The sequence below is a fragment of the Dendrobates tinctorius genome, unplaced genomic scaffold, assembly GCF_039654945.1.
Source record: "Dendrobates tinctorius isolate UK_male_01 unplaced genomic scaffold, ASM3965494v1 ptg000067l, whole genome shotgun sequence".
Classification (NCBI taxonomy): domain Eukaryota; kingdom Metazoa; phylum Chordata; class Amphibia; order Anura; family Dendrobatidae; genus Dendrobates; species Dendrobates tinctorius.
In genome coordinates this window covers 8,285,448-8,429,626 of record NW_027361735.1, presented here as the reverse complement: position 1 = coordinate 8,429,626, position 144,179 = coordinate 8,285,448, and the positions used below count along the sequence as shown (strand labels likewise).

Genomic DNA, 144,179 nt, shown 5'->3' with positions numbered 1-144,179 from the left:
CATGCTCAGGGGCTTGCAAGCTGGGGAACGTCTGTCTTGACCTTAAATCCCCATACAAGACACAGAGTGTTCTGATAGACTGGTGGTGTCGGGGATTTTCACTTCTGACTGCACCAGTGTCCACAAGGAAAGATATGACAGCCCCCAGTGATTTGAGGTATTGGGTTCACTAATGGGGTTTCACATGTCAGGGGCGTGACGTCTGGCGGACCTGGTTTGCCTCTGTCCTATGGACAGGGTTCTTCATTGTCTTTTGTGTTTCTTTCTTGGCCTTCTCCTCTGCGTGATGACCTGGGTTGCCGGGATGCTGTGCACTGGTTCCGGAAATGGCCAAAGTTGCCACAGTTGAAACACCTGACAGGTCTTCTGTCTCTGCAGGGTGAGTGCTCCTCCACATCAGTGGCCATCATGGGAGGGCCTGTCCTCCGTACTCCTGGGAGGGACTCTATTCTTCTGGATACTGTAAGCAGGACATCTACTGCTATTGTCCTGTACTCAGGCCTGGCCATTATCAGTAGTTTCTTGATTGGTTCTCTTAGTCCATGCACAAAGGCCTGTGCCAACATTTGTCCGTGTACCTGATCATGAATAGTGAAGCCTAAAATTTGGAATACTTGCCTCACTCTGCCATGAAACTCGTCTACAGACTCTGTCTCGGCTTGGCTCATGTTATGCAGGCTGAGTGCTTGTCTGGCGTTGGCCCACTCTCTAAGCTATTCAATTAGCTTTGATCCTGATTTCCAGGAATGCACATCTAATTCTGATGGAAGCTTGAGGTGTTCCTTCATGATTTTAGAATACTGAACACCTGACTAGGGGTGAAGGGCACATAGTGTAAGAGTTCTGGCTCTATCTGCCCCTGCCTACTATGCAGCATAATCTCCTCTTCATGTTCATCAGAGGAGGAACTGTGCCACTGTGTGATTGTCTTTCTGTGTGTGTGTACTTCCCCCCCTTGAGACTGGAGCTCCATGTGGCACATAGGATCTTCAGTCTCAGAGTTAGCAGGTGCAGTGTCTGATGGCCCACACCTCCCTTCTGCTATCTGTTGTATCGGGAGGGCACCTGTGTTGTCATGTGTGAGGAGTGATTCACTTCTCCCGGTGACATAACTGTCTCTTTAGAGAGAGTCCCCTGTGGAACTAGGGACACTCCATTGTCTGGATCTGGAACTGGGCCAGCGGGTGACGATGAACTGAAAAAAAGAAAAAAAAAGAGGTGGGTGAGAAAAAAGAAGAAGAAGAAGAAGAAAGGGTGGAGGAGATGGTGAAGACAAGGAGGAGGGAAGAGGAGACGGGTGCAGTGGATGAGAGGGATGAGAGGTGGGCGTTGGTGATGAAGATGGAAAGGGAGGAGAGGTAGGAGAGAGAAAAGGAGGAGGAGGAGAAGGGATAGGAGGAGAGATAGGCGGAGGTGAAGAAGATAGAGGAGGGAGAGATGGTGAGGGAGGACGAGGTATAGGAGGAGAAATAGATGAGAGAGGGGAGGAGGTTGTGAAAATAGCAGAGATAGAGGGAGGAGGGAGATGGGAGGAGGGAAGAGTGAGGAGAGAGGAGATGGGGGGGCGGACTGCTCCCCCCTGCCATCACGGAAGGCATTCTTAGACCTGTGGTCCTTCTCAGACGGCACAGATTAGTATGAAAACACTTTTTCCTACACATAAAACAAAAAAAACAATCCTGTCTTGTTCACACTATCTGCTAGCACCTACTGCGGCGTTAAATGCTCTGTCACTTTAAGAAATGCAGACTGCAATTGAGCTCAACTAGCTACTTCCCTTTTTTCCCTTCAATACATTATGCCATTGTACAGCATATGGAGCTGCCCGTAGAAACCGACATGCTTAACTTTCTGAATAACACCTACTGTGTCTGTTCCAAAAACTTCAAAAAAGGTAAGTGATTAAACCTTTTAACACCTTGCAACACCTTTTAACCTGCTTAAAAGGGAACAAAAAGAAAACAAGAATATGGAAAATCAAAAATTGGCAAGATAACACAGGAATTACCAAAGCAGGTAAAAATTCAAAATTCTTTTTTTTAACAAAAAATCTGGAAGAAAGAAGTGAAAACTAAAACTTAAAAAAACTGATGAAATATGTCACAAAAACGTGGAAGAAAAACTCGGAAGAAAAATTAAAAGAGATAAAAAAAGGAAAAAAGGAAAACAATTTTTTTTTTATTTCCTTAAAAAGATTTTTTAAAGGATGAAACCCCCCCAAAAAATTGATAAAATCAAAAAGTATATAGTATATAAAACTTTAAACCAACAATAAAACGGTTAATGTAGAATGTAGGCACCCAACTTCCTCTTTTTTCTGCCTGTGTCTTTCAGTGACATGAAGAGGAAAAAAAAACCAAAAAAACAAACATTGATATGCTCAAAAAGACCCAGCTTTCCCGAAAATTCTCACACTGCAGTAACAAAAGCCTCTACCAAAAATGCAAAATAAAAGATAAAATAGGGAAAAACAGAGTCCAAAATATAACAATATGAAAATATGTATATATCTCAGGGGCACACCCTGCAGGCAAAAGAGGAAGTTTACAATAAAAAAGGCAAAACTCTTTCTGCTTCAGATCTTTGCGGAAACCTGCAATAAATTCACATATAGATGTCCGGGGAGAGAGATCGAAAGCCCTTCTGCGACACGTCAAACAGCTGCTGACAACCGGTAACTGCCAATCACCCATGGCGCTTTGGTTAGCACCGGGATGTATCACCCTCCGTCTGCTGGGAGCCGGGAGCCGTGATATCCCATTAGATTATCACCCCTCCGTGTGCACCCGAGAACCGTGATAATCTCTCCAGTGATCAGTCTGTGATATCCCCCCAGTCTGCCGCAGCCGCGTGTGTGCGGGGACTGTGGCAGCCGAGGGATTCACCTGTGATGCCTCCCTTAAGCTGACACCTCCGTGTATGTGTGCGGGGACCGTGACAGCCGTGGGGTGGGATTCACCTGTGATACCTCCTTGAAGCTGACACCTCCGTGTGTGTGTGTGGGGACCGTGACAGCTTTTTCAGAGGAAACCACCTGTGATATCCCGTCTAAGTCAAAACCTCCGCATGGTGCGGGGACGTGATCTGACTTAGTCAGAGAGACTCAGTCTTGTTATCGGTGTCTCAGCAGCTACAAATCAAATCACAGTCTCCACCAACTCTCTCACCCGAATCTCAGACACACAGGATCACAGTAGACACTTAGCTTATCCCAGGGTTTGGATTTCCTCGTGGACTTTTCAACACTACCTGGGTTTGGTGACCACACTGACCGGCTAGAGTTGCTGACCCGGACTGGGCACAGGGAACATTCAGGTAAGATAACTAGATTTTCTTACCTTACTTATGGAGTTGCGCAAATCTCCGTTCCCATGAGCCAAGACCTTGGCCGGCACCTCTGTCCTCTCCGGTCAGCAGGATCCCCGTGCGTTTTCGTCCACAGCCTCGCTGGGTGTCACTTGTTGTGGATGGATTTACTTTTGATTTGGGTAGATTTACCCCTGTACATACTGTGGCCTGTCCTAATTAGACAGAGTCTTACTGAGCGCTCAAAGAAGGAAAGACGCCAGACTTGGTTGGCAGCAATACCTCCCAGCAAAACTCTGCAAGTTTATTGAATATACTTGGTTTTATCAGTTGTACAGAAAGGAGTGGCTACTCATTAACATAGAGGCTTTACTTCTTAGCTAATTGGTCAGTTTTAATGCATAAACATATATGGGCGTCGACCTAAGGTGACTTAAGCGTCAGATGATATACTGCTCTTTGTCTTACAATGTCAGCAATGTTCTGATATCGACTGGCACATCTGGCCTAAACTTCCTCTTTCTATGTCTGGGACAAATATCACAAGACAATGCTATCATAAAATACCATCTGCTCCCCAGACTATCTCATGGGGGGCAGTAGGTCATTTCCACCAACTAGTTACAAGGTTCAAACTGTGAATATGTATCTGTGTGCATATAAGAATATATGAGTACATGAGTATATAGCAGTATATGGAGTATATAGCCTATAGCAGGCAAGTGAGATCTATATGAAATACATATACATATATATTTCCATAACACTACTACCCCCATCGTCATCTTTTGCCTAGAGGCAGTCACTTCGCAGATAGAAAGTCTAGGGAGCAGAGGGTGAATGCTTGGGCGGTGTTGTAGTCTGTCTCTGGACTACGAAGGCGAAATATTCTAGATTAAATCATAACTGGAAGATCCAGAGCAAGAGCAGGTGGAAGAGTACGGGGCTAGGACTCGCAACTACTGAGGCCTGGTGTTCCGGGGCCAGATTCTGACAATCCATCACCTTCTAATACTGAACATTTTGGACGAGAACATCAAAAAGGAGCCCCTGAAGTTTTGGGTAAGAAGTGGAAAAACACAGAAGACAGAATAAATCCATTTCCCCATTCCAAAATTCCTCTTTCTAATAAATGGATCTATCTAATAAGTGTCAGATTATTATGCTGTGTGCGGATTTGTCACAAAACCTGAAGGGTCTCCTGATGCCAGGGAAGCGAATGAGAATCCTGAAGTCTCATGCACGCGTTGCTTATTTTTTTCTTGTAGATTCCGTGCAGATTTAAACCTGAAACACGTCAATTCTTTCATCGTTTTTGATGCAGATTTCATCCGTACTAATGAGTGGAGTAAAATCTGCACAAAGAAACGCAAGTAAAGTAACGCAGCAAAAAAAGCTGCCTATTTTATGCAACGTTTTTCCTGCCACGAGATGCAGAAATTTCTGCACCAAATTCTTAATGTGTGCACATACCCCAAGGATACAATGACCTTTATTAAGGTGTGTGGAATTTTTAGGCAAACTGTAAATGGGCCATAAGAGATTTAGCTGACTGAAAAGTCAAAACTTGTTACCATGATACTGTTTAATGTGAGTATACAATTTAATGGGTGTTTCCACTTAACCTTAAAATTTGAACTACATCTGAGAACTGAGATTCATAGCAGCATTTAAGCCTTAATTATGTAATGTATTAAATTCCCCCTTTCCTACTTATATTTATTTCCTAAACAGTGACCCTACATTAAATTTTCTGCTTATAATTATATATATTTTTTAGATTTTATTTATATTATTTAATTTTATATATATATATATATACTACAAAGTTTATATCTATTGTCTATGTATCTGTCCATCTACATGATTCTCATTGTGACATCACGGTACAATCTATGTCACAGTGATGTGATGACATCATCACATTCTACATTCCAGTGTTACAGCCCGTAGGAAATCACTGCCTCACAGACCCCCCAAGGGTGAGGGAGTTCCTTTTGTTTTTCGTGATGAACGAAGCAAAAATTGATTACAAAATGGATAAAAACAGAAGACGAGCCCAACGAGATCGGCTACTGAGAGAGAGGAGAGGATTAAATGAAGAGCAGGTATTATTATTCGCTTTAGGGCGAAAAGACATTACTCTACTGAACATGGACACTGACGCCTCTGAAATGGCGTCCAAACGACAAAATCTTGAGAAAATTAGAAAGTCCAAAAGACATGAGATCCTTACAGAGAGAAGGATTATGGAGAACCTCATGGAGTCCCACTCTGCAGCCTCCGCTGAGCTTCAGAGTGCCATACTTATCTCCTTGAAAAAAATTGGAGATCTGGCCCCTGCAATAAGGATGAGGAATAAAGAAGCCATCCTAAATAAGCGGAGAAACATGGGCGCAGATATAAAGCTGGACGAGGTTCTCCAAGAAACTTCAAGACTGGTCTCATCCAGATCTAAAAGAAAGGACATCCTGGACCTGCAAAGAGCAGCAGCCAAGAAGAGAATTCGGAACAGCAGAGACTGGGTTATCCAATGCAAGAGACAGCTGACCTATGCTACACCCATTATTAATGGGAATGGTGCACTATGGAGTTCCCAGTCATCAGCCAAAACCATCAGCGTTTCTTTACCAGAAAGAGCAATGGATGAAGATGAAACAGGTAAGATGGAAACAGCTCAGTAGGATAAGACTGGGGGCGAGGGGGATTATACTCCTAAAATTATGTGCAGACCTCAATTATCAATGCTGACTTGTGGAAGAACTGTCCTTGCTGCCCGTAGCAGCCAGTCACATTTCAGTGTTCCATAGAATGTTAAGAACCGGAATCTGTGCTGTGAATCGTTGCTACGGGCAACAGGGACATTTTTGCAATTAGACAGTAAACGAAACACCAAATATTCGACACTTCCTGCTGATGTATAGAGTTCTGTTTAAAATTGTAATATGTGATATCTGGAGGTATATTTATTAACCCCTTCTTGACCGGGTAGTTTTTCGTTTTTTTTCTCCCTTTTTCGAAAAAGCCATAATTTTATTTCTTCATTTGTCTTCTAATACAGCCGTATGTGAGCTTGTTTTTTTTTCAGTGGGCCGAGCTGTAGCTTCAAACGACCGCATTTATTTTGTCATTCAATTTTCTTTTTGCTTTTTTTTTTAAAAAAGGGAAAAAAAATTAGTTTGGTAAAATTGTGTAGAAAAAGGGATTCCGACATGTTTGTTCTTTATTGTGTTAATTGTGTGATAAAAATGAAATCACAACAAAAAAAAATTCCCATGTCAGATACAATTCTGGTAATGCCCAATATGCATAAGTTTTCCTTTTTACTAAAATGGTGGAAGAAAATTAGAAATTTAATAAGAAAAAAAATGACAATTGGTTTGTGTCGCCATATTCTCAGACATTGTAACATTCTGATTTTGAAAAAAATGCAATTTTGGTAGTTCCATTTTTTTTTCTCATTTCAGGATTTACTGTTTGGGATTATTTTTATATTTTTGTATAGTGGACTTATACTAATGGAGTGATCCTAGTTATGCTCATTTTTTTATTATTATTAACTGGGAAGGATAAGTAATTCAAATTAAATTTTTGAATTTAAAAAAAAACAAAAAAACTTTTTTTATTTATTTCATTTTTTAGTCTCTTTAGAAGATTTGACCCTGAGATTTTCTGATCTTTTGTAAAGGGACTGTATCGCTGTATATAGCTTTAGTTACGTTTTCAAATGAAATTAAGCCAGGCTGGTCTTAACATTTGGATGAAAATAAAAGATAGGGCCCATATAGACATTACAACCGATAAACCCCTTGCAATTGTGTCCTGAGGGGACTAATGGGTGCTGATGCGCACAAATCGGCATTTACTTAATTTAAGTACCACTCTTAGCAATGAAATAGTAAAACTGAAGCAATCGGAGTGTTCTCCAGTCACTGCAGTTATAGGCAGGTGGCAGCTATGTAATACAGCTGGTGTTAGCCTGGTAAAATGCATACTCAGCGCCTGAGCCCGCACTTAAAGGGAATCTGTCACCCCTTTTTTGAGATATCATACAATGATATCATTCAATTGTGTGTCACATAAGGATTCTCTTAATACTTTTGCTTCCCCCTAACCCCGCACCTTTCATGCATAAATACCTTTTTTATATTGGTTCAGATGTATGTAAACTGCCGCTGTCCTGTCCGCTGGGTGGGGCTTATTCAACTGCTCCCCCCTCCCTGTCTTGCTCTATGCATTTCTTCTTGTGTAGAGCCAGACAGGGAGGGGGGGAGCAGGTGAATAAGCCCCGCCCAGCGGACCGGACAGCAACAGTTTACATACATCTGAACCGATATAAAAAAGGCATTTATGCATGAAAAGGTGCGGGGTCAGGGGGAAGCAAAAGTACTAAGAGAATCCTTATGTGACACACAATTGAATTATATCATTATATGATATCTCAAAAAAAGGGTGACAGATTCCCTTTAATGGAAAGTGTATTTTCATTATTTGTCCTTAAAGAGATTAACAAATCCTATATTACCTCAGCAGGTGCAAACGTTATGATGCCCTCTGCCATAGCAGATGTGAAAGAAGAAGACCTTGGTGATGCCAGAGCCCCTATTTTACCTGAGAGAAAACTGGTTAAAATAGAAAATCCTATTGACCTTTACAGCCTTAATTTACTCACCGATATTGGAAGAGGAAGCTACGGAAAGGTAAGAATTTATACTACTCTGTGCTCCCCAATGTATTCTTCACCAGATACACAGGATGGTATAAATATTCATTACAGGATCTTCATATGTAATAATAATTGGGATACACCAGTGATCCATTACACAGATCCCTAGAATAGATGAGAGTTTGCTCTGATCTGTGATTTTTCTCCAGGTTGTCTTGGCATCAGATCCGGTCAGCAAAGAATTACTAGCCCTTAAGATCATGGAAAAGAGTTGTTGTGATCAGGAAACATTCTCTATAGAGTTAAAGGTCCTAAGTATTGGCGCCGGCTGCCGCTTCATAACATCTCTGCGGGGCTTTGTAGAAACATCACAAGATTATATAATAGCCATGGAGGCAATGGCCGGAGGAGATCTGTTTAGCCAAATGTTAGAATCGATGAAGTTCGATATAGAGACCACAAGGTAAATGTCTTAGGCTGAATCATAATAATCTGCTGCCCGTTCATTACGGTCCTAAAGTGTGTGTAACCACTGATCCATCCTCTACTTTCTTCTCCACAGACGCTTTGCAGCAGAAATGGTTTGCGGAATCCAGTTCCTCCATGAACACGGCGTGATACATCGGTAATCAGTTCATCTCCATAAATCTATGTTGTCACCTTACATATCTAATGTAGAAAGTTCTTTTCATGAATTATCCTCACCATCAGTGTCTGCTCCTTTTCCCTGCAGTGACCTGAAGCCTCATAACATCCTCATTGATGGCACTGGACACATAAAAATCTGTGATTTTGGCACTTCAGCCGTGAATGTGGGCAAGGATGACATCTTGGAAGAACTTGTTGGCACGAAGGGTTACATCGCGCCTGAGGTAAGGAACATCCCTGAGTGATTGATGCCGATAGTAGGATTGAGTACTAATCTGAGTATCCAGCTCATATCTCATCACAGACCGGTCCTCATAGGCTCAATGTGTAAATCTCCTCCCCGGTATATTCAGCTCATCTCCTATCTTATGTTCCTACAGGTATTGGATAGAGAAGGCTACAATCAACTGGCCGATTCCTTTTCATTTGGTGTCATCCTGTACATGATGATTGTGGGGACGTCTCCATTCTATAACAGTGGCGATATGGACGACTACCATGAGTCTTTGGACAACGTCCTATATTTCCCACCCTGCATCTCCAGCGATGAGCTTGACATCCTAGAAGGGGTAAGTAGGATTAGGTGAGGAAGTATGATGGTAGATTATAAGGAAGGATAGATGACATGAAGCTGACAGTCCATAGACATTGTGTAATATCATATCAGTAATAATACATAATATAATGATCAATGGTCTCTCTCATCTTCCAGCTTCTCTGCAAAACTCCATCTGCTCGGTATGCCATAACATCGTTCATTAGAGAACGCCCATTCTTCCACTCCATAAACTGGAGCGACGTGGAGTCCGGCAGAGCCGAACCACCGTTCCATTACGAAAATGTAAGTATAGCACATAGGGACATCCATAGTGTTACCTCTGCCCAGTAGTACACATACCCACCATACACCTCATCATTATATCCCCCAGGCGCCAGTTCTAAGAAATGTACATTTCTCTTCTTAAAAAGGAGAAAAGCAGCGCTCACCTTTAAAAATCACTTTCTTAATAACATCCTTTAAGACATATCATCAGTAGAGAGAGAAGTATCAGGTGCGACTGTTCACAGAGTCCAGCCGATATGTTCTACAGGACATTAATAAAGGAGTATTTTTATACGGCGAGTGACGCTTTTCTTCATTTTTGGCCTGCAATTGATTCCCCAGTTTGGTGTCTATTAAACTGAGCTCCCCTGTGGTCCACGGACCCTTTTTTAAATGTGCAACCTGCGATATTGTGATCTCCGCCCAGACTTTATGATGGTGTCGTGTCGCTTCCATTTCTTTATTTTGAATATATTTCTTTTCTTACAGGAGTAATAGGCTGATATAAATCAGCCCCATTCCAGCAACATCGAGGAATGAAGCTTTAATTAATCGGATGAGACAATTACCTGGACTTTCTAATTTACCGGACTGTGACAAATACTACAGAGCTTCCACCACATTAACAGCCACGTTGATTCGAGCACCAAACATCCAGGGATGTATTCCGATCGCCATATTTGGGGTCAGGAAGGAATTTTTTTCCCCTGAGGATATTCCAACAACAAGTCCTCGGGGTTATTTTTCGCCTTCCTCTGGATCGAAATGGCAAGTAAACAAAGGCTGAAATTGAAGGAATTCTTTCAGCCAAACTTGCCATTTGGTTGACTCATTTACACTGTGGTGGCAAGGACAAGACTACTGGATATGGACAGAGAAGGCAGCGGCTGCTCCTTCTCCACCGGATATGGCCAAAAAGAAGGCAGCGGCTGCTCCTTCTTATACTTGGCCATAGGCCGTGGTCACCCTTGCGAGAAACTCGCACGAGTCTCGCGTCTCTATACCCGGCACTGCCACCGGCACTTGGACCTTAGCGCTCAGCTGCATAGAAACAAACTCCGGTCCTGAGTGACAGCGGCAATTGTGACCCCGGCCGTATACAGACACTACCGGGTCATGGACAGAATGAAGAAGCGGCTGGTCCTTCATCTACCTGTCCATGGCCAGACAGAAGGCCATATGGTTGATCGTGGTGCTGTAAGAATCCAGGAAAACTCCGTCTACACAGATCACACGTTACACATTCCTGCTCTTCTCCTCTCCATCGTGTGTGATCCAGACCTGGATGTGCAAAAACAGCACAAGTACAACCAATGGCCCAAGGAGCGGAATCATCAACATCTGCTCCTTTCTATAGAAAGTTACTGTATCTACAGATTTTCTTATTTCTTCTTTGCATATTAGCAACAACTTTTATGCAAAAATAAATATATTGAACATCTATGCTGCTTCTAGAACGATTCTTCTGACAGAACTGCTGTTTGTTACTTTTACTAATATCCCGGTGACCTAATGTAATTGTGGAAGGGGCTGAATATCTCGTAAGGATTTCTGCATTCAGTAAAATATTTAAGTTCTAAAAAAGATGAGAGAATTTAATCTACTGAAACTTTACAAATATCCTCATATACTGCTCTCCCAGTAGCATAACTTCTGGAGAAGCAGAGGTTGAAGTCGCCCCAAGCCCCTCACTCAGACGGGCCCTCCCAAAGCTTAACTTATCGGTGAGGGCAGCCAGATGATACAGAAAGACTTGATACAGAATAGCAGGGGGGCACACTAGACGAGCCCTGGGCAGAGATAAGGGGGATAGAGCGACATGATGAAGTCTGTGACTCTGAAGTACAAGGTGCTCAGTGCTCAGAGACATGGCCGAGGTGAGGAAGGCTGAACCTGACCACCACTGAGCAAGACACAGAAGTACAAGGTGTTCAGTGCTCAGAGACATGGCCGAGGTAAGAAAGGCTGAACCTGACCGAGCAAGACACAGAAGGTGAAACATCAAGACTGAACCAAGAAATATCTGAAGACAGATTTTTTAAAGGTTTTATGGACTGATGAGATTAGAGCGACTCTTGATGGACCAGATGGCAATGGTTGAAGAAGTAACTGGTACAAACATCTATTTTGACACCAGCAAGGTGAAGGTGAGGAATAGCTATGGGTTGGGATTATTAATGATGAGCTTGATGGACCTTTTCAGGTGGCAGATGAACTTGAAATCAAGTCTCAAACCTATTACCAGTGTTTAGGAGACTCTTCCTTCATACAGTGTTACAGGAATAGATTTGTATATTTCAAGAAAATTATGATTGTTCTGCAGGACAATGCTCCATTGCAGCATCAATGTCCCCACTGCTCAGCTGCCAGTAAAGATTAAAGAATAATGATACAACCCCTTCCTCACCGGACCTAAACCATTATGAGTAATTATGGGCCCTTCTTAAATGGGAGATTTACGGTGAAGAAAAACAGACACATTTCTGTACAGTATAACACACAAAAATGAACTGTAACCTTTAATTAAAAAAAGGGGTCTAGTTCTGAGAAAAGATCCATGCTAAAATTATTTTTAATAGTTATTGGCGAGCACTAAAATGCTCGTTGTTCGGGTCGAGCAAATTGTAATACTCGGGTACTCGGACAGATCAACGAGCCCAATGTAAGTCTATGGGAGACCAGAACATTTTTACCGCAATCTCCCCCGGGGGTCCTTTTAAGGTCTAAAAATTTCAAAAAATGATGGAAACACTGCTGAAATGACACGGGGACATCATGGGGATCGCCCCTGGAAGCATTCCTGACTCCTAGTTCACAGCTTTAAGCAATGTTTTCAGAGTTTCATGCCATTTTTACCGATGCACCAAAAAACATACCAAAACAGATTTTGCTGGGAAATATGTTAGGGTACATCCTTTCCAGGTTAATGACTTGTATATAATGCAAAATAAATAACCCCGTACCAAAATGTTCCTCCCCCACTTGGGCTATGCTCAGAAGCAGCGTTTTTTAAGCTTTTTTCAACTTTAACATTGCTTTCAACCAAAATAAATGCATTCACTGGGAAAGGTCATTGTAACATTTACCAACCCCAGCTGGTCCTTTTGTGTGTGTGACACATAAGCAGACCCATCTTGTTTCATTTATGATGGAGGGATTACAGGGGCATCAGGGAGCATTAAGCTGCTTAAAGGGCCATTATTAAACAGTGGGTCTCCTAAACTGTTATAGCCTTCTAGCTATTGAACCCATTCTATGCCCGGGTGGTGACCATTTTTATTGGTATATGGTCTCCCATCCTGGTATGTGCTGCCCCCCTCCTATCCTGGTATGCATGGCACCCCCTCATCCCTATAATGGTATGTATGGCCCCCTCATCCCTATAATGGTATGCATGGCCTCCTCATCCCTATTCTGGTATGTATGGTCCTCTCACCCCCCCAAACCTGGTAGGCATGGCACCCCATTCCTCATCCTCGTATGCATGGATCCCTCACCCCCAATCCTGGTATGCATGGTCCCCTCACCCCCCAATCCTGGTATGCATGGTCCCCTAACCCCCAATCCTGATATGCATGGTCCCCTCACCCCCCAATCCTGATATGCATGGTCCCCTCACCCCCCAATACTGATATGCATGGTCCCCTCACCCCCCAATTCTGGCATGCATGGTCCCCTCACCCCTTATCCTGGTATGTATGCTATCTCTCACCCCCTTATTCTGATATGTAAGGTCCCCGTCACCCCTATTAAACTGCACACATACAAAAAAAATATTTATACTCACCTTTCTTCCCTGTGCTCCAGAACTGTCCTGTTCTGCCACAGGCCGGGGGAGGAGTGCAGCGCTGGAGTGCACGCATGCCCATACTGCGCTGTCCAGCGCCATATTGCTGAAGACACACCGCAAATGTGTCTTCAGTAAAATGGCGCCAAATAGCGCTATGCGCATGCACGATTGCGACGCCGAACTCCTGCCCGGTCTCCAGTGAGAAGAGAAGCACCACGGCATCACTCCTCACGGTCAGGTGAGTATGTAATATGGCGCCGGAGATCGTGGTATGCATTCAGTGTCTACGCGTACCACGATCTCCGGCGCCAGGCTCGGACTGGCCCATAGGGTAACAGGGAATTCCCCGGTGGGCCCCTGTGCAGATCTGGGCCCCCAATCCCATTGTGTGGGCAGAACTTGGCATAATTCACTCTATGCAGAAAAAAGCAGCATCTCATCATTCATTAACCAAAGTTGCCAGTTTCCTCCATACACCCAGTTCGGAGAAGATAGGGTCACCTTAAAGCCAGACCCCTTATATTTACCCAAAGTCACCTCGAAGTTCCACAGGCTTCAAGAAATAGTCCTCCCATCCTTCTACCCGAACCCTTCTAACCCGACTGAGCAGAAGTTCCATTCCCTGGATGTGAGAAGGTGCCTCCATAGTTACATTGCGGCCACGGAGCCATGGAAAAGGGACAATGCTCTATTTGTATCGTTTCAGGGAGCTAGGAAAGGACTTAGAGTGTCCAAGAATACCCTAGCTAGGTGGATTAGGGAGGCTATCTCTTTTGCTTATACAGCAGGTGGGCTGGAGATTCCGGAAGGCATAAGAGCGCACTCTACTCGCGCCATGGCGACATCCTGGGCGGAGAGATCGGAAGTATCCATCGAGGACATATGTAAGGCGGCCACATGGTCCTCTCCATCAACTTTTTTCAACCACTATAGACTAGATTTAGGCGGGTCCGCCGACCTCACATTCGGGAGAAAGGTGCTTGAGGCAGCTATCCCTCCCTAGAGTTCTCCTCATCTCTGTAAATCTCTTGTGGTGCTGTCATGGCGACTGAATAAATGCTCAGCTACTTACCGGTAGCAGTGTTTTTCAGGAGCCCATGACAGCACCTTCACATTCCCCCCCTCTGCTTTCATGTATTGGGTCAGCATCTTTACTCTATTTAAAGAATTAGCCACAGTAGTAGGGACGTGTAGTTTGACTGTACATATTTAAGTTGCTACTAACCTGGGAGGTCCTCTCATGCTCTGTAATCCAACTGAAGCGGGAGAGAGGGCCGCCCTTTTTATGTCTGTAGGTTTCCTGTCCCCGAAGGGTGGATCCCCTCTCTCGTGGTGCTGTCATGGGCTCCTGAAAAACACCGCTACCGGTAAGTAGCTGAGCATTTCAGAACTTTCCCAAATTCCTATGAAAAAATATTCAGCACATTCTGCATTGAACTACTGTACCCAATTTATTATATATTTTAGGAGTCGGAGTCGGACCATTTTATACCGACTCCGACTCCACCAAAATGAGCTCCGACTCCACGACTCCGACTCCACAGCCCTGGTGTTTATACATATCTGTGGTGTCCAGTGCATTGAATAGGTATTCATGCCTCATGGGTCATGGTCCTGCATGAAGGTCAACCTACACTCTAATCTCGTAAGCTGCAATAGACTTAAAGGTTTTCCTCTAGGATTGCCATTTTATTTAGTTCCATCCATCTTCCCTTCAGCACTGAGCATGATGCTGCCACCACCATGTGCGATGGTGTTTTAAGGGTGAAGTGCAGTGTTCATTTTCCACCACACATAGCATCCTCTATTTACTCCTATAATGTCTACTGTAGTCTCATTGGACCAAAGCATCTTCTTCCACATGATCGGTGTCAACTAAATGTCTTTTTGCAAACGGTACTTCTTGTGGCTTTTTTTGCCCCTCTCCCATAAGGGCCAGATTTGTGGAGTATGAGACTAAAGCCCCCATTACACACTGCGATATCGCTAGCAATATCGCTGTAATGTCACCGATTTTGTGACGCTGCAGCGATATTGCTAGCGATATCGCTGCATGTGATACTTACCTCCGACCCGCTCCCCCGCTGGTTATCGCTGATCGCACGAGAAGCTCCTGGACCATTCCTCGTCGGCCACTTTCTGCTGGGCTTCCTGCTGTGACAACGAGCGACGCGTGGACACGGGCGGGAGGACGCAGGATCGCCGCGTCTGACAGGCAAGTAGCGATCCCCGTCCCCAGCGATGTCGCTGGTGAGATCTGCCTGTGTGGCAGCTCACTAGCGGCCACCTAGCGATGCACCAGCGATCCTGACCGCGTCATATCGCTAGTCGGGATCGCTGGTGCATCGCTAGGTGAAACGGTACCCTAATAGTTGTCTTGTGGACAGATTCTCCCACCTGAGCTGTGGATCTCTGCAGCTCCTCCAAAGTGACCATGAGCCTCTTGTTTGCTTATCTAATTATTACTTGCTTGGACTGTGAGGTTAGGTGGACGGCCATGTCTTGGTAGCTTTATAAGTTGTGCCATATTATTTCCATGTTTAGATGACTGAATGTCAGGTGTTCAGAGCTTGGGGTATTTTTTTCATAACCTAACCCTGCTTTACTCTTCTGTACAACTTTATCCCTGGCCTGTCTAGTGTGCTCCTTGTTTTTCATGATGCTGTTTGATCACTAATGTTTTCAGACAAACCTCTGAGGTCTTCACAATGTATCTACCTCTAATTCCTACATAGAAATATAAAATAAGTGCAAGTTTTTTGGACTTGGAAGTAAAACATTTTGTATCATATATGCTTGATAATTTAGGGCGCCCTTTATTCTTATACCATTATTTTAAGGCATTGTGATCTACAATGGCAGTATAAAATCTCGTGACTTATCCTTCTGCTCTGCCTCTGAGTTCATGAACTGGTACCTAAAAGCAGTCAAGGCTTCCTTACAAACGTCCTGAATTTGCCTGACTTTCGGGAAGGGTAGAACGTTCCTCCAAACTTCCGATACGTTTCGTGCATTTCTCGGAGTGGTTTCGAAGGCTTCCTTTCGTTTGCCTAGTCCTTCCCCATGAGTTATATCGTAGATCTATTGACTAAGATGGTCCATCAATTGTAAATTTGCAAATTTATACATCTCCTCCACTTTTTCTAATGGGTTTCTCACCAGATCTTCATACCTGACCAGCATGTATTTCCCTTTTAGGAATGGAGGAGGTTTGTGGGTGGCTGTTTTGTACATAATAACGTGACTCTCACAGATTTTCTGTAAGACCTCATAGTTTGTGTCATTTATCTTCATGCCGTTCGTGTCGAGGATGATGCCATTGTCCCCCGCAAGAGCTCTTGGAACCTGTCCACGAGACTTGCCGACCGCTTGAGGGTCTCGTACCAAATGAAGAATTTTCATTTTTAAGGAAGGGTCTTTGAGAAGAGGATAGAGCACCGTGATGTCCAAGAATCGAAGCTCTTTCACAACAATGTGGCTGTATTTTTCACATGCCTCTTCCACTTTACTAAAAGAATCATTTCCGCAAAGTTTCCTACAAGCCGTTCCATTTGTGATGTTGGAACGAGAAAAGGAATAGCACGCGGGGGGTGAACAGAGAGCTTTGTTGGAATACCAATGGAATAGATTCAAAACTTTCTTCTTATTTTCTATGTATGTATCAAACACAGACATATCGCATTTAAAGACCGATCGGACCATGTCGCTTACGGCTATGTGAAGAACGTGGGCACTGTAGCGCGGTAGGGTCTTCCATACGTGCCAAGCCGGCTCCATCAAGTAGAAGACATCAGGGTACTGGCTAAAAATCTGAGCTAAGAGCGATGATCCAGATCTCCACGTGGAAAGGATGAGAAGATGAACCTTCCTCAGCTCTTCGATAGTTGGTGAATTAACATATGATTTTTGGTGTAAATTAACCAGGAAAATGATTTGTAGGAATATTACTACAGAAATTAAACTGCCCATCACCCTTATCCTGGCCATGGTTTCCAAATTACCTCTTTCTGTAAAAAAAAAACAAAAAAACACAAATTAGTTAAATCCATCAATTAATAAGAATAAATTGTAAGCTACAAGTTACAAAGGTATACTTGATAAAATTTTAGTAAATCATTAATGTACAAAATCAACCACAACATTTGACACTTCTATCATCGTCCCCTCCCTAGCTAGGGCCTATCGCTAGGGTTAGGCAGGGATTAGGGTCCTGCTTGGCAATAGGTGCGAAACCTAATTAGGGATGTCAGGAGCGACAGGGTGTTCTTATTATCCCCCAGCATGTTTTCACTAACACATCACAAGCCTAAAGAAAACTGGTTAACGGTGAAGGGCTTTTACAAATGTGGTGCTAACATTTGTAAAATATGCAAATATGCCCAAATTTCTCAGGAATTCACTAATAATGATCATACTTCATGTTTTAAAATAAAAAATTATATCAATTGCAATTCTAGCAATATAGTGTATAAAATTAATTGTGAACAATGTGATTTATCCTATGTTGGTTGCACCTCGAGGCAGCTAAAAATAAGAATAAGGGAACATTTAAATGATATTAGCAATACAAATAATTTTATACGGAATGTCTCAGCAGTTTCCAAACATTTTATTGATTGCCATGCCCGCAATAAATCACACCTTAAAGTTCAGGGAATAGAAAAAGTAAACCTGTCATCCTGTGGGGGAGACATCAGGCGATGTCTCCTTACTCGGGAAGCATTTTGGATATACCATTTAAATACTAGATATCCAAACGGTCTCAATAAAAGACATGATCTATTGTTGCACTATTGTTGAATTTCCCCTCTTTTTTTTTTTTTTTCTATGTCGCTTTTGTATTTAATTACATGTGTCCAATTGGATTGGCTCATGTGATCATGTGATTTTTATATGATGTTTTATTCGTTAAGCTACATATATATGTCTAATCTAAGGCAAATTTCAAACATGGCTTTGACAAAGACCGTCTGGTCGAAACGCGTAGCCTGTCATCTCTGTTGTGGTGAGGTTATATGGAGAGTCTTCACCATTGTATGTTTTAATGGTTTTTCATTAAAGAAGATTTTAATAGCAGCTGGAGCAGAACTTTCCTTCTATGGTCTATGACGTTGGTCCGCACGGAGCTCCGAGTTTCTGCGCTTGATCTCTGGTGAGCTGGCTATTTCTATTTGTTCTTAGATCTGCCTAGGGGTCTCCACTCCCCCCTTCTTTAGTGTTTGGGCCTCCCCTCCCTTTTCCCATTGTTGTGCACCTTGCTTCTCCCTCACCCAGCGTGACTGTGAGTTACTGATTTATTTGAATATACTGTGTGATTATTTTATTTGGCACACAAGCCTTCGAAACGATATAGATTGAAAACAAGACTAAAAATCAGGACATTTGGAGAAATAGTATTCAAAAGTTCAGTAGGAATCAAAATTAAATGGATAGAAAAAATGGAAATTGTCACGTTAAGGCTGCGCTGCGGTAATGAAGAGCCTTGGGATTACAAATTGTTTTTTATTAATACCAACGTGTTTCTGCACCGAACCGGTTCCTATGTCAAGGCATAAAAACAGGATTTCTGGATTGCTTACCATAAAATCTGTTTCTCGGAGCCTTCACTGGGGGGCACAGAAACCATAGGTGTATGCTGCTGCAACTTGGAGGCTGACACTATGTACAGAAAAAGGTTAGCTCCTCCTCCGCAGTATACACCCCACCGACCGGCACTAATTTTCTCAGTTAGTGAGAAAGCAGTAGGAGAAGTAACAAAATAGAGTAACAACAGCACAGACAACTCAACTGTAACCAACAACCAACAGAAGAACAGGAGTTGCAGAAACATGGGAGGGTGTTGTGTCCCCCAATGAAGGCTCCGAGAAACAGATTTTACCGTAAGCAACCCAAAAATCCTGTTTTCTCTATTGCTTCATTGGGGGACACAGAAACCATGGGACTTCCCAAAGCAGTCCCTGGGGAGGGAGAAGCAAACTTCCATTAGGTCTGAGAACTCACCACCGCTGCCTGACAGATCCTTCTGCCTAGGCTGGCGTCCGCCGAAGCGTAGGTGTGGACCTTGTAAAATTTGGCAAACGTGTGGATCGAAGATCAGGTTGCAGCTTTCCAAAGCTGCAGCGCAGAGGCTCTGTGGCGCACCGCCCAAGAGGCACCCACTGCCCGGGTAGAGTGAGCTCTAATTCCAGAAGGGGGCACTCGATGCTTGACCCGGTAGGCTTCCAAAATTGCTGCTCTGATCCAGCAAGCAATAGTAGTCTTGAAGGCCAGCTGACCTTTCCTCGCACCATCTGGAATGACGAGAAGTGAGTCTGTCTTCCGCAAGGGAGCCGTCCTAGCCAGGTAGACCTTCATCGCCCTGACCAGGTCTAGCTTGTTAAAGGAGCGCTCCAGAGGGTGGATTGGACCCGGACAAAAGGATGGGAGAACAATGTCCTCATTTAGGTGGAAAGTGGACACCACCATAGGGAGAAAGGAAGGCGGGGGCCGCAGGACCACCTTATCCTGGTGGAGCACCAAGAAAGGGGGGCGACAAGAAAGGGCCGCCAATTCCGAAATGCGCCGGATGGAGGTGATAGCCACCAGAAAGGCTACTTTCCAGGAGAGAAGACATAGGGAGACTTCTCTGAGAGGTTCAAAGGGTGACCCTTGAAGAGCCTCCAGGACCAGATTGAGATCCCATGGATCCACGGGAGCATGGTACAGAGGTGCCGCATGAGCCACTCCCTGAAGAAAGGTCTTGACCTGCGGACAGGAGGCCAACGTCTTCTGGAAAAGAATTGAAAGCTAAACTGACACTAAGCTAAACTGAGGAAATTAGTGCCGGTCAATGGGGTGTATACTGTGGAGGAGCTAAACTTTTTATGTACATAGTGTCAGCCTCCTAGTGGCAGCAGCATACACCCATGGTTTCTGTGTCCCCCAATGAAGCGATAGAGAAGACCAAGTTACGCTGATGGGTAACTTGTTAAGGGTTATTGTGAGGACACATCATTGTATCTTAATTAACCAGATACCTATTTTTAGTGTTTCTTTCTGGTTGGTCAAGAAAACAGACTGATAAAAGAAAGGGTCATGGAAAAATGATATTTGCTGATATGTTGATTACACATTGTCCAGGCCAGCTAGTTTGTTTGTTGACTTTTAAAATAGAGAGGAAAAACTATGCAAATAGATTAAATAATCAAATAATGTGACTTGCTCTCATCACCATTCTTCACTTTTACCTGTGAATACTGGATGAAGGACATTTGTTAGCTATAAAAAGAGGTTACATGCCTCCGTATGAGAGAGGCAGATGTTCAGTCAAAACATCCGAAGGACCAGAGACTCTTTACAGGAGAGCATCCCAGACAGCATTGCTCCATCATGAGGAACAGAGATTTGATATTCTACAGGATGCCAGCTTAGGGGATCTTGGGCCCGGCTGGAAGAATACAGATTCTGCTCCTTTGCCCATCACTGACTCAATGATACATTTGTGAAAGCCAGTAATGGGACCCTGTGGTCGCCTGGCTCCATGGACATGTTCGGAGAAGCCAGGCTGTGACCCTCAACTGGCCTTGTACCTCAATGGACTGTCATCTTCCTAAGCTTGTTGTTACCTTCTCTCTGTGCATGTCACAGGTGGGATAGTCGTCTGCGGAAGCTGAAGCCAAGGTTGTGACCCTCCGGTCAACTGGCGTTGTACCTAAATGTATTGTCACCTTCCTAAGCTTGTCATTACCTCTTCTCTTGCAATAGGTGGTAGTAGTCGGCCCTGGAAGCTCTGAAGTCAAAGCTGCTCTTGTCCCAGCGAGTCAGCGGCAGGGTGAGACTCCGTAATGTGCACCATCTTGGTTATTTTGCTAGGACTGTGCTACGTGTTATCTGCCCGTTTGTGGTTCAATAAAGTATTGCTACTCTGTTTTACCCTCACCCTGTTTTGTCTGAGTAGCATTATGCCCACGGTCATGATCATCATTCTACAGTATATGCTCAATATGATGCATGTAGGACACAGCTATTCAATATTGTCCAGTTTGGTAGATTTCATGTACTGTATATGGGTGTCGAAAAGGAGTTTCCGAAGATCTATGCTCCCTAGCTGCAGTTTGTTTAAAAAAAACCAAACCTATAGCTTTAACCCCCTCCCCAGGTCCAGCACTGAGTCTACTGAGTCTCTACCACTGCTCCCGGTGTCTGATATTGTCTGCAACAATAACGCCGTATCAAAAGCACTGCAGCTAATCTGCTCAACTTAAGCAGAGCCTTTTGAGCACAATAATTGGCTGCAGCGATGTCGACGTGACGTCAGCAATAACAAGCAGAGGGAGAAGCTGCAGAGACTCAGCGCTGGACCTGAGGAGGGTGAGAAAAGTGCTGTTTGTTTTTTGCAACAAACTGCAGCCAGAGGATGGATTTTTCTAAAATTCCTTTAAGATGCTGAAATGGAGATAAACTAGGGATTATAATTGTGAAAAATACAGTATTTAACTGAGGTCCAGGGGTGGACATATCATTGGTGCAGCATGTGCAGCCACACAGGGTACCAAGAGGTGAAAGGACTATTTGACTGCAAAAGTGAACTCATCGATCTCTGATGTGCACAGAGATTTTTCAGTTTTCCCTTGGCAGATGGTGTTGTGGAGGATAAGGGTCAGGGAGTTTGAATTGTAATACCAGGCCATATTGTTCTTCATCAGATAAGGCAGAGACATTTGGCAGCGGCTTTTTCCACTTTAAAAATATATGAACGCTGGTCCAGTTATAAATATGGGGATGGCGGGAGAAATAACTTTTTGTCAAATAAGTGCTCAACTAATATGTGTATGTCCAGCTTAAAGGGAATCTGTCAGCAGAATCTACTCTCCTAAGCCATCCATATTGGCATGTAGGTCATAGGAAGCTGAACAAAATGATATTTTGATATCTGCGATCTGATGTTTTATTGCAGAGAAATCCACATTTTTCTTAATATGTAAATGAGCTCTTAAGATCTATGGGCCGGACATAGATCTCCCTGAGAATCTGCCTCCAGAACTTATGGTAAATGAAAGGAGACATTAATAAAGTTAGACATGTAATGACTGACAGTCCGCTCTTCTGGTCCTTTTGGCCCATATTAATAGACCAATGCTAATACAGTATATAGCCATGATAACTGAACTATCTTGTTATAGATAGGGCATTGGGGCCCACGAATTTCAAGTTAGGCTACTGGAAGCAACAAACAAAATGTATAAAAGAGGTCACAGGTACGGGGGTAAATAATTCAGTAATAGTCTCAACAATGGTCAAATGTGATTGGTTTGTTTATGCATTGTATACAACACAGAAGTAATTGATCAAAGATGAAGGTGTATACTGGCCAATAATATACTACAATGTTAGCGGATAAAAGGATGTCTAAGGGGTAGCGGCTCTCCTTGTGTAGCAGGTCAAGCTGGCATAAGGAGACTTATAGGCCATGCAATGTTGCTCTGGGAAATTATATATGCAAATGGTCTCTTTGAGGAGGAAGAGGATTTGAACTATAGTGACTCCTAATGGAAGTAACCAACCTAAAAGTCAATATCAATCCTTTAACAAGCCTTGCCACATGACTTAGTGTCTGGCTTTGGTTGTATCCTATTTGCAGACAAGTGTTTCAGGGTGTTTTCCCCTCCTTAGTGCAAAGCAAGAGATTTGGATGGATGAGAAGCTTCTGGTAGGATTTTATGTGTTAATGTCTCTCCTTGTGGAGAGTGCCAAGTTGGTGTAGGGTCTTACATCGACTTGGCACTCTTCACAATGAGAGACGTTACTCCTTATAGTCTCTTCAGAGGACTCTCATCCAGCTAACTAATATCTTCCTTTGCACTGAAGAGGGGCAAACACCCCAAAACATGTGTCTGTAAATAGTCTCTGGTTAGACTTGTATCCTGTGGCAAGGCTTGTTACCCCTTCACGACCAATGACGCCACATAGGCGTCATGAAACCTGGTTCAAATCTGACCAGTGACGCCTATGTGGCGTCATGACTTTAAAGCCCCCCTGCGGGTCGGGCGACCTAGGTCACTGAAAGGTCACCCGACCAGCAGATACAGGGGGCTTTGTAATTCACCACAGGGGGCGTGGCTTTGCCCCCACGTGGCTACGATCACTCTGATTGGCTGTTAAAAGTGAAACAGCCAATCAGAGCGATAGTAATATTTCATCAATGAAAATTGATGAAATATTACAATCCAGCCATGTCCGACGCTGCTGTAGCATCGGACATGGCTGGAGACACTGATTCCACCCCCCCCCACCGGCGATCGCCCCCCGCAACTGAATGACAGCGGCGATCTGCCGCCGCTGTCATGATCTGCCCCCCTCCCATTCCCTCTGCTCCCCGCCAGCCTCCGATCCCCCCCTCACCCCCCCCCCGGTACCTCCTGAGTCCCCCCGTCCCTCCCGGTGTCCCTCGGGTCCGGATGATGGGCGCCACCATCTTAGAAAATGGCGGGCGCATGCGCAGTGCGCCCGCCCGAATCTGCCGGCTGCAGATTCCATTCTTTCATTTTGATCACTCTCACAGTGATCAAAATGAAAGAAAAAGTAAATAAACCCCCCGATTATCACCCCCATAGGTAGGCAGAACTAATAAAATAAAGAAAATATTTTTATTTTTATTTTTCCATTAGGGTTAGGGTTGAAAAGAGGGTTAGGGTTAGGGTTGGAAAGAGGGTTAGGGTTGGAAAGAGGGTTAGGGTTGGAAAGAGGTTTAGGGTTGGAAAGAGGGTTAGGGTTGGAATTAGGGTTAGGGTTGGAAAGAGGTTTAGGGTTGGAAAGAGGGTTAGGGTTGGAAAGAGGGTTAGGGTTGGAAAGAGGGTTAGGGTTGGAATTAGGGTTAGGGTTGGAATTAGGGTTAGGGTTAGAATTAGGGTTATGGTTAGGGTTGGGATTAGGGTTAGGGGTATGTTGGGGTTAGGGTTATGGTTAGGGTTGGAATTAGGGTTAGGGATGTGTTGGGGTTAGGGCTGTGGTTAGGGGTGTGTTGGGGTTAGGGCTGGAGTTAGAATTGAGGGGCTTCCACTGTTTAGGCACATCAGGGGGTCTCCAAACGCGACATGGTGCAACCATTGATTCCAGCCAATTTTGCGTTCAAAAAGTTAAACGGTACTTCCTCCCTTCCAAGCCCAAACAGTGGTTTACCCCAACATATGGGGTATCAGCGTACTCAGGAAAAATAGCACAACAACTTTGGGGGTCTAATTTCTCCTGGTACCCTTGGGAAAATAAAAAATTGGGGGCTAAAAAAATATTTTTGTGGAACATTTTTTTTTTTTTATTTTCACGTCTCTGCGTTATAAACTTCTGTGAAGCACTTGGGGGTCCAAAGTGCTCACCAGGCATCTAGATAAGTTACTTGGGAGGTCTAGTTTCCAAAATGGGGTCACTTGGGGGGGTTTCTATTGTTTAGGCACATCAGGGGCTCTGCAAACGTAATGACGACCGCAGACCATTCCATCAAAGTCTGCATTTCAAAACACCACTACTTCCATTCCGAGCCCTTACGTGTGACCAAACAATAGTTCCCCCCATATATGGGGCACCACGTACTCAGGACAAACTGTACAACAACTTTTGGGGTCCAATTTATCCTGCTACCCTTGTGAAAAAAAAAATTGCTGGCTAAAAATCATTTTTTTTGAGGAAAAAAAAATATTTTTTATTTTCACGTCTCTGCCTTATAAACTTCTGTGAAGCACTTGGGGGTTCAAGGTGCTCACCACACATCTAGATAAGTTCCTTGGGGGGTCTAGTTTCCAAAATGGGGTCACTTGTGGGGGGGTTCCACAGTTTAGGTACATCAGGGGTTCTGCAAATGTAACATGATGCCCGCAGACCATTCCATCAAAGTCAGCATTTCACAATGTCACTACTTCCCTTCCGAGCCCCGACGTGTACCCAAACAGTGGTCATCCCCCACATATGGGGTATCAGCGTACTCAGGACAAACTGGACAACAACTTTTGGGGTCTAATTTATCCTGGTACCCTTGTGAAAATAAAAAATTGCGCACTAAAAAATAATTTTTTGAGGGAAAAAAATTTTTTTTTTATTTTCACGGCTCTGCGTCATAAACTTTTGTGAAGCACTTGAGGGTTCAAGATGCTCACCACACATCTAGATAAGTTCCTTAGGGGGTCTAGTTTCCAAAATGGGGTCATTTGTGGGGAGCTCCAATGTTTAAGCACACAGGGCCTCTCCAAACACAACATGGTGTCCGCTAACGATTGGAAGTAATTTGCATTTCAAAAAGTCAAATGGCGCTCCTTCCCTTCTGAGCCCTGCCGTGTGCCCAAACAGTGGTTCCTCCCCCCCACATATGGGGTACTCAGGACAAACTGGACAACAAGATTTGTGGTCCAATTTCTCCTGTTAGCCTTGTGAAAATTAAAAATAGTGTGCTAAAAATCTTTTTTGAGGAAAAAAAATTATTTTTTATTTTCACTGCTCTGTGTTATAAACTTTTGTGAAGCACTAGGGGGTTAAAAGTGCTCCCTACACATCTAGATAAGTTCCTTAGGGGGTCTAGTTTCCAAAATGGGGTCACTTGTGGAGGAGCTCCAATGTTTAGGTGCACAGGGGCTCTCCAAATGCGACATGGTGTCCGATAACGATTGGAGCTAATTTTCCATTCAAAAAGTCAAATGGTGCTCCTTGCCTTCCGGGCCCTGCCGTGCACCCAAACAGTGGTTTATGACCACATATGAGGTATCTGTGCACTCAGGAGAAATTGCTCAACAAATTTTAGGATCCATTTTATCCTGTTGCCCATGTGAAAAATGAAAAAACTGAGGCTAAAAGAAAATTTTTGTGAAAAGAAAGTATTTTTTTTTTTTTTTACAGATCAATTTGTGAAGTACCTGGGGGTTCAAAGTGATCACTATGCATCTAGATAAGTTCCTTGGGGGGTCTAGTTTCCAAAATGGGGTCACTTGTGGAGGAGCTCCAATGTTCATGCACACAGGGGCTCACCAAACACGACATGGCAACCGCTAAATATTCCAGCATATTTTCCATTCAAAAAGTCAAATGGCGCTCCTTCCCTTCTGAGCCGTGCCGTGCACCCAAACAGTGGTTTATGACCACATATGAGGTATCGTTGTACTCAGGAGAAATTGCCCAACAAATTTTAGGATCCATTTTATCCTGTTTCCCATGTGAAAATGAAAAAATTGATGCTAAAAGAAAATTTTTGTTGGAAAAATTAAAATGTCCATTTTTTCTTTCCACATTGCTTTAGTTCCTGTGACACACCTGAAGGGTTAATAATCTTCTTGAATGTAGTTTTGAGTAGCTTGAGGGATGCTGTTTTTAGAATGGTGTCACTTTTGGGTATTTTCTGCCATATAGACCCCTCAAAGTGACTTCAAATGTGAGGTGGTCCCTAAAAAAATGGTTTTGTAAATTTTATTGTAAAAATGAGAAATCGCTGGTCAACTTTTAACACTTATAACTTCCTAACAAAAAAATATTTTGTTTCCAAAATTGTGCTGATGTAAAGTAGACATGTAGGAAATGTTATTTAGTAACTATTTTGGGCCACATAACTCTCTGGTTTAACAGAATAAAAATTCAAAATTTGAAAATTGCAAAATTTTCTAAATTTTCGCCAAATTTCTGATTTTTTGACAAATAAATGCAAAAATTATCGACCTAATTTTACCACTAACATGAAGCCCAATATGTCATGAAAAAACAATCTCAGAATCGCTAGGATCCGTTGAAGCGTTCCTGAGTTATTACCTCATAAAGGGACACTGGTCAGAATTGCAAAAAATGGCCTGGTCATTAAGGTCAAAATAGGCTTGGTCATGAAGGGGTTAAAGGGTCGATATTGACTTTTAGAGGTAATATGTCTAATAAAGGCAATAGAGTTTAAGTCCTCTACCTAAGTTAAGTGGACGCACATGTTTTTACATTAGCACTCCACTTCTAGTGTATGTGAGAAATGTCACGTCACATCATGTAGCAGCTACGGGTAGGAAACCGTCTAGGGACACTGAGCGTCTCTGCGCTTCTCATGGCAATAAGCATGCAAACAGAAACTGGCCAGATGGGAGCGATCATGTACCAGGCAGCCTACAATCAAGGCAGAGGACAGGGCATTAGGATCTTGCATAGATCTTCCTGTAGAAGTTCTCGGGTAAAGGAAAATAAGGACATGTACGAGAGAGACAGATGAAAAGAGACAGAGAAAGACAGAAAGAGAGAGATAATGAGGAAGACAGAGCGAGAGAGATAGAGATAGTTAAAGAGAGAGAGAAAGGTAGATAAAGATATATAGATAATTAGATATATAGATAATAGAAGATAGATATTGGATAAATAATAGATGATAGAAGATAGACAATAAATAGACAATAGATGATAGATAAAGAAAGACAGAATGAGAGCTACAGAGAGAAAGAGATACATAGAGAGCGATATAGAGATGGAGAGAGACCATTGTACAGCACTTCAGTTCCCTATTGACTTCTATGGGGTTCAGATTCAAGTTCGGTAGAGTTCTGGTACAGGAACTGCACTTTGGACTAAAGTTCGGTTGAATTTGATGACCCCGAGCATCCAAGGGTCCGCTCATTCCTACACACAACCCAATGATCCTTTGACTCCCCTTCATGTCCTGACATTTCTCCATACGGAGGGCAGGTCTAGTCCATATAGAAGGTCATCACTTTTCCCACTATTATCCTTTATATCATGTCGCTTAGACCTGCCATAAAAGTGTTCCTAGATCCTAAGAGTGAGGGGTCAGGGGTTATAGGATAAACCAAGGGCCCTCAATTGGCTCCTTCCGTATTCTCCAGGGAGGGTGACAGCCTTTGCCTGCCCAATTTTCCATCGAGCCCTTGACATTTTTTCTACCCCTCCCATTAAACTTATATACAATTACTTTACAACAAGGAAGACCTAAGAATGACAGATACTTGTAGATGTTACAAAAAGGAAAGTCATTTGTGTGACCCAATAACAAGTAATTAATTGAATGAGACAGGGAACATATATGAGATGTGTTACCTTAGATGCAGGCGTTATCCGCTCTTATAAGGATGCATGTTTCCACCTCTGCACAGCGCTGTATACACTGCATGACGGGCACGGTGTACAGCAGGAGATGGCGGTGCTGATGCTGTGCATGCGACCAGATCACCTGTGTGACTATGCAGTGGCGTAGCAACTGTTTGTGGCGCCCGGGGCGGTCGAAAAATTTGCCGCCCCTTTGGTCGTTGATAATTCGGAAGCATCCGAAGAGCCCACACTACACTCAAAGATCTAATTTTTAGTCTGCTACTAACTCTGCTATTATTTCTAAATTTCTAGACTTTCAACTTCTTGCAGTTCTCTATATGTATGTATTAGCTTGATGATGCTGGATGAAGACCTAATGGCTTTTTTTAATACTAATTTTTAATAATGTGACAGAAAAAAAAACAGAAAGTACAAATTATTTTGGCGGACAGGGGGCGGACACTGACAGCTTGGGGTCCCTGTGCAAGAAATGTGTCCGGGCCCCCCTCCTTTTATGGCGTCAAAGCTACGTGTGCGTATATATACATATATATATAGATTATTGATGTTATATAGCCACACACACACACATACAGGTATATATTACATAGTCTCCTTTATTATGTATATCCCAATCCCCCACACCCCTCATTGTCCTCCTCCCCTCGCATCCCATTATTGTCCTCTCCCCCACCTCCATCATTTTCTTCTCCACCACTATCTTTGCTTTCTCCCCCACCACTCCCATCATTGCCCATTCCACCACCTCCATCATTTCCTCCTCCTCCACCACCCCCATTTATTGCCCTTTCCACCACCACCATCATTGCATTCTCACCCACAACCCCATCATTGCCCTCTCGACCATCACCCCATCATTGTCTTCTCCCCATCACTGCCTTCTCCATCACCCCATCACTGCCTTCTCCCCATCACTCCCATCATTGCCTGCTCCATCACCCCATCATTGTCTGCTCCATCACCCCATCATTGCCTGCTCCATCACCCCCATCATTGCCTGCTCCATCACGCCATCACTCCCATCATTGCCTTCTCCATCACCCCATCACTGCCTTCTCCATCACCCCATCACTGCCTGCTCCATCACCCCCATCATTGCCTGCTCCATCACCCCATCACTCCCATCATTGCCTTCTCCATCACCCCATCACTGCCTTCTCCATCACCCCATCACTGCCTTCTCCATCACCCCATCACTGCCTGCTCCATCACCCCCATCATTGCCTGCTCCATCACCCCCATCACTCCCATCATTGTCTGCTCCATCACCCCATCACTGCCTGCTCCATCACTCCCATAATTGTCTGCTCCATCACCCCATCATTGCCTGCTCCATCACCCCCATCACTCCCCTCATTGCCTGCTCCATCACCCCATCACTGCCTGCTCCATCACCCCATCATTGTCTGCTCCATCACCCCATCACTGCCTGCTCCATCACCCCATCATTGTCTGCTCCATCACCCCATCACTGCCTGCTCCATCACCCCATCACTGCCTGCTCCATCACCCCATCACTGCCTGCTCCATCACCCCCATCACTGCCTGCTCCATCACCCCCATCACTGCCTGCTCCATCACCCCATCACTGCCTTCTCCATCACCCCCATCATTGTCTGCTTCTTCACCCCATCACTGCCTTCTAGACCATCACTCCCATCACTGCCTGCTCCATCATACACACAGACATACACACAGACATACACACACAGAGACATACATACATACATACACACATACATACACACAAGACACCACCTCTCTCCTCTCACCTGTCCGCAGCATCGCCAGCGCTTCCTCCCTCACACAGCAGCGGCCGCTGAATGATGACGTCATTCAGCGGCACTCCTCTGTGTGAAACAGGAAGCGCGGCCTCCGGGCAGGAAGCAGGATGGACCCTTGCCGCTCCGTTCCTGCTATTCACTGTTGCAGGCAGTGGAGCTGCCGTGATCGCATCGCTCCCTGCCCGCCGCTGCACTGCACTGCAGGGTGGAATTGCTGCTGCCGCGCCGCCCCCACACACATGCCGCCTGGGGCGGACCGCCCCCCCGCCCCCCCACGCTACGCCAGTGTGACTATGTATGGCAGCGTGTGACAGGGGCGGTAACAGAGGGACAGATGGCAGTGTATTCCCTGTGGGCGCAGATATAAAGGATGTTGCTTTATCTTTGTTATTTGTAATACATTATCAGATAAATTTGCTTCTTTCACCTCCTGGGTTGATCATTCATTCTCAATGCATGTTATTTATTTAGGAGATGACAGTTGGTGCTTTTAAAATTCTATGGAGGGGAAGGAGCTAGAGACGGAAATTCCGCTGCAAGTTCACCTGAAACAGTTACAGTTCTTCATAGAACTTTATAAGCACCAACTGTCCTCTCCTATCTCAGTAATGAGAAAGTCTGTATCATTGCGATATTACATTACTGAGATAGATGACAGTTGGTGCTTTTAAAATTCTATGGAGAGGGGAGGCGCTAGAGACAGACACAGACATTCTGCCGCAAGTTCTCATGAAATGACAGTTACAGTTCTCAATAGAAGTTTCTAAGCACCAACTGTCCTCTCCTATCTCACTAATGAGACAGTCTGTATTCACTGAGATATTACATTACTGAGATAGATGACAGTTGGTGCTTTTAAAATTCTATGGTAGGAGCTAGAGACAGACATTCAACTGCAAGTTCTCCGGCAAGTGAGGCAATGTTCATACTTTCAGTATTTGGTCAGTATTTTACATCAGTATTTGTAAGTCAACTCCAGGAGTGGGACAATCAGAGAAAAAGTATAATAGAAAGGCCGGGGTCACACTGGCGAGGAATACGGGAGAGTGAGAGGCGCTAAAAGCACGTATTAGACACGGACAAATGATTCTCTATGGGGTCACTCGCACCAGGCGTATATTTCTCCTCCGCATCCTACGCTCTGTGCCACTCACAGCATGCTGCGATTGTCAGCGTACTACGGCCGTAATACGCCAATGCAAGTCTATGGGTGCGCAAAAAATACGGATTACACACGGAACACACGAGTGACCTGCGAGCAATACGCAGGTCTTTTGGCTGGTGAACAGGAAATGGGCCAATCCATCATCAGGAAGCCTAGACATGCAAATGAGCTCAAAAACCGCTCCAGACATCCAGGAAGTACGCCTCCACGGAGTACAGCAGCAGCATGGCGTCCACATACATTAACCCCTTTCTGACATCAGACGTACTATCCCGTCCATGGGACCCGGGCCCCTATGCCCATGGACGGGATAGTACGTCTACCGCGATCAGCGGCGCCCACGCGGTGAGCGCCGCTGATCGCGGCCGGGTGTCAGCTGATTATCACAGCTGACACCCGGCACAATGAGACACGTTAACCCCTTGCACACCGCGATCAAACACGATCGCGGTGTACCGGGGGTTAAAGGGAAGCATCGGCAGGGAGGGTGCTCCCTCCGTGCTTCCCTGAGCCCCCCACGGCAGCGCAATGTGCAGCGCTGCTGCGGGGGGCTCCTTTCCTGCAGGCCCCCGAATCCAAGATGGCGACGGGGGCCTTCGGGGGCCTGTAGGGAGCTGGCTTCCTCACTGCCTGCAAAGCACAGGCAAGAGGAAGTCTTCTTCAATGCCTGTGACAGATTGCTGATCTGTCACAGTGATCTGTGATGTGACAGATCAGCGATCTGTCACAGGACAGTGATGTCCCACCTGGGACTATTTAATAAAGTTAAAAAAAAATAAAAAAAAGTGTTAAAATAATTAAAAAAAATCGCCAAATAAATTAGAAAAAAAAAAAAATATTCCCCCCCAAATAAATCCATTTTTTGGAAATAAAAAAAAACAAAACAATAAAAGTACACATATTAGGTATCGCCGCGTCCGTAACGACCCGCCCTATAAAACTGTCCCATTAGTTAACCCCTTTAGCTAACCCCTTAAAAAATAAAAATAAAAAACGAAGCAAAAAATAATGATTTATTATCATACCGCCAAACAAAAAGTGTAATAATGCGCGATCAAAAAGACGCATATAAATATCCATGGTACCGCTGAAAACGTCATCTTGTTCCACAAAAAACGAGCTGCCACACAGCATCATCAGCGAAAAAATAAAAAAGTTATAGCTCACAGAATAAAGCGATGCAAAAATAATTATTTTTTATATAAAATAGTTTTCATTGCATAAAACCGACAAAACATAAAAAAAGACCTAAATGAGGTATCGCTGTAACCGTACTGACCGAAGAATAAAACCGCTTTATCAATTTTACCGCACGCGGAACGGTGTAAACGCACTCCCCCAAAAGAAATTCATGAAACGCTGGTTTTTGTTCATTCTGTGTCCCAAAAATCGGAATAAAAAGCGATCAAAAAATGTCACATGCCCGAAAATGGTACCAATAAAAATGTCAACTCGTCCCGCAAAAAATAAGACCTCACATGACTCGGTGGGTCAAAATACGGAAAAATTATAGCTCTCAATATGTGGTGATGCAAAAACTATTTCTACAATAAAAAACGTCTTTTAGCGTGCGACAGCCGCCAAACATAAAAACCGCCATAAATAGTAAATCAAACCCCCCGTTATCACCCCCTTAGTTAGGGAAAAATAATAAAATTAAAAAAATGTATTTATTTCAATTTTTCCATTAGGGCTAGGGTTAGGGCTAGGGTTAGGGGTAGGGTTAGGGTTAGGGTTAGGGCTAGGGTTAGGGTTAGGGCTGAGATTAGGGTTAGGGGTGTGTTGGGGTTCGGGTTGGAGTTAGAATTGGGGGTTTCCACTGTTTGGGCACATCAGGTGCTCTCCAAATGCAACATTGCGTCTGATCTCAATTCCAGCCAATTCTGAGTTGAAAAAGTCAAATGGTGCTCCTTCTATTCCAAGCTCTGCCATGCACCCAAACAGTGTTTTACCCCCACATGTAGGGTATCAGCCTACTCAGGACAAATTGCAAAACAATTTTTGGGGTCCAAATTCTCCTGTTACCCTTAGGAAAATAAAAAATTGGGGGCAAAAATATCATTTTTGTGGAAAAAAATGATTTTTTTATTTTCACGTCCGAGCGTTATAAACTTCTGTGAAGCACTTGGGGGTTCAAAGTGCTCACCACACATCTAGATAAGTTCCGTGGGGGGTCTAGTGTCCAAAATGGGGTCACTTGTGGGGAGTTTCAATAGTTTAGGTACATCAGGGGCTCTCCAAACGCACATGACACCCACAGACCAATCCATCAGAGTCTGCATTCCAAAACGTCACTGCTTCCCTTCCGAGCCCCGACGTGTGTCCATACAGTAGTTTTCTCCCACATATGGGGTGTCAGCGTACTCATGACAAATTGGGCAACAACTTTTGGGGTCCAATTTCTCCTGTTACCCTTGGGAAAATGAAAAAATTGGGGACTAATTGATCATGTTTGTGGAAAAAATACGATTTTTTTATTTTCATGCCCTGGCATTATAAACTTCTGTGAAGCCCTTGGGGGTTCAAAGTGCTCACCTCACATCTAGATAAGTTCCTTAGGGGGTCTAGTTTTCAAAATGGGGTCATTTGTGGGGGGTTTCCACTGTTTAGGTACATTAGGGGCTCTCCAAAGGCAACATGACACCCGCAGACCATTCAATCAATGTCTGCATTCCAAAACGTCACTACTTCCCTTCCGAGCCCCGACGTGTGCCCATACAGTAGTTTTCTCCCACATATGGGGTATCAGCATACTCAGGACAAATTGGACAACAACTTTTGGGGTCCAATTTCTCCTGTTACCCTTGGGAAAATAAAAAAATGGTGACTAAAAGATCATGTTTGTGGAAAAAATACGAATTTTTTATTTTCACGCCCGGGCGTTATAAACTTCTGTGAAGCACTGGGGGGTTCAAAGTGCTCACCACACATCTAGATAAGTTCCATGGGGGGTCTAGTTTACAAAATGGTGTCATTTGTGGGGGGTTTCCACTGTTTAGGTACATCAGGGGTTTTCCAATCGCGACATGGTGTCAAATCTCAATTCCAGCCAAAAACGTCAAATGGCGCTGTTTCCCTTCCGAGCTCTGCGATGCGCCCAAATAGTGGTTAACCCCCACATGTGGGGTATCAGCGTACTCAGGACAAATTGCACAATAACTTTTAGGGTGCTGTTACCCTTGGAAAAATAAGAATTGAGGGTGAAAAGATCATTTTTGTGGAAAAAATATGATTTTTCAATTGTACGGTTGTATGTTATAAACTTCTGTGAAGCCCTTGGGGGTTCAAAGTTCTCACCACACATCTAGATAAGTTCCTTAGGGGGTCTAGTTTCCAAAAGGGTGTCATTTGTGGGGGGTTTCCACTGTTTTGGTACATCAAGGGTTTTCCAATCGTGACATGGTGTCTGATCTCAATTCCAGCCAAAAACGTCAAATGGCGCTGCTTCCCTTCCAAGCTCTGCCATGCGCCCAAATAGTGGTTTACCCCCACATGTGGGGTATCAGCGTACTCAGGACAAATTGCACAATAACTTTTGCAGTCCAATTTCTCCTGTTACCCTTGGTAAAATAAAAAAAATTGAACCTGAAGTTTTTTTTTTGTGAAAAAAAGTTAGATGTTCATTTTTTTTTAAATATTCAAAAAAATTCCTGTGACGCACCTAAAGGGTTAATAAACTTCTTGAATGTGGTTTTGAGCACCTTAAGGGGTGCAGTTTTTAGAATGGTGCCACTTTTGGGTATTTTCTATCATATAGACCCCTCAAAGTGGCTTCAAATGTGATGTGGTCCTAAAAATAAAATGGTGCTGTAAAAATGAGAAATCGCTGGTCAACTTTTAACCCTTATAACTTCCTAACAAAAAAAAATTTTGGTTCCAAAACTGTGCTGATGTAAAGTAAACATGTGGGAAATGTTAGTTATCAAGTTTTTTGTGTGCCGTATCTCTGTGATTTAAGGGCATAAAAATTCAAAGTTGGAAAATTGCGAAATTTTCAAAATTTTTGCCAAATTTCCATTTTTTTCACAAATAAACGCAAGTTATTTGAATGAAATTTTACCACTAACATGAAGTACAATATGTCACGAGAAAACAATGTCAGAATCACCGGGATCCATGGAAGCGTTCCAGAGTTATGACCTCATAAAGGTACAGTGGTCAGAATTGTAAAAATTGGCCCGGTCATGAACGTGCAAACCACCCTTGGGGGTGAAGGGGTTAATGTAGAGCTCCTCATTGTGCTGGTGCAGGAGCGTCCAGAAATATGGGACCCACGCGACGCAAACTATGCGAACCGCACAAGAAAGGAGGCGTCATGGAGGCGCATCTGTCGCCAGATGTACCATGACTTTGGTGACAGACCACGTGATGAGCAGCATAAAATTCGTAAGTGCAACCATAAAAATATAATTAACCTTAGCGCGCGCTATCAAATGAATCTACAATCAGCCCCCCCCCTTCCTGTGCATGTACTTTTATTAGCCTCATGAGGCCGTTACATTTGGATGTGACACGTGGCTTCACACAGCCATAATTAGGGGTTAGGCCACAAGCTCCTCATCCTCCTAGCCAATAAAATTAGTTTCAGTGGAGCTAATGAGACCCTGGGTATCGGCCCAATTACATATGCCACCATGGGTAGAACGCACACCCCAGAAGGCCCCATGCCTAGACTACTGTTTGAAAATGTGACCTCTCAAATATGTGATTTTGACAATCCTTCCTGTCACATTGCAGTGGAAGATGTGATGAAACGGTGGAGAAGCATCTGGGACCAGTACCGCCGGGAACGCCAGCAGCGGTCCAGGAGTGGGGATGCTGGCCATGTAAAGCGCAAATATATATACTATGACCGGCTGAACTTCCTCGCCCCAATTCTGGCTCTGAGACCGTAAGTACATACCTCACACCACATGACACAAAAACATTACACAAATACTTTACAGGGACAAAAATATTGATGTATTTTTGCCTCTGTTCTATTTCATAACAGAACTCAATCCAACCTTACGGATCGAGGAACGGCCTCAGAGGCAGAGCCCATTATAGATCCTGTAGGGGATGAGGTGGCTGGCCCATCTTCTCCCCCTACAAGAAGGATGGCTGAAGAGGAGGCATCACCAGAACACACAATGGCTGCCCTACACAACACACCACCAGGACGGTCTGCTGCTGCAACCTCACCCATCCTGGAAGAGCCGGGCAACTTGAGCAGCAGCCCAACTGCCCAGATCAGGCCATCCCCACAGGCTGCTCTAGCATCACGGCGAATAAGAAGAAGGCGCCAGGTCACCATTCAAGAGAGCAGGACCAATGTGGACACAGGGGTGCTGAATTACTTGTCCAGAGTCACTACAGATGATGGTGAGGAGGCCTATGCACGTAGCCTCACCCTTTATCTCCGTGCCCTTACCCGTATTAGGGGATGTATTCAGATCCTGCTTGATGCAAGCACCCCCCCAATACCCCATATGAGGTGTTTGAATTTCTGGAGAGGTAGCAGCTCTCACCAAGAAATTTAATGCGCATGAGACCATCCACACAGATGCTTGCTCAAGCAGGGTCTGAACAGCCCCTAATACGTGGGCCAACACCTCAAGCCCTTCCTCCCCCTACCCATCCTTCTATTCCGCAGCCCCAAATGTCTTCCTCAAGCCAAGCCCACCAATATGGCCACTTGTACCCACCCAGTGTTGGAGGCTGGTCCCAACCTGGTTGGGGACGATCTGGCTATGTTGGTGGGTATGAGACACGGGCCTACCATAGCCAACAAGAAGCCCCTCACCATTATCAGTACTCTGGCCAGTATCACCAACAGGCCCAGGAGGCTGGACAACTACAGCATCATGGGCAACAGTATGGCCCCACACAGGGCGATGTTGCCCACAATGTCCAGCAGCACCCACAGGCTGTTCCTCCACGTTCCCCTTCCCCTACATATGAGGATTTATGATTCAAAAGTTTGGAGATGTCCAGTGACATGTAACTGGTGCTTCTAATCTAGACAAAAAAACAGGTGTTCTCCTTCACCAATATTTAGAACATAATTTAACACTCACATTTTTAAACAATGTTTTCCAAACATATGAAACAATCCATCATGACAGGCAACGCTACCTCACGCCTTTCAGACAGATATTACATGTGTGTATAAAAGAGAATATTTAAATGCGCTATACTGTTACATGAAAGGATGAAAATACACTAGTCACTTGCTAACACATAGGAAAGGCGTGCTTGCCTTTAGTTAAGTAGTCAACTTTGTTGTTAGCAATCTCTAGTAAAACAATTTGAGGCGACCAGCATTCACAATATCACGCTCTCTCAATGTCTTAACAAGTGAGTTTTGTATTTTCATCCTTTCCAGTATAGCATGCTTAAATATTGTCTGTTCTACAGACAGGTAATATCTGTGTGAAAGATGTGAGGTAGCCTTGCCTGTCATGGTGGAAGCTTTCTATGATTGGAAAACATTATGAGGAAATGTGAGTGTTATCTTATTGACTTTATTTAGGTGATGGAGCTCACCCTTTGTTGCCTAATCAAGGTTAATGTAGGCATGCAGCAATGTTGTTATTGCATAATGTTTGTTGCAGTTTTTTTCTGTAATGTTAATGTTACACCAAGTTAAAGAAGGCCCAAAGGGTCATTTTGGCCATTGCCAAATTTGTGTTATGGAAAAATTATGTTTGCCTTTAAGCAAAACAAAAAAAAAAGGCAAATCTAAAAATTTGTCTACTCTAGTTAACGTCTCTGTGTGATTTTTCACAATCCCTCACAACATATTAACAGACACCAACCAATGCAATGAAACACTCATAGAATCATAAAGGCTTGAGTAATATATATTTAGACACACTTAAAGAAACAAATTATAACATAGACACAGCATGCTCTTGCCAAGAAGTTGCCCCCTCAGGTGAGATAAAGTAATTCGCAAATATATCACGCACTTTGAGGCCAGAGAGCGGTCTACGTTGAGGGTTCATAGGTGGTCTCACCCTGCGCACATTGTCCGGCCTACGCACAACACCATCAGAGGAGGAACAATCATGGATCCTGGTGAAGTTATGCAGAACAACACAGGCTTTCACAACTTCATTCACATTTTGCTCACTCAGCTGAATGGCAGACTGGAGTACCCGCCGTTTGGCACAAAGAATCCCAAAGGAACACTCCACCAGTCGCCTAGCACGTGATAGGCGCAAGTTAAAAATTCTGCGCCTGTGGTCAAGGTTGCGCCAGGGATATGGCCTCATGACATTGCGTGATAACTGAAACGTCTCATCTGCCACAAGGACATAAGGGACTGATTGTTCGGGGGAGCCTGGTAGCTGGCGTGGTGGTGGTAGATCCAACTGGTTGGTGCGTAGCCGCCGACCCATTATGGAAGTATTGAAGACTCTAGAGTCTCCCGTCCTTCCATAGGCCCCAATGTCAACAATTATAAACTTGTATTGAGGGTCTACCAGAGCCAACAATACAACAGAAAAGTATTGCTTATAATTGAAGAATTGGGACCCTGAGTTCGGCGGCTTACGCACCCTGATATGTTTGCCAGCCAGGGCCCCAATACAATTTGGAAACTGGCAGTCCTCCTCAAAGTCCCTTGAAATCGTTAACCAGTCTTCCATCCTGGGCTTGGGTAGGACCACCTGATGGAGTCTTGTCCAGATTTCTGCACATGTAGACCTCACTATGCCTGAAATGGTTGACTTTCCAATGAGAAACTCATGGTGGAGGGCGGCATAAGACAGGCCAGTGGACAGGAAGCTGTAGAACAACAGAAATAGTACAGGTTAGAATGGCTAAAGTAAAAAAAAAATCGGTTACATGCAGACCAAACTTGGTAGGGAATGAGAGAGAACAACACACACATATTTGGTGGCACAATGACTAAGTGATATGCAGGACATATTAGATGTAACATTCTGCTGTGTCAGGTGAAACATATTTTGAGTAAGATGAGGGTATTAAACTTTGTCCAAGAAGGCCAAAAAACATAAATTAACACACACATTATGAACATAGAGAATGTGGTCGTGGAGTACATACCGTATTGTGAGTAGAAGTCGCTCCTCTGCAGATATGGCTTGGCGCATCCTAGTGTCCTGAAAGGTGATCCCAGGGCGCACTGTCTCCAAGAGGCGATCAAATGTGGAAATGCTCATTCGACAGTACTGGTAAAATTTCTCCGGATGCTCCCGCAGAGACGAATAGAGGCGGTGAAAATAACCTCTTGTGAGTCGTTGCCTCAAAAGTGGATGTACCCACATGCGTCTCCTCCTCCGCAGATCCACTATCACAGGATATGGTTGCCCAAAGCGCCATGACAAAAGCCAGGTAAAGAGAACCTGCTCGGTTGTATTGAATCGCAGACCCTCTGCCATGCTTCACAAAGAACACCAACACACCTCGTGAAAGCAAGGTGACAAATGTACAGAATGTAGGCAGCCACCTGTTTCTGAGTGTCTAAATAGGGTGCAGGCTAATGATTTAAATTGTTTGCAGGCCTGAAAACCGTTAAATGTCCATTTTGCAAGGCTGCGAGAAAATCTCGCCATACGGATTGCATACGGATTACATACGGATACACACATGCGCAAAATACGCGACCTCACCTTGCTTACGGATGACCTACGGACCACTATTTAGTGGTGATTCATCCGTATTACGCATGTAAAATACGGAGCTTATTTTGCGCAGGTTAGTGTGACTCCAGCCAAACACGTCATCACTTCTGGATTTGTCACCCACTCCTGGTTTTGGCATACAAATACTGATGTGAAATACTGAATATGTCCTTGTGGAATACAGTCCTCCGTAGAACTTCATGAGCACCAACTGCCATCTCCTATCTCAGTAATAGGAAAATCTGTATTCACTGAAATTTTATCCTTGGTTTGGAAATGATCAGTCCCGAGGAGAAAGAACGAAATTTGTCTGACAAGAGATAATGGGACAATTCATCAAAGCTTTTACGCCAGAAGATTGTCATAAAAACTTTGAAAAGTCGTCATTTTTAGCGGAAAAATTTTGCAATTTTTGGCATTTTCATGCCAGTTTGAGCAAAGCTGGAGAGCAGGAAGAGACGCCGCTATGGCTGCTCGTCAATTTTGTTAAAAATGCTGGTATTTTGTACTCTATAAATCCTATTCCAGTCCCAGAATGGAGAATCATGCCACTCAGAAGATGCCCCAAAATCTTTAAGTGGTGTGCGCCTCTTGGTGAATTTGGCACCCAGTACCCCAGCAAGACTGGCGTAGTGTGAGATTGCACTATGCCAGTCTGAATTAATCAGCCCCAAAGGTTATTGAGTAAACATTTTAATTTTATTTTTCATAAATCAGTAGGACATGAAGAAATAATAAACTTTGGAATAGATTTTATCGGAGAAATCTGCTTCTATCTCTGCAATGATTGATCATTTATTCTCAATTCACACAAAACAGTGTCTTCGGTAATTCCAGATTTCCCCAGCACTGAGATATGAGATGACAGTTAGTGCTCATAATGTTCTATGGATCTTGTAGCAGAATGTCTGTTTCTGCTTTCATTTCCTTCCTCCTCTTCATAAAAGATTATAAGCACCAACTGTTATTTCCCATCTCATCAATGAGAAAATCTGTCTTCACGGAATAAAGATTTTACCCATTAAACGTCAATCAAGGAGGAGAAAAAAAAAGCAGATTTCTCTGATGAGAAACGTTACAAAGTTGCTCATTTTCATGTGTAGTTTTGATTTATATAATGAAACATTAAAATGAATGTTAATCTTTAGTAAATGGCAGAGATAATACTTTTCTAAATGGTACTCCCAAAATCTTTATTTTTTTTTTAAATTGATCCATTGCTAAATGGAATCTGTCAGCAGATTTGTGCTATGTAATCTGACAGCAGCACAACGTAGGGACAGAGACCCGGATTCCAGCAATGTATCACTTAGTTTACAGGGTGCAGCAGGTGTGATAAAATCACAGTTTCCTCTGCAGCGGATCTAGCAGAGCTCGGAATGCTGAGCTCTGTATAGCCCTGCGCACATCACTGATTAGCAGCTTTCTGTGTACACTGTGCATAAAGCTGCAAAGATTCATTTTGTCATAATGGGTTAAACCTTAAAAGCTAAATATTTTTCGCACAAAGTACAAATAAGGGCAGGGTGAGGGAGGTGTCGGAAATAATTTCTCAGTGCCATGACTTCTTCAGGGTCATGTAGAAATAGCCATAAAAAGGGAAACAAGCAAATACTGTGACTTTTTATGTTACTATTTTTTATTCATGCTTTCATATTTGGCAGCACTGACCGAGCATGGCTCAAACATTGTAACAATGGGGTATTATTGGTCGTGGGTTCATCTTCTACAGGGTCCTTTTCAGGAAATCCACCAACAAATGATGAGGAAATCCAAAATCCAGCTGGACTATTAAATAACCCTTCAAAAAAGGAAATAAAAGTTTATTTGAGACAGATTCATGGTATATGATGTACTGACCAACATAACGCATTTACAGCAGTATTTATTTTTTTTCTCGACCTTTCACAAAAATTTTCACGTTGAGCTGACCATACAACAGAGCTGAATAAAATATATATTTTTAAAAATGTTGCCAATTTGTCGCGGAAATATTAGCAATCAAAGTATTTGACACCTAATGAGTTAACGTTTATTAAGTTCAAGTGGGTGTTATTAAAGAGTTTTCACTGGGGGGGTGTCTTTATTCTCCCGGTATGACATTGCCCAATCCTAATCAGGCAGCAACATACAGGAGAGAAAGAACACGCCCCCACAATAGCTCAGAGCAGGTTTTTCAGTGTGTAAGGTGTAATAACAGCCTGCTCCTATCTCACTGCAGACACTATTACATTGTGTGTCCAGTTGAACATGAAACAAATGATGAAAGTGTCTCTGGCTTTTTTTTTCCTTGCATATATAATCACCATCCATATTTTTTGTTTATTTATTTCATCCAACTTCAGTCACATCTATACATTTTTCCCCCCATTCATTATAGCAAGTTAGGACATGTGATCCCTAGTCTGACAACCAGTTCAGTACATGTACTAATATGTAGACAGGAAGAAACCAGGGATAATGTAGATGGGACCTACTGAAGCTGCAGCACACAGGATACACAGAGACCCATCTGAGTCAGTGGAGTACGAGTCCACAGACTTTTGATTGGGTCCATGTGTGCTAACGCAGAAGCTGCACTTCACAGCGGCGTTTTGAGTTACCCTTGGGGTCTCAGGACCTTGACCCCCACCATATCGTAACACATTTCCCACTGTATGAAGTATTAAAAAATTACATGTAATGATAGGTACCCTTTAACCGAAACTGCAATACCAGACAATGTCTCATGGACAAGAGTGGTGCTGTTTATAGGCAAAAAAATTCCTTTAATACATTTAATATTACATTGCACTTACCTCATGTGGGATTATTTCAGGATTTATGATTTCAAATAAATTTAGGCTTTTACTGTTCATCAGGGATGTCAAAGCCGACTCCAAACCTGCAAAAATACTCAAAAGATGCTAAAAAATCCACAACACCTCATCCTACAGTAACAGAGATAAGCACCATCTTTTTTCCTACTATTGTGAAATAGTCCCACACATTGTACAGAGTTAATAACAATTACTTGTAATAAATATATTAAATATTAATGTATAATGGCAGCCAAAACATTTGTCTGACCGCCTTACTGTCTTCCAACAATAGGACAACTTCTACATGGCAGTATTTGGCATCAAATATTGTCAGTCCAAACTAATAGCAGGTCCAAAACACAGAAGCGGTGCGAATAAATCCATCAGAATTCTTTCAACTTTTTGGCATTTTTTTATGCCATACATTTAATGCCTTGTGCTTTTTTGTCATTTTAAACATCTGTTTTTTTTCATGTGTCCTCCTGGATGGAGGAAAAGCCCATTGTAAAATGACCATACGCCTTCAGGGATTTTCCCATTGAAGACATTAGTGGGGTGGTCTCACCTTCTTAAATAGGTAAAATTGATCAGTACTTGTGAAAACAAATCACATTGCAATTTACTTGTTAAAATTATTCTCCTGCGCTGCAAAGGTAAAGCTGACTCATATTGCAACATTGGAGAGTGAGCGCACAGTTCGGGACATACTGCTGGTCCAAGCTGTCAATCTTCCAGAGCACACTGCTCCTGGCAAGCAGGAAGCTGGGAGTCAGGGGAGCTGTGGGCTCCTGAAGATTGAATGTAAAAACAGCCCCTTTAACCTCTTCACGACCGCCCACAGTAGATAAACGTTGGCGCTTGCTGGGCTTTGTGCAGCGCCGACGTTTATCTACTGTCGGCGGTTTTGTGCCCCCCGGGACCCCCACATACCTTCCAACGCTGGGATCCCGGTGCGCAATGCATGCTGGGACCCCCGACGTCATCGAGACCTGATTGGTTCAGGTCCCGATGACGTCAGCGTCACAGCAGCCAATGGGAGCGATCGCTGGGAAAGCTGCTTGTTTCCCGGCGATCTCCCTCATTGTAACGCGGCTTCTCCCTCTGATCTAACACTGACAGCTGATCAGAGGTGAAGCAGCGTTATTGTGTGACTAGATCGCTGCCTGGCACAGCTGATCGCTGCCTGGCACAGCTGTGCCAGGCAGCGATCTTGTCACACAGTAACGCTGCTTCACCTCTGATCATCTGTCATTGTGAGATCAGAGGAGAAGTCGCGTTATTATGTGCCAGGCAGCGATCTTGTCACATAGTAACGCTGCTTCTCCTCTGATCTCACACTGACAGATGATCAGAGGTGAAGTGGCGTTACTATGAGTCAGATCGCAGGGCAGCGATCTTGTGACAAAAATAAAAAAAAAAGTAAAAAAAAAAAAATGCTAGGGTTAGGGTTAGGGTTAGGGCTAGGGCTAGGGCTAGGGTTAGGGTTAGGGCTAGGGCTAGGGCTAGGGTTAGGGTTAGGGTTAGGGCTAGGGCTAGGGTTAGGGCTAGGGCTAGGGCTAGGGCTGGGATTAAGGTTATGGGTGTGTTGGTGTTAGGTTTGTGGTTAGGGTTATGGTTAGGGCTGAGATTAGGGTTAGGGGTGTGTTGGGGTTAGGGTTGGAATTAGAATTGGGGGTTTCCACTGTTTAGGTACATCAGGGGCTCTGTAAATGCAATATGATGCCCGCAGACCATTCCATCAAAGTCTGCATTTCAGAACGTCACTACTTCCCTTCCGAGCCCCACCGTGTGCCCAAACAGTAGTTTTCTCCCACATATGGGGTACCAGCGTACTCAGGACAAATTGGACAACAACTCTTAGGGTCCAATTTCTCCCGTTACCCTTGTGAAAATAAAAATTGGGGGCTAAAAGATCATTTTTGTGGAAAAAAAATGATTTTTTTATTTTCACGCCTCTACATTATAAACTTTACTGAAACACTTGGGGGTTCAAAGTGCTCACCACACATCTATATAAGTTCCTTGGGGGGTCTAGTTTCCAAAATGGGGTCACTTGTGGGGGGTTTCCACTGTTTAGGTACATCAGGGGCTCTGCAAACACGACATGACACCCACAGACCATTCCATCAAAGTCTGCATTTCAGAACGTCACTACTTCCCTTCCGAGCCCCACCGTGTGCCCAAACAGTAGTTTTCTCCAACATATGGCGTACCAGCATACTCAGGACAAATTGGACAACAACTCTTAGGGTCCAATTTCTCCTGTTACCCTTGTGAAAATAAAAATTGGGGGCTAAAAGATCATTTTTGTGGAAAAAAAATGATTTTTTTATTTTCACGCCTCTACATTATAAACTTTACTGAAACACTTGGGGGTTCAAAGTGCTCACCACACATCTATATAAGTTCCTTGGGGGGTCTAGTTTCCAAAATGGGGTCACTTGTGGGGGGTTGCCACTGTTTAGGTACATCAGGGGCTCTGCAAACGCGACATGACACCCGCAGACCATTCCATCAAAGTCTGCATTTCAGAACGTCACTACTTCCCTTCCGAGCCCCACCGTGTGCCCAAACAGTAGTTTTCTCCAACATATGGCGTACCAGCATACTCAGGACAAATTGGACAACAACTCTTAGGGTCCAATTTCTCCTGTTACCCTTGTGAAAATAAAAATTGGGGGCTAAAAGATCATTTTTGTGGAAAAAAAATGATTTTTTTATTTTCACGCCTCTACATTATAAACTTTACTGAAACACTTGGGGGTTCAAAGTGCTCACCACACATCTATATAAGTTCCTTGGGGGGTCTAGTTTCCAAAATTGGGTCACTTGTGGGGGGTTGCCACTGTTTAGGTACATCAGGGGCTCTGCAAACGCGACATGACACCCGCAGACCATTCCATCAAAGTCTGCATTTCAGAACGTCACTACTTCCCTTCCGAGCCCCACCGTGTGCCCAAACAGTAGTTTTCTCCAACATATGGCGTACCAGCGTACTCAGGACAAATTGGACAACAACTCTTAGGGTCCAATTTCTCCTGTTACCCTTGTGAAAATAAAAATTGGGGGCTAAAAGATCATTTTTTTGGAAAAAAAATGATTTTTTTTTATTTTCACGGCTCTACATTATAAACTTTAGTGAAACACTTGGGGGTTCAAAGTGCTCACCACACATCTAGATAAGTCCCTTGGGGGGGTCTAATTTCCAAAATGGGGTCACTTGTGGGGGGTTTCCACTGTTTAGGTACATCAGGGGCTCTCCAAATGCGACATGGCATCCGATCTCAATTCCAGCCAATTCTGCATTGAAAAAGTCAAACGGCACTCCTTCCGTTCTGAGCTCTGCCGTGTGCTCAAACAGTGGTTTACCCCCACATACGGGGTATTGGCGTATTCGGGAGAAATTGCACAAAAAATTTAGTGGTTCCTTTTCTCTTTTTACACTTGTGAAAATAAAAAAAAAAATGGTTTTGAAGTAAAATGTTTGTGAAAAAAAGTTAAATGTTTATTTTTTCCTTCCATATTCCATTCATTCATGTGAAGCACCTGAAGGGTTAATAAACTTCTTGAATGTGGTTTTGAGTACATTGAGAGGTGCAGTTTTTAGAATGGTGTCAATTTTGGGTATTTTCTGTCATATTGACCCCCCAAACTCACTTCAAATGTGAGGTGGTCCCTAAAAAAAATGGTGTTGCAAATTTTGTTGTAAAAATGAGAAATCGCTGGTCAACTTTTAACCCTTATAACTTCCTAAAAAAAACCAAATTATGTTTCCAAAATTGTGCAGATGTAAAGTAGACATGTGGGAAATGTTATTTATTAACTATTTTGTGCGATATCACTCTCTGATTTAAGGGCATAAAAATTAAAAGTTTGAAAATTGCAAAATTTTCTATATTTTTGCCAAATTTTGATTTTTTTAACAAATAAGTGCAGATCATATCTAAAATTTTTTACCACCATCATGAAGTACAATATGTCACGAGAAAACAATGTCAGAATCAGCAGGATCCGTTGAAGCATTCTAGAGTTATGACCTCATAAAGTGACACTGGTCAGAATTGAAAAAATTGGCCCGGTCACAAAGGCAAAAACAGGCTCGCGTGCGAAGGGGTTAATGGCATATCCATAGATGTGTCACGGTTTCTACATTCACTGTGACCAAGGAACGCTGTGAGTGACAGCTCAGCCGCCCTAGGGGATCTGGAGTGTGCTGGACTGTCGGTTTTGTGAGTGACAGTCCAGGTATCCAATCTTATGCTGGGGTGTGCTGGGTTGGTAATAGTTTGATTGACAGCCCTGCTGCGCACTCTGGTTTAGTCTGCAGGCATTTCCTCAGGTGCCTCCCATCCCTAATCATTTGCAAGGCATTTAGCTGGCTAGCTGCTAGTAGTCTGTGTCGGTTGTAGATTTGCTTTAGGTAGGTGTGTGTGCTTGCTCTGTCTCTGTTTCTTGCTGATGACCCTGAGTTTTGTTGTGACTACTTTTTGGACTTCCCATTCTGCTTTTGAGTACCCTCCTGGTATTTGACTCCGAACTGTTACCTGACCACGCATTTGTATCACCCATCTGTACTACAAGCACTCCTGGTATTTGCCCTGGACTCTTACCTGACCATGCTTTTGTGTCACCCCTCTGTACTATGAGCCCTCCTTGTATTTGACCCCGGACTGTTACCTGGCCACGCTTTTGTATCACCCCACTGTACTACAAGCCCTCCTGGTATTTGACCCCGGACTGTTACCTGACCATGCTGTTGTATCACCCCTCTGTATTATGAGCCCTCCTGGTATCTGACCCCAGACAGTTACCGTACCACACTTTTGTATCACCCCTCTGTACTACGAACTTTCCTGGTATTTAACTCCAGACTGTTACCTGACCATGCTTTTGTATCACACTTCTGTATTACGAGTCCTCCTGGTATTTGCCCCCGGACTGTTGCCTGACCATGCTTTTTTATCACCCCTCTGTACTAGAAGCCTTCCCGGTATTTGACCCCGGACTGTTACCTGACCACGCTTTTGTATCACCCTCTCTGAACTATGAGCCTTCCTGGTATTTGACCCCTGTTACCTAACCACGCTTTTGTATCACCTTCTCTTTTCTACAATCCCTCCTGACTACCCTGTCTCATGGCTTTCCATCATATTCTATACTGTACATATGCCATATGTTTTGCCCTGTGCATGTCGTCCAATAATTGCTAATCCAGACTTACGTTAAATTATAGCTTGAATCCCAAATTCAGACACCACAGTCTGGAGAAATTGTTTAATCTGTTCTTCGTTCTGTAGGAGAAATATACATTTCTAAGTTATATGCTGATCCATACAGTACCAGGTATAACCCTATTCTGTGCTTAATATCCTGAGAATAGATCTGCGGATAATAGAGGGTCCTTGTATAAGTTGCCAAATCGGAATATGGAGACTTAGAGAAGGCAAAATTGGGAAAAATTGTATACACATAAACTATCCTCCAAAACGTAGAAAGCTGGCTCTCCAGTGCCACCTCTAAGAGGGTTATACCCTATAAGTCAATTATCAACCCATTAATAAGCCTTACCAATAGACTTAGCCAAACCAGAGATTTCTCCAAAACTAAAACACACCAGCCACAGACAGTGCCATGAATGTGGACATCCGGTGGTGTCATAGTCAGTGGCGAACTCTGAGCTTAGTAAATTGCACAATTAACATGAATATTCCATAAGACTCCATTAAGAATCTGAACAACAGGAAACTCTTAGGGCTTATCATGTGCGTTTTTTAAGTCATTTTCTTTTTTTTTTTACTTTGTTGGGTTTTTTTTGTGCCAAACTCATCAAAATGGGGCACACAGTTCATGAATTTTGCCCTAAATAAAAAATGGTCTTTTTTTTTTACTTTACCATTTTTGTGACTTTTTAGTTTTTTTTTGTTTTTTTTTTAAGTGTCAGGGGTCATTTCAATACATTTGCTGCAAATTTTTTTAAACTTTTCGATAAGTCGCAAATGATGACTCAGGCTGAAATACCTGGATACGCTAAGACAAACTCACAGCAACAAACTTAAAAAAAAGACAACATATGTGAACATATAAAAATTAGACTTAAAGGTGCAAATGGAAGAGGAATTTGATGCAAACCAAGAAAAAAAAAAAAAACAGATCCACTCTTGCAAATATGAATACAAAAACTTATGAAGTACTGATGCATCCTGTTTCATCATATATCCGTATTACAGATGTATGAAACACTGCACACTCATATGAGAGGCCTCATTTACACGTAAGTGTTTTTAGTATTTCATCAGTATTTGTAAACCAAAACATCAGTGGCTACAAAACACAGAATATATGTTTTTCTCTGTGGTCTAAGGCCTCTTTCACACATCAGGTTTTCGCCGTCAGGCGCGATCCGGCGCTTTTGACAGAAACCGGATCCGGCGAAATGCAATGCTGGATCCGGTTTCCCCCCCATTGACTTGCATTTGCGCCGGATCGCGCCAGATGGCCATGCGTTTCATCCGGTTTTCGCCGGATCCGGCAATGTGTCGCGATCCGGCGTCTGGAAAAAACGGTGACTGTAACGTTTTTTGTCTCCGGCGAAAAAGCCGGACACGCCGGATCCGGCGCGTCCGGCTTTTTCACACAATGAAAGCCTATGAGCGCCGCAATGCGCCGGATCCGTTTTTTTGGTCTGAGCATGCTCAGTAGCTCTGCCCACAAGACATATATAAAAGCAAGACAGTGGGACCCACAGCCACACCCAACATGCCACCCAAGAAAGCAACCAAGCGAAGCAGGAGAAGGCAGGAGACCACTGCAGCACCATCCGCACCACCACCACCCCAAATGGAGCAGCAAATAGAACATGCTGAGGAGGGGAGGCCAGCAGCAGATGAGAGACGGTAATTATCAAATAACCCATTCCTCCAAACTAGGGCTATTGAATATCAAGATATTCATTGGCCCTTTGTTTCTCTTTATTCAACAGCCGCCCAATAGATGCAGCAGCAGCAGCAGCAGCAATGGCAGCAGCTGGAACACCACCCACAGGCATGGAGTGTGGCCACCAGGAAGACAGCACATCATCTTCTGGGAGCCCTCCCTCGCATCGTCAGCGTTTGACGGTAAGTTTTTATTTCCAAAATCCATCTTCTCTGTAATATATGTCTATTCATTGCCTTTTATTTCAAAACAGGAATCACAAGATGAAGAGGAGCTCCCAGAAGAAGAAGGAAGGGGTGGACAGACACCTGGAGTGGGCTCACAATTGGTAAGTTTTTTGCATCAAACGCAGAAACACAACATCACACTACACACAACACATAGAAAACAATGTTCTGCAGACCACACACAGCAAACAAATGCCTACATCCAAAGACATAACATTTTTTGTTTTCTTCTCTAGTCTTCCCAATCTGGTGCTTGGCCAAGAGGTCCTCGCAGTGCCTCCCAGGGTCGTCGGCGACAGCAACGCGGCGGTCACCAGCGTGTAAGTATAAATATTTTTGCTTTGTTTTTTTGCACTTTTTATTTCATTTCTTTTGTGGAGGCTAATTATGTTATTTTTGTCTTTTTCTTTAACAGCCTTCACAGCGTGCTCCCGACTCTGACGGTGAGGATGGAGGGATTGATGTGGACCGCCTCATCGATCTCGTCAGAGAAAGGGAGCCGCTCTGGAATATGGCTGACCGCCGCCACGCTGACCTGATCGTTACCCGACGACTCTGGGAGGAAATCTGTTCGCTCCTTGTGGGCCGCTGGGAGGACCTCGAAGCTCGGGCCCAGATTAAAGAGCGTAAGTATATACAGTACCGGTTGCTTGATGTAAACCAGTGTTTCCCGAACTCCAGTCCTCGTGGTCCCCACGGATCATGTGTTCAGGATTTCTATTTACTATGGAAATCCTGAAAACATGACCCCTGGGGACCATGAGGACTGGAGTTTGGGAAACACTGATGTTGTATACTAACCACTCCTTTCTCGTTTCAGGGAACAGAATTGTGAATCGGTGGTGGTCTGTGAGAGATCGTTTCAAGAAGGAGTTCAATAAAGAGATGCGGGCCCCGAGTGGATCTGGAGGACGCAGGAGCAAGTACAAGTACGCAGAAGCCCTGTCGTTCCTCCGGGAAACAATGGTCACCAGAAGGTAAATATTACACACCACATGTGAAAAAAAATGTTATATGTAAATTTTTTTTTCAGCCAGGGCCATACCATGTCAGTATTTTAATTGTTTTTTTTTCTCTTTATTCCACAGCACGGTGAGCAGCACTCGGGAGCCTGCACGATTGGACCCTTCTGAGGCGATCCCTGAGGAGACCGGCACCGAGGGACACTTCGACCGCCCCGGTACATCTGCACCTTCCCAGCCTTCCCACACATTCGACCCATCTGTCCCATCCACCAGCACAGGAGCATCGTGGCCGCCTACATTACATGAAGCTGCTGGTGAGGAGATCACTTTCCCTTTACCCCACCCTTCTGCCCCTGCCACCTCTAGTACACCTGCGGGTACTGGGCGGCAGCGGCAGAGGGGTCAGGAAAAGACTTATGCGCCAGAGTTCTTGCATCTGAATGCATCTTTCCAGAACTGTCTAAAAGTCTTGTCAGAGCAAATCTCCGCAGGCTATCAGCAGATCAACTCCAGCATTCTGGAGGTGAAGACACTTCTGCAAACCATGCATTCAGAAGCAAGATCTTCGCCAAACCACACCTTTTTCAGGTCTGTTGTGGAGCGCATGGAAACGCTCTCTCCTGCCCAGCAGATGCATGTAATGCATTCATGCCACGCTGCTCTCCAGCAAGTTACCTCCCAACCTCCTCCTCCTCCCACCACAGTAGTTCCTCCACCTGCACCCCCTCCAGCCACTTTCCATCTTCCCCCTCCTATTACATCTACACCCCCTCCAGCCACTTTCCATCCTCCCCCTCCTATTACATACCATCCACCTCCAGCCACTTTCCATCCTCCCCCTCCTATTACATACCATCCACCTCCCCAGCACCATCCACCTCCCCAGCACCATCCACCTCCCCAGCACCATCCACCTCCCCAGCACCAGCAACCTCCCCAGTACCAGCAACCTCCACAGTACCTGCAAACTCCCCAGTACCAGCAACCTCCCCAGTACCAGACATCTCCCCACTTCCAGCAACCTGCCCCGTACCAGACATCTCCCCACTTCCAGCAACCTGCCCCGTACCAGACATCTCCCCACTTCCAGCAACCTGCCCCGTACCAGACATCTCCCCACTTCCAGCAACCTGCCCCGTACCAAACTCCTTCCCCATACAACTTGCCATCAACATCATCTGCTCCTACAGTCCCTGCCCAACCCTCCACTCCACCACCCACCACCTCTTCTGCTTCCCACATGTCCACCCATTCTGTAGTTTTTTCCACACCTTCACCTCTAACTGTTCCTTCCCCACCACGATCCCAGTCCTCTCTCCACACTCCCAGTGTCGAAGTGTCCCGCAGCCCCTACAGCAGTATTTCCACCACACACTACACAGATTTATAATGTGTGTATTTAAATAAAAATGACCAGTTTTATGGTTTCAGTTTTATAGTTTCAAAGTTTTATTAAACAAGTTTATTAAAATTTTAAAAAAGTTTACTAAAAAAAACATTTTTCAATAAAAGTTAAATTATTTTACACTGGTTGTCTGTCATTTCTTTCTGCGGCAAAAAAGGTTAAATACAGGGTATTTAAAAGGTGAAATGGTATTCAAAACTAGGTATATAACTGTGGGTAAATTTTAGCATTTTGCCACAGTTGTGTTCCTGGTTGTGTTTGAAGCAAAGTATTTCACCTAAAAAGTTGTGTTTATTGTTGGTGATTTCCTAACAATGTACACAACTTTTGTTAAAAGGTGAAATACTTTGCATAAAACACAACCAGGTACACACCTGTGGCCTAAAGCTAAAAATAGAGACCATGACAAGATAGCCAACTTTGGTTGGCAAAGGTATATACTGTTGGTACAGAAGGTACACAAGTTTGGTTAGGGCACAAATCTTTCACACTCTGTCATCCTGCCAGTGTACTCTGCCTTGAGGTGACATAAAGTATAGTGCAAAATTGTCCCTCATTACTGAAACCGTCACAGAACTTCTAGTGGTAATGTCATGGTAATCTTGCAAGGTGGTTTCTTCAGAGGTGTCCTCAATGGAAATGGGTTCCTTGCAGATAACAAAATTGTGGAGTACCACGCACGCTTTGATCACCTCGTCCACAGTTTCTGTCTTGAGGTTGATCGCAGTCAATAGGACCCGCCATTTGGCTGTCAGAATACCAAAGGTACATTCAACCATTCTTCTTGCTCTTGTGAGGCGGTAGTTAAAAATGCGTTTTGGTCTTGTCAATCCTCTGCTAGAATACGGTTTCAAAAGGTGTTCTGACAGCTGGAAGGCTTCATCCCCTACACAGACAAATGGCATAGGTGGACCAGATGTTTGCGGCAGCGGTCTAGGTGGTGGGAACTGGAAGGTGTTTCCATACAGTTTACGCCCCATGGCAGACAGTTTGAAAACTTGAGAGTCATTGGAGCGGCCATAGGCCCCAATATCAACCGCAATAAATTTGTATTCCGCGTCAGCGATGGCCATGAGGACAATTGAAAAATATTTCTTGTAATTGAAATATTCCGATCCCGATCCAGCTGGCTTTACAATGCGGATATGTTTCCCGTCCACAGCGCCCAAGCAGTTTGGAAACTGACATATCTGTTGAAACTTGTCAGCAATTTCAATCCACCTCTCTGTTGTGGGCTCTGGTAAAAACTCTTCAGCTAAGGAGTCCCACAGTGCACGGCATGTGTACTTCACAATTCCAGATATGGTGGAAATCCCGAGTCTGTACTGGAAATGCAGTGACGAAAGGGATTCTCCAGTTGCAAGAAATCTGTGGGGAATTAAAAAACAATAAATTAGTTTTAAATCACAGCATTACATACCAAAACTGACCTATAACACTTGGAGATACAAATTACCACCAACAAGATTGCAGTGAAAGTGTGCTCTGATGCGATCATATCCAATAAATGTGGCTTACCTTAAAGTCACCATCAGACGCTCTGCGGGTGAAACAGAGAAGCGGCAATAGGTGTCCGCTTTTCTTATGAGGTGTGCAATGCGCTCCACCAAGTAATCAAAATTCTCCATTTTCATCCTAACATATCCAAAAAATTTATCCGGGTTTCGTCGAAGGTCCATGCATAGTGTAGAATAGACCCCACGCGTCATTCTCTTGGCTGTGATGGGGTGGATCCACAAACGTCGTCTACGATGCCTGATGCGCTGCTGTCTCGCTCTCTCCTTCTCCAGAACAATCACCCTCAAACGATTTGCCTCCGCTGTAAAATCCGCCAAATTCTTCAAAATATTTCCAATGACAACATCCATCTTCGCCAGTAACTTGCTCTTCTCTCCAACCTGCACTTTCTCCTCTACAACCTGTCAAAGAAGGGCTGTAGGAACATGCTATATATAGTTTTCCAGTAGCCAATCCCGTTCGGAAGGCCACAAGGGTCAATTTTAAAAACCGGATCCGGCGTAATCCGTCGAAAAACGGATAGAAAAACGGATGAACCGGATGAGACGGATCCGGTTTTGTCTGTCCAGAAAAAGACGGATCCGCCAGAAAACCGGATCCGTCACATCCGGTTTTACGAAACATTTGCCGGATCCGGCGTTCCGGCACGACGCCAGATCGCGCCTGACGCCGAAAACCTGATGTGTGAAAGTAGCCTAAGTGGTAAAGTTTCTCCTTGTGGAGAGTGACATGCCAAGCCTGGCATGTCAGAGTGAGGAGACTTAAAAGCCATGCATGCTCCTCTGGGAAATTAAATATGTAAATTGTCTCTTCAGAGAGAACGAGGATTAGAACTCTACAGTGCCAGCTATTGGACGGAGCAATCCTAAATGTAAATATCGATCCTTCAACGAGAATGGTCATATGACTTAGGATAAAAGCCAAACAAGGATCTCAATTTGCAGACACATGTTTCAGGGTGTTGCCCCTTGTCAGTGCAAAGTATGAGATCTGATTTGGCTAGGTGAGAGTCTCTGGACTGGGGTCTAAGGCAGAGTTCCCCAACTCCAGTCCTCAAGTGCCACCAACAGGTCATGTTTTCAGGATTTCATTAGTATTGCCCAGGTGATGGGATTATTGCCTGTGCAGGTACTGCAATTATCACCTGAGCTATACTAAAGAAATCCAGAAAACATGAACCATTGGTGGCTCTTGAGGACTGGAGTTGGGGAACACTGGTCTAAGGGATAACGTTTCTTCTTGAAGAGAGTGACATGTCAAGCCTGGCATGTCAAAGTGAGGAGACTTAAAAGCCATGCATGCTCCTCTGGGAAATTATATATGCAAATTGTCTCTTCAGAGAAGCAGAAGACTTGAACTCCAGTGCCAACTATTAGAAGCAGCGATCCTAAAAGTGAATATCGACCCTTCAACTTGACATGTCACTTTCCACAAGGAGAAATGTTACAAATTGGACTGCAGTCCAGAGCCTCTCACCTAGCCAAATCAGCCCTCATACTTTGCACCGACGAGAAGCAACATCTCTAAACACTGTGTTTGAAAATTGAGATTTTGGTTTGGCTGTTATCGTAAGTCATTGTCATGATGTGACTATAGGGTAACTAGGGCTGTGGCGTGGCCCCTAATTTAGTCCCTCAAGCAAAAGAGGCCCTAGGCTCTCCCTGTCCCCAGGTTTACCCCTAATGGTGGGGATGCCTGGGTCATGTGCCTCGCTCAACTACTGCACCAAACTAATCTGATCTCCTCCACCACCCAAGGAACAGGGTGGCAGAAGTGAAAGAGTTAACATAGAAAAGACAGACGCCCCGTCACACAGTCCTCACACAAGAATAAAAAAAACACTAAGGTACAAGAATAAGAAGGCTGGGAGGCAGAGAAACTACATGAAACAACAAAGGGGAAGGAAAAGGTTTTCAACAAAAACTGCACACAACACTCACATAGCAACCACCAGAAATACCTGGATATGTCCACCTCTCCAGACCAGGGTAAGACAAGCTATAGCTGGCACTATCTGAATAGTCCAGGACATATATAGGGGAAGAGAAGAAATAAGTATTTCTCCCACAGCTTGTGACCAAGCAGTATTACAACCTAACCCAGCAGAGATTTAACTCTTGGTAACTTGTCTTTGCTTCAACGCCAAAGTCTCCCTGCACTGATTACAGCCATTAGTGAAGTTACAAGGACGAGTGCCAGAACCTATAGATTCCCCAAACCCTGATGCCTACATCACAGCTGGCGATGTTTGCAAAAACCTCCTTGTGACAGTCATATTGCAAGGCTCGTTAAAGAGTTGATATGGACTTTTAGGATAATTGCTTCCAATAGGTGGCGCTAGAGTTCAAGTCTTCTTCCTGTCTAGTTTTTTCTATACGTTTTTTTCGCAATTGACCTGTGAAAATTGTCATAGGCCTTTTTTACACCCATGTATTTCATATATCTTTAATACGGATCCACAGTAGTCAAATGTGCTTGTTATATTAAGGAAGCCTTGGTCTCCTTTCAGCTGAATGTATTATTACAGGTTGGTAGTGCAGATCAGCAATCTGGAAGTAGAATTGAACAGGATGCATTTTTTTTGCATTAGTATTTGGATTTATGACTATTATTTTCTATTATATAACATCTAATATATTATGTACTTACCATAGAAACCGACAGGGAACTTCTGACATTTTTAATAGAAACTCTGATACCAAGAAGAAAAAAAAAGGAAAAGGGATATTAAAGTTTGCATTAAACCATCTAATTTTAAAAAATGAATAAAATTAATAAAAATACTTGATGTCAATACTCAGAAAGCGTAAATGCTAAATCAGGGGTGACTGAAGCATTAAAAACTGCACCACATATCACTATATGGTGTCGGCGGTTTGTTTTCCTTATATACAGCTCTATTCCCATGATTCCGTAGGGATTTTCCAATTTTTGGAAAACTTTTGTCTCCCGGCTGCAGTTTGTTTTATAAAAAAGCAAAAAAATGGTGCTTTACCCTCCCAGTGTATGTGATTGTCTGCAGTGCTACAGCGCAGCAGCTTAATCGGTGAGCTCAGCAGCTCTGGCGGCACAAGCTGTTCAGAGCCGCTGAGCTTTGATGACTTTTGGAGTCCCAGGAAAATGTCACTTAGGCTGGTTTCACATTTGCGTTAAAACAACGCTGCGCCCTGCGTCGTTAAGCCCCGCCCCGAGCCGGCTCCCTGCCCGCCCCATCCGGGATCACCGCCTACTTTCGCATTTGCACGCATGCGATCGGCGCACCCTATCTTTAGCATAGGGTGCGCAGATCATGCGCTGCCAGTGTGAAAGTAGCGTGCTGCGCACTTTTGACGGTGCGCCGTGCACGCCGAAATGCAGCATGTTGCATTTCGGCGCGCACGGCGCACCGTCAAAAGTGCGCAGCACGCTACTTTCACACTGGCAGCGCATGATCTGCGCACCCTATGCTAAAGATAGGGTGCGCCGATCGCATGCGTGCAAATGCGAAAGTAGGCGGTGATCCCGGATGGGGCGGGCTGGGAGCCAGCTCGGGGCGGGGCTTAACGACGCAGGGCGCAGCGTTGTTTTAACGCAAATGTGAAACCAGCCTTAGCAGTCCATATAGCAGCTATATGTCCCACAATTCTATTGGCATCTAGTAATAAAAATTTGTAAAGGACCACGTTAGATACATTTTTGTATGGAAATATTGCGGTCATTTTGCGGCCCACGAATTGGGTACGGTATATGAAATTGAACTCACAGAGGATTAGACGGGTGCAACTTCAGTTTTTTGTCTCCATACGAGGCCTGGACGGCGGTAACAGTTTCCTGCAATAAAAAGAAACATTGATCCATTGATAGTAATTACTTTCAAACAAGTTTTATTTTCTTACGCCGCAATATTACTTCTTGGCAAGAGCATGATATTTTACATATCTCTGCCGACCCCGCCAAACACAGGCCAAACGCGCCTTGTGGGGGGGCCTCACTCCTCTGCAAAAGGTTCTGTTTCATTTTTTGGTTATTGTATCCTGCCTGCTTATTCGTTCATGATCCCCGGATATTTTACTGCTATACTTATTGCTTATTGGTGACTGCAAACTGAAAGCCTCATCCAAAATGACATTACATCTTTCTTGGGGTCAACACTAAAGAGCAGGGAGATTCCTAGTACTCCGCTCTCAAATTGTGGCATGGAGCGAAAAAGTAACACAATATAACTGTAAAATGTAGCGATGGTGTCTCATTTGATTGTAGAGTTGCATGAAAGGATAAAGAAATATGCAATTTACTTTGCTGGTACAGTAAAATATGGATTCTTAAAGAAAAAAGTGACGTGTGCACATACCATTACATGAAATATTTTATAATGCTACACTCATTACAACTGGAGAAATAGGGATTTTTGTGTACTCACCGTAAAATCCTTTTCTCTGAGCCAATCATTGGGGGACACAGGACCTTGGGTAAGCTGTATTCAGCCTCTGGAAGAAAGCTTAACTCCTTCTCTGCGCGTATGGGCTGCAGGTGCAGAGAAGGCGTATAATATGCGCAGAGAAGGGGTTAAGCTTTCTTCCAGAGGTTGAATACAGCTTACCCAAGGTCCTGTGTCCCCCAATGAGGTGTAAGAGAAAGGAATTATTTTCTAGAAGTCTTCTATCAGATGACTTGAGTGTCCTCTTATGGGGTTCAGTTCTCCTTATACTCACCATTTCAAAATATAAATCAGATGCAGAAGTGGTGCTTATGTGGACCGCGACAGAAGAGGTGACCATCGTGCCCTTTGGTGTAATTTTGATTCTCGTGGTCGTGAGACTCCACACTTTTGCAGAGATATCGCTAGCTGCATGTTTGTGGAGGATCTAAGAGATAAAATAAGCACATTTACTGAGTTATATTTCTGGATATCGAACAAAAAAGACATTCCAGGGTGTCTTTCAGCAGGGCATCCCTGCTGCCTGCCAGTGTACGGTGGTGCTGGGCAGCAGATCTGATGACCCACTTGAAATTGTATAGTGAAAACCTCCCTATATGTGCACTAGCAGTGACTTATTCCATATTATTCCTTATTCCTAGAAAGGTAGGAAATTTGAAGCATTCAGTTATGACCATTTCTATTTCGCAGTGAAATGGCTGCATAAATTGGACCGAGATCAGAACGCAATGCACGGACTGGCCCGCGGCTCTCCCGACTTGAACGTGACAGTCAGGTATGGACTGGGACTGAAATTCAGCCCTGGCTTTTGCAATCACACAGGCCCATGCTGTCCCCATCTCCAAGCACCAGATGGGATATATTACTAATATTACCCTGGATGGAGGAAAGGAAGATTTACTACAAGATCAATATTTCTAATAATACCCGTGACTTGCTGGGGTAAGTGACGGAGTCAGCGACTTTGTGTCACAACTCCTAACAGTATGGGTGTCTTGAGGACATCGATTCTGTTAACAACGTAGCAGACAAGGCATCCCATGACCAGACAGGCCCTTCTGGCATTTGCCAGAATTGCCAGATGGCCAGTCCGGCACTGGTGACAGTTTCAAATATGTCTATGCGGCTGTCAAGCTCAGGTCAGGAGAGCCGCTGGCCAGTCCGTGCACTGGCTTACGATCTTAGTCCAGTTTATATGGCCACCTGACTGCGCCCTCAGTGTAATATACTGTAGATGGGTACCAGAAAGTTGTAAAAAAAAACTAAAAAAAGCCTTTTCTTGTCATTGTTTTCCAAACTTTTTGGCTTATGAGTAAACTTTTTAAGGCTAGTTTCACAACTTATTTATGTTACAAATATAGACCACAGTTTCACGAACCAGCCACACGTCTCCTGACCTGAACTCATCATCCTCGTAGGCATACAGTATATGAGGCTCATATATGTCTATGAAGATGGACGGTTTCCGGTCAGGAGACACGCGACCGGTCCCAGAAAATGCGATCCATGAATGTCGGACGTATGAAACTGGCCTTAACATGACTCTACAATAAGACATTTCTATGCCTGCAAAGAAAAGACATCCAGTTGTTTAGGTGGCCATACACATTGGATAACTGTCATGTAAATGCTTGCCTTGCAATGATGGTGGCCTTCCATTAGCTACATATCTTCATTTTAGGTCTATGTAAATGCTTTCATGCCCCCCACCCACCAAAACAAAAAGTATTGACTAACCAGAAAAATTATGTCTATTTTTAAGGTTTCAGGGCATAGAGGCTCCTTCATCAGGCAAGTTTACACATTAATGACTGAGACATTACTTTAGGCCTATATTTGGTTAAATACTAAGACGAGATCCCCTTTTAAGCTCATATTTGAACATATGATGTCCAGCTCTGTGGAATATGACATGTACTTGTAGAAATATGTAGCATGATTATTGCGCATACTTGTAGTTACCTCTCGTAGGATTTCCTGATGGGACGCCTCATTATCATTCTGAAGGATATCCTGAATACAAAAAAGTTACAGGTTTATGTTTAATAAGCCATAAAACTGCAGAAATAGTTTTGATACATTTTTATGTAAATTTTAATTTAGTGGCGTCTTTCCATTTTTTTCACAGGATGATGCGCGAAAACGTTTAAAAATCGTGTACAGAACGCCCCCCATGCATTCCTATGGCATTCCGCACATGCTGTGCTAATGCTGCGCTTTTTTCCGCGGCGGAATCGCATCGCGGAAAAAATCGCAGCATGCTCATTCTTTTGTGCGGAATCGCAAAGAATTGCCGCGATTCCGCACCCATAGGAATGCATGAGAATCGCTTACTTCCCGCATGTGGCTATGCCCACCATGCGGGAAGTTAAGTGTCTCATGTGCGGTTGGTACCCACGGTGTGGAGGAGAGGAGACTGTCCTCCAGGCCCTGGGTACCATACCCCTGTAAAAAAAGAATAAAAAATAAAAAATCGGGGTATATTTACCTTCCGATGTCCCGCGCGGCATTCCCGGCCTAAGCGTTCCCAGTAATGCCTTGCGGCAAGGCCCTGTAATGACGTAGTCTCGCGTGACTCTAGCGGTCTCGCGAGATCGCTATAGCAACGCGAGACTACGTCATCACAGGTCTCGCAAGGCATTACTGGGAATGCTGAGGCCCGGGAATGCAGCGCGGGACGCCGGAAGGTAAATATACCCCGATTTTTTTATTTTTTTGGGCATTTTAACATCCTATCTTTTACTATTGATGCCGCATAGGCGGCCTCAATAGTAAAAACCTGGTCACACTTGTCAAACACTATGCTTGACGAGTGTGACCAACATGTCAATCACTTTCCAAGCGATGCTTCAAATCACTTGGAAAGTGCTTGAATATCGCACGCGAAAATCGCGGCAAAATCGCGGTGAAATCGCGCGGGAAAAAAACGCACGATTTCTGGGAAGGAGTCCGGTTTTTCGTGAGCGTTTTAAAACGTTACGTGGGCCCACAGCCTTAATAATTTTCCTCAAAGTATTTTTTTTTATTTCTTATGTCACTGAATTGTCTAGCTGTTAAAAAAGTACCATTCCCTGGATTTTTTTAATTGTTGCTTCTCCACCGAATCTGGAACAGTTTTTCTTCTGTGCTCCTCCATTCACTAATAATAAAGGTGCACATTTTCCCTTTAACTAATTGGGCTTATGCCACAAAACTCTTTGTGGGCGTAGCCATCTTTTGATTGGCTAGTGTCAGAGCAAAAAAAAAATAAAAAAAAGCATCTTCGCGGGCGTAGTCATGTTTTGATTGGTCAGTGTCAAAGGAAAAAGCGCAACTTTGTGGACATAGCCATGTTTTGACTGGCAATGTCAGAGGAAAGAAAGCATCTTCGTGGGCGTCCTCATGTTTTGATTGGCCAGTGTCAAAAGGGAAATAAAAAAAGGAATCATGTGGGCATAGCCATGTTTTGATTTGCCAGTGACAGAGGAGAAAAAGTAAACGCCCACACAGAAGTTTTGGGGTTTACACCAAGTTTATTAAAGGGAAAATGTGCATCTTTATTTCTATGGGGCATAATTTTGGAACGGAGGGACACATAAGTTAAACTGTTCCAGAATCAGTGGCGCAGCACCGATTCGAGGAGGTACTCAGTTTAAATAATAAAGAAAAATCTAATGCGAGATCATCTTTAAAAAGCTGACTTTACAGTTTCACATGAGCTGTCATTGAACTTTCCAAGGCTCTAGAAATAAAAATCTACACAATGAAGTAATGACTAATCTTCTTCTTTCTTGACTTTGTATAACAAGGCTTACAGAAGTTTCTGAAAGCTAAAAGAAAACCCAGTGGGAGCTTTAATTACTGATTGAACCAATACAGGAAAAAAAACAAACACATCTAATGAGCGTGGAATTCCGGGAATTACATTTTCCATTGACAAATCAAGATACACAAAGCAAAAATGTGGATAAAACACACGTACTAAAAAAGGAGATTTTTGTGTACTTACCGTAAAATCTCTTTCTCTTAGCCTCTAATTGGGGGACACAGGACCTTGGGTGTTATGCTTTCTGTCCACTAGGAGGCGACACTATGCTTAATCTGAAAAAGATTTGGCTCTGGCACCTCCTCCACAGTATACCCCCTGAGCGGCATCCGCCTTACCTCAGTTTTTGTACCCAAGCAGTAGGAGGAGATAACAAATCCAACATAACCAAGCCTATAAACAAAGGCTACTATGTACAGCTCAAGGAACAATATGAGTACCCAACATAATAACAGCCCGCAAGGGCAACAGGGTGGGAGCTGTGTCCCCCAATTAGAGGCTAAGAGAAAGAGATTTTATGGTGAGTACACAAAAATCTCCTTTACTCTGTCGCCTCATTGGGGGACACAGGACCTTGGGACGTCCCAAAGCAGTCCCTGGGTGGGAAGCAATGGACGAATATTGTGCTGACAGGTCCCTAGACTTGGGACACTGCCGCCTGCAGTACCCGTCTACCCAGACTCGCTTCCACTGAGGACTGAGTATGCACACTGTATTGTTTTGTAAACGTGTGTAAGCTAGTCCAAGTGGCCGCTTTACATACGTGTTGTGCTGAAGCCTGGTGTCAAATGGCCCAGGAGGTTCCTACTGCCCGTGTGGAATGTGCCGTGATACCGGCCGGAATAGGAGAATTGTTTAGGCGGTAGGCGTCATGGATGGTGCACCTGATCCACCTGGCTAGGGTAGCTTTGAAGCCGGTAAACCCTTGCGAATGCCTTCTGGAATAAGGAAAAAAAGGAATCAGACTTCCGGAAGGGTGGAGTCCTAGACACACACATACACAATGCCCTGGCAAGGTCAAGCGTATGCAGGGCCCTCTCCACTCTATGAACCGGAGCCGGGCAAAGGGTCGGTAATGAAATGCCCTCATTGAGGTGGAAATCAGACACAACCTTTGGAAAGAAGCATGGAACTGTACGGAGAACCACCTTGTCCTGGTGGAAGAATAGGAAAAGCTGTTTGCAGGAGAGCGCTGACAGCTCAGACACCCTTGCGTAGCGAGGTGATTGCCACGAGGAAGACCACCTTTTGTGATAAAACTCGAAGTGGAACTTCCTTAAGAGGTTGAAAAGGAGGTGCCTGTAGAGCAGTTAGGACCAAATTAAGGTCCCACGTATCCAGTGGACCTCTGTAAGGAGGGACCAATCTGGAGACTCCCTGAAGAAACGTCCTGACTTGTGGTTTGTTAGCAATACGCTTCTGAAAGAGCACTGAAAGCGCTGACACCTGACCCTTAAGCGATCCTAAGGATAGGCCGGCGTCCAGACCTGATTGAAGGAAATCAAGAACTTTCGGAAGAGAGTAAGGGAACGGAATTCGCCCGCGAGAGTCGCACCAAGTAAAATACGTTTTCCAGGTACGATAATAAACTTTGGCGGAAGCTGGTTTCCGTGCCCTGATCATGGTTCTAAAGACGTCTGGAGCAAAACCTGCCTGGCTTAAAACCCAGGTTTCAAGGGCCACGCCGTCAAATTGAGAGTCCCTAAATTCTGGTGGTAGAACGGGCCGTGAGACAGGGGATCGGGACGGTCTGGAAGACGCCAAGGGGTGTCTGCTGTAAGCTGAAGGATGTCGGCGTACCATGTACGTCTGGGCCAGTCCGGCGCAATTAGGATGGTCGGAACTCCTTCCTGTTTGATATTCCTCATAACTCTGGCCATCAGGGGAAGAGGTGGGAAAATGTACAGAAGCTGGAACTGAGTCCAGTCCTGAACCAGGGCATCCGCACCGAGCAACCTCGGACCTCGTGTCCTTGCCATGAAATTGGAGACCTTGGCATTGAGATGAGATGCGATTAGGTCCACGTCCGGAGACCCCCAGCGATAACAGATCCGACGAAAGATTTTTGGGATGGAGAGACCACTCCCCCGAGTCCATTTCCTGTCTGATGAGGTAGTCGGCTTCCCAGTTGTCCACACCCGGACTGTGGACCACTGAGAGTACTGATTTCTTGTTTTCTGCCCAGCGAAGGAGACGCGCCACTTCTCTCATTGCCTGGGCACTGCGAGTCCCACCTTGGTGGTTCACATATGCCACTGCCGTGGCATTGTCCGACTGCACTCTGATGTGAGAGGCCTTCAGCAGATGGCAAAAAACTTTTAGCGCCAGGAAGATAGCTCGTATCTCCAGAATGTTGATGGGCATGGTCGCTTCTATTGGAGACCACGTGCCCTGTGATGTAGGTGCACTGCACCCCATCCTGTTAGACTCGCGTCGGTGGTCAGGACTTTCCATCGACTGGGAAGAAAGGATTTTCCTTTGGCTAGTACGGGTGGTTTGAGCCACCAGTACAGTGATTTCCTGGTTGACTCCGTCAGTCGGAACTCCCTTTCGAGGGAGAAAGGGTTCCTGTCCCAGGATCTGAGAATGGCTAGTTGAAGAGGTCTGAGGTGGAACTGGGCAAATGGTACCATCTCCATTGCTGCTGCCATCCTGCTAAGGAGTCTCCTGGCAAACCGAAGAGATCGGCAAGGTATGTGGATTAACATGCGAACTGCACAGCGGATAGCTTGTACCTTGTCCTTGGGAAGGTGTACCAGACCCCTGGAGGTATCAAATTGGATCCCTAGGAAGATCAGTGACTGACTCGGGAGTAGTTGACGACTTCTTAAAGTTGACTAGCCAGCCTAGACGAGTTAGTGTGTTGATCGTGATCGAGACGCTGTCTTCCCAGTCTTTGACAGTAGGTGCCTTGATGAGTAGATCATCCAGATATGGGACGACCACTATGCCTCTGGAGTGTAGGACATCCATGGTGGCTGCCATAACCTTGGTGAATGTTCTGGGAGCCGTGGCTAATCCGAAAGGCAAAGCCACGAACTGGTACTGATTCTGCCCTATTGTGAACCTGAGAGATCTTTGATGAGCAGGCGCAATAGGGATGTGCAGGTATGCCTCTTGTACGTCTATGGAGGCGAGATATTCTCCCTGTTCCATAGCCGCAATGATGGATCGAAGGGACTCCATGCGAAACTGCCGAATTCTTACAAACTTTTTGAGTTGCTGTAGGTCCAGGAATTGGCCGAACGCTGCCTCCTTTTTGGGAACCACGAATAGGTTGTAGTAGAGTCCTCGGAATCTCTCGTTTTCGGGAACCCCTTATTATGACTCCTGCTTGAAGGAGAGAGAGACACTATTTCCTTGACCCACCTGTCCTCTGTAATAGGCAGCCAGACTTGCTGAAAGATTAAAAGTCGACCGCCTACAGGTGGGGTGTCTTCCGTATTTCGTGAGTCATGACGAGGAGAAATTCTGGAATTTCCCTCCTTTGGGCTTTGCCTGGCCTGATGTTGACCGCCAATTCTTGTCCGTCCTCTGTGCTGTCCTTTGGTTGTCCCTGTGAGGGGGAACGGTTGTAATTCTGTGAAGGACGTGAAGCGGCCTAGCCTGAGGAGTTCCGAAAAGACCGGAACCTAGCCTGGTTACGTTGCTTAAACGTACGTTTAGGTTGCGGTTGGGGAAGAAAGGTACTCTTACCCCCCGTGGCATTGGAAATCATCTTGTCTAATTTTTCCCCGAAAAAAATCTCCCACTGACGTACGGGAGATCCGTACGAGACTTGTTTGAAGACGCGTCCGCTTCCCATTCTCACAGCCAGAGGATACGTCTGATTGTAATTACATTCGCTGCTATACCTGCTATGCCTCTTGCAGAATCAAAAGCTGCAAGGCGTATGTAATCTGCCACCACCGCTATCTGAACTAGTTGATCGAACATCTGAGGAGCAGACTTTTGGAGGCTCTCCTGCAATCTTTTGGCCCATTCCAGAATGGCCATGGATGCCCACGTTCAGGTGAACGCGGGAGCTAGGGAGGCTCCTGCAGCCTCAAAAATTGAACGAGCCATGCGCTCAACCTGCCGATCTGCTGTATCCTTCAGGGTTGAGCTATCTGGCAGTGAGAGGAGAGACTGTGCTGCAAGCCTAGAGATAGGGGATCAATTTCCGGTGGATTTGTCCACTTCTTGGTCTTTTTGAGAAAAAAGGGTATCTAGCCCTTTTTTACGGGTTTATTTACGGTTGGCGAATTTTTTGGCAGGCTGCGAAAAAATGCTTATCAAGGATGTCCTGAAAGCTTGGGTGTTCAGAAAAAAACTTTAGGGACTTCAGGGACCCCTCAAAACAGATCTTATGTTTTGGGGGTTCTTGGGGAGCATCGGATAAAACCAGCACCCGATGAATAGAAGTGATAATGTCCTCAACTAGCCCTGTATTGCTAGGAGGACAAGGAGCCTGAGACTCCTATGTTTCCTTTTCTGATTCAGAGTCACAGATGCCCTCTGAATCCTGCGCATCGCTGAGGCGTTGCCTGGAGGGAGATCTGGACCGCCGCTTTTCCATGCCTGAAGATCTCTGTGGAGATCTGCTGCGCCCGTCTCTGGAACGAGACGGTCTAGGAGACCCAGGGCCGCCATCAGGGCATGACAGCCCTTACTGCTGTATGGGGCCCGATGAACATCAGTACAGAAGGGGGCCCGCAGATCAGGGGCCCCGCTCCTGTGCTGCCAGTCATCGGGCCCCAAGTGCTGTGCGTCATAGGGGCGCCGGGCAGGCCCCAAGTGTGCGCTGCGATCGTGCCTGCAGCGCACACATCAGCAGAGCCGCCACAGCGCCCGACATCCGAAAGATAGAGAAGAGCTGAAGGACCTGTGGTGACGTCACCATTATCACAGGCCTTCAGCATTGATCAGATCCGCCCCCTGATCACATGACGATGACGTCACCACAGGTCCTTTTAGCTCACACAGCAGCAGCTCCATCTTTAGCGCAGGAGAGAGGTCAGGTAAGAAGAAAGTTTTTATTTTTGAAAGGGGCAATATGTATCCCTGGCAGAATGGAGACACGGGGGCAGGATTGGAGACACACAGGGGCAAATATGGAGACGGGGCTGGATTGGAGTCACACAGGGGCAAATATAAAGACAGGGGGCAGGATTGGAGACACAGGGGCAAATATGGAGACAGGGGGCAGGATTGGAGTCACACAGGGGCAAATATGGAGACAGGGGGCAGGATTGCAGACACAGGGGTAAATATGGAGACAGGGGGCAGGATTGGAGTCACACAGGGGCAAATATGGAGACAGGGGGCAGGATTGGAGACACAGGGGCAAATATGGAGACAGGGGGCAGGATTGGAGTCACACAGGGGCAAATATGGAGACAGGGGGCAGGATTGGAGACACACAGGGGCAAATATGGAGATGGAGCAGGATTGGAGTCACACAGGGGCAAATATGGAGACAGGGGGCAGGATTGGAGACACAGGGGCAAATATGGAGACAGGGGGCAGGATTGGAGACACAGGGGTAAATATGGAGACAGGGGGCAGGATTGGATTCACAGGAGCAAATATGGAGACAGGGGGCAGGATCGGAGTCACACAGGGGCAAATATGGAGACAGGGGGCAGGATTGGAGTCACACAGGGGCAAATATGGAGATGGGGCAGGATTGGAGTCACACGGGCAAATATGGAGACAGGGGGCAGGATTGGAGACATGGGGGCAAATATGGAGACAGGGGGCAGGATTGGAGACACAGGGGTAAATATGGAGAAAGGGGGCAGGATTGGAGACACAGGGGCAAATATGGAGACAGGGGGCAGGATTGGAGTCATACAGGGGCAAATATGGAGACAGGGGGCAGGATTGGAGACACAGGGGCAAATATGGAGACAGGGGGCAGGATTGGAGACACAAGGGTAAATATGGAGACAGGGGGCAGGATTGGAGACACACAGGGGCAAATATGGAGACAGGGGGCAGGATTGGAGACACAGGGGTAAATATGGAGACAGGGGGCAGGATTGGAGTCACACAGGGGCAAATATGGAGACAGCGGGCAGGATTGTAGTCACACAGGGGCAAATATGGAGACAGGGGGCAGGATTGGAGACACAGGGGAAAATATGGAGACGGGGCAGGATTGTAGTCACACAGGGGCAAATATGGAGACGGGGCAGGATTGGAGACACACAGGGGCAAATATGGAGACAGCGGGCAGGATTGTAGTCACACAGGGGCAAATGTGGAGACAGGGGGCAGGATTGGAGTCACACAGGGGCAAATATGGAGACAGGGGGCAGGATTGGAGTCACACAGGGGCAAATATGGAGACAGGGGGCAGGATTGGAGTCACACAGGGGCAAATGTGGAGACGGGGCAGGATTGAAGTCACACAGGGGCAAATATGGAGACAGGGGGCAGGATTGGAGTCACACAGGGGCAAATATGGAGACAGGGGGCAGGATTGGAGTCACACAGGGGCAAATATGGAGACAGGGGGCAGGATTGGAGTCACACAGGGGCAAATGTGGAGACAGGGGGCAGGATTGGAGTCACACAGGGGCAAATGTGGAGACGGGGCAGGATTGGAGACACACAGGGGCAAATATGGAGACAGGGCGCAGGATGGGAGACATACAGGGGCAAATATGGAGACAGGGGGCAGGATTAGAGACACACAGGGCCAAATATGTAGACACAGGGGCAAAATGCAAGACATGGGGGTAGAATGCAAGACATGGAGGCAGAATGCAGACATGGGGGCAAAATGCAAGACATGGGGGCAGAATGCAGACATGGGGACAGAATGCAGACATGGGGACAGAATGCAAGACATGGGGACAGAATGCAAGACATGGGGGTAGAATGCAAGACATGGGGGCAGAATGCAGACATGGGGGCAGAATGCAAGACATGGGGGCAGAATGCAGACATGGGGCAGAATGCAGACATGGGGGCAGAATGCAAGACATGGGGGCAGAATGCAAGACATGGCAGAATGCAGACATGGGTGCAGAATGCACACATGATGGGGGCAGAATGCAGACATGGGGGCAGAATGCAAGACATGGGGGCAGGCAGAATATGACAGTGAGACACAGGAGGGGGCTGAATGTGACAGTGAGACATGGGGCAGAAAGGACATGGGGCAGAATGTGAGACATGAGGGCAGAATGTGAGACATGAGGGCAGAATGCAGAACGTGAGGGCAGAATGCAAGATATGGGGGCAGAATGCAGACATGGGGGCAGAATGTGACAGTAAGATACAGGGCGGGCAGAATGGGACATTGAGACACAGGAGGGGGCAGAATGTGAGACATGGGGGCAGAATGTGACAGTGAGACACAGAAGGGGGCAGAATGTGACAGTGAGACACAGGAGGAGGCAGAATGTGAGACATGGGGCAGAATGTTACAGTGAGACACAGGAGGGGGCAGAATGTGACAGTGAGACACAGAAGGGGGCAGAATGTGAGACACAGGGTCAGAATGGACATGGGGGCATAATGTGACAGTAAGACACAAGAGGGGCAGAATGTGACAGTGAGACACAGGAGGGTGCAGAATGTGACAGTGAAACACAGGAGGGGACAGAATGTGAGGCACAGGGGCAGAATGTGACAGAGAGACACAGGAGGGGGCAGAATGTGACAGTGAGACACAGGAGGGGGCAGAATGTGAGACACAGGGTACAGGATGGGAGACACATGGTGCAGGATCATGGGGCAGGATGGATACGATGTAGACAGATGGGGCAGGATCTGGAGATCATGTGGGGGCAGAATGGATACTCATGAGGGCAGGATGAGAGAAAATATGGCTGGAGCCAGGATGGGGGATATTATTACCATAGGGGCTAATTAAGGGATATTATTACTGCAGTGATGTATTTATTTTATTTTTTTGAGGATACTGTTTTAAATGGGGGGAGGTTCTGTTACTGTGCAGAGCGACACTATGTCGCCTTTTTTTCTTCTTCATCTGGTGTAGTGTAGAAGTTGGTAAAAAAATTAAGTAATGTGTTCTGCAAGTGGAGCTCTAGATAACTGTGTTATTTCCTCCAGAGACAAGCCCTGGCTGGAAGACGTGATGGCGATCTGTGCTGGATGAAAGATGAAAAGCAAAGATGAAGGACTTCACCTAGAGACATCACTGGTGAGTTTGTGTTACCTGTACAATGACACTATACACTATATACAGAGTGCCTTTGTACAATGTCACCAGTGATCTCTGTATTACCTGTACACTGACACTATATACAGAGGTCCTGTGCATAATGTCACCAGTGATCACTGTATTACCTGTACACTGACACTATATACAGAGTTCCTGTGTATAATGTCACTGGTGATCACTGTATTACTGTTAAATATTAATAATTCGTTAAATATTTCTTATTACACCCAGTTCTGTAGAATGCTTTAGCTTACATGACATAGGCTATTTTTAAGCTTGGCTCATGGTAGAAATGTCAGCTCACTACATATTTAAGTTTAGCCTTGAGGTAAATGTCAAACTCCATATATACCGAGATCACGTGTTTCAAGAGACGTATATAATTCATGGCTAACTGTAGAGGGGGCTGTCTTCTTCCCTCACCATCATGAGACACAGACGCAAGATGACATAACTCAACAGCTGGTATGTTACTTTAGTACGAAGAAGCCGAACTGAGAGACAGACGCCATTTGCCATGTGAGATCCCGGAGAGAAAGAAGAATACATGCTGCTTTGCTATGAACAATGGACAATATCTCTTTCACTTATTTTTATTCACCTGTTTTTCTGTAATAACCTTTCTTTGATGGAAGAATCCAAATAAACCACTATATTTTTATCTGGTAACTAGTCCTGAGTATTTTACAGGATATGCATTATTTTACATTGGAGAGCCAGCCAGATCTGAATTTTTGTACTTTTTTGCGGATTTCCCTCAACTTGCCCACACGGGGGATTGGACTTTGCTAACGTCAAATCATATGTGCAAGTTATCGGGAATTCCACTACTTACAAGAATCATACAGAACCTAGAAGTAAGAATTACCAGATAGATTGAGAAGTACTACAAGTGCCAAAAGTACCAGACGTAAGCCAGACATGTGAAGACAACAGGAACCCAGCGTTGTCCATCAAAGGAACAAGCTGAGACATTTCAAGGTAAGATAAAATGGATGTCATTAATTGTCTTGCTAAGCAGAGTAAATTGAAATTTAAGTCTGTAGACAATTCTAATTCAGAAGTTTTATGGTTAAGTTTATATGCCGAGTGTGAACTCGAGAATCAGAGGTTAGATTCTAAGTTTTTCAATAGAGAAAGAGAGAGATTAAAAAATATTCTACAGATGGTAGATATATTTCATAGATCTGTGTCAGAGAAATCCAAAAATGATTGTTGTGATGTTCTCGAGATTGGCTGTAAAGTTAGGGAGATTGACTGTAATCAAGTGTCTGTAGCAGTCATTGAAGGTGACCTTGCAGACGTGGAACAAGATGGAGAAGTAGGAGGAGACTTCAGAACTGACGTAGAGGACGTACAAGGGAAAGACGTACCACTAAAAATAGAAGACTCACAGGCCCAAATCCGAAGTAGCGTGAGGAAGAATTTGATAAAAATATGCCAAATAATTCCTGCTTATGACAACAAAATAGATGTTTGTAGAAACTCTGAGATTTTTGAAAGTTGTGCTGATAAGTTTGATTTATCTAACGAGGAGAAGAATCAGTTGTTCAAAATGTGGATCCCTGTAAATTTTGCTAGGAGATTGTCTTTAAAGTTATCTGGTGAAACACATGAGAATTTAACTGATAAAGACAGATTAAAAATTCTCATTTTTTGTTCATCAAATGAAAATCATCCAGATATTGATATTCTTCAAAAATTAAGAATTGGTCGGAAGGAATGTATTTTTACATTCATGTCCATATATGAACGTTTGTACAAAATGCTGAGTGAGAATGTCAAAACACCGTCCCTCATAAGGAGTTTTGTAAGCAAATTTTGGTTTCTAAATCCTGCATCTCGTGTTATTGCGTCACAAAAAGATTCTTTGTTTGAATGTGCGCAATCCCTTGATTTTGCCAGAAAACACGAGAATCGTGAGAGGAAAGTAAATTGTGCTAATTTTGTAAAGACAGGCAGAGTAAAATCTTATCAGAAGCCGGTATTAGCAAAGCCTTCTAAAATGAGATTTCCCCAAAATCAAATCTACGAAGAAAGAAAAAGAAAATCACATGTTTGTTATAAGCCATATGGAATGATGCAAAGGAACACCGAAAAGACACAAATGGAATTAAGAAAAATGATGAGTTCTGATTTTCTTTCTGTAACAAAGATGGCCGAATTTAATAGACAGAAACAGGTGGTGAGTGACATCATGGCCTGTAAACTGAATACTCTGCTCCAAGAATCTATCAGCTTTAAAATGGCAAGAACCTTTCAGGATATTTTTTGCAGAGAAATAAGTATGGGTGTAGGAATTGGCTAGGAAAAAAGTAATATATATTGTGTAACAGTGTTATACAATTAGTGAGTTATAGAGTATAATCCTGTAGTTTTATGGTTTGTGGATATATACATAGTCATACAGTATATATAGAGTGTTTGTAGAAGTAGAAATAGTAGAACTGTATTTTTTTATGAAAATTAAAATCTACATCAGTAATAATATTTAGAATATGAATATGATATTAACCTTATTTTTTATGTTTCCTTAGAATTTTCATTTCAAAGCAGGACTTAATCGGGAAAAATTCTCTTCCAAGGATTTATGCCTTTATTTACACAGGAAGTTGCAATAATTGCATGATTTCATATATCTAACCCTTAAAAGGAAATAACTAATTGCATTTTTAAATGTGTTCTGGGTGTATGCCTTTTCCTGCATGGCTTGAATGACAACCTCAACAGGTGAAAATTTCAACCTTGTTCTAATAATAAGTATACCAGACCAGTATACTATGTCCCTGTTCCATAGGGAAAGAATTTTTAAGGGGGTCTCAACTTTTGCAAACCAATGGAATTTTTTTCTAGGCCTAAATGTCAAGTATAGCTATACATATACATATATTTATGTCATGTGGGGAATATTCAAAGAAATATGAAGACTAAATTGAAATAGTTTACAATGCATTGATGATTAGGATAATTTGGGTTAAAATACGTGTATTCATCACACCTTCGTATGTGAGGTATTTGGTTTAAAGTTAATATGTGACACAGTCTGAGTGACAGTGACTGAGTGTATGAGCAGCTGCTGAGCGAGTAATGTGATATGTTTGTGAGGCCTCAGGATCCTGAATGCATGAGAAAAAAAAAAAAACCCCAAAGCTTTTATCTTTAAGAAATTATTAGAATATTAAGATACATAATGAAATATTATCTATACAACATATATTTCTATATTTCTATAGTAATTATTATTTCTTGATTTAGTTAATAATGGATAAGTGCAAAGTGCAATCGCACATCAAAATGGTTTATGCAAATTAATTTTTCCAAAGGATAATTTTATGATATTCAAATTAATTTTAATGGTTACACATCTTCAGACAAATAATGGTATAAGCAAGCATAATATTTACACAATTTATAAATTAATTATTTTTAATTTTGGTTTTGATAAATGAATTATTTCATGAAACAATATATTTTGGTATTAAGGGGGAAAATATGTTTTTGATCCTGACTACATCATCACATTTGATTAATACCTCTTCTTCACACATTTTAATAGGAAAAAATATTAATAAGGTACAATGGTATAAGTATTGGGTATAATAACAAGTATTATAAAGAGTCATTTCTTTATACTAAGAGAAATTATATGCAAAGTTGCATAATTTGAATATTTTGATAACACAAGTTTATGACAATTATGAAATAATCCAGATCATGGAAATATTAAGGGTATATGTTACTGAAGACATAACTACTCTGCATCAACATAAAGGCCTTATTCTTATTTTTATTTTTATTCTTATTTTTCATTATTTTTTTTAATTCTTTCACCAATATTTAGTAAAGTAATATCTACTGAGAATATTGCTTCATTAAATATAGCAATTATATGGTTCTATTACTAAGGAAAATGTTTCACTTCTGAGTTATATGCAACAATTCTTTTATTCATTCATTCGCTCACTCATATTCTTATTTTGGTTCATGGCTATACATTCCTACATATTATTAGTATAATAAATATATTCCTTATTAATAAAGATGACAACACTGGTTACATAAAACACAGTGACACCTATGGGTTGAAAAAGGTAATTACACCTATGACATAAAAATGTTCTATCACATGAAAAAAATATGGATAATAATGTATTATCACTTATTATTGGTTTATTATTTCAAATATTGAAATCCATATATGGTACAAATTCTGATAATAATTATATGGATATTACTGATTGCTATGGTACGCTGTGATATTATAGGATAGGAAAATTACCAGATTTGGTATAGACTAGGGAATGAAGACTTCAAGCAAGATACTGAAATTATGTTAATAAAGACTTTTCACATTTCTAAACTTCATTGATTCTTATCAGTTGCAAGAAGAAGAATGCCGCGATCCAGAAGTCCCAGAAGGTAACAAAGCTATGATTACTGAGTAATGAACTGTGTTAATTACAAGTGCAGTATCCACCACTGTCAATCACAAGTGCAGTATCCACCACTGACAGTCACAATTAAAGTGTCTAACCTGACAACCAGAGGACGATGATCCTACGATGCTGATGTGAACTGTGTTATCTCGTTCTTATCAAGTTCCAGAAGTTTTCAATCACCTGTAAAGCTTCCATGAAGGCTGGTGAACAATGAAGGTAATTATCAGGAAGCTACAACCCTGACATATGTCCTGTGCATTAGGACAAGGACTGGTTATGGTGCTATGTTTAGCAAGGAAGAGTCATTTTAACCCTTGCTTTGCTGACCAAAGACGTCACACCTGTTCAAAGACCAGTACCGATGGAGGATTCCAGAATATCCAAGGCGAGCCAATGTAAGCCCAGGTTTTTAAAATGTGACACTGCACAGATATTAAAGCTGCATAGACTTTGTTTTCGTATTAACATTTGAATTTATGAACTTTGATTTTATACACAACACGATTTCTACAACATTTATATGCTAGAGAAAAACTGTGTTTTTAAAAGAACCAAGAAGAAGACAGAAGACATCAAAATGAAGACCAGATGACATCAGATGATGATGACTGAACCTGAGATGCTTCAATTTAGACTTAGGGAAGTATAATTATACATATTTTATATGAATATTGTTCACGGCTTACCATAACATGAATTCAATTATGTTATTGAGTACTTATAACGGTAATCTGATATTATTATTATTGATATTAAATTATTTTGTCAAAGAAGAAGAAAAGAAGAAAAAAAGATCTTGTTATATTTGAGGGTTCCAATTAATGTCTGTCTCCCTCAAAAGGGGGAATTGTTAAATATTAATAATTCGTTAAATATTTCTTATTACACCCAGTTCTGTAGAATGCTTTAGCTTACATGACATAGGCTATTTTTAAGCTTGGCTCATGCTAGAAATGTCAGCTCACTACATATTTAAGTTTAGCCTTGAGGTAAATGTCAAACTCCATATATACCGAGATCACGTGTTTCAAGAGACGTATATAATTCATGGCTAACTGTAGAGGGGGCTGTCTTCTTCCCTCACCATCATGAGACACAGACGCAAGATGACATAACTCAACAGCTGGTATGTTACTTTAGTACGAAGAAGCCGAACTGAGAGACAGACGCCATTTGCCATGTGAGATCCCGGAGAGAAAGAAGAATACATGCTGCTTTGCTATGAACAATGGACAATATCTCTTTCACTTATTTTTATTCACCTGTTTTTCTGTAATAACCTTTCTTTGATGGAAGAATCCAAATAAACCACTATATTTTTATCTGGTAACTAGTCCTGAGTATTTTACAGGATATGCATTATTTTACAATTACCTGTACACACACTACATACTAAGTACAGATCTCCTGTGTATAATGGCACTTATGGTGATAGTAATATGTTTTTTTATTAATGATCAGTATTGTGGTATTCAGTCACCATGTGCTGGTAATATGTGGTCTGGTCATGGTGTGGTGGTATTTGTCCCTTGTATGTGCTATTATTCTGTCACTGGTGGTAATATGTGGCCTGGACATGGTATGGCTGTATTTGTTCCCTATATGTGGTATTATTGGTCACCATGTGGTGGTAATATGGTGTCTGGGCATGGTGTGGTGGTATTTGTCCCTTTGGATGTGATATTATTGGTCATTTTAAAAATTGAAAAATAAATAAAAAAATATACCTAAATTGTATTGGATATTTTAGCAAATGTTTAATAGGTTAGAGTAGAATAGGGCTCAGCCAAAAGAGTCTACCTAGTGGTGGCAGATTTAAAAAAATCTTTTGGTCATAACAAGAGCTGCTGGCTATGTGTGTGATCTGGAGATGGGAACTGTTAATGTGTGATTGTGAGAAGTGGAATTTTTCTAAGAGAGAGCGGTGGGGCTGTGGACAGTTTGAGGGCTGGAGGGCGGGGCTGGGGTGGAGCCTGGGTGGAGTCTCAAGGGGGCCCAAAAAATTTTGCCAGTATGGGGCCCCAAAATTCCTAGTGGCAGCCCTTAGGAGAACTAGAATTACGGTGTCTCTGCCTAGAGCGGGACGACCGTGAGCCATGGGAGGACGTAGCTGAACGTGACCTATGGGACCGTTCACTACTAGCATTGCCAGGGACTGCCTGTCCGCTTATAGCTGGGATATGACCCTGCATAGCCTGAAGCAATGTGGAAGTCAGCGTATCTATGGACTGTGACATAGATGCGGCCCATACTGGCATGTCAGTGGAGTTGAAACAGTGACAGGAGCCTCTTGGGGCACTGACCCAGCATTTTGGGAACAACTCTAGCAGTACGGTGCATGTTGCCTCTGGGAAGATTGGCTTTGCAGGCTGAACAGACTGCGTAACAGCAGATAAACCTGTTTTTTTTTTTTTTCCTTTGGACCTGGAGACCGACATAGTGCACTGAGTGCCGGCAGGTTATTCTATGACCAAAAACCTTACAGGGGTGGCTATGCAGAGGAGCGCTATAGGGAACCTATAGGGAGTCTGCGTCCACAGCAGGATAATATCCTGCTGTGCCTTACCCCACCGGTGTGCTCCTAGATCCGGCGCCAGCAGAAAAACTTCGGTTCTGCGCCCCCTGGAGACTGTGCAGTGTTATTGAGCAATATAGCAGCGCTGCTGTCTTCCCTGAGGTAAAAAGGTGGGAGGGAGGAGGGGCGGAGAGCAGAAAAAGGGCGCGCAGACAGGCAAAACTGCGCCTTCCTGGCTCGATCCGCCCCCTGTATGACGCTGTGCAGCGTCATTATCATCATCCATGGGGGGCAGGCCGGGGGCGGTAACAAGGGCGGCGGCTTCGGCCGAAGCCGCGGTCTAAAGTCCAAAATCCTGCCTGGGAAGGGCTCCAGAGCAGCGCGGTAGTCCAGAAGGGGGTGGAAAAAACGAACCAAAACCCCCCCCGGATGAGTGCCATATCGCCCGGATGCCCCTATATACGCAGCGCAGCCCTGTGAAGGGTCTTTTTGACCCCTTTAGAGGGCTGCCGCTGCCGCAGGGACAGGAATCCCTGCATACTGTGGCCCAAATATGGCAGCCCCCGGCCCCATAGCAGACCACAGCAGTGCTGGGGCTACAATAAAGTTAGCGCTGCGAACGCAGCTCCTACCTGTGGCGTCTCAACCTAACATCCCTAGAGGGGGTTAGGGAGGGCGCTTCACCGCCATCAGGAGGAATTCTTCCTCACCTCAGCCTCAACCCAAAAGGCCCAGGGCCTGGCGAAGGAGGGGGGTTCTCGACCTCGAACCATGCACCCGAAGGGCTGGGGAGGGAGCAACATGGGGAAGAGCCATCTCTACCTCAACCGGGTACCGCTAAAAAGAGGGCCGAGGAGGGAGCCATGCCAGGAGTCTCAGAGAGACCCTCTTTTCTTCATTTGTGTCAAGAAGAATCTTCTTAGGTGTGCCTCCTTGCGACACTAAGCAAAAACTGAGGTAAGGCGGATGCCGCCCAGGGGTGTATACTGTGGAGGAGGAGCCAGAGCCAAATCTTTTTCAGATTAAGCATAGTGTCGCCTCCTAGTGGACAGAAAGCATAACACCCAAGGTCCTGTGTCCCCCAATGAGGCGACAGAGTAATCAGTCTGTGCTCTGTATGAGGCCAGATTTAAATATTGCAGGTCTGGTTAAAAGGAACCTATCAACTGATTGATTCTACCCATGGTTCGTAATTGCAGCCCAGACCAACTTTGCAACTACAACCACGTTTCACTGTGAACAGGATGACTATGTAGGATGACTATTCCAAGAGGCAGGACCATGGCGGCTTCTCCATGCTCCAATCTTCTTGACTGAGGCTCACTCCATATATACACAAACATAAGGAGAGACCTGTCAATCTATGGGCGTGGGACTGGGAGAAGGCACACATGGCTGCCGTAATGGAGCCAGTCTCTGATCCATGCTGTGTCTGAACGGCAGCAGCCTGGTGGTGCTGCTGTCTTTCCACTGTTTTACCTACAAAACCGTGGGGCCATTACGATCAGTGTCTTACGATTTATATTTTAAACATTGGAGCATTAGTAAGCACATAAAACAACCTTATCAGATAAATGAAAACACCCAATGGTTATAGGTAATAAATGTTATTTGTGAGAAAATCCAATTTAACCTCCTAGCCCTCTTATTATCACTCACCTTGTGATGGGACTCCAGGTATTTTTCTTTAGTGAGTGGGAAGTCTGTGATATCAATATTCACTCCAATGTCTCCATAACTCAGAAAGTTTTCTAGAAAAAGGTTTGAGAACGTATGACTCTGCAATAGTTGTATATATTCATATAATTTGTACAATGCCCATCTATCACTGTGTTTTGTAAACCCATTGGTTTAGTTAGAGGGAATATGTCACCAGGTGTTTGCTACCTGATCTGACAACAGCAAAATGTAAGGATAGGGACCCCTAAATCCAGTGATGTGTCACTTACTTGGCTGCTTGATGTAGTTTTTATAAAATCATTGTTTTATCAGTAGGAGATTATCACTACAGGACTACTTATTTTGCTGCCAGGTAGTCCAACCACTCCCCCACCACTGATTTTCAGCTTTGTGTATGCGATGCACAGACAGAAAGCTGCCAATCAGTGGTGTGGGCGGAGTTATACAGAGCTCAGCATTTAGAGAACTGCTAGATCTGCACCAGTGAAAAAAGGTTTTAATCAAAACTGCAGCACACAGTAACGTAAGTGACACATCGCTAGAATAAATGTTGCTCTCAGGAGTAGCAAAAACCTGGTGACAGATTCCCTTTAAATGCAAAGCTTTCAAAGCACAATGTAAAATCTAGAGATGAGCAAACTTGTTTGGAAAACATTCGCCAATCTCAAATTCTAATAGACGCCTCTACATTATGAAGCTGTGGGCTTGATGTCACAGGACAATACAAAGGTGACATCAACCCCACAAGTAAGAACTCCACTTGCCACCACCACAGGGCAAGTGGTAAGAGCTGGGCAAAGCGCCAAAAATGATGCATCTTATAGATGCGCCATTTCTGAGCTGCTGCAGGCTGCTGTTTTTAGGTTGGGGGAGGGGCAATATACATGGTCCCTTACCAGCCTTAGAATACCAGCATCCCTGCTGTCAGCTTTTGCTTGGCTGGTTGACAAAAATGGGACCCCACGCTGTTTTTAAAAGTTATTTATTTATTTATTCTATTCTTGATAACCAGCCTTGCTAACGCTGACAGCTGAGGGTTGCAGCCCGCAGCTGTCAGTTTTGCCTGGCTGGTTATTAAAAATTCAGCTGAATCCATGTCAGTTTTTTTTTTTTAATTATTTATAGCGCAATTGATGTGATGCCACTTTTCCTGGTGTCTGCCCCTAATTTGAGTTGTTTTGGCAGATTTGGGCACTGAAGGTGTTATCTATTCATTTGGCTTTGCCTCCCATTGAATTGAATGGTGTTCAGTTATGTTTGGTGAACATAGCCAAACCGAACCTTAAAAGGTTCCACTCATCTATAGAAAATCTGTAACAGCCCCTACCCCCACCTAACAAGTGCATAACTTCTTATATGGCAGAGGAACCTTTGAGCCCTCTTTGATCATGTTCAGATTGCGTTAAAGCAGTCCGTTCAATGCATAGCGCTGACGGACTGCGTTTACGCTATTCCATAACGCGATAGCGTTATGTGATCCCGCTAGCGCAGATGTCACAGAATGACCGCACATCGCTAACGCATGCCGATTATGGCATGCGCTAGCGATGCGCTCGTCAATAGCAGTCTATGGGTGCGTTAATGCCGCTATGTAACGGATGCCTTAAATGCACCCTTTTAACGCAATGTGAACCCAGCCTTAGGCACCATGGCTCAAGTGTGCTTGCTACCTGCGTAAGATTTCTATTTCTATGGGTGTGTGTGCGTGCATGACAGCGAACCCAAGGAGTTTCCCAACAGGAATACGTTCCAGGACAGACTGGCGTTTTGTGTCGTCAAACATCTTTCTGGTAATTTCCTTAGAGTTTGCTTTGGCTTTTGTGACCACTGGAGTTTTTTCCAATCTTTTCTTCATCAATTTTGGATTTTCTTTTTTACTTTTCAGGTTTTGTTTTATCTATTGAATAATGAAGAAACCGCTAACAGTTTCTCAAGTGAGAAATGCTGAGAAAATGATCAAAAAGACATCTTTAGAGCCTTCCCATTGATTTGTGCTGTAAAGTATATAGTGTGTTCAAATTGGAAAACCCCTGAAGAATGGTTAGGTCACTTTTTTTTTTTTTTTTTTATAGCCGCTTGGCGTCTTTGAACACCTGAAGGGGTTAAAAGACACTTCAAAACCTGAACATATGAGCAGAAAATTGTTTTTACATAGAATTGCATGTGCTCATTCTTTTGAGTGTTTTCTGAGGGCTTTTTCAGGTGGGTTTTGGAGGGGAGGGGGGGATACCAAATGGAAATGACATTGTATGCAGGCAGGCACCCTATTCGAAACCAAACACCACACCCATCATTTAGCATTATGTGTTTTTCTGAGCTGTAATTTTCGCAAAATCTCAGCAAATCGTGACCTAAAAAATACAAATCTATATATATATCAAAGGAAATCTCATAAAATATACCTGCTCTGTCTTGGATAAAATCAGCAAGTAGGTTTGCCACATAATTTATTTCTTTACAAATCTGAAGAGTAAAAATATGTACAATGTGTCACTTCATTTATTCTTACAAAATATAATTTTATTTTTTTTTTAAACTTTGTCTCCAGGTGCCCTTAAGGGTTCATATTGCAAAATCAACTTGTTTCCTTGGGAATGCTATGCAATCTATGGGCAGCAAGATATCGAAAATGAGAACCTGAGCAAATGAATATATAATTTTGGAATAGATTCAGCATGACTTGTATTTCATTCATTTAAATCCCTCCTCATTATACTCTAAGGAGTCCAGTGGGCGGTCCCATTCAGTGATCGACAGCCTTTCCCTGTATGCATATCTGCCAATCACTAAGTAGGACCATCCCTGCTCTCAGAATCAATGGAATGCCCTAACCCTATCCTGAGAATGCCTTTGACCCAACCTAGATTGCTCAGTTTTGGGCAGGGTGTTCAGTATACCCTTGGTGTGGCCAAGAGGCACAGTGTACTGTTCCACCCACTGGTTTTGCTTGCCCCTGCCTCCCTCATTGGCAATTAACAGCATTTTCTCTGTAGATACTTTACGCTTTAGACAAACCAGGGCTAGCAATCACAATTGATGGAGGTAGGGACATGCAAAAACAGTGGGCAAAATGGTGCACTGAGCTTCTCGGCCACACCAGGAGTGCACCGAACACTCTAATTAGCATATTTGATAAACTTCAGCTTCTGAATAATGGAGGCATCGATTAGATCATTATAGGTGATAAATTTTATAGGGGCAATGTCCACTACAAAGGATTTATGCTTAGTTTTTATTGTCACCTGACAGTCTATCTTTAAAACTGCAACAGGCTGCAGTCGTTTTAGAAAACTGTGCCAATCTCCATGTGGGCACGGGTTTTTGGCCATATTGTTTGATAACCTACAGATAACAGATATCATGAGAGAATACTCCAAACACATATTAGGGCAGTGTGGTACAGGAGATTGTGTGAGCTTGATGAGGATAGCTAGAACTTTTTTCTAAAAGTCCTCACTAGGAGGGCAATACCACATCAGGTGCATAAACGCTGCCGCCTCTTCCCCACACCTATGGCAGTCTGCGGTGGTGGATCTACCCGTCGTATATAACCTGCTAGGAGACAGGTAGCATTGATTGACTACATACATTAGGACTAGATTGTTATTAATTTCCAGTGAACATATTGTGGGGAGGTCAAGGCCTCACTCCAATCTTCTGATAAGGTGTTACTGTCCTCCATTTGGTCTCAACTAATAATGGCGATGAAGAGCCTCTAATGCTTAGTAACTGGGTGCATAAAGAGGAGATCAGCCCCTAGGGTTACTGGCTCCTTAGAATCCTGATCATGGAGTATGGAAATACAAGAGAATTTGTTGAATTTGTTGAAGATGGCAAAATAAAGCATGTCTGGGGACTTGAAAGAGATGTAGACACTGATCGAAGGAAACAAGGACACCCTGGATATACAGTATACCTGTGCCAGAGTCTTGACCCCTAAGTTCGACTAAAACTGAGCATCTTGGGAAAGTAGTAATTCGGGAAGAGCACTGTTATGCCATGGGGGGAATTCAGATACTGTGTCCTTGAGATTAAAAATCTGTTAGGTGGCTCTCCACACTTGAACCGCAAGTGTGTGACTTGGCAAGATGAAGCGTGAGTATTTGATGCCTCCAAGACCAGCCATAGACTCTGAAGACTAAGCTGTTCGCAAGGTGATGTCCAGAATTAGGCAAATGATGTTCTGCTATCCAGTGTTGTAGAAAGCGAAGAAGGCCTTTTAAGTATATAAGAAGACGCCCAGGAGTGCCACCCCGGCCTCATCCCTGGTCCTCTGAGTGGTCAGATTCAGCCCCATATGAGGGACGCTGAATGGAAGAAGATCATGGCAAAGACCTTCTGTGGGACGATGGAGGCTGAGTGAATTTAGGGAGGACTATCATTTCCCATTAAGGAGTGGGATAGTATTCGTAACCTGTAGAATTCATCTCCTGCTTCCCATCCCATGGGGCTTAGAAGTAACAACATGGATTTCTGACAGTTTATGCTTAGACCGTAGAACCGTCAAAATTCATCAATCAGATCCATTACCAGAGGCAGCGTAAGTCTTAAACTAACCGTAAACTGGATTAAATCTTCTGCATATATCCCAAGAGGTCCTCACGGGAACCCACTTTATCCCTTGATAGCCTGCAGTCTGACGGATCCTGACAGCTAGTGGATCCATAGGTATTAGATAATGTTTAGAGGGAAAAATTCAAACTGAGCAAAATAAGACCCACATAGAAAAGTAATAAAAAAAAATGGATAAAAGCAAGAATTGCATTCCCCACCTGATCTTTAAGCACAAGCTTTAAGGTGAATGAAATAAAATCTGTGAATAGCTGCTTAAACCATCCAGGCCTGCAAAATAAAAAATAAAAATAAACATTTCTAAGAATAACAAAATATTTTAGCTATTTTCTGAATAGAAATGTGATAAAATCTATATCTCTTACTGCCTGTCTCCATGAAGGTGTAAAATCAGTCCATGAAAAGACAGGTAGCAGTCAGAAGTATCAGCAGCAACGCGGTTATTTCCACAAGCTGTAAAATACAAGGTCTGAAATGTAGTGCAAAATAAAGTAATGCAACAGACAAAAACTGTAGAATATAATAATAATAATAATAATAATAATAATAATAAACAGCCACTATAGACAACTACAAAGCACAGATTAAACAAACACAGGGCTGCCACATTCGTCACCCTGTCTGCAAATTGAGATTCTGGCTTGGCTTTTATTCTAAGTCATATTGCAAGGGTCATTAAAGAAGTGATATTGACTTTTAGGATCACGGTTTTCAACAGGTGGCGCTAGAGTTCAAGTTTAAAAAATGTCCAGAAAATCACATTGTATGATTTTTAGATAATTAATTTGCATTTTATGGCATGAAATAAGTATTTGATACAATAGAAAACAGAAAATATTTGGTACAGAAACCTTTGTTTGCAATTACAGAGGTCAGACATCTACTGTAGTTCTTTGCACATACTGCAGCAGGGATTTTGGCCCACTCCTCCATATAGATCTTCTGATCTGTCAGATTTCAGGGCTGTCACTGGGCAACATTGTGTTTCAGCTCCCTCCAAAGATCTTCTATTGGGTTCAGGTCTGCAGTCTAGCTAGGCCACGCCAGGACCTTGAAATGCTTCTTACGGAGCCACTCCTTAGTTGCCCTGGCTGTGTGTTTCAGTTCATTGTCATGCTGGAAGTCCCAGCCACGAACCATCTTCAATTCTCTTACTGAAGGAAGGAGGTAATTGGACAAAATCTTGTGATACATGACCCCGTCCACCCTTCCTTCAATATGGTGCAGTCATCCTGTCCTATTTGCAGAAACGCTCCCTCAAAGTATGATTTTTCCCCCACCATGCTACATGGTTGGGTTGGTGTTCTTGGAGTTGTACACATCCTCCTTCTTCCTCCAAACACAGCGAGGAGAGTTGATACTAAAAAGTTCTATTTTGGTTTCATCTCGCCACATGACCTTCTCCCATGCTTCCTCTGGATCAACCGGCATCATACACATTCCTAGACTGTGCAGGCGCGTAGCGCTTGACCAGTCTATAAAGGCTTCGGACAAAGTGACAATTGTAGCGTTATATTATAGATGCAGTGAGTGGATGGGCTGTCAAGAATTATGATGCACCCCAATAGCCCTTTCACGAGATGTCCAGGAAGGCTTCCCTAAAAAATGTTGCATTGACTGCAAGGCCTGCCCTGCTACCAAGTCATATGCACCCCAATAAGTCTTTCAACCCACATACTGGATGGGCACAGGCAAATCCGCTTCACATTATTCATTTTGTACTCCCATTCTGTTTTCTTATGGATTGACTGCAAGGCTTGCCCTGCTACCAAGTCATATGCACCCCAATAACACCAATCCCCCCTTGGAAGAAACATGTAGGAGGGTCTCTTAACAAAAAATGTCCCATTAAAAGACTTGTAATGCCCATACACTAAGTGCATGGGATGACAAACATTTCCCCCTTGGGGAGTAAAATTGTTAAAAATATTTTATGGGCGTCACAGACACCCTTGCCAAAAATTGGACTGGCTGAAGCAGCACAGAACCCGTTAACCCTGGTGATCTAGTTGTGGAGAATGAGGAGACATTATTGATAAATCATACGGAAATAAAACAAATAACTAAAAAATGTGAATCCACATATGAAAGAAAATAACAAAAGGGAGGGGTGAACACAGGTTAATACATAAGAAGCCAGAATGTGTTCAGTGAGATATGTTTGTCCCTAGCAACAGCTCCGAGACAGGGATATAATTAAAAATATAATATAATAGGATTTCACTATTTTTATATTGGAGAGGTATACACTAGGTCATAAGAGAATGTTCCACAGATAGGAAAAATGCAAAATTTAAGAACAAATGGGAAGAATATACGCACATCTGATTTTTATGACATTTCAACTTGGGGGAGTAACATTTGTTTTGGTTTCAAATTAGTAATGGGCATCATAAAAACACCCTTGCCAAAAATTGGACTGGCTGTAGCAGCACAGAACAAGTTAATCCTGGTGATCTCGTGGTGGAAAATGAGGAGACATTGATAAAGGCCTCATTAAAAACTAGGCACAATGTTAAGGAGCGGGTCTCCTAGACTTGTAATGCCCATACACGCAGTGCATGGGCTGACAAACATTTCCCCATGGGGGGGTAAATTTTGACAAAATATACTATGGGCATCATACACACCCTTGCCAAAAATTGGACTGCCTGTAGCAGCACAGTACACGTTAACCCTGGTCTTCTGCTGGTGGAGAATGAGGAAACATAATGATAAATCATACTTAAATCAAACAAATAAATAAAAAATCTGAATCTACCTATTAAAGAAAATAACAAAAGGGCGGGGCGAACACACGTTCATAGATATGAAGCCAGAATGTGTTCAACGAGATACGTTTGTCCCTAGCAACAGGTTATGTTTTGCTGTTTTCATTCAGTGGTGTACAGAAGTCTTGCCCAATCCAGCCCTTGTTCATTTTTATGAGTCAGCCTGTCAGCATTGTCAGTTGACAGGCGGATGCGCTTATCTGTTATATTTCCACCAGCGGCACTAAAAACCGGCTCTGACAGAACGCTAGCAGCAGGACAAGCAAGGACTTCCAAGGGGTAGAGAGCCAGTTCATGCCACGTGTCCAGCTTGGATACCCAATAGTTAAAGGCACAGAGGATTCCCGGAGGTCGTTTGTATGATCTGCAAGGTACTCCCTCATCATCTTCCCAAACATTGCACTTCTTGGGACAGCACCCCTTGCCTCTGTGGCGTCACGATGGGAGGGTCTGAGAAAACTGTCCCAGAACTTTGCCATTGTTCCTCTGCCTGAGCTGGATTGTACTTTTGTCTCTCTCGCTTGTACTCCTTAGTTCTACAACAAACTCTGACGTCTGCTGCCAGCGTTCTCACATGGGAATTTTTTCAGGAATATTGCTACAAGGGCCCACTGGTACAGCAACATTTTTATAGACTTCTCTGCCTCTGGAAGTAGAGATTGAAAGTTCTCCTTGTAGCGGGGGGTCTAGAAGTGTCACCAACCAGTAATGAGTGTCACCGCAAAATTTTATAATGCAAGGGTCACGGGAAACGCAGCACAACATAGCAGTCTGGCACGCATGGATGACTTTAACAGGCAAGACTTCCGTGTCCTCACCAACAGGATGACTGACCATGCTGTCCTCCGCCTCATCCTCCCTATCCTCCTCCCTGTCCTCAGGCCATCCCCGCTGAACAGACGGTATGACAGCTGTGCTTGTAGTACCATCTATAGCACATGAAAGTAGCTCCTGTTCTTCCTCCTCCTCATTGTCTTCCAATCCACGTTGCGACGACATGAGCCTGGGCTGAGTGTAATCACCCTGTATGGTTCCTTGCTCCATGTCCTCGTGCTCTGCCTGCAATGCATCCTCTTGAATTGTGAGCAGAGAGGTTTTCAGAATGCTGACAAGCGGGTTGGTGATGCTAATTATGGTGTCATCACCGATCACCATCTTGGTGCAGTCCTCAAAGTTCTGGAGGATGGTACATATGTCTGACATCCATGTCCACTCCTGAGGTCTTATGTGTGGAGTATGAACTGAACATCGACGGCCTTGTTGATGCTGGTATTCAACAACTGCCCTCATCTGCTCACAAATCCTTTCCAACATATGCAGTGTAGAGTTCCAACACGTGGGGACATCAAACACCAGGAGGTGAGCCGGAAGCTGCAAACGCTGCTGAAGCACAGCAAGGGTGGCCGAAGCTGTAGCTGACTTTCTAAAATGGGCAGACAGACAGCGTACTTTCACTTGCAGATCCGGCAGCTCCACGTAGCTTTTTCAAAAAACGTTGAACCACAAGGTTAAGCACATGGGCCAGGCAAGGTACGTGTGTGAGCTCACCTTGCCTCAGAGCCACCACCAGATTCCAGCCATTGTCTCACCCAACCATGCCTGGCTGTAGGTTCAGCAGTGTCATTCAAATATCTGACTGCTCTGTCAGCGCTGTCCATAACTGTTCTGCATTTTGCGGTTTGTCACCTATGCAGATTAGCTTCAGCACAGCCTGTTGCCGCTTGGCTGAGGCAGTGCTGCAGTGTTTCCAGGTTCTGACTGATGTGTTCATTTCAGAGATAGAGGCTGAAGAGGAGGAGGAGGGTGTGCAGGAGCTGTAGACTGTGGGGGCAACCCTGATTGATGTAGGGCCCGCAATCTTCGGCATGGGGAAGATGTGTTCCATCCCAAGGTCCAACTGGGTCCTGGCTTCCACTATGTTAACCCAGTGTGCCACCAGTGAGATGTACCGTCCCTGCCCACAAGCACTTGTCCAAGTGTCCATTGTTAGGTGGACTTTCCCAGTAACAGCATTGTTTAGGGCACGGGTAATGTTGTGGGACACATGCTGGTGTAATGCCGGTACGGCACAACGGGAGAAATACTGGCGCTTGGGGACCGAATACCTTGGGACGGCCGCCGCTATCAGGTTGCGAAAAGGTTGCGTCTCAACAAGCCTAAAAGGCATTATTTCGAGCGCAAGAAGATGAGAAATGTGCGAATTACGTACTGCGGCCTGTGGGGCATTGGCTGCTTATTTCCACTTGTATTCCAATGACTGGGGTATAGACAACTGAAGGCTGGGCTGGGACAAGGACGTCGACGGGCTTGATGATGGTGCTGGTTGACTGTGGGCAACAACAGGTGCAGGGCCCGAGGCATCTTCACAGGCACAGTGAATTGGGATTGGCTTGGATGCAAAACAGTGGAAGAATCAGTGTTGTCACCTGCAGACAGTGTTCCTGGAGCCTGGGGTTCGGCCCACAAAGTCGGGTGCTTTGCTGCCATGTGCCTAATCATAGGGTTATCGGAAGATTCTTTAAAAAATATCCAGACTCGGGAAGATCTAACAGTTGGAATGGCAACTTCCGTCCTGTTGGTGTTACGCCTTCTGTCTGCGGCCACCACACTGCTTCTTCCTGCCTGTTGGGGTGATATGCCTCCTTCCCCATGTGTGCTGCTGTCCTCACTCTGCATGTCCTCCTGCCAGGTTGGGTCAGTCACTATGTCATCCACCACCTCGTCTTCCACATACTCACCCTGCTCCTCCTCCTGACTTTCCGGCAATTGGGTCTCATCATCGTCCACCTCTTGTGACCGTGGCTATTCAAAGATTTGTGCATCGCTACATGGAATATCATCTTGCCTCGCTTCAAGTGAAGCGGGTGAGAAGTACGAATCTCCAAATTCAAAACTGAACAGCTCTTCGGAGTGTCCGAGTGTGGGATCAGTTGTCTCATTTTACTCGGCATGGTGGGAGGAAGGAGGATCAGTGTGAGTAATATCCGGTCCACACTCATGGCTACTCAGACTTGATCGTGTGGAAGACTTGGTGGTGGCTAAGTGACTGGAAGCATTATTCGCTATCCAACCAACAACCGTTTCACACTCCTCTGGCTTCAATAGTGGTGTTGTGCGGTCTCCTAGAAACTGAGACAGGAAGGTTGAGCGCGAAGATGTGGGTCTTTGCTGTGGCCCACTTTCAGCTTGGCCACAGCCTCGGCCTCTGCATGCACCATCAGCATCACGACCTCTTCCCTGTCCCTTGCCTTGCCCATTTTAAATGGACCACTGAAATATTTGAAAAGCTCAATACAAATGGATTTATTTGGAGAAAAATTAGATGTGATAAGTATGCCTGCAAAGCAAAGATTTTTTCACCACAGATACACCAGGCCTCAGCCTGAGATAACAGACTGTATTCCTTTTTTTGGGGGTTTGGTGTTATTTTTTGGAAAGACAAAATAATGAGTAGAATAACACTAGCAGACAGAACTATGCAACGTATGCCTGCGAAGCAAAGATTTTAACCCCACACTAAAACCAGGCCTCAGCCTGAGATAACACAGACTGTATTATTTTTTTTATATTTTTTGGATGCAAAAGACTGCTGGATATAAATATATATATATATATATATATATATATATATATATATATATATATATACACACACACACAAGAAACCGCCAGTGTATAATTGTGCAAATCAATCTCAAAGTGCTGCGTGCAAGGAGCTCATTTATCATCTAATAAAAATATTAATTCCATAATAGTGCAATTGCAAAATAAAGTGCAGCATGTTTGCCAAAATAAGAACAAGTGGACAAAAAGAGATACTCAGAGTCTCATACCGCAATGGCGATGTATTTAAAAAAAAGAGAAATATATATAAAGGATAAGGGCTCAATAAAATAGATGAAATCACCGAAATTGGGTATAATAGTGGCGTGTATATATATATATATATTTCTATATATATTGTAAGGTAGCGCTCACTGAGTGTATTGGGAGACATTCACTTGGCTGCGGTATTGATGCACACAGGAACACTTTCACTTAAAACAGTCCAATGCAGTTTATTGCGCCATCATAAACCGCACCGTAAGCCATGCTATACTTTACAGGCTCACACATAGTCCATAACATTGCATAGTACACGGCTTGGATACGCTGTCACTAAACAGGCTGGACCTCTTTGTACAGTTACCGTGGGTGGCCGCACACCGTACACCTAATTAATGTCCATAGAATTTCACAGGCACCAACGGTTATATCCCCATGTCCGGGGTTACCTCGCAGGAGCTCCTGTTCCAGATGCCGACTCTCGGTTAGTCCTTTCTCTCAGGGAAGCGGCCGCACTGGGCTCACCGTTCCGGACATTGCCTTATTCACTAGGCCACCTGACAGTGCAGATCCTCAGATGGACAGTAGCTCCCCCAATGCAGTGCCGTCACTGACTCTGCACACACACAGGCCTCACCAGGTGCTATTCAGGGATCCGACCCTACTCCCTGGGTCTCCCAACACACCAGCCTCACCAGGTCCAGGGCCTCAGCGGGTGCTATTCAGGACGTCCGTCCCCTCCTGAGACCGTCCAACACTCACGCTTCACCGGGTGCTATTCAGGGATCCGTCCCTACTCCCAGGGACTCCCAACACACCGGCCTCACCAGGTCCAAGGTCGCAGCAGGTGCTAGTCAGGAACGCAGCACACTTTCCAACACCTAGACCTTCCAGGACCTTCCACCCTGAACCATTCAGGTACACACTCTCTCCCCATGTGACCAGACCCCAGGCACATTATATGGTACATAACCACACCCACAGGTGAGGTATGGATCACATGGTCATGACCTCATTACAGGTCCTATTCCACACACAGCCACACACATACCGGCTTTACATTGGGCATTCAGACACATGCCCCTTGGTGGGTTTGTAGGTGACTGGTCCCACCCATCTCACCAAGTCACCTAGAAGCTTTCCCAATACACAGCAGCAAACCCTCAGCAGTATTATCTCTGCTGATTAATAGATATTCCAGCTTCCATCACAGGCACCCACCCCTGTGATACATATCAGCCATTTATAATCCTGCTGCTCACCATTTTCCCATCATAACAAAGGGAATACCTGCATGCATGTCCCGGGCAGTCCATACAGCGCCCCCTAGCTGTCACAGGGGGTCACTGCATCACTATATATATATATATATATATATAGTTATTATTTATTTTTTGCACATATAATATATTTTTAATATTTTTTAGCACTTTTACTCTTTTATTGTCCCTGATCCTTATGTTTTTGAGATTTATTTTAATGACTTATGGATTTATATTGTTCAGGTTTTTCCTGACTACTGATAATGGATTTTTTAGGGCCATTTCTGCATGAAATATCATTTTTTATGTATATAAACAATATATGATAGTTGTGTTGACACCTCTAGGTAGCAGTATACAGCAAAGAGCAGCCGACAGCACAGCGGAAAAGTAGATGCAGGTTCAAAGGTTCATGGACCCAAATGAACAATAGTCCATAAAAGAAATAGGAACAGCATCCGGTCCAGGTGAAAAATCGTATCAAAGATTTATTCTGCCAGTATAAAATACAATGTTTCGGCCATGTTGTGGCCTTTTTCAAGTATAACATAATAGCACATATGGTGGCCTTTTATAGTGTGGCACAGCCAATCACCATTTAGGTAACACCCATCGCAAAAAATCGTACATAAAATACATACAAATACATCCATCAGATACATATATGTTCAACATCACAATTTATCTAATCAATATCAATAATGGTCATGATCATATTAGAAATATTCCAAAAACATTTCATACGTAAACATATGCCACATATATCAGAATTTGTGGATAGGCCATTGCTTTCATATAGACATGGATACAATCTTAAAGATAGATTGGTAAGGTCAGATATTGGTTCATCAAAAGTCAACACACAAAGGACATTATGTCCTCCTAAAATGGGCAATTTCCCATGGTTGGGATGTGCCTATTGTGGCAACATGTTAAAGGGGGATAGTTTCAGTCACCCTCTACTGGGAAAAAAAAATAAATAAATTTTTGATAAAAGAAAGGTATACGTGTTCGTTGAGTTTTGTGATTTACTTGATTTTGTGCCCATGTGGGCTTATGTATATAGGAGAGACCACCATGGAGATTAGGGCTCGAATTAGTAAGCATAAGAGTACGATTAGGACTAAACTTGTGGAGTTGCCGATTCCGAAGCATTTTTTGGAGTGCAGACATTCAGTGAATCAGTTACAATTTAGAGTAATAGATGGGGTTCCTGTATTGAGACGTGGGGGTGATAGGGTAAAGATGTTGAAGAAGAAGGAGTTGAGATGGATATCGATTCTTGATACATTGCAACCAAGGGGTTTGAACTTGGATTACTATTTACATACTTGTGTCACCTAATCCTTTGCTCTGTGTCATTATCCTTTGATGTTGGGGAATATTTGTATATGTGGATTTTTATGGTCTTTTAATTATATTTCTGTTTATTTGTTTTTTTGTTTATAGGTTATATATTTGAATGGAGTGGAGGACACGGGGACTGAACAGTCCTGAATGATGAAGAGGATGTTGTCCTTTAAGATTTTTTGTCGTTATTTCTTGCCTGCCATTCCCCGTGCCCTCTTTTCCTTTTTTCTTCTCTTTTTTCTTTTTTTACAATCATCCCCGTTTGGGTTTCGCTCCTTATATAATGTGCAATGTATGTGACTAAAGGATTCTGTAAAGTATGGAACAAGTTACTATGGATGTGGTTACTTGATTTTTAATGTTTCTTATATGTTGCTTTATATAGGAGATTTTTGGCCCATTTGTGTGGACTCATTTATTCAAGTGCGGTATTGCACTTGTTTGTGCTCATCAGCGCAGGCGCGAGTTTGTGAGGGGGTGCCTTGCGTGACTGCGTGCTCAGGGTCGCTGCGCGTGCGCGGTCCCCCCGTTGGGCGGTTCGTGTGGCTGTGTCCCTTGCATGGCACTGTGCAAGCGCAGTGCTTTGTGACAGAGGCGTCATGTGACCGGACCTGTCGGGGTGGGCGGCGCGGGCGCCGTGGCCTGTTGGTGGGCGTCACTGGGTTGCGCCTCTGATACAACCTGGCTCCTGCTGATGATGTCATGTAGGTGAGAGGGAATTCTGCCTATACATGGATGTGTGAGTCCTCATATGATTGGCCTTTTGGGGTTGGCGCCATTATTATGTGAATAGAGATTGGCGGTTTATACATGGATATGTATCATTGCAAGTGATTGGTGCCTTATTTCCATGGATACTTTTGATGCATGATGACTATTGGTGGGTTCACTCGGGGATTGTTGTTTACGTATGAAATGTTTTTGTAATATTTCTAATATGATCATGACCATTATTGATATTGATTAGATAAATTGTGATGTTGAACACATATGTATCTGATGGATGTATTTGTATGTATTTTATGTACGATTTTTTGCGATGGGTGTTACCTAAATGGTGATTGGCTGTGCCACACTATAAAAGGCCACCATATGTGCTACTATGTTATACTTGAAAAAGGCCACAACATGGCCGAAACGTTGTATTTTTATACTGGCAGAATAAATCTTTCATACGATTTTTGACCAGGACCGGATGCTGTTCCTATTTCTTATACCTCTAGGTAGCAGTGTCTTGGTATTATTTTTTTATTATGTGTATGAATTTTTATATGTATTCTACCACTGTAACAATAAACAATTGAAATATTGATTATTACCCTGCATATATATATATATATATATATATATATATATATATATATATATATATATCTTTTTGATCTCTGATCCAGATATTGTTTTTACAGATATTAGCTGGCACGGAGATACTACACCAAAAAATGTGTGGCCTGTATTCCAATTACACCTGGAGCTAGCTATATACGGCTAATATATCCCACAGGTAGCAGCAGCAGCAGCAGCACCAGAACACAGGAAGGGAATGTATGCAATGCTCTATATACACACATACAATGCCTGCAGGCCTTGCAGTGATGTGTATACAGCGACGTACACTACCCTGCCTGTCTAATACTGGAACCTATAATCTCCGGAATTAGTCCTTAGAAGGACTGGATGTCAGTATTTAGAATGGTAAACCCCACACTAAGAAATTTCCAATTCTGACCCTATCAAGGCAGCCGCTCTCCCTACACTCTCTCACAACAGAGCTGAATGCGTCGAGCAGGGCGGCATCCGGTCTCTTATACCTCTGATGATGCTGTTCGGCCAGCCAATCACTCCATGACCACAACTAAGATGGCTGCGGCGTTTCATAATGTGGCGCCACTGAGGGTTCAGTCGCCACAGAGGTACTGCACCTCACCCAGAGGTGTGGTATCCCACTTCCCAGGTAAGATGGAGACACCTAACAGGACTAACACCTGCACCCAACACACACCCTAGAGCAGCAGGGCACCCTGGATGGACCCCAACGGAGGAGGATCTCAACCCTGCCGGGTGGTAAAGGGTGTTGGGAGGTGGGTGGAACTAGAGGCTTAGAGCAGGAGAAGAGAGAGTTTAGTAAAGAGTCTTCCCTGAGGGGAGGAAGGGGAAGGATGTGTGTAGAGAGTCTTCCCGTAGGGGAAGAGGTGAACAGACGTGAGGAGCAGTTTCTGGTCAGGAGAAGCTGCTGGAAGGAAAGGAACAGAAGGAAGATCCCTGAAGAGGGAAGGGATCCTAGAGGCACAGCGCAGCGACCATACTGCCCGTGGTGCTCGCTCCATTCCGGCAGATGTCGAGTGGAGGGATCAGGTCGCAGAGAGCTATCGGCCCCCGAGCCTAGTGGAGATCTCATTAGACTCAACTACCAAGCCGAAGGCAGAGGCACCTTTGGGTACCTCAGTCATGAGCCACAGTTATCTTCTCCGGAGGGAGCAAAGGAACGCAGCGAGGACGTTACCTGACAAGGTCCGCGGCTGCTGGCCTGGACACTTACTGTGAGGTGTTGGGAAGGAAGAGAAGTAGAAAAGCCAGCACAGTGAGACGGTCAGGAAAGACACATACTGAAGGGAGTACTGGAAAGGTGTTCTCCATCTGCTGGGACGTTTGCTGGACCTCTCACCTGGAGGACGCAGCATCAAGCGGGCATATGCGCATCAGAACTGTGAGTAAAGCTTTGGAACTGCACTCAGCTTTGTCCTCTGAATTCTTTCTGAAACACCTACTCAGCACTGCTACATCTATCATCATCAAACACAACATCTTTACTACAACTGCTGCCCTGGGACAAAGCTCTGCCTGTGGTGAGCTATACCAACACTGCTGCATCCCCATCAGACCCAGAGGCTCTGCCCTGCAGCGCTGGTCACCTCTGACTGGAAACCACAGGTGGTGTCACGAACATTTTACAAACTCTTTATTTTTCCCCTGTAAATAACCCTTTTATTTGACGCCCAGGGCCAAGAACCGGGTCACTGCTGCCTTGACTCTGCCCCTTTAAGAAGAGGCCCGTTACCGAGTATCCCCACTGCCCAGGCGGGAAATCCAATAGCCTGGCAGACAATCCAGAGCCCCCTTTTTTTCTATATTTATTTTCTTGTTCACACTGCAGACTACAGCCAGATCATTTTAATACAACAGTGTGAAAATCCAGCAATTTAAAACGGTTTTGTCCGTCCTAGGCCTCACACCTGAGTGCGCAGAAAATTCTGGCCTTTTTGTGGTACTGTAGTATTTTTGGAGTGTCTTACAACATTTTTGTAAACCATTTTGCTGACCAAAAAATATTTAGCTTGCCAAAAAATATTTAGCTACAGTTCATATATTTATCACTGTGTTTTGTACGCCACACGCATCGCATATCATTGCGCTAAATATTTTACAATTTTAGTACTCCAACAATTCTTTTTAGTGTCATCGCCAACTTATTGACAATTTTGGCAGGCCAAAAAAAATCCAGGCCACATATTTAATGTAACGTTTTTAGGTAAAAACTACGTCAGAGAGTGGACCCTCTGGATCGCGGATCCGGAGCCCCTGGGCCGAGCACGCCAGGTGAAGACCGACCCCTATACAGGGATCGTTTGGGGCAGGACCACAGAGGACGGAGGCGCGACAGCCGGAACCAAGAGGGACGGCTCCACGGACATAAGGGGGCTCGGAAGACGGTGGGCTTAGATACGGCCAGGGACCGGAGGCCCAGAGGAAACACAATACGGGGGTACGGCAAGAGGACTGGCCTGGGCTGACTGGAGACAGAGGGAGAGGAACACAGAGAATAGCAGGGGAACAGCGCCTGGACAGGCTGGAGAGGGGGAAACGAGACCGAGGACGGCAGGGAGGGAGAGCCTGGAGGGGCTGGAGGAGATCAAGGCAGAGAACGGGAGGACTACAGGTGTACTGTAGCAGCCAGAGGGTGCAGTAAGCTACACAATCATCAGGCGTCCTCCTAACAGCGAGGACGCCTGAAGTATACTAACCCCCGGAAGTGTGTCCACCTGTCCTGCCCCTCAGCGCCACCCACCGCTGGAGGGAGAGAGCGGGAGGGGGCGTGCGCACGGCAGGGAGCGGGTGCCAGGAGCCGCTGTGAGGGAGAACGTAGGACGGGCGCGCGCCTGGACGGGGGCGCGCAGGTAAGAGGACGCTGCGGCGTGCGCTGCCGCTGGAGGGGCATCGGCGGGCATAGCCGCCGATGTCACAGTACCCCTCTCCTTACGTCCTCCCCCACTGAGATTGGCCAAAAACTTTTTCAGAATCCGGGGAGCGTTGATATTTTCTCGAGGCTCCCAGGACCTTTCCTCGGGACCAAAACCCTTCCAATCGATAAGAAAAAGGGTCTTTCCCCTGACTCTTTTCATAGCCAAGATGTCCTTGACCTCAAAGACGTTGTCCGAGACAACAGGTGAAGGAGGGGCGATGGAAACTGGTTGGAACCGATTCAGGACTACGGGTTTCAAAAGCGAGACATGGAAAGCGTTGGGAACCCGGAGCGAAGCAGGCAACCTCAGCTTATAAGCCACTTCATTAATGCGTCCAATCACTTCAAACGGCCCAATGTACCGAGGACTCAACTTGTAAGAGGGAACTCTCAGACGGATATGTCGAGTAGAAAGCCAGACTTTGTCACCTGGATGGTACGGAGGCACGTCCTTTCGTCTTTTGTCTGCATGTTTCTTGATTCGGTTGTTGGCACTCTTGAGCGCTTCCCTGGTCTCTCTCCAAATCTGCGAAAATTCCATTGCGAGAGAATCAGCTGCGGGCACTCCCGTAGACGTGGAAAAAGGTAACGGAATACCTGGATTTTGACCGGTTGCCACAAAGAATTGTGACTTGGCGGTAGATTCGCTGGGATGGTTATTGTGCGAGAATTCAGCCCAAGGTAGGAGCGCGACCCAATTGTCCTGATGGGCGTTGGAGAAGTGACGTAGGAAGGTGGTTAACACCTGATTAATTCGCTCCACTTGCCCGTTGGTCTGAGGATGGTATGCAGAGGAGAAGTCGAGAGATGTACCCATAAGCCGGCAGAGAGCCCTCCAGAAGCGAGAGGTGAACTGGACCCCCCCGATCCGACACAATCCGCTGAGGAAGACCATGTAGCCTGAAGATCTGGTGGATGAAGATCTCGGCCAACTTCGGGGCGGACGGCAGTCCCGGAAAGGGAACAAAGTGGGCCATCTTGGAAAAACGATCTGCTACGACTAAGATGGTGGTACATCCAGCTGAGCGGGGTAAATCAGTCACAAAATCCATGGCGATTTGCTGCCTGGGAGCCTCAGGAACTGGTAATGGGTGAAGAAGACCGGCGGGCAAAGCCCTAGCCACCTTGTTCTGGGCACAGGTTGTGCACGAAGCTACATAGTCCATCACATCCTGGCGAAGCGTGGGCCACCAGTAATACCGGGAAAGCAGCAAGAGAGTCTTCTTAGTCCCAACGTGTCCAGCAACTTTGGAGGAATGCCCCCAGCGCAACACCTCTGAACGTCTGCCTTGAGGGACGAAAGTTTTACCAGGCGGAGGAGTAGAAAAATTCACAGGAGCCACGGTGATCATCTTAGTAGGCTCGATAATATAGGATGGGTCTTCATCCCTCTCCGGTGACTGTAACGACCTGGAAAGGGCATCGGCCTTGATGTTCCTATTACCAGGTCGAAAGTGAAGTTGAAAGTCAAAGCGGGAGAAATACAGGGCCCACCTGGCTTGCCGGGCATTGAGTCTTTGGGCAGACAGAAGGTAAGCCAGATTCTTGTGGTCCGTGAGGATGGTGAAGGGATGTACAGCCCCCTCGAGTAAATACCGCCATTCAGCCAAGGCCATCTTAATGGCAAGTAATTCCCGGTCTCCAATGGAGTAGTTGCACTCCGCAGGCGAAAAGGCTTTAGTAAAGAAGCCGCAAGGGGCCAGCCGTCCGGATGAAGCCTGCTGGGACAGGACCGCCCCCGCTCCAGTGGAGGAGGCATCCACCTCTAGGACGAAGGGCCTGCTGGTCACTGGCCGATGCAAGATGGGTGCCGATGCAAAAGAACGTTTCAGAGCCAGGAAGGCATTTTCAGCTTCGGGAGACCAGCTGTTGGGCTTCGTTCCCTTACGGGTCAAGGCCGTGATGGGTTTAGTAACCGTAGAAAAATGAGGCACGAATTGACGGTAATAGTTTGCGAACCCAAGGAACTGCTGGATGGCCTTTATCCCCACTGGACGGGGCCACTTGAGTACCGCACTGAGTTTTTCGGGATCCATCTTCAGACCGGAATCGGTGACGATATATCCCAAGAAGGGCAATGACGTCTGCTCAAAAAGGCATTTCTCAATCTTGGCGTAGAGTTGATTCTCTCGAAGGCGATGCAAGACCAAGCGTACGCTCTTGCGATGGGAGGGCAGATCGGGCGAGAAAACGAGAATGTCATCTAGATACACGACCACGCAGGAATAGAGCAGATCCCGGAACACCTCATTGATAAATTCTTGAAACACAGCTGGGGCATTGCAAAGGCCGAATGGCATGACTAAGTATTCATAATGCCCGTCACGGGTATTGAAGGCCGTTTTCCACTCATCCCCTGCGCGGATCCGGACCAAATTGTAGGCTCCCCGCAGATCTAACTTCGTGAAGATCCAAGCTCCTCTCAGCCAGTCAAAGAGCTCCGGAATCAATGGAAGGGGATATCGATTTTTAACGGTGATATTGTTTAGGCCCCGGTAATCTATACAAGGCCGCAGAGATCCGTCTTTCTTCCGGACGAAGAAAAAACCTGCGCCCGCAGGAGAAGAGGACTTCCGGATAAACCCCTTGTACAGGTTTTCATGAATATATTCCGTCATGGCAGAGGTCTCGGCTGGAGAAAGAGGGTACGTTCTTCCTCTGGGAGGGACAGCTCCGGGAATCAGGTCGATAGGGCAGTCATAGGACCGATGTGGAGGCAGGGAATCCGCTTCCTTCTTGCAGAAAACATCAGCGTAGGCGTGGTATGGAACAGGAAGGCCCGGGAGATCCGTTGGCCTAGGCAGAGAATGGGAACGAACAAGGGTACGCAAACAGCTTGCATGGCAGGCGTGCCCCCAGCGCAAGATCTCCCCGGAGCTCCAGTCGACAACTGGCTCATGCCGCCTAAGCCAAGGTAACCCTAAGAGAATGGCGTGGGATAGTTGAGGCAGGACATAAAAGGCAATCTTCACGGAGTGAAGTGCACCAATTTGTAGCTTAACTTCAGTGGTAACCATGGTGATGAGTCCAGGCAGAGGTTTGCCATCGACGGAGGTGATTGCTCGCGGACGATCACGGGAATCTGGAGTTTGTCAACCTCTTCCTGGCGGATGAAGTTGCCTGCTGCACCCGAGTCCACATACGCCTCCACGGAGCCACGCCCCCGACCTGTAATAAGCAGAGCTGAAAGAGTAAGTGGAAGAGAGGGGGTCTGATCACCTAGGGGGCCCTCTCCTACCTAGCCTAGGTGGATGCGTTTCCCGGTCTCTCAGGACAAGTGCGTACAAAGTGATTGGCCCCTCCACAATATAAACAGAGTCCATTAGTCATCCTCTCCTTGCGCCGTTGTTCGGACAGCGTGACGCGATCCACCTGCATAGGCTCAGGAGCAGAGTTACTAGAGGGAGCAACAGCGTGCGGAATGGGGGCTTGGTATAATCTAAAGGGCCTCTTCTCCCTGGCTGACTCTCTAGCGCGTTCCTGAAAACGCAGATCAATACGAGTAGCTAGAGAGATGAGATCTTCCAGGGTGGTTGGGGAGTCACGCCCAGCCAGCTCATCCTTGATTTTACTAGAAAGGCCTCTCCAAAAGGCACCTAAAAGGGCTTCATTATTCCACCCCAGCTCCGAGGACAAGGTCCGAAAACGGATGGCGTATTGCCCTACCGTAAGGGACCCCTGGCGGAGGTTAAAAAGGGCCTCCGTAGAGGAAGCAAGGCGCCCGGGTTCATCAAACACCTTACGAAATGTTTCCAAAAAACTCAGGATATTAGAAACCACCGGGTCATCCATCTCCAACAATGAATTCACCCAAGCCAACGCCTCTCCCTCTAGATGGGACACTATAAAGGCCACCTTAGCACGGTCCGTGCGGTATTGTTGGGGCAGAAGCTCAAAGTGCAGTCTGCACTGGTTCAAAAAACCCCTACACAACTTTGGGTCCCCATAGTACCTGGGCGGCTTTCCAAGATGGGGAGGTGGGGATGAGACAGCGTCCCGGGCTTGGGTAGAAGCGGCCGCGGAGGACTGCAGCGCAAGCAGCCGATCATCCACGGACGCCATATACCCCAAAATGTGAGATTGCGCATCGCGCTGCTGCGCGAGCTCCTGCTGGAGGCTGGCTAAGAGAGGAGCATGCGCTGGGTCAGCGGTTTGCAGGGCGGAGAGCCGGGTGTCCATGGACTTCATGAATGACATAATTCGGGTCTGATTCTCCCTTAAGAAAAGCAGTTCTTTCTGAGTGGCAGCCGCGGCACCGGCGGGGTCCATGGCCTGATGATACTGTAACGTTTTTAGGTAAAAACTACGTCAGAGAGTGGACCCTCTGGATCGCGGATCCGGAGCCCCTGGGCCGAGCACGCCAGGTGAAGACTGACCCCTATACAGGGATCGTTTGGGGCAGGACCACAGAGGACGGAGGCGCGACAGCCGGAACCAAGAGGGACGGCTCCACGGACATAAGGGGGCTCGGAAGATGGTGGGCTTAGATACGGCCAGGGACCGGAGGCCCAGAGGAAACACAATACGGGGGTACGGCAAGAGGACTGGCCTGGGCTGACTGGAGACAGAGGGAGAGGAACACAGAGGATAGCAGGGGAACAGCGCCTGGACAGGCTGGAGAGAGGGGGAAACGAGACCGAGGACGGCAGGGAGGGAGAGCCTGGAGGGCCTGGAGGAGATCAAGGCAGAGAACGGGAGGACTACAGGTGTACTGTAGCGGCCAGAGGGTGCAGTAAGCTACACAATCATCAGGCGTCCTCCTAACAGCGAGGACGCCTGAAGTATACTAACCCCCGGAAGTGCATCCACCTGTCCTGCCCCTCAGCGCCGCCCACCGCTGGAGGGAGAGAGCGGGAGGGGGCGTGCGTGTGGCAGGGAGCGGGTGCCAGGAGCCGCTGTGAGGGAACGTAGGATGGGCGCGCGCCTGGACGGGGTCGCGCAGGTAAGAGGACGCTGCGGCGTGCGCTGCCGCTGGAGGGGCATCGGCGGGCATAGCCGCCTATGTCACATTTAACAGTGTTCTATCTCCATCAGATACCAGATCTATCTGTGTTCTACAAGTTGTGGCATTTCCGGCCTATATTAAACTGTTTTTGCTGTCTGTTACCCTAGATCTATACAGTATTTTAAGGTAAAAAAAATTAGAAAAAACTCCAGGCCACATAATTAACAGTCTGTTATCTCCATCAGACGCCTGGTCTATCTGTGCTCTACTTTTCAGGCCTACATTCCTCTTTTTTGCTGTCTGCTACCCTAGGTCTATACACTATTTTGGGGAAAAAATTAAAAAACTACAGGCCACATACTGAACAGTGTGGTGTTTCTGTGACACACCTCCTCTATCTGTGGGCTACAAAGGGTGCTTTTGAGGCTTCCATTCACTTTTTTTTTGCTGTGTGTTACCCTACCTCTAAACACTATTTTACCATTTTGGGGTAAAAAATTAAAAAATACAGGCCACATATTGAACAGTCTGGTATCGCTGTCAGACGCCTGATCTATTTGTGGCCTACAAATTGTGGCAACTCAGGCCTACATGCCACTGTATTTGCTGTCTGTTACCCTAGGTCTATACACTATTTTTGGGGAAAAAATAATAACACAGGCCACATATTGAGCAGTGTGGTATCTCGGTAAAAATACTTCTGTTTCAAGTTGTTATGGCTGCTTCATAACTGTGCCTTAAATGCAACTACTACCACCATCGTCATCTTTTGCCTAGAGGCAGTCACTTCGTAGATAGAAAGTCTAGGGAGCAGAGGGTGAATGCTTGGGGGGTGTTGTAGTCTGTCTCTGGATTATGAAGGCAAAATATTCTAGATTAAATCATAACTGGAAGATCCAGAGCAAGAGCAGGTGGAAGAGTACGGGCTAGGACTCGCAACTACTGAGGCCTGGTGTTCCAGGGCCAGATTCTGACAATCCATCATCTACTATTACTGAACGTTTTGGACGAGGACATCAAAAAGGAGCCCCTGCAGTTTTGGGTAAGAAGTGGAAAAACACAGAAGTCAGAATAAATCCATTTCCCCATTCCAAAATTCCTCTTTCTAATAAATGGATCTATCTAATAAGCGTCAGATTATTATGCTGTGTGCGGATTTGTCGCAAAACCTGAAGGGTCTCCTGATGCCAGGGAAGCGAATGAGAATCCTGAAGTCTCATGCACGCGTTGCTTATTACTTAATTGTAGATTCAGTGCAGATTTAAACCTGAAACACGTCAATTCTTTCATCGTTTTTGATGCAGATTTCATCCAAACTAATGAGTGGGGTAAAATCTGCACCAAAAAACGCAAGTAAAGTAACGCAGCAAAAAAAGCTGCCTATTTTATGCAACGTTTTTCCTGCCAAGAGATGCAGAAATTTCTGCACCAAAGTCTTAATGTGTGCACATACCCCAAGGATACAATGACCTTTATTAAGGTGTGCGGAATTTTTAGACAAATTGTAAATGGGCCATAAGAGATTTAGCTGACTGAAAAGTCAAAACTTGTTACCATGATACTGTTTAATGTGTGTATACAATTTAATGGGTGTTTCCACTTAACCTTAAAATTTGAACTACATCTGAGAACTGAGATTCATAGCAGCATTTAAGCCTTAATTATGTAATGTATTAAATTCCCCCTTTCATACTTATATTTCCTAAACAGTGACCCTACATTAAATTTTCTGCTTATAATTATATATATTTTTTAGATTTTATTTATATTATTTAATTTTATATATATATATATATATATATATACACTCACTGGCCACTTTATTAGGTACACCTGTCCAACTGTGTGTTAAGACTTAATTTCTAATCAGCCAATCACATGGCGGCAACTCAGTGCATTTAGGCATGTAGACATGGTCAAGACAATCTCCTGCAGTTCAAACCGAGCATCAGTATGGGGAAGAAAGGTGATTTGAGTGCCTTTGAACGTGGCATGATTGTTGGTGCCAGAAGGGCTGGTCTGAGAATTTCAGAAACTGCTGATCTACTGGGATTTTCACGCACAACCATCTCTAGGGTTTACAGAGAATGGTCCGAAAAAGAAAAAAAATCCAGTGAGCGGCAGTTCTGTGGCCGGAAATGCCATGTTGATGCCAGAGGTCAGAGGAGAATGGGCAGACTGGTTCGAGCTGATAGAAAGGCAACAGTGACTCAAATTGCCACCCGTTACAACCAAGGTAGGCAGAAGAGCATCTCTGAACGCACAGTGCGTCGAACTTTGAGGCAGATGGGCTACAGCAGCAGAAGACCACACTGGGTACCACTCCTCTCAGCTAAGAGCAGGAAACTGAGGCTACAATTTGCACAAGCTCATCGAAATTGGACAGTAGAAGATTGGAAAAACGTTGCCTGGTCTGATGAGTCTCGATTTCTGCTGCGACATTCGGATGGTAGGGTCAGAATTTGGCGTAAACAACATGAAAGCATGGATCCATCCTGCCTTGTATCAACGGTTCAGGCTGGTGGTGGTGGTGTCATGGTGTGGGGAATTTTTTCTGGGCACTCTTTGGGCCCCTTGGTACCAATTGAGCATCGTTGCAACGCCACAGCCTACCTGAGTATTGTTGCTGACCATGTCCATCCCTTTATGACCACAATGTACCCAACATCTGATGGCTACTTTCAGCAGGATAATGCGCCATGTCATAAAGCTCGAATCATCTCAGATTGGTTTCTTGAACATGACAATGAGTTTACTGTACTCAAATGGCCTCCTCAGTCACCAGATCTCAATCCAATAGAGCATCTTTGGGATGTGGTGGAACGGGAGATTCGCATCAGGGATGTGCAGCCGACAAATCTGCGCCAACTGTGTGATGCCATCATGTCAATATGGTCCAAAATCTCTGAGGAATGCTTCCAGCACCTTGTTGAATCTCTGCCACGAAGAATTGAGGCAGTTCTGAAGGCAAAAGGGGGTCCAACCCCTTACTAGCATGGTGTACCTAATAAAGTGGCCAGTGAGTGTATATATACAGTATACTACAAAGTTTATATCTATCGTCTATGTATCTGTCCATCTACATGATTCTCATTGTGACATCACGGTACAATCTATGTCACAGTGATGTGATGACATCATCACATTCTACATTCCAGTGTTACAGCCTGTAGGAAATCACTGCCTCACAGACCCCCAAGGGTGAGGGAGTTCCTTTTGTTTTTCGTGATGAACGAAGCAAAAATTGATTACAAAATGGATAAAAACAGAAGACGAGCCCAACGAGATCGGCTACTGAGAGAGAGGAGAGGATTAAATGAAGAGCAGGTATTATTATTCGCTTTAGGGCGAAAAGACATTACTCTACTGAACATGGACACTGACGCCTCTGAAATGGCGTCCAAACGACAAAATCTTGAGAAAATTAGAAAGTCCAAAAGACATGAGATCCTTACAGAGAGAAGGATTATGGAGAACCTCATGGAGTCCCACTCTGCAGCCTCCGCTGAGCTTCAGAGTGCCATACTTATCTCCTTGAAAAAAATTGGAGATCTGGCCCCTGCAATAAGGATGAGGAATAAAGAAGCCATCCTAAATAAGCGGAGAAACATGGGCGCAGATATAAAGCTGGACGAGGTTCTCCAAGAAACTTCAAGACTGGTCTCATCCAGATCTAAAAGAAAGGACATCCTGGACCTGCAAAGAGCAGCAGCCAAGAAGAGAATTCGGAACAGCAGAGACTGGGTTATCCAATGCAAGAGACAGCTGACCTATGCTACACCCATTATTAATGGGAATGGTGCACTATGGAGTTCCCAGTCATCAGCCAAAACCATCAGCGTTTCTTTACCAGAAAGAGCAATGGATGAAGATGAAACAGGTAAGATGGAAACAGCTCAGTAGGATAAGACTGGGGGCGAGGGGGATTATACTCCTAAAATTATGTGCAGACCTCAATTATCAATGCTGACTTGTGGAAGAACAGTCCTTGCTGCCCGTAGCAACCAGTCACATTTCAGTGTTCCATAGAATGTTAAGAACCGGAATCTGTGCTGTGAATCGTTGCTACGGGCAACAGGGACATTTTTGCAATTAGACAGTAAACGAAACCCCAAATATTCGACATTTCCTGCTGATGTATAGAGTTCTGTTTAAAATTGTAATATGTGATATCTGGAGCTATATTTATTAACCCCTTCTTGACCGGGTAGTTTTTCGTTTTTTTTCCTCCCTTTTTCGAAAAAGCCATAATTTTATTTCTTCATTTGTCTTCTAATACAGCCGTATTTGAGCTTGTTTTTTTTTCAGTGGGCCGAGCTGTAGCTTCAAGCGACCGCATTTATTTTGTCATTCAATGTTTTTTTTGCTTTTTTTAAAAAAAAGGAAAAAAAATGAGTTCGGTAAAATTGTGTAGAAAAAAGGGATTCCGACATGTTTGTTCTTTATTGTGTTAATTGTGTGATAAAAATGACCTCACAACAAAAAATTTCCAATGTCAGATACAATTCTGGTAATGCCCAATATGCATAAGTTTTCTTTTTACTAAAATGGTGGAAGAAAATTAGAAATTTAATAAGAAAAAAAATGACAATTGGTTTGTGAGACATCGTAACATTCTGATTTTGCTCCTCATTTTTTTATTATTATTAACTGGGAAGGATAAGTAATTCAAATTAAATTTTTGAATTTAAAAAAAACCTTTTTTTATTTATTTCATTTTTTAGTCTCTTTAGAAGATTTGACCCTGAGATTTTCTGATCTTTTGTAAAGGGACTGTATCGCTGTATATAGCTTTAGTTACGTTTTCAAATGAAATTAAGCCAGGCTGGTCTTAACATTTGGATGAAAATAAAAGATAGGGCCCATATAGACATTACAACCGATAAACCCCTTGCAATTGTGTCCTGAGGGGACTAATGGGTGCTGATGCGCACAAATCGGCATTTACTTAATTTAAGTACCACTGTTAGCAATGAAATAGTAAAATTGAAGCAATCAGAGTGTTCTCCAGTCACTGCAGTTATAGGCAGGTGGCAGTTATGTAATACAGCTGGTGTTGGCCTGGTAAAATGCATGCTCAGCGCCTGAGCCCGCATTTAAAGGGAATCTGTCACCCCTTTTTTGAGATATCATACAATGACATCATTCAATTGTGTGTCACATAAGGATTCTCTTAGTACTTTTGCTTCCCCCTAACCCTGCACCTTTCATGCATAAATGCCTTTTTTATAACGGTTCAGATGTATGTAAACTGCTGCTGTCCGGTCCGCTGGGTGGGGCTTATTCAACTGCTCCCCCCTCCCTGTCTTGCTCTATGCATTTCTTCTTGTGTAGAGCCAGACAGGGAGGGGGGGAGCAGGTGAATAAGCCCCGCCCAGCGGACAGGACAGCAGCATTTATGCATGAAAGGTGCGGGGTCAGGGGGAAGCAAAAGTACTAAGAGAATACTTATGTGACACACAATTGAATTATATCATTGTATGATATCTCAAAAAAGGGGTGACAGATTCCCTTTAATGGAAAGTGTATTTTCATTATTTGCTCTCAAAGAGATTAACAAATCCTATATTACCTCAGCAGGTGCAAACGTTATGATGCCCTCTGCCATAGCAGATGTGAAAGAAGAAGACCTTGGTGATGCCAGATCCCTTATTTTACCTGAGAGAAAACTGGTTAAAATAGAAAATCCTATTGACCTTTACAGCCTTAATTTACTCACCGATATTGGAAGAGGAAGCTATGGAAAGGTAAGAATTTATACTACTCCGTGCTCCCCAATGCATTCTTCACCAGATACACAGGATGGTATAAATATTCATTACAGGATCTTCATATGTAATGATAATTGGGATACACCAGTGATCCATTACACCGATCCCTAGAATAGATGAGAGTTTGCTCTGATCTTCTGTGATTTTTCTCCAGGTCGTCTTGGCATCAGATCCGGTCAGCAAAGAATTACTAGCTCTTAAGATCATGGAAAAGAATTGTTGTGATGAAGAAACATTCTCTACAGAGTTAAAGGTCCTAAGTATTGGCGCCGGCTGCCGCTTCATAACATCTCTGCGGGGCTTTGTAGAAACATCACAAGATTATATAATAGCCATGGAGGCAATGGCCGGAGGAGATCTGTTTAGCCAAATGTTAGAATCGATGAAGTTCGATATAGAGACCACAAGGTAAATATCTTAGGCTGAATCATAATAATCTGCTGCCCGTTCATTACGGTCCTAAAGTGTGTGTAACCATTGATCCATCCTCTACTTTCTTCTCCACAGACGCTTTGCAGCAGAAATGGTTTGCGGAATCCAGTTCCTCCATGAACACGGCGTGATACATCGGTAATCAGTTCATCTCCATAAATCTATGTTGTCACCTTACATATCTAATGTAGAAAGTTCTTTTCATGAATTATCCTCACCATCAGTGTCTGCTCCTTTTCCCTGCAGTGACCTGAAGCCTCATAACGTCCTCATTGATGGCACTGGACACATAAACATCTGTGACTTTGGAACTTCAGCCGTGAATGTGGGCAAGGATGACATCTTGGAAGAACTTGTTGGCACGAAGGGTTACATCGCGCCTGAGGTAAGGAACATCCCTGAGTGATTGATGTCGATAGTAGGATTGAGTACTAATCTGAGTATCCAGCTCATATCTCATCACAGACCGGTCCTCATAGGCTCAATGTGTAAATCCCCTCCCTGAAATATTCAGCTCATCTCCTATCTTATGTTCCTACAGGTACTGGATAGAGAAGGCTACAATCATCTGGCAGATTCCTTTTCATTTGGTGTCATCCTGTACATGATGATTGTGGGGACGTCTCCATTCTATAACAGTGGCGATATGGACGACTACCATGAGTCTTTGGACAACGTCCTATATTTCCCACCCTGCATCTCCAGCGATGAGCTTGACATCCTAGAAGGGGTAAGTAGGATTAGGTGAGGAAGAATGATGGTAGATTATAAGGAAGGATAGATGACATGATGCTGACAGTCCATAGACATTGTGTAATAACATATCAGTAATAATACATAATATAACGATCAATGGTCTCTCTCATCTTCCAGCTTCTCTGCAAAACCCCATCTGCTCGGTATGCCATAACATCGTTCATTAGAGAACGCCCATTCTTCCACTCCATAAACTGGAGCGACGTGGAGTCCGGCAGAGCCGAACCACCGTTCCATTACGAAAATGTAAGTATAGCACATAGGGACATCCATAGTGTTACCTCTGCCCAGTAGTACACATACCCACCATACACCTCATCATTATATCCCCCAGGCGCCAGTTCTAAGAAATGTACATTTCTCTTCTTAAAAAGGAGAAAAGCAGCGCTCACCTTTAAAAATCACTTTCTTAATAACATCCTTTAAGACATATCATCAGTAGAGAGAGAAGTATCAGGTGCGACTGTTCACAGAGTCTAGCCGATATAGTCTACAGGACATTAATAAAGGAGTATTTTTATACGGCGAGTGATGCTTTTCTTCATTTTTGGCCTGCAATTGTTTCCCCAGTTTGGTGTCTATTAAACTGGGCTCCCCTGTGGTCCAGGGACCCTTTTTTAAATGTGCAACCTGCGATATTGTGATCTCCGCCCAGACTTTATGATGGTGTCGAGTCGCTTCCATTTCTTTATTTTGAATATATTTCTTTTCTTATAGGAGTAATAGTTTGATATAAATCAGCCCCATTCCAGCAACATCGAGGAATGAAGCTTTAATTAATCGGATGAGACAATTACCTGGACTTTCTAACTTACCGGACTATGACAAATACTACAGAGCTTCCACCACATTAACAGCCACGTTGATTCGAGCACCAAACATCCAGGGATGTATTCCGATCGCCATATTTGGGGTCAGGAAGGAATTTTTTTCCCCTGAGGATATTCCAACAACAAGTCCTCGGGGTTATTTTTCGCCTTCCTCTGGATCGAAATGGCAAGTAAACAAAGGCTGAAATTGAAGGACTTCTTTCAGCCAAACTTGCCATTTGGTTGACTCATTTACACTGTGGTGGTAAGGACAAGACTACTGGATATGGACAGAGAAGGCAGCGGCTGCTCCTTCTCCACCGGATATGGCCAAAAAGAAAGCAGCGGCTGCTCCTTCTCATACTTGGCCATAGGCCGGGGTCACCCTTGTGAGAAACTCGCACGAGTCTCGCGTCTCAATACCCGGCACTGCCACCGGCCCTTGGACCTTAGCGCTCAGCTGCATAGAAACAAACTCCAGTCTTGAGTGACAGCGGCAATTGTGACCCCGGCCATATACAGACACTACCGGGTCATGGACAGAATGAAGAAGCGGCTGCTCCTTCATCTACCTGTCCATGGCCAGACAGAAGGCCATATGGTTGATCGTGGTGCTGTAAGAATCCAAGAAAACTCCATCTACACAGATCACACGTTACACATTCCTGCTCTTCTCCTCTCCATCGTGTGTGATCCAGACCTGGATGTGCAAAAACAGCACAAGTACAACCAATGGCCCAAGGAGCGGAATCATCAACATCTGCTCCTCTCTATAGAAAGTTACTGTATCTACAGACTTTCTTATTTCATCTTTGCATATTAGTAACAACTTTTATGCAAAAATAAATATATTGAACATCAATGCTGCTTCTAGAACGATTCTTCTGACAAAACTGCTGTTTGGTACTTTTACTAATATCCCGATGACCTAATGTAATTGTGGAAGGGGCTGAATATCTCTCATGAGGATTTCTGCATTCAGTAAAATATTTAAGTTCTAAAAAAAGATGAGAGAATTTAATCTACTCAAACTTTACAAGTATCCTCATATACTGCTCTCCCAGTAGCATAACTTCTGGAGAAGCAGAGGTTGAAGTCGCCCCAAGCCCCTCACTCAGACGGGCCCACCCAAAGCTTAACTTATCGGTGAGGGCAGCCAGATGATACAGAAAGACTTGATACAGAATAGCAGGGGGGCACACTAGACGAGCCCTGGGCAGAGATAAGGGGGGATAGAGCGACATGATGAAGTCTGTGACTCTGAAGTACAAGGTGCTCAGTGCTCAGAGACATGGCCGAGGTGAGGAAGGCTGAACCTGACCACCACTGAGCAAGACACAGAAGTACAAGGTGTTCAGTGCTCAGAGACATGGCCGAGGTAAGAAAGGCTGAACCTCACCGAGCAAGACACAGAAGGTGAAACATCAAGACTGAACCAAGAAATATCTGAAGACAGATTTTTTAAAGGTTTTATGGACTGATGAGATTAGAGCGACTCTTGATGGACCAGTTGGCAATGGTTGAAGAAGTAATTGGTACAAACATCTATTTTGACACCAGCAAGGTGAAGGTGGGGAATAGCTATGGGTTGGTATTATTAATGATGAGCTTGATGGACCTTTTCAGGTGGCAGATGAACTTAAAATCAAGTCCCAAACCTATTACCAGTGTTTAGGAGACTCTTCCTTCATACAGTGTTACAGGAATAGATCTGTATATTTCAAGAAAATTATGATTGTTCTGCAGGACAATGCTCCATCGCAGTATCAATGTCTCCACTGCTCGGCTGCCAGTAAAGATTAAAGAATAATGATACAACCCCTTCCTCACCGGACCTAAACCATTATGAGTAATTGTGGGCCCTTCTTAAATGGGAGATTTACGGTGAAGAAAAACAGACACATTTCTGTACAGTATAACACACAAATATGAACTGTAACCTTTAATTAAAAAAAGGGGTCCAGTTCTGAGAAAAGATCCACGATAAAATTATTTTTAATAGTGATTGGCGAGCACTAAAATGCTCGTAGTTCGGGTCGAGCAAATTGTAATACTCGGGTACTCGGACAGATCAACGAACCCAATGTAAGTCTATGGGAGACCAGAACATTTTTACCGCAATCTCCCCCGGGGGTCCTTTTAAGGTCTAAAAACTTCAAAAAATGATGGAAACACTGCTGAAATGACGCGGGGACATCATGGGGATCGCCCCTGGAAGCATTCCTGACTCCTAGTTCACAGCTTTAAACAATGTTTTCAGAGTTTCATGCCATTTTTACCGATGCACCAAAAAACATACCAAAACGGATTTTGCTGGGAAATATGTTAGGGTACATCCTTTCCAGGTTAATTACTTGTATATAATGCAAAATAAATAACCCCGGACCAAAATGTTCCTCCCCCACTTGGGCTATGCGCAGAAGCAGCGTTTTTGAAGCTTTTTTCAACTTTAACATTGCTTTCAACCAAAACAAATGCATTCACTGGGAAATGTCATTGTAACATTTACCAACCCTAGCTGGCCATGTGGTGTTTGACACATAAGCAGACCCATCTTGTTTCATTTATGAAGGAGGAATTCTTAAAGTCACAGAGCCTATTTTTACAGGGGCATCAGGCAGCATTAAGCTGCTTAAAGGGCCATTATTAAACAGTGGGTCTCCTAAACTGTTATAGCCTTCTAGCTATTGAACCCGTTCTATGCCCGGATGGTGAGCATTTTTATTGGTATATGGTCTCCCAATCTGGTATGTTCTGCCCCCCTCCTGTCCTGGTATGCAAGGCACCCCCTCATCCCTATAATGGCATGCATGGCCCCCTCATCCCTATAATGGTATGCATGGCCTCCTCATCCCTATTCTGGTATGTATGGTCCCCTCACCCCCCCCCAATCCTGGTATGCATGGCACCCCATTCCTCATCCTCGTATGTATGGTTCCCTCACCCCCAATCCTGGTATGCATGGTCCCCTCATCCCCAATCCTGGTATGCATGGTCCCCTAACCCCCAATCCTGATATGCATGGTCCCCTCACCCCCCAATCCTGATATGCATGGTCCCCTCACCCCCCAATCCTGATATGCATGGTCCCCTCACCTCCCAATCCTGATATGCATGGTCCCCTCACCCCCCAATCCTGATATGCATGGTCCCCTCACCCCCCAATCCTGATATGCATGGTCCCCTCACCTCCCAATCCTGGCATGCATGGTCCCCTCATCCCTTATCCTGGTATGCATGCTATCTCTCACCCCCTTATCTTGATATGTAAGGTCCCCCTCACTCCTATTAAACTGCACACATACAAAAAAAAATTTATACTCACCTTTCTTCCCTGTGCTCCAGAACTGTCCTGTTCTGCCACAGGCCGGGGGAAGAGTGCAGCGCTGGAGTACGCACATGCCCATACCGCGCTGTCCGGTGCCATATTGTTGAAGACACACTGCAAATGTGTCTTCAGTAAAATGGCGCCAAATAGAGCTAGGCGCATGTGCGATTGCGACGCCGAACTCCTGCCCGGTCTCCAGCGAGAAGAGAAGCACCACGGCATCACTCCTCCCGCTCAGGTAAGTATGGCGCCAGAGATCGTGGTATGCATTCAGTGTCTACGCGTACCACGATCTCCGGCGCCAGGCTCGGACTGGCCCATAGGGTAACAGGGGAATTCCCCGGTGGGCCCCTGTGCAGATCTGGGCCCCCAATCTCATTGTGTGGGCAGAACTTGGCATAATTCACTCTATACAGAAAAAAAGCAGCATCTCATCATTCATTAACCAAACTACCCAGTTTATTATTATATACTGCTATAGGTGAATTTGTGAGCAAGGGTAGTGTAATATTTGTGTGCAGGTAAAAAGGAGGCCCCCAAAGTCAATTTTACTGGTGGGCCCTTGGCACCCCAGTCCGACACTGCATACAGATGATCGCTGTCGAACTTCAAATGGGCCTGGATATGTGCTGAGTGAGCAGGTGGACTTTGAGTGTCCTGCAGAATTTAAATCCATGACGACGTAGTGTGTTACTAATGGTAATGTTTGCAACTGTAGTCCCAGCTCTCTTCAGGTCATTGACCAGATCCTCCCGTGTAGTTCTGAACTGATTCCTTTTCTTTCTCAGAATCATCCTTATTCCCACATTGCGAGATCTTGAATGGAGCCCCAGACTGAGGAAGATTGACAGTGATCTTGTGGTTCTCCCATTTTCTAATAATTGCTTCAACAGTTGATGCCTTCTCCACCAAGCCGCTTGCCTATTGTCTTGTAGTCCATCACAGCCTTGTGCAGGTCTACAATTTTGTCCCTGGTGTCCTGAGACAGCTCTTTGGTCTTGGCCATGGTTGAGTGGTTGGAATGTGATTGAGTGTGTGGACAGGTGTCTTTTGTACAGGTAACGAGTACAAACAGGTGCAATTAATACAGGTAATGAGTGCAGAGTAGGAGGCTTCCTAAAGAAAAACTAACAGGTCTGTGAGAACCAGAACTCTTGCTTGTTAGTAGGTGATGAAATACTTTTTTCAAAATGCAAATTAATTATGTAAAAATCATACAATGTGATTTTCTGGATTTTATTTTTAGATTCTGTCTCTCACAGGTGAAGTGTAGGTGGGAAAACCTGTAAAATCGGTAGTGTATCAAATATTTATTTTTCCCACTGTATATAAATAGTATATATCAAAAAGATTAATTTAGACTAAAAACATTTACATAGAGTGATATTTACTTACTGAGTTTAGTGTTCACTTGTAAATCAATGGAAGAAAAGATTTCAAAGTCAATAGAATGGTCAACCTGAACACTAAAAATTAAATATAAGACGAAACATTACTAACATTTATATTTTGAAAATAATGCCAAATAAAATATATTATATTACATCTTAGACCACAGAGATATGTTCACTTTTAAACACTTTCACAGGTTAGGTATAATCTACAGTATACATAGCTGAAACACCACCGTGCCGTACAAATGTGGTGGTCAAGCTCAGCTCCCATTGAGACGAATGGGATCTGAGCTGCAGTACCGAGAACGGCCACTATGCAATCTACAGAGCTGCGATATTTTGGCTCCATACATTGTGCACTTTTCGTGACCACTGCACCAGGTATCAGTTGACCCGTGATGGTGTCAGGTTCTGCTCCCCATAATCTAATATTTTATATATTAAACATACTCTCTATATCATTTCTATGTATATATTTATTTATGGAATATATTTTATAATTGTCATGTCCACTTACAATCAGGTCCCATATCCGTAGTTCAGAGTTCCTTTGAAAGATGTGCTGACGTTTTTGATCATGATCTCCACAGCGTCATCCTCCTTCAGATCCACTTCACTGCTTTCTATCAATAGATTACTCATCTGAATACTGAAGCAGAGGCACCTTAGTCAGTATCCTTATTATTAACCCTAAATGAGCGGCTACATCGGTCAGCAGGCTATGTCGCCCCGTTGCAAAGACAGAAAATTTGTGCAAAGGTACATTCTTCTAATAGCCAAAATAATGTGTGGTTTGTCCAATAGGAGCAATCAAATATACGGCGCATTGTTAGGAGTATAGTGCATTCATGAAGAGAGCGCTCCTCACACCTACTCACTGGCTACTCTTGATGCAGAGGAGCCAGGAGTCCGTCACCGCAGAGTGGGGGTGAGCGCACCCCATCATTAATATATCAGGCTTATAACTACGAGATCAGACCTATCTCCATGTATAAGGCAGGTCTGCTATATTGCAAGCACTAGGATTTGTGATTTGCTAGTGGTGGACTTTTGTGACTATAAATCTTTATGGACTGTGTACTATATTTACTATTATTTTTTATTATTATTATCATTATTATTATCGTGATTATTATTATTGTTATTATTATTATTGTTGTCATTATTATTATTATTCAGGCCCTTGGGCAACTTAGTCGCAGTCCTCATTGTCGATTTTTGCACCTCACTTTCATAGGTCTATAACCCTTTTTTGTTTGGGTCGATATGAGCTGCATTTTTATTACTACCATATTTTGAGGTCCATATGACTTTTTTTATCTCTTTTTTTTTCGGGGGGGGGGGGGGGGGAGTTAACTAGCCAAAAATCAATGACTCTACCATTTCAGATTGATACTTACTAAATAGTATGAAGTGGTTATTCGGGCGGATGCTCCGATTCAAAATATGTTATTTTTTAAAAATTTAATTTATGATCTGGAAAAAGGAGGGTAGATCTTAACCTGCCGTATATATATACATATAGCCTAAGAAGGTCCTACAAGTTCATGGGAGTATAAATAAATCATATAGCCAAAAAGGATACTGACTTGAATAAAAGGATACATTTTATTAACATATAATTCAGACAAAAACCATAAAAACACAATTAAAAAGGGAATCTACTGCAAAAGTCATGTCACTGGTAAATGTAAATTAATAAACTGAATTATTTATCAAGTGATCATTGGATGGTGTTTAGAACACTAATTAGAGTATGAATCTATATGAAGAAATTGTGCTCAATTTTCACAATTTTTTTTACATGTATATTAAAGAAAGTCCGTATAAATCAACAGTCCACAATGTCTCTATCTAGTGGAGTCAGTTAAAATGGAGGCATATGGGAATATAATAGCAGCCACAGAGGAATAAATATAAAGTGCATTAAATTCAACCTTTAAAGAAGGGAGGCACCTTCAGGTACTGAAGAGTGGAGGGCCACCATAAACATTTCAGATCATGAATAAATACTTCATATTTACCAGGACTTGAACCGCCTAACGCGTTTTGCTTTCTGCTTCTTCAGAGAAGCTTCTCGGTGTCCCTTAGCGTATTGTACCCGTTTCATAAAATTCAACAATGCTGTCATTCTTACTTTGTTAAACCATATGTGACTTTCCCCAGAAATCTGACAGCTTTTTCTCCCGTGATGTTAGGAAAAGAGGCATGTCTGAAAGCGGCCTGGATAACTTCGGAAGTCTTCTTATTCACTGGAAAAGCACAAGAAGTCAAACCATTTATAATGGCACACAGAAAAGTTTTAACACTTTAAGAAAAAAATGGATGGATAGATGGATGGATGGTAGTGGCATGATGGTGAGCGTGTGTAGGAACAGTTTGTAGGTGTATTGTGGTATTATTGGCACTATTTGGCTTTGAAAAAAAGCGTGTTCTGTTCCATAGAAGTTTGGCAACATTATTCATTAATTATGTAGTGGAAATGGTTTTGGTTATGATTTAGCGGTTTTATTTTGGATTAGTATAGCGGGTATCATTGGAAATGATGGCTTTATACAGTGTGTTTTGTTTTGTAGTCATATGGTAATAGTATTCATTCATTGAAAAGTGGAAATGGTTGCTACCATCGTGTAACAGTATTACTTCAGCCACGTATAGTAGTATTATTGGCAATAATTGGCTTTGCACAGTATAGGTATTTTAATACTATTCATTATGGTGTAGAAATGTTTGTGGTTATGGTGTGGCGGCATCATTTAAACTGAGTATAGACGTATTATTGTAATATTAGTTTTTGTACAGTGTAAAAGTACGGTAATAATATTTGTTGTCTATGTGGGGATACGGCTGTGGTTATGGTGTGGCGGTATTATTTCATCCTCTTATAGAGGTATTGTTGGTAATAGTAGTCTTTGTGCAGCTTGTAATGTTTTGTAGAAGTAAGGTAATATTCATTTTATATGTAGTGGACACAGTTTTGGTTAGGGTTTGGCGTTATTAGCTTGGCCTAGTATATGGTATTATTGGTCGTTAAACTTGTGCTTTGTTCTGTAGTATTGGTAATATACACTCACTGGCCACTTTATTAGGTACACCTGTCCAACTGTGTGTTAAGACTTAATTTCTAATCAGCTAATCACATGGCGGCAACTCAGTGCATTTAGGCATGTAGACATGGTCAAGACAATCTCCTGCAGTTCAAACCGAGCATCAGTATGGGGAAGAAAGGTGATTTGAGTGCCTTTGAACGTGGCATGATTGTTGGTGCCAGAAGGGCTGGTCTGAGAATTTCAGAAACTGCTGGTCTACTGGGATTTTCACGCACAACCATCTCTAGGGTTTACAGAGAATGGTCCGAAAAAGAAAAAAAATCCAGTGAGCGGCAGTTCTGTGGCCGGAAATGCCTTGTTGATGCCAGAGGTCAGAGGAGAATGGGCAGACTGGTTCGAGCTGATAGAAAGGCAACAGTGACTCAAATTGCCACCCGTTACAACCAAGGTAGGCAGAAGAGCATCTCTGAACGCACAGTGCGTCGAACTTTGAGGCAGATGGGCTACAGCAGCAGAAGACCACACTGGGTACCACTCCTCTCAGCTAAGAACAGGAAACTGAGGCTACAATTTGCACAAGCTCATCGAAATTGGACAGTAGAAGATTGGAAAAATGTTGCCTGGTCTGATGAGTCTCGATTTCTGCTGCGACATTCGGATGGTAGGGTCAGAATTTGGCGTAAACAACATGAAAGCATGGATCCATCCTGCCTTGTATCAACGGTTCAGGCTGGTGGTGGTGGTGTCATGGTGTGGGGAATTTTTTCTTGGCACTCTTTGGGCCCCTTGGTACCAATTGAGCATCATTGCAACGCCACAGCCTACCTGAGTATTGTTGCTGACCATGTCCATCCCTTTATGACCACAATGTACCCAACATCTGATGGCTACTTTCAGCAGGATAATGCGCCATGTCATAAAGCTCGAATCATCTCAGATTGGTTTCTTGAACATGACAATGAGTTCACTGTACTCAAATGGCCTCCTCAGTCACCAGATCTCAATCCAATAGAGCATCTTTGGGATGTGTTGGAACGGGAGATTCGCATCAGGGATGTGCAGCCGACAAATCTGCGCCAACTGTGTGATGCCATCATGTCAATATGGTCCAAAATCTCTGAGGAATGCTTCCAGCACCTTGTTGAATCTCTGCCACGAAGAATTGAGGCAGTTCTGAAGGCAAAAGGGGGTCCAACCCGTTACTAGCATGGTGTACCTAATAAAGTGGCCAGTGAGTGTATATGTAGTGGGAATAGTTATGGTCACAGTGTGGCAATATTATTGAGAATATGTTTTTTGTACTGTATGCGTTTGTGCTCTAGAAGTATTGGTAATATATGTAGTGGGAATAGTTATGGTCACAGTGTGGCAATATTATTGAGAATATGTTTTTTTTTGTACTGTATGCGTTTGTGCTCTAGAAGTATTGGTAATATAGATGTAGTGGGAATAGTTATGGTCACAGTGTGGCAATATTATTGAGAATATGTTTTTTTTGTACTGTATGCGTTTGTGCTCTAGAAGTATTGGTAATATATATGTAGCGGGAATAGTTATGGTCACAGTGTGGCAATATTATTGAGAATATGCTTTTTTTGTACTGTATGCGTTTGTGCTCCAGAAGTATTGGTAATATATATGTAGCGGGAATAGTTATGGTCACAGTGTGGCAATATTATTGAGAATATGTTTTTTTTTGTACTGTATGCGTTTGTTCTCTAGAAGTATTGGTAATATATATGTAGCGGGAATAGTTATGGTCACAGTGTGGCAATATTATTGAGAATTTTTTTTTGTACTGTATGCGTTTGTGCTCTAGAAGTATTGGTAATATTATTTTTTCACTGTGTAGTAGATATGATTGTGGTCACAGTATGGTGGCATTATTTTTCCTTAGTATAATGGTATTATTGGAGATAAAAGGCTTTCTATAGTGTTTTGTCCCTTGGGGCTTGTTCCCCTGACGTAAATACATGTAAATAAAATGGAGCACACTTTCTCACGGAGGATTATGGCGCAGGGAGTGTCGTAGCCAGCAGGGTTGATGCATGAGGCATATTGGATAAGCATTTAACACAATCTTATCTGTAGCTTAGTGGAAACCTCCTGTGAATGTAACAGGACCACACCGGGATGTGTGCGAGCAAATATAACCTGGTAATAGTATTATAGCAGTGACTTCAGTGTTTGTGTACCTTATTGCCTATACATTACATCATTATTACAGAACGGTTCTGTATATCAGGACTACGTTTCTGTGAGGTAAATGTATGAGGAAATAGTATCATATGTTGGACACATGAATGCCTTTTACTATCCAGAGCAGCCAAAGCCCAGCTTATACACAGGTGAGGTAAAATGAAAGCTGCTCTGTGCTTGGTTGCTATGGGCAACGAGGCCTGTTCTGACATATGAGGCCTAATGTTGTGGAAAAAATATTGAGAAATCTTTTTTTCCCCAGTGATAAAATTCAGTGACAGAAATGTCTGCAACAAAATCTGTTTCCACAAAGCATTTTTCGTGTGATTTTTTTTTTTATTACTCTGTGTATTTTTGATAAAATGCAAGTAACCTATCTTACTTACCGTAATAGGTGCAGAAAATCTGCAACATCAAAAGCTCATTGTGGGAACACAGCTCTAAAGGGAATCCATCAGCAGGATTTTACACCCCAAACTATTTATATGTGCAAAGACAAGTCCAGCAATACTTTTACATGGCCACTCCGTTCCCCCATTCCTGAGAAATCAGTGTTTGTGTTGATAGGCAAATGAGGACGAAGGGCTATTTGTAAATCAGAAGCCTCTGTCACTCCAGCTCTGTTCTCCACCCAGAGCGGCTTCCTCCTGCTTGACGGACAGCCTCTATGATGTGTGACAGCAGGCAAAGGAGCTGTTGGTCAAGCAGGAGGGGGAATAGAGCTGGAGTGACGGAGGATTCAGATCTACAAATAGCTCTTCAGCCTCATTTGCATATCTAGTTGCTGATTTCTCAGTAATAGAGAAACAAACTGGCCATGTAAAGGTACTTCTGAGCTTGTCGTTGACAAAGCTACATATGAATATATATAGTTTGGGGGTGAAGTCATGGTGAAAAATTCCCTTTAACTGCAACTTTCTTAAAGGGGAAATCCATTTCTGAATAGAGAGAAGATAGGTGCTACCGGTGTTGATGGCTGCTTGATACTGACAGGTCCTATACATAGACAGCACGTACTGTGCACCCTCCAAATAATCCTATTTCTTAGGGCTCTCGGATATACGATGAGCCTGTACATAGAGTGGAGTCCTGGATCATACATATACACTGAATCTGTACAGTGGCGCACCACACACTTATACACACACGTACATAGCACACACATGTACATGGCACACACATAAATACATGCACATGACACACACGTATACACACATGTACATGGCACACTTATACACACATGTACATGGCACACACTAGTTACACACATACATACATGTACATGGCACAAACACACACGTACATGGCACACACTTATACACACACACGTATATGGCACACACATACATGTACAGGGCACACACTTATACACATAAATACATGTAAAAAAAAACAAAAAAAAAACAAGAGGAAAACAGTCCAGATCCATCTAAAAATGCAAATTTTATTATAGATAAACAGGCACATAATAGAGAAACAAGACAATTTTGTTAAAATAACTTGGTCAGTAAGTTTGTAACCCGAAACCAATAGAAGCAAACAAACCAGCAGCCAAGTGGTTAATGTTAAATCCCTGAGGACCACTGCAGAAATAGTTTTATGTGCAAAATGAGCTGTGCTGGGGAATCTATGCTTAAGGATGATCAGTCCTGTTGTATATTGTATTGCACTATGCCCTAGTAATATAAATCAATGGTGCTGTGCTGGAGGGTGCAGCCCATATCAACCTGTAGTCCAATTGCATGCACAGTTGCCCATAAATTGTGTCAGCTGAGGTAGCAGACTCCACCACAGCACCACTGCTGTGTGATCATGAAAACAAGTGCTGAACAGTCAGGGCAGAGAGACCACTGCGTGCAATAATTGCACATGTATTACACAAGGTCCATCAGAGAGAAAGAAAGGAGTATCTATGTAAACATACCCATCATGTCCTGGTAAGGATAAGGTGCTGGCTCGTATACCCCAACGCACGTTTCGTGGTGTGAATACCACTTCCTCGGGGGGCAATGGGCATAAAGAAGTAGGAAATTACGTATAGCTGGGATGTGACAATTTTAATTAAAATGCAGGCATCTACTTTTTGAAGTAAAGGACTCCTGCAGTTCCAACAATTATGTCTATTGGGCGTAGACAGAGATTTATATATTGAACAGATAATTAAGACAGGACAGATCTTTTTAGAGGGTTGGTTAACAAAACGATGTGTTTATACAGAGAAAGAAAAGTGGAAAAAGTTTTTGTCCCCAGGAAATATATCCTGAATTGAAATGACACTTTGGTTCCCTCAGGGGAAATGTTATACATTTACCATAGACTTGATGTCACCAATGAAACATTCTGAACATTGGGGCTTTTATAGATCCGATATCGCTGGGACATACAGTTGAAACCAGAAGTTTACATACACTATATAAAAAGACACATATGCATGTTTATTTCAATATCTGACATGAAATCAGAATAAACCTCTCTCGTTTTAGGTCAATTAGGGTTACCATAATTATTAATATTTGCCAAATGTCAGAATAATGAGAGAGAGAATGTTTTAAGACATTTTTATTACTTACTGCAAAGTCAAAAGTTTACATACATATCATTAGTATTTGGTACCATTGCCCTTAAACTGAATGACTTGGGTCAAACATTTGGGATCTCCTTCCACAAGCTTCTCACAATACTTTGTCGGAATTCTGGGCCCATTCCTCCTGACAAAACTGGGGTAACTGACCCAGGTTTGTAAGTCGCCTTGCTCACACCGGCCTTTTCAGCTATGCCCATAAATGTTCAATTGGACAGAGATCAGGGCTTTGTGATGGCCACTCCAAAATGTCGACTTTGTTATCCTTAAGCCACTTTGTTACCATTTTGGCAGTATGCGTCGGGTCATTGACCATTTGAAATACCCATTTCCGCCCAAGCTTTAACTTCCTGGTGTTCTTAGGCTTCCAAGCTTCTCCCTGTTAGGAGTGGTGGAAGACACTAAATAAAAAATATAAATAAAGTGCCTTCGCCACTCGGGGTCCACCGTGCGGTGGATGGAAAAACTGCAGCTAGTAGATGCAGAGCACTATGGCGGTAATGTGCACAGGGTTGGATATCACCAAGGTGCAAATTAGAAGTCTCTGTTATGGACACAGAGCTGCAATGGCAGACAATGAAACTGAAAACGCTGAGCCTGTTAACAGCACAGGTACTCAGCGGCACACATGCGGTAACCGGTCACCGGAGTAGTTATAAAAATAACGTCACTACATCCGAAAGGACCTACCATAACTGGACGTGTGCGTGGCGTCACAACTGCGAACGCCGGGCAGGACTGCAAGTGCAGCACGGCGTAAACTGTGCCGCAGACATGGCACCGCTATATCGCAAGCACGATGCAGGACGCTAGCTGCTGAGGTAGATGGAGCATAGGCACGCTGACGCTAGCGCTGCCACTGGCTGAACCCAAACACTCACACAATCGTATTATCAGAGGGAAGGGGTTTCTTAATAAGTCATTCACCAGTCCAAGCATCAATCATCAAACATACAGCAGCAAGTATGAAGAATACTAGCGCATGGCGGAACAGCCATGCGCGCTTTTTATACCAAACGGGACCTTCCTGAAATCTCCAAGGCTCCAAGAAGAGCCAATAGGATTTGACACAGGACCTGAGCACCTGACACCCGAACTCCAATGGGAGCTCGTCCCATGAGCATGCTCAGTTAAGGGAACAAAGGACTTAGCCCCTGGAGAGAGTTGCCGCAAGGCACTCTCCTCTGCAATCTCATCTGCAGCAGATGAAGCGCAGGAGACTGCAGAATGTAAGGGTCTAGATTTCAACATAGGAGAGGTAGAAATCTGACTCCTATCATTACCCCCCCTCCTAGGGCCTCCTCCTCCCTGAGCCTTCCTGACCATCAACCTGTGCCCTACGGTGGCATAAGACTCAAACTCGTCCGAAGGTGAGCTTGGTGTCCTGGTGGGTGTAACCGTAAACCGGGACACTTGGAAGGCATCAGTGGAGGCAAGATCACCAGATTTCAGAAGGGACACCTGGGAGACAACAGGAGCGGGCGAAGCAACCGAACGCCACCGTGAGTCAGCGACCGTTACCACTCTCCGCCTAGGAAGGCTGTCCTGAGCACATAAGGTGCAAGCCTGGATAAATTTTTTGATATCCCGAGCCCTATGGGGCCACCAATACACTCCGGCCAATAGCTTCGAGATTTGCATGTAACCCCGATGGTGTGGCGTATTGGACGCATGTGCCCAGGCGAGAACCTGAGCCCTAAGATGAGGAGGGACAAAGGTCTCGGTACCCGGCTCAGAATCCGACCATTGCGGGGAGCTGGCTTCCGGAGAAACCGCACAAACATGGTGACAACCGCAAATGGATTCCTGGTCCGAGTCCGTATTAAGATTGGTACGAGACACATCCATGGGCTCAGGGGGTAGAACCTCCGGCTCAGACAGCTCAAGAGGTTCAAAAAATTTAGGAGCCGAAACAGCTCTTCGCTTGGAGTGAGCCCGCTCCATACCGCGCTCCGAAAAACGGAGGTCGATACGTGACGAGACGGAAATTAACTCCTCCAAGCAGGTGGGGATCTCTCTAGTGGAGAGAGCATCCTTCACGTGCTCTGCTAGTCCTCGCCAAAAAACGGGGATAAGGGCTTTGTCGGACCACTCCAACTCGGACGCCAGTGTCCGAAAACGGACGGCATACTGGCTAACCGAAAGTGACCCCTGAGTAAGGGCGAGGAGTTGCAGAGAAGTATCGTGCGTGACCCGTGGACCGAGAAATACTTGCCTGATGGCTGTTAGCAAGTTGGCCGCGGTCTGAATCTCGAGGTCACCACGTTCCCATAAAGGCGTAGCCCATTCCAACACCTTGCCCGACAGTAGGGAGATAATAAAGGCCACTTTAGCCCTCTCTGTAGGAAATTGCGCAGCCAGCAGCTCCAGGTGTATTGAGGACTGGCTGATGAAACCCCTGCAGGAGGCGCCATCCCCACAGTATTTTTCGGGCAACGGGAGGTGGATAACTGTCGGCGCAAGGGCGGACATGGACATATGCCCTACCGCATCTGTGAGTGCTGAACAGCAGCATCCGTGGCCTGCGCAGCTGCGAGAGCTTTCTCAAGGGTTGTCAAGCGAGCCTCGAGCTGGCGCACACACTGTAAAAGTTGCTGCTGATCTGCCATCCCTAGCCACTAGTATTATGTTAGGAGTGGCGGAAAACACTAAATAAAAAATATAAAGTGCCTTCGTCACTCGGGGTCCACCGTGCGGTGGATGGAAAAACCACAGCTAGTAGATGCAGAGCACTATGGCGGTAAAGTGCACAGGATTGGATATCACCCAGGTGCAAATTAGCAGTCTCTGTTATGGACACAGAGCTGCAATGGCAGACAATGGAACTGAAAACGCTGAGCCTGTTAACAGCACAGGTACTCAGTGGCACACATGCAGTAACCGGTCACCGGAGTAGTTATAAAAATAACGTTACTACATCCGAAAGGACCTACCGTAACTGGACGTGTGCGTGGCGTCGCAACTGCGAACGCCGGGCAGGACTGCAAGCGCAGCACGGCGTAAACTGTGCCGCAGAGATGGCACCACTATATCCGCTAGCTGCTGAGGTAGATGGAGCATAGGCGCGCTGGCGCTAGTGCTGCTACTGGCTGAACCCAAACACACACAATTGTATTAGCAGAGGGAAGGGGTTTCTTAATAAGTCATTCACCAGTCCAAGCATCCATCATCAAACATACAGCGGCAAGTATGAAGAATACTAGCACATGGCGGAACAGCCATGCGCGCTTTTAATACCAAACGGGACCTTCCGGAAATCTCCAAGGCTTCAAGAGGAGCCAATAGGATTTGACACAGGACCCGAGAACCTGACTCCCGAACTCCAATGGGAGCTCGTCCCATGAGCATGCTCAGTTAAGGGAACAAAGGACTTAGCCTCTGGAGAGAATTGCCGCAAGGCACTCTCCTCTGCAATCTCCTCTGCAGCAGATGAAGCGCAGGAGACTGCAGAATGTAAGGGTCTAGATTTCAACATAGGAGAGGTAGAAATCTGACTCCTAACACTCCCTTCTTCCTCCAAACGTAATGATGATCATTAAGTCCAAAGAGTTCAATTTTAGTTTCATCAAACCACAGGACATGTCTCCAAAAACTAAGCTCTTTGCATTTGCAAACATTAATCTGGCTTTTTATGTTTCTTTTGGAGTAATGACTTCTTCCTTGCAGAGTGGTCTTTCAGCCCGTGTTGATACAGTACTTGTTTCACTGTGGTCTTTTCTCCTTGGGTTGATATGCACATGTCGGACCAAAGCACATTCATCTCTGGGACACAGAACCCATCTCCTTCCTGAGCGGTATGATGGCTGGATATTCCCCTCTTGTTTGTACTTGTGTACAATTGTTTGTACAGTTGAACGAGGCACCTTCAGGCATCTTGAAATTGTACCCAAGGATGAGCAAGACTTATGCAAGTCCACAATTCTCTTCATAATATCTTGGCTGATTTCTTTAGACTTTCCCATGAGGCTACACAAAGAAGCAGTGTGTTTCAGGTGTGCATTAAAATACATCCACAGGTGTGTCTCTAATTAACTCAGATGTTGCCAAAAAACGTATCAGAAACTTTCAAACACATGACATCATCATATTGGAAGTCCAGAATTGCTTAAAGGCATAGTAATCGTAGTGAATGTAATCTTTTGACTTTGCAGTAATAAAAATGCCTCAAAACATTCTCTGTCTCATTATTCTGGCATTTGGCAAATATTAATAATTGTGATAATCCTAATTGACCTAAAATGGGAAAGGTTTATTCCGATTTCATGTCAGATATTGAGTAAAACATGCATGTGTCTTTTTATATAGTGTATAGAGATTTCTGGTTTCACCTGTACATTTTCAGCTTCAGGGTTAATCAGGGAAGAATCTGCATGTATTCTCATAAGTGAAACACATGACTATAAGCCCCAAATCAGTAGTGGCCAGATGACCGACACCAGCCATGCCATGTTTACTACCTACGGAAAAGTAAAATCCTGATGAAGAAAATATATCAGCAATCTTAAACGTATGTGATCATCAGGAGTGAAGATATGGCATAAGTTGGGAATTTCATAAAATCCTGAAGGGCTGAGAACGTCTCACAACTCGGAACACATAAGTTCAACAGGGGGGTATGTGGGTGTAACCCAGGTGCTGATAAAAGATCAAGACAAATTATGATCTGTGCTCCTGTAGAGATACACATCGGTGTATGCACGAATCCCATTCACTGAACGTCTCCAATCAAAGTGCTCTCCTTCACTAAACTGAATCATGTATGGGATTGGCTTAGTAAGTTTCTTTTGCTAATCCTTTTTATTTTCTGTCACTGTATATGCTGTATTTTGTCCCCTTTGCAAAACCTTTTGTATTTTTTTTTAAATAAACACTGTCTATTGTTCTTTTTTAAATATAAAATGTAATTGTTCTGTTCCTTTTGTTCTGCAAGCCGCACCCTGAAGCCAAGGCGTGAAAGGGTGACTACAAACTTAAAAACTCATAAACACTGCATCAAAACAGTGTAAAAGAAGTATGTTTTTTTATATATCACTACACCAAAAAGCTTGTGTCTTAGTACACTTTCCATGTGGATTTTTCATGAGAAAAACCCACATAAAAAATTGTTAATTTGGGATGTAGCAGTAGGGTGTGTTTTGTGGTGTGTTTCCACTGCAAAGACCTGTCCAGAAAAGAATTCTAAAGTGCAGCAAACGAGCACACAGAAAACACCTCACCATGTAGGATAAAAATGAGCTGTGCACAATACTATGCTACCCCTACTCACACAAATGAATGGCAAGCTGCAAGCAGAATGCACAGAAGCAGCACACGAGCCGCATACAGCTTCCTGCTTTGTCAGGTGCTCTCTGTGGTGGAAGCCGCCTGTGAGAGGCGCAGTGTGCACACAGCCTTACTGTAAACCCAGAAGGCAGCGCTGACACAGACAGGACTCCTGCTATTGGCGAGTGCGTCACTTGTCTCCAGTCCAGCCAATAAGAACGGCCCGTCCTTTAGCCAATCAGCTGCTATTACAGGCTACTGCGTCACTCCTCTCCAGCCAATAAGAACAATCCGTCCTTTAGCCAATCAGATTTCAAAGGAGCGGGGCAGCGTCCAATGAGGACGCGCTGTGTGGTTTAAAAGCTGGTGCCGGCGCTCGTCTGGAGTCAGGACGTCGTGTTGTTGGCGGTTTCGGTAGGTGGCGGGCTGCCTGTCTTTTCATGGTCGTAACCGGTGCCCGCTCAGCTCTCCGGAGGAGCTGTCAAGATGTCTTCTAGCCGGTTATTAATACGTTTCCGGCTTCCTTGCGTGTTCTGCTGGTGGAGGGCGGTTTGAGCCTGTGTTGTGGCGTCTTATTGCCGCCGTTAAATGACAGGCTTTGGCTTGTCGGCTGCTATGAAACTACAGCTCCCAGCATGCCCTCCTATGATGTGATGTCTGTGCCTCGCTGGGGGCTGTAACGTCGCAATGTTGGTGCTAGCGTCTTGCTCTAGTCTGCGCTGCCGCTAGACACCACTAGGGGGAGCTTTGTGCATAAGGGTTTCAAACATGAACTAGTCTCTAGGCGCCATCTGGTGGTGTAATCTGGTATAGCACGGGGCTGAATGGCGAGCTGCTTTCCTCCCAGTTTTTGTAGTTGGGTGGAAACCTAACCTCATGTTCCCACTTCCACAGTTCGTGCTAGATCAGATGAATCATGTACTGTTAACTACATGGGCCTGATGCATGAAGGCCAGTGTTCATAATGAAGGGGTGCCATGGAGTGATGTGCTCCTGATGCATGAGACAGAAGCCACTTCCTGATCATCAGTGTTGTGCTCCTTGCCATAACTCCTACTCCAGCCCCTGTTGAAGTAAGACTTGCAGGGAATGGTGCTGCTCATCCTGCACTTGATGCCATGCCTGTGCCACCTCTGCCCATCTTGTTGGTGCTGGCAGAAACTGTGAGAATGCTGAGTTCCAAAATGTCAGCTCAACTGAGTTGTGCTTAAATGTTGCCACTTCTCGAAGCTCTTGTCCAGTTTAGATCCATGGGCTCTTAGCTAGTGAAGCTTGACTGCACCCTCATAGGGAAACAGCAGCATAATGCAGGTGCAGAGACCCTGACTCCACTGATGTCACTTACTGGGCTGCCTGGTGCAATTCTGACTATCTGCAGCAGTTCTCTGAATACTGTGTATAACCCCTGCCCCACCGCTGGCAGCTCTCAGACTATGCAGTGTGCACAAAGCTGCCAATCAGTGGCTGGACTACATGGCAGCAGGTTTACTAGGCATTTAGAGACTCTACTGATAAAACGGTGACTTTATAAACTGCAGGACGTGACATGTGACTGGAATCAGGGACTCTGTACATTATGCTGCACTCAGATTAGGTAAATATAGCCTGGTGAGAGACCCTCTTTACTCAGTGGCCAGTCTGCTTCTCGCCTGTACTGACTGTTGCCTGCCTTTCTAAACTGCTGGTGCCCCTCCTATCCTGATAGCGGTAGTCTGCAGCGCTGTCCTGACTGTCGGGGGAGCTCAACCACTGCTCGTCTGTGGGGCTGCTGCGCTCGGTCAGTTATTGTGCAGGATAGTGTTCATGAACATTCCCACCACAGCCAAGTTCTACTTGGGTACAAAACTGTTGCTGCCCAGATCATTCGCCTTTTAAAAGCTCCTCTCAAACAATGACTGCAGCATTTATAGGGAACCGGTGACTGGGTTCATGTTGGCCCAAACCACAGGCAGCACGGACTGATGCTAGATGTTTTTCCTGAAATAACAATATTTTTGAGAAAATGTGGTTTAAGGACTAGAAGACCTGCCTGGTCCCATGACGGATGTGGCCGGTCCCTCCACAGGCCAGTCGCATGGAGAGGGGGGTGACTAGAAGTAGGCAGGTGTCAGACCAGTCACATCCAACTCGCCCTGCTCCGAGCTGCTGCAGTGTCGGACATGCCTGATCGCTGCTGCTATAGTGCTATGGATCTGTCTGGCTCCCTTTAATGGGTAGATCTCTGCAGTTGGAGGTAAAGGCCTTTATTTTTTGTGGTCCTGGCATCTGTATGAGGCTCAGCGTTATCACAGACCTGGCATCTGTATGAGGCTCGCCGGTGTAACAGCTGCTTCCCCTCCTGTGCCCATGCTATACTCCTCTTGACACGTGCTATAGACCCGGACCAGCTCTGTAAGGAGCTCCTCTAATATACCTGATGGCTGACTCTACAGGGGGCGCTAAGGAGCACACTATTTGTTGCTGTCTTGTAAACTGAAACCTGGCTCACTCATGTGTTTTTTTTTTTTTTTTTTGTTTTTTTTTCCTGCAGAATCTGACTGTAATGGCGACCATGATCTACATCGACCAGGAGAACAGTGATGTTAATGCTGCGCTGTTGACCAAAGACCGCGTACAACAGTCAGGTGCTGGTAAGTGGGTTTCTAAAGGTAACAGCCAATCTGGCCCCAACTCATCAAGGTGGCGAATACACTTCCAGCTTAATACTCTGCAAGTCAAAACTTTTATACAACTTGATGTTGGAAATTTTGACTCTTAAGCACTTTCACACCTGTCTCAGCCAACAGTCAAGTGGGTGGAGCATGGTGAAGGCAGCTGGAAGTCTCAACTTTCCATGAATTAACTGCTCCTCATCACTAGGGGGTGCCTCACCAGAAGTTATAGGAGTGCACCTCATGACGAACTTTCCTTAAACTTCTGCACTCCCATCAAAGTTCTTATTCTCTAAACATATTGCGACCATCATATTGTACAGCATTGTGCACTTACACGTGCTAATTCTTTTCCATTAGGTCTATGACATCACGTCATTAAAAATTGACTAATGAATCCTAAGGTCTGTACAAACAGGAATTTAGTGTTCACTGTATGAGTCATGAGTCTCTGCAAAAGTTCCTGGCTGGGGAAGGAGGGAGTTGAAGAGGGGATTGGTAAATGGAGGGACAAGAGACTTCCTGCTCCTACATGGAGCAGAGAGAATAATTAGCTGGGTAGAAAGGCAAAATGAGCAATTGTAAGTGCACAGTGCCATATAATATGATGACTGCAATATATTAGAAGTAAATGTGGATTGGCAAGATTATTGAAGCCTGTCATATCTTAGTAAGTAATGAGTTGGGGCTTCAGTATCCCTCAGTGCTGGCTGAACACCGACGGCCTACTCCAATTCCTGCACCTCCCTGGTGGTATGGACCATGCAGGATGGTGCCAAGGTTTTCCCTCTGTAACTTGCCTCGTACATTGTGCAAACAACACCATAGCAATGATTATATCCTAGACTAGCTGAAGAGCCTGGTGCTGCCCGGGCATAGTAACTAACTGTGGTTAGTTATAACAAATTATAATTGTCCCATGCCCATATACCCATCACACATCCTCCATCCCATAGTCAACCATTATGACATCATAATGAGGGGCGGGGCTTGATACACACACTTTTTTTTCCCCCATTATGTAGATGGGGGCAAAATTGTTCGGTGAATTGGAACGTGCAGGGTTAAAATTTCACCTCACAACATAGCTTGGGACACTCTCAGGGTCCAGACATGTGATGCCAAATTTTGTGGCTGTAGCTGCGACGGTGCAGATGCCAATCCTGGAAGCACGCACGCTTTATATATTAGATTAGTCTAAACTCTACAAGTCCACCCCTGATCTCTACAATATAGGGGCTGTTTTCTGCTGCCCCTCTGCCTTATCTGGGTGCCCTTGAAAGTCAACAAAAGGCTACAATGTTCCATTGAGAAGTGGCAGAATTTAACCCCTTCCTGGCCATGCATTTTTCACTTCTTCCAAAAGCAATAACTAGTTTTCTGTCAACACAACCATGAGATTTGTTTCTTTAGTTACCACATAATTAACCTGATCAATTAATGATATTTACACACTGCTCAAAAAAATAAGGGGACTACTTAAACAGAATATAACTCCAAGTAAATTAAACTTCAGTGAAATCAAACTGTCCACTTGGGAAGCAACACTGACAATCAATTTCACATGCTGTTGTGCAAATGGAATAGACAACAGATGGAAATTATTGGCAATTATCAAGACACCCTCAAAGGAGTGGTTCTGCAGGTGGGGACTACAGACTCTGGCTGATGTTTTGGTCACTTTTGAATGTTGGTTGTGCTTTCACACTTGAGGTAGCATGAGACAGACTCTACAACCCACACAAGTGGCTCAGGTCTGTCAGCATAGTGTCCAGTGGCTGGAGACACTACCAGGAGACAGGCCAGTACACCATGAGATGTGGAGGGGGCTTTAGGAGGGCAGCAACCCAGCAGCAGGACTGCTACCTCTGCCTTTGTGCAAGGAGGAGCACTGCCAGAGCCCTGCAAAATGACCTCCAGCAGGCCTGTCTCCTGGTAGCACCTCTGGACACTAGTTGACAGACACGGCAAACCTTGCCACAGCTCGCATTGATGTGCCATCCTGGATGAGCTGCACTACCTGAGCCACTTGTGTGGGTTGTAGAGTCTCTCATGCTACCTCAAGTGTGAAAGCACAACCAACATTCAAAAGTGACCAAAACATCAGCCAGAAAGCATTGGTACTGAGATGTGGTCTGTGGTCCCCACCTGCGGAACCACACCTTTATTGATGTCTTGATTGCCAATTTCTATTTGTCTATTCCATTTGCACAACAGCATGTGAAACTGATTGTCAATCTGTGTTGCTTCCAAGTGACAGTTTGATTTATATTCTGTTTAACTCCAAATAAGTGTTCATTTTTTTTTTTTTTTACTTTTTTTGAGCAGTGTAGTTTGGGCTCTTACAGAAGTAACAATACCTTGTTCTGAAATGGGGCAAGGCATATGTGGTATCCCACCAGTGCATTACAGGAACAGACAGATGGCACAACGCCCCTGCTATGTCAGATTGCTGCTGTCCAACACGTTGACGGCTCCAGGTGGAGCTCTGCTTTGTGTGGCCATTAAAGGCAGATGATGGCTGAATATCACAGCCTTCTGCCCAGCAAGAAGTCAGAGATTTGGCATGATGGAACTGAAAATCCTGTTGGTAAAGGGTTAAAGTGCCACTCCAGGATTTTAATTTGGGCCACTTGAAAATCCTTTCTGCACTCTGTGCTCTGTTTGGGCATGAGGGTTGGCCACTTGGATTCCTAGAACACTTGACATCCAGGGGCACATGACTGTTCCTTGTGTATTGGAAGACTTTTGCCACTGTACCTCTGATGGCAGAACAGTCCTCAAATTATGTCTTTGCCTAAAGGAAAGTTGCTCGTCAAAGGCCTCTGGGGCAAAGTGCATGGTTCTGCATCAAGTGGAAAAACCTCAAGAAAAGCTCTAGGGAATGTCAACAAGCAAGTGATAAAGCAGAAGGATGGGCATCCTCTGAAAGGAGACCAAAAAGTGCCACAGCCTGCGCCATCTGTAAAACAGGTATGTTACTGCAGCACTGATCATACCCAGTGTGCTGATATACACTTGTATAATGTACATAATCCTAAAACACTATGGGAGTCATCAGCAATAAGGTCACATGGCATTTTTTTTTTTACTACTAGAAGTCTCATTATCTATTGATGGCTATAAAAATGCTAATTGGCTAATCTAGCCATCTACTGTGTATGGGGGGGGCTCCTGGCTGGCTTAAGAAATGGTGAGATGGGGATTGGACGTGTTGAGTTCCAATACCCGCTCCTCGTTCTCTAGGCACTAACTGGAGGCATCAGATTATCCTCCTCCCCATAGAGCACGAGTGCTCTTCTGTATGTTGGCAGAGGTGGCTGCTAGCCAAGCATGCTGTATAATGTGCTTGGGCCTTCTCAGACTTTGTATGAAGAAACTAATGGCAAATACTGGTTAAATTAAGTTTGTGAACTTGTTTCTGTTCCCAACTAGGTGTCTGGCACTTCTGTTAAGACTGATGTGCTGCAGTACCCTGAGATCGAGAAGTTTGATCCCTACAATCCTGAAGGTAACTCTTCTACAACCTGCTGTAACTATTTCCTGCCATTTGCTGGTAATTTAATGGCAAGGTGTTAACATTTTTTTTTCCAGAATTGAAGAAAAATGTAAAGAATTTGATTTAACTAAACTTTTTTTTTTTTAGCTTTTAATTTAACTTTGGTATTTCCACTTAATACATTAGGGGGAGCAGCTGCTGAGATCTGCCATGACACCCTAGTGTATAACTAGCTCAAATATAACTGCATGTAACGTCAGGATATGCTCACGTGTGGTGTCGGCCCTCACTTTCTGGGAGTTGGCAAAATTAAGTTTAGGATCACTGTGCAGAACCATTTTGTTGGTGACTGCAAAGTGATACTGGGAAGCAGACTATCACTGAGGACAGCTGGCAGTGCCAAGTCTGTTAGTGCTGCTTGCTGTATCGTAAACTGGGCGATAGATCTATCGCATGCCGCAGTTAGATACCATTAGAGTAACGTGATTAGATATAGGGCTAATAGTAGCAGCACAGGATGGGGTTGGCTATTGAGCTTGGCATCTCTCACAGGATGGGATTAGATGCACAGTATGTAAGATGTGCTCCCCCCCCCCCCCCCCCAGAAGTGGATGGAGCAGGAACATGCTATACACCTCTGCTCCCATAGACATGTGACCCTGCTTTGTCCACTTCAAAGTGTGCCCCCCCAAAAAAAGTTAATTCACATTCAGCAGGGTCACAGAAGATAACTTTGCAGCAGTTACAAAGTGCTGTAATCTTTGCCCTTTTTAACCCCTAAATTCCACATATAATCCAATGGGCTCTGCATTATAGTGGTCCCACATGGCTAGAATATATAGATATGTCTACAGAATAGAACCTTACAAAGCATGCATATAAACTTTTGCACCCTTTAGTGCCTGTGAGATAAAAACTTAATATTTGATACAGAAACCTCTTGTTTGCAATTAGAGATCAGATGGTTTCCTGTAGTTCTTGACCAAGTTTGCACGCACTGCAGCAGGGATTTTAGCCCACTCCATACAGATCTTTCACAAACAAGAAGTATTCAGCTCGCCCCTTTTCACTCCTGATCACACCTCCAACACACGGAAACACCCTGACCCGGGTGTATAGTGCATGCACAACATAGTATTTTTTCCAGCATCTCCAGGATTAAGCCCTCTTAGGGTGAAACGCATAGGAAATTGCTCCCTTCCATACGCCTCTTTATGTCGTTTTTACCTGATTGTATGAAGATTTTATATTCTCAATGCAATTTTATCTCCTGGAGACGCTGGAAAAATCCTTCTTTATGTTGTGCATTCAGATCTTTCAGGTTTTGTGGCTGTCATTGGGCAATGTTGAGTTAACTTTTCTACTGTTTTCAGGTCTGGAGACTGGCTAGGCCACTCCTGAACAGTGAAATGGTTCTTACGGAGCCCCTCCATGGGTGCGCTTGGCTGTGGGTTTTGGGTCATTGCTGGAAGACCCAGCCACAATCCATCTTCAATGCTTTTACCGAGGGAAGGAAGTTGTTGGATAAAATCACAATACATTACCCCATTCATTCCCCCCACCTTCAATATGGTGCAAACATCCTGTCCCCCTTTGCAGAAAAGCCTCCCCAAAGTATGATGTTTCACCCATCATGCTTCACAGTTGGGACAGTGCTTTGGAGTTGTAATCTTCCTTCCTTCAAATGCAGCAAGTGAAGTTGATGCCAAAAAGTTCTATTTTGGTCTCATCTGACCACATGACCTCCCATGCTTCCTCTGGAGCATCCAGATGGTCACTGGCAAACTTCAAATGGGCATGTGCTGGTGGGAGCAGGGGGACCCACTTGCTGCTCTCAGATCAGGAGGCAATAAAAATTGGTGACAGATTCTCTTCAAATGCAGTTGTCAGGGCCATCTTGGCTGCACTCTTACTAATGTCACTACCAGCTGCAGTGACCCACCTGCCTGATGCAGCCACAGATCTCATGACTGCAGTATCTGGATCTTTGGGAATTCACTGCCATGTCTGTAAATTCAATGAGTCATTACGATGTCTGCTAGCTGGGCTTCTGATGCCTAATCAGCCATGAATGAGGATGCAGACTGTCAGTGTGGTGTACAGAGGCTCCTGCAGCCTCTGCACGTGACATCAGTGTCAAAGATCCTGAGTGCAGTTTTGTGTCTTGGGCTCCACTAATACAGCTGGAACTCTGCAGCTATTTGGGGGGGTACAAAATGCCATGTGCAGTGAAGGTGGTTAGCAAGTCACTGGTGCTAGGTGACCTAGAAATGCCACCTAGTCTCAAGCACCCACATTAAAACCATATGAGTGGACTTGCAGCAAGGTTGATGGGGGGGGGGGGGGGGGGTCTACAAGCAGGCAGTTATGACTTTTCAAAAGATCAACCTATGTTAAAGAAATATTGTGTATTTTTTACTCTTGTAGACTTTGAAACCTTCGCTGTCCCAGAAGAACACAAACTGAGTCATCTCTCCCTGGCTGGTGTTGGTCTTGTAGTTCATGTGAATGATGCTAAAAGGTTTGAGTCTCTACTAAGTCTAGAGCCGTCCCTGATGGAAATTCCTACTCTTAGGTGGGAGTCAGGTAGGTGTTTCTCTTCTGCCACTTCAGGTATATACTGAAAGCCAGCATTGTGTAGTGTGGTCTCTGCATATCATGGTATTGTCATCCATGTAGGTGGCAGCAGTTCTGACAACCTTTTGTACTGAGCACTGTAAGCTTAAGAAACCATTTGGTGAAAGCAGTAATGGCCACTGGTTAGATGGCCCCAAATCGCTGCAGAATTATGGTGCAAATGCTTTAAAAAGTTGCAAAGTTCTCCGACTTCTTGTCTTCACACTTCTGTTGCCAAAATGGTTATGTTCTTGGAGATGGGTGAAATCACAGGTCATCTAATTCATGGTGACCTGCAGTGTCTTATCCAAAGAAATCATACTTCAGTCCCAGTACTTCTTGAATCGGGAGTGTCCGTGTCACCAAGCTTGGTGTGAACACCAGTCTTTAGGAATCGGAGCAAAGTTTTGCCATGCAGTTTACATTAGCTTTCCCCAGCAGTTGCTTTTTTATTGCTCAACCTATACCTAGCAGCTGAGGAAAGGCTACAACTGATGGGGTTAATTAAAGAGAAACTACCCCATTAATGGGGAATCACTTGGTGACAGATTCCCATCTGAGAGCATGGCTAAACAGACACCAGGGGATGAGCTAAAACCTGAACTCTTTATTTGTATAATTAAAGAATAGCATAAATTACAGCAGTGCCTCATGATGAAGGATGCTGGCACATTACCAATATATACAAGCCTCATCCATACAGCAGTGAGTCCACAACCTGTAGCTCACAGGCCAGTGTGCACCTTGCAGCTTGGTGCATTTGCACCAGGTCTAGTGGACAGCCATGAAGAGCAGGTCTCCAGCTGGTGACTTGTGAGGAACCCTGCAAAGAACAGCAGATCTGGGTGGAAATATTGAGATTAATGACTTTGCTAGTTAGAGGGGTGCTTAAAGTAGGAGGGCTACTTATTCTAAGTGTACTGCCTATAAGGGGCACAAGATCTTTGGCTAATGTTATAAGGTTAATGGGGGTCATTGGACACTGAATTGTTATGTAGTGGGTTAAACATGCTTTCTACACTAGTTAAAAAAACCTTTCATTACAGATGCTGATGACTGTCTTCCATCTTTCATCGCCACCCTAGAAGAGCTCACAGTTGAGATGCCCCCAATTGAGTGAACAGATTAAACAGTGAAACTGACTTTATTTATTTGCTTTCACTTTGTTAATGTGCTTGTTCTTTAATAAAATGTTTTTAATAAACTTATTGCTTGTTGCATGTATCTGAGACTGATGGCATTAGTTGGGAATGTCTTTCTGCACGTGTAGGATGGATGTAGGTTCCCCTAATGTAGAACAATAACTGCACTTACACTGCACAATGTGAATGAGCATTAGTAAAGGGGGTTCTCTGACATGTACATACAAAGGTAGTGAAGAGGCTAAGTGTGTCTGCATCAAGGGTAAAGCCCTGCCCTTTAATGTTGGTTCACACACTAAGCCCACATCTTTTCCCACACTTGATGGCTAACAATTAGTAATCATGTGCCATAACAGCTGAAGATGGAGCAGTTCTCCATCTGCAGCTGTTCAATCCTGCTGTCAGTGACAGTGGGATTTAACACATGCCAGCAGGAAGTGCATCATTCATCTCTCCCACTGGTGCTCCTGTCATGTGATCGCAGGACACCAAGCTATCATTACAATCCTCCTGTAGACAGTGGCACGTCACTGATGTACTGCTACATATAGCACAAGCGATAGACAATCTCAGCTTCAAGCCTCCTAAGAGGACTACTGAAGTCAATAAAGCCAGATTGCTTACCGGTAATGCTCTTTTAATGAGTCCATGACAGCACCCACTTGGAGAGAGGGATCCACCCATAGGAACAGGAAACATACAGAGATAAAAGAGGGCGGTCCGCCTCTCCTCAGTTGGATTTCAGAGTACCCGGAGGACCGCCAATTAGGCCATTATATTAGTCAAACTTAAAATATTATCAATTTTACATCTAAGAAGGTGTATATACATTATGTTAACTTCTAGGGAGGGTAGTGAACGGGTGCTGTTGTGGACTCCTTAAAAGAGCATTACCGGTAAGTAATCTGGCTTTTTACTCTTCGCCATGACAGCACCCACTTGGAGAGACTTTCAGAGACCTTCACCTGGAAGGGACCACCATGCTGAGGACCACTCTACCAAAAGCTAGGTCAGATGAGCATAAGTCAAGCCTATAGTGGTTATAAAAAGTAGAAGGCATCGACCAAGTTGCGGCCTTGCATATAGACTCGATTGCGACGTCTCCCCTCTGCGCCCAAGAGGATGCCATAGCTCTGGCGGAATGTGCCCTGATACCCTCCAGAGGATCTTTATTTCTCGCGGAGTTTGCCGGACAGATCACGTCCCTGATCCACAGACAGGGTACCCCTTGTGACTTCATATCCCTTCTTTGGCCCTGGAAAGAAACAGAGCCCTACTCTTCCTCCAGCTGTTAGACTTCTCGATGTATTGTAACACTGCTCTTCTAACGTCTAGTGTATGGAATTTTTCTAGAGTAGAATGGTTACTGTAAAATGAAGGGAGGTGGATCTCTTGCAACCTATAAAATTTCCCTGCTACTTTTGGCAGAAACGAGGGGTCTGGTTTTAATATCAACTGATCCTGGAATGTTTAACAGGAACAGAGGTTCTATTGAAAGTGCCTGTATGTCGTTGACCCTTCTGGCTGAAGTTGGTGCCACTAGCAGTACCGTCTTAAGAGAGAAGTGCTTAAGGGATATTGAGTCTAATGGATCAAAGGGGAACGTGTTAGGGCATCTAGTACCAGATTCAAGTCCCAGTGAGGCACTCTGGGTATGTGTACTGGTTCGCTCTGTTCACAGCCAGAGAGGAGTCTGGCTATCCATCTATTGCCTGCCATGCTAGAATTATAGAGGGCCCCTAGAGCAGACACTTGAACTTTTAGTGTGTTGACAGATAGCCCTAGATCTTTCTCCTTTTTGTAGAAATTCTAGAATGGGTGTTATTGGGATTTCTCTAGAGTCGGGAGCTGTGTGGAACTCTAGGAATGTCCTCCATACCCTGTTGTAAATCTTTGTAGTAGCCAATTTTTGACTCTGTAGGAGGGTATTGACTAGTCCCCCTGTGAACCCTCTTGCTCTCAACATATCTTCTAAGCTTCAGCCGTCAAGCGGAGATTGTCCACTTGAGGATGGAAGAATGGCCCCTGAGAGGAACTTGTGGGTTGAGGGAGCACCCAAGGGTTTGTCACTGACACTGCTTGTAGGCACAAAAACCCATTGCCTCCTGGGCCAAAATTGCACTATTAATATTCTTGCCTTTTCTGCCTTGATCTTCCTGATAACCTGAGGCAGTAGTATGGTTGGTGAAAGGCATATGCCAATCTGAACTGCCATGGGGCTTGGAGGGCATCCAGAATTTCCAGACAGTCTGCCACGTTCAGGGAGGTGAACATTCGCTCCTATCTGGGAAATACCGCACAGTGACACGACGTGTTTGAATATTTGCCAGCTCAGGCACCATTCTCCTTGTCATAACGTGTGGTGACTTAGGAAGTCTGCTTCTGAACTATCTCTTCCTCTTATGTGGAGAGCTGAGACAAAAATTTGTTTTTCGGCTAAGAATAAAATTTTTCTTGCGGAAGACATTAAGCTGTTCAATCGAGTTCCGCCTTGCCTGTTCAGATATGCTACCACTGTGGTGTCTGAAAGGATTCTCACGTGTTCTCCTTGTAGCTGTGGAAAGAAGTGATATAACGCATGACTAACCGCATTCAGCTCTTTTAAGTTTGAGGAATCTTGTCTCTTGCTTATATCCCACTGGCCTTGGGAGAAGGTCCCCCAATATGAGCCCCCCCCCCCCCACCCATCCATCCTGTAGGGCTGGCATCAGTAGTAACTATACTGGAAGGTGTTATCACCCATGACTCATCTCGATAGATTGTCATCTAACCACCATACTAGGGAAGTTAGGACTGTTTGGGATAAGGTGATTTCCTTTGCCAAATTCCCTCGGACACAAGCCTCCTCTAGGAGAATCTGGTGTTGCAGTTCCCTGGTGTGGAACTGGGCCCACTGAACCGCTGGGATGCAGGAGGTAAGGGACCCCAAGAGGGACATTACTTCCCTCAAGGACAGGCCTGGTTTGTCCATTGCTAATGTGATCTTTGTTTTCATCATTGCAATCTTTACCTGTGGTAGCAGACATTTTTGTAACGCATGACCTCAGGCCTGTGAGCGCGGGTGGTCTCCCATTTGGGTCCCGGCCCAGGCTGCTTAGCGGCCGCCACCTGACGAATGCAATCACGCTCGGTCTAGAATGGCCGGTGGCCTAGTTGGAGACCTAGGAAGGACTGGATGGATTGTGGCTCAACTCTGGACTTCTTGAAGTTTATTATCCAACCTAGAGCCTGTAGGGATAAGATTGCATCAGCAACTCGTCTATTATATTGTCGAGTTGAGTTCCCTATTAAGAAGTCGTCCAGATAGGGTATTATCAAGCTGTGTTTCTGGAGTAGGAAGGCCTTTACTTCCAGCATCACCTTTGTAAAGACCCGTGGTGCAATGGAGAGGCCGAATGGCATGGCTGTGAACTGGAGATGGTGTATGGTGCCATCGAGGGACACCACCACTCTGAGGTATTTCTGATACCTGTAATGGATGGGAAGAGGATTATAAGCATCCTTTAGATCTAGGCCCGCCATAATACAATTGGGGAAGAGAAGTTTAATTGTAGACCTAATATACTCCATCTTAAATCGTTGATTTTTGACAAATGTATTTAGCTTTTTCAGGTTGATTGTCCTGAAAGAGCCATCTGGCTTAGGTACCAGAAAAAGAGGGGAGTAAAATCCTCTCCCTTCCTGCCCTTTGGGAACATGGTCCAATACTTCTTTGTCCAACAAGCTTAGAATCTCAACTTCCAGGGCCTGCAGTTGGATTGGTGAGTTGAGAGATGCTATAATTGAGTTATGTGGGATATGATGGAACTCTATCTTTAGCCCATTTCTAACAATATCCAGGACCCAAGAACTGGCTGTGACTTCCACCCCCCCCCCCCCCCCCCATTCTCAGAGGAAAAAACTTTAGTCTTCCTCCTACTGGAGGGACTAGCACTTTAGTTTGTCTCTACGGGAGGATCTTGTCCTCCTTTATGTCCCAACGATTCTAGTTTTCCGTTGGCCTTTTTCTGCCAAATGGCCATCTCCTAATTGCCCTCCTAAAAAATGGGAGAGAGGGGTTAGGGAAGCCCTTTTTCCTCTTTCACCTTGGTGAGGATCTGATCTAAGTTTTTCCCCCGAACAGAAACTCACCCTCACAAGGAATGGCACAGAGCTTTGCCTTGGATTGGGTATCACCTCTCCGGCTTTTAAGCCATAGACTACGCCTGGCGTTATGAAGTAAGCCTGCTGTCCTGGCTGCGAAACGTAACGAGTCATAATATAGATTCACCGCACACTCAGAGGAATATAATGCCAACAAGTGTTCATTTTATTATGTACAAAACATGTGGGAGGCAAAAAAGAATATAGAGCACTAGATGGAAGCGATATACAGTACATATAACGACGTTTCGGCTCAGCCCGAGCCTTTATCAGTTTATCGCTGCAAATAAAGAAAGATACATCAAAATATATACAGAGACAAAAAACAAATGCAGAAAAAACAGAAGAGAGAATATACAACACCAAATGAACATCACATTATCCAAATATAATACAGTGATAAAAACACATATATACATACAAATTATACTGCTTTCACGGAGAACATGGATGTACGGAACAGGAGCAAAGGCCCAGTAAACTAGTACCATACTAAGTAGAATAAGGGGAAAGAAAAGGATTACCTGAATCCGGTTTCAGATCTTTGAATAAATAGGAAGAGAACTCCCAAGAGAATAGCCCAAGTAAAACGGCTGAAAGGAATTTGTCAACATCATAGTTAGTAAAATAGATAAAGTTGTAATCGTAGTTATTCTGGTTTGGTTGTCTGTGTGTGGTGTATAGTGCATCAGCATTATGGGGAAAAATATATACCATCCTTGTAATGAGAAGCCTTATGCTCCTACTGATCATAATAATGGTAAAAAAGAAGATTAAGCATATGGTAATGCCATCAAATAGGGCAGTAAGAGTACTAGCCCACAGAGTGTCTAAATAGTGTAATTAATAGTGAAATAAATATACACAAAATATAACTAAATCAGTGCTAGCATCGCACTGAAGTGTATTATGTGCGTTATGCAGGATGTGCACAAAATGGCCATTTTTAAACAACGCTCTTAAAAGAATGCAGGACGCCACACATTATTATGTGTGTTGCGCATGATGTGTAAAATGTCAGTAAATTGCTATGTAACAGCGCTCTTATATTAATGTCATTTGAGAGGAGCCTGGGACAGTTACCTGTAGCTGTAGTGCTGTAAAGCGGCGCTCCCGCGCCTGGCTGCAATGGCGTCATGCTATACCCCTCGGTATGTGGCTGTATTTATATGGGAGCCCGGGTGGCCGCATCCGGCCTGGAAGTGAAACCCCTGAACCGGAAGTGACGTCGCGCTGTCTTAGTATAGACACTGCGCATGTCTGTGATGGTTGTCAGGGTGATCAGCAGGTTGGCGTCCCTGTAGTTTATCTGATAGCGCCGAATAGTGTGTGTATATTGCGTAGAGGCAATAATTGTATGACATGTGGACAGCATCATAATATTGCAAAAAAATAAGAATAGCTAATATATAAGCAGGCATATGGAAAACAATGAACCATGGAAAGAAAATGAAATATGTAGAGGGCAAAAACAGAAAATAATAAAAAACAAAAATGGTAAATAAGAAAAATAGAAAAATAATAAAAGAATAAAAATAAAATAAAAATAGAAAATGAAAAATGAAAGAATAAAAAATGAAAGAATAAAATGGAAATAAAGATAAAATAAAATGTAGATAAAAATAAAAACCAAAAACAATGTTGCTGACCTTGCGCAAATAATTACCTATGCGTGCATTGTATATATAGGGTTATGAAAAATAAAAATATAGAAAATAAAAAAATATAAAATAAAAATCCAAAATAAGAGTCCAGTGGGCGGAGCAAAACTCACCTAGGGTAATGGCATGTTAGCGAGTCTGTAAAATAACAGAAGAAGCAGGGAAAAGGTTATTAGCAGTTATAGGAGCCAGTCTATCTCTCTATTCAGCCCCTTAGGGGCTAGAGTGTCTAACTTGTGTATCCAATAAGTTTCTCTCTCTCTTAATAATTTAACATGGTCGCCCCCTCTCCTTGGGCGTGGTACATGCTCGATTACCTGAAATTTTAATTGTGCCACTGAATGTCGATATTTAGTGAAATGTTCAGGTAAAGGTAACCAGTTTTTTTGACACCTAATTGTTGATTTGTGGCTGGCAATACGGTCCTTGACATGTTGGGTTGTTTCCCCTACATAGAGGAGGCCACATGGGCACTTTACCAGGTAGACCACAAAGTTCGAATCACATGTATAGTAGCCACGTATAGGGAAGGATTTACCTGTCCTTGGATGGGTAATACTGTCCGATCTAATCACATTCGAACAGGCTGCGCAACTCAGACAGGGGAATGTGCCGCAACGGCGAGAGGCAAGTAGCCTCTGCGTAGTCGTAGGAAGTTTACTGCCTATGTCAGCCCTAACCACTTTATCGCGAATATTAGTAGGACGTTTAGTGCAAATTAAAACTGGAGCTTCAAAAGAGCCGACGTCAGGGTAAGCCTTAAAGAGGAGGGGCCAGTGTTTTTTGATAATAGAGTAAACTTTGGGCATTAGTGGATGGAAAGTATGTACAAATGGAATTCTTTCTTTTGCACATGTCCTCGGTAGAGGAGATGAAGGGGTTAATACCCGTTGTTTTTCAACCTCAAGTAGTTTTGATGGGTAACATCTGTCCTTAAATTTTTTTGTCATAATATCAAGTTTCTCATTGCGAATATCATGATCAGAGACGATACGTGCCACCCTATTAAATTGTGAGCGTGGAAGACTATTCTTGGTGGCCTTTGGGTGACAACTCGAGTAGTGTAGAAGACTGTTGGTATCTGTTGGTTTACAGTATAAATCTGTGGAGAGATTCCCCTCACTATCTTGTATAACTTTTGTATCTAGAAAGGGGACCGATTCCATATTGAAATGT

General features: G+C 44.3%; 1 protein-coding gene and 2 pseudogenes across 2 annotated transcripts; 1 reads left to right on the top strand and 2 right to left on the bottom strand.

The window, feature by feature from the left end:
• Nucleotides 1-16,083: 16,083 nt before the first annotated feature.
• On the bottom strand, nucleotides 16,084-17,220 carry LOC141095143 (carbohydrate sulfotransferase 6-like; annotated as a pseudogene).
• A 24,261-nt stretch (nucleotides 17,221-41,481) lies between these two features.
• LOC141095151 (cholesteryl ester transfer protein-like) lies at nucleotides 41,482-125,089 on the bottom strand (annotated as a pseudogene).
• Nucleotides 125,090-127,650: 2,561 nt separating this feature from the next.
• PTTG1 (PTTG1 regulator of sister chromatid separation, securin) lies at nucleotides 127,651-137,265 on the top strand. 2 transcript variants are annotated; one of them, XM_073581017.1, is made up of 6 exons: nucleotides 127,651-127,705; nucleotides 129,822-129,921; nucleotides 132,746-132,915; nucleotides 133,378-133,453; nucleotides 135,869-136,027; nucleotides 137,104-137,265. In XM_073581017.1, the coding sequence occupies exons 2-6, from the start codon at nucleotides 129,834-129,836 to the stop codon at nucleotides 137,175-137,177; spliced, it is 567 nt and encodes a 188-aa protein (XP_073437118.1). In that variant the 5' UTR covers nucleotides 127,651-127,705; nucleotides 129,822-129,833; the 3' UTR covers nucleotides 137,178-137,265. The 2 variants fall into 2 exon arrangements, with proteins under 2 accessions (XP_073437118.1, XP_073437119.1); XM_073581018.1 differs by lacking the exon at nucleotides 127,651-127,705 and having other exon boundaries at nucleotides 129,824-129,921; nucleotides 132,720-132,915.
• The last annotated feature ends 6,914 nt before the right edge of the window (nucleotides 137,266-144,179 follow it).

Bases quoted from the DNA above. Each gene is read 5' to 3' on its own strand.
- PTTG1 (XM_073581017.1), top strand. From the start codon at position 129,834: ATGGCGACCATGATCTACATCGACCAGGAGAACAGTGATGTTAATGCT. The intron at 133,454-135,868 runs GTAACTCTTCTA...TTACTCTTGTAG, and splicing joins TGATCCCTACAATCCTGAAG to ACTTTGAAACCTTCGCTGTC. The intron at 136,028-137,103 runs GTAGGTGTTTCT...CTTTCATTACAG, and splicing joins TACTCTTAGGTGGGAGTCAG to ATGCTGATGACTGTCTTCCA.